The following is a 144,179-nucleotide window of genomic DNA, read 5'->3' on the forward strand; positions in this document are numbered from 1 at the left end:
GAGCTGCTGATTGGATGAGAGGCTATCAGTCAGCAGCTGGAGTTGATAATTGGCTGAGAGGCTGTCAGTCAGCGGCTGGAGCTGCTGATTGGCTGAGAGGCTGTTAGTCAGCGGCTGGAGCTGCTGATTGGCTGAGAGGCTGTCAGTCAGCGGCTGGAGCTGCCCATTGGCTGAGTGGCTGTCAGTCAGCTTGATTTACTCATTAATTTAATAATTGATGTAACCGGATATTTCATCGCTATCTTGATCTCCTCCCTGAACCTGGACTGAGTCACCACATAAATAAATGTGTTTGTGCAGCAATTTAAATCCTGCAGCATATATCCAATTTGTTGTAAATTATATTGAGGATCGGTGAGGTAATCAACATATGACAAATCCAAATAGAAAAATTTAATAACGTACACGGTCCAGAGGAGAATGAAAGTTCCGGAGATGCTGAAGAGTAAAATCATTGACTTCCTTCTGCTCTCCATCTCTGGGTCTGTGCGATTGTCTCCCTGACTCTGAGCCCTCAGTGTCTTCCGGACCCGACTGGTGAGTAAAATGTGTCTGACTGTCAGAGCGTTGGTCAACAGGATTGAGAAGAATGGGATCAATGGGGTTAACACCTGATCAAACCAGGAATATCCAACCCATCCCGGGTCAGTCCAATAGCTGCTCTTTATCCGACAGCCCCACTGGACATTGTCGATTATCCGTCTAGGTTTATATATAAAATACCAGGGGATGTTTTTCCCACAGAGCAGGAGGCCAGGTTGTTGACAGAACCACAGCCGCAGTTTTCCTGGTGCAATATTTAGTTTTCAGTTTCTGGCAGCGAATGGCCACAAATCGATCAAAGGAAAAAGTGAGAGTGAACCAGACAGAACAGTCCCTGGCTGCAGCTATCAGACCAGTGTTAACACGGCACACAGGGGTGAGCGACAGGAAACTCAGGGGGAAATAATAATAATCGATCATGTTCAGTATGGGGTTAGTGATAATAAACAGCAGATCCGCCGTTGCCATGGCCACCAGGTAGCGAGTGGTGCAGGTAGAGAGACCACACTTCCCCCGACACAGAATTACAATTCCCAGTAAATTAACTGTCAGAGAGAGAAAGGAGAGACGCGGGAAATTACTGGTTAATCAATCTCCCTGTCTGAACATAATGTCAGCATCAATATAATGGACAGTGGGTGGGTAGGGGTGTTGGGAGAGGAGTGGGCACAGAGATTAACATTGTAGAGAGGGAAGTAGCAAATGTAACTCCAGTGTTAAAGATGGGGAATGGGGGGAAAAGTGTGAATTACAGCCCTGTCAGTTTGATGGCAGTGGTAGGAAAATGTTTATAATTCAGATACCTTTGGGAGAGGTTACATTTCTCATTCAGTCTGATTTACAGGATTCACTCAGGCCGGCCAGGTTTCCCAAACCGGATACAAACATACCAGAGATTGTCATCCCTGCTCAATTATTGGACCAAACCCCGGATTGGACCGTTCCCTGGACTGGGTTTCTGATGGAGTTGGACACCACTCCTGGTTTATTTGAATCCTCCACGATCAATGGAAAAATAAAACAAACGCAGGACCTTCCCACTTCATAATCATGGGAGGAATAGAAATGTAGAATGTATAGTGCAAAAGGAGGCCATTCAGCCCATCGAGTCTGCACCGGCCCTTGGAAAGTAAGCACCAGTTAAGACCACCCCATCCCCATAACCCAGTGACCCCATCTAAATTGTTTGGAAACTAAACACAATTTATCATGGCCAAGCCACCTAATCTGCACATCTTTGGACTGTGGGAGGAAACCTGAGCACCCGGAGGAAACCCACGCAGACACGGGGAGAACTGCAGTCTCCACACAGTCACCAAAGCTGGAATTGATTCGGGGACCCTGGTGCTGTGAGGCAGCAGTGCCAACCACTGCGTTACTGTGCCACCAATGTCATTGGGAAGGGACAGAACAGGATAAAGCGGATGGAATTAATAGAGGAAGAAATGATCTTGCTGGGGCTGGAACAGGCCAAAATAATGGGTCTACTGGGACTTTCCTGTTTGTGGATTTTGGGAAGGAGGTAGAAGCGGGAGGTTGATGCAGGATGTGTAGGGTTGTGGGACGATGATGTCCGAGGCTGTGGTCAGAGGATATCCAGAGCCAATGAGGTCAGTGAGTGTCCTGGGAACAATATGATGATGTTTGGTGGTGTGCTGCTTGTCCAGGAGGAGGTAGCAGGATGGGCCTGAGAGTTGAAGGTCAGTCTCTGTGAGGAATAAGTCAGTACACCAGACAATAATGGCACCGCCCTTGTGGGCAGCTCAGGTAACCAGGTCAGGGTTGGATATTAGAGAGAGGATTGGAGCAAGATTCGAGTGAGTCAGGATAGAGTTGGTGAGAGGCACAGAGAAATTGAGACGGTCGTGTCGCACTGACAGATCTCAATGAAAAGATCAAGAGCTGATAGGAGGCCAGAGGGAGGAGGCCAGAGGGTGGGGTCCAGGTAGAGGGAGATTACTGGAGGCAGATGGATTTCAGCAACAAATATTCATAAAATAGACAGTGAGAAATAGCAGAGACAATATTATCTACTCACTGATCACCATCAGAATAATTACCAAAGAATTGAAAAGCAGAAGTCGGTCTCTGTTATTCTTGAATTTACAACAGAATATAATAAAATCTTCCAGTCACAATGTCAACAGTAGGAAAAATTGAATTAGACGTCTGAGTTAAAGAAATCCAGTAACACAGAGTCTACTAAATAGTCGGCACATATTCCAAAGTCAACATTATTCCTGACACATTTCATCCAATTATTGTAATAACTATCAGAAATAATAGATCTGAGTAGTATAATAGATGTTAAACAATTTTACTTTCTAAAGGCCGTCAGTAAGATCCGAATAACAGACTCATGGGTAATCTCAGAGCCAGTGGAGTTAGGGGACACAGCAGCAGAATGGACACATGCTGGCGACACACACACAAAACAGGGAGAGGAGTTTAAGGGATTTAGGCTGATTGGTGGAAGGTGGGAAGTGGTGTTCCACAAGGATCAGCACTGGGATCACTCTCCTTCACCATTCCCATCACCAGTATGGAATCGGGAAGCAGAACGATAATTACACAATTTACAGACAAAATCAAATTGAGAGTGATAGTGAATACAGAGGAAGAATACAACTAATTACAGGAACACATTATCAGTAATTATGAATTTGCAAAGTGTGTATTTCAACGGGAAATTAATTTCCCGACAGATCAGTGTCCGCTGCTGCATTTTGATCAGAACAATAAGTCCCGCAATCACTCCTTGGAAAACAAGTGTGTGAATGGACTGGAGGGGTTTCTGGGTTCAGGTGAATAGATTCACAATTCGTGTGAAGCAGAAACACAGTTTAAAAACATCCATAACAATTGATCAAACATGTGAGTTCATTTCAGAATGAATAGAAATGAGAAAATATCACAAAACCTATTGGAATACTGCACTGTTTTGGGTTTTATGAAATATTGAAGTTTGGGTCATGTTTGTTCCTGTTGGAGTAGGTCAATAGAAAACAGAGATAGGGACATTTCACTTCATACAATAAATATCAAACATCTTCAAAACCCAGCCAAACATGAGCTGGTTTAGCTCACTAGGGGCTGGTTCAGCTCACTGGAGGCTGGTATAGCTCACTGGGCTAAATCGCTGGCTTTTAAAGCAGACCAAGCAGCAGGCCAGCAGCACGATTCTATTCCCTGTACCAGCCTCCCCGGACAGGCGCCGGGATGTGGCGACTAGGGGCTTTTCACAGTGACTTCATTGAAGCCTACTCGTGACAATAAGCAATTTTCATTTTCATTTCATTTTCAAACTCTTCCTGTTTTCAACCTATTCCAAAGTTAAAACTCACAGAGAGAACTCCACAGAATGGAGCGACAACTCATCAATAAAATACATAATTTCAAAATAGAACTAACTAATGTCAGTCCAGTTACTGATCCACACACAATACAATTCCACATGGACAGATAGCCGCAGAAATAGAGAGATAATTAGATCAGACCACTCTGGTGAGAGACCCACACTCAGTACAATCCTACACTGAGATACTTCCAGTAATCCTTGTTCACCAATGTCAGATATTCCACTCTGGTTAATGACCCACACGCAGTGTGCTTTAATTCTTTCTCCTCCTAAACCTCCCTTCAGAGAAATTGCCTTCACTGAGATCCAATCTAACATTATACAAGATCCCACTCAATATAATAACTTCACTGGTCAGAGATCCAGTGAGTAACAAACAGAGGTTTATTGTGAGTTGATGGAAGGGATTCAAACCATTGACATGCTTAAAGATATTTGACAATGATATCGTTGATCAGGTGTCTGTATCACAGTGTGCACGAGATCAGGATTAAACATTTTCACTCAGAGTTTCAAATCAGAGAGCCGCTCACACACAGATTTACACAAGTTCAATGGTGATAGTCACTTACCAGGAACACCGACGATAGCAACGATTGGGTAGAATATTTTCTCAGCAGTATCAATTGGATCATGCATTTTCAGTAGTGAAGTGATGTGTCCTTTCGTACTGGCGTCAGTCTCTGTGTCTGAAACTCCGAGGTTATATGTTCCCAAAGCATTTAATTTATACCCTGGGGGACCACATCAGGGATATTGAGGTTGTGAAATCGTACACGTTATTATTAGAAATATATGAACAAACAGATTACGATATTGTGTTCAGTGAAATAAAATATTATTTTTTGAGTGAGTGACCACTTTCCAAACACTGAACTGTGTTGATCACATTGGTCAGCTAACATTAACAGAAAGAATGCTGTCCACTCAGACAACATGAGTCCCATCTCTAGATCTCAGATTGTTACAGTGATAACCCTCACACCACTGTGACCGTTCAGTGATCCAGTTCCAATTGTCAGTGTGTTTCTCTGGGTCGTTTCACTGCACTCTGGGATGTAGCTGCCTCTGTAACTGTGACCATTCAGTGATTCGGTTCCAATTGTCAGTGTGTTTCTCTGGGTGGTTCCACTGCACTCTGGGGTGTAGCTGACTCTATCTGTGACCATTCAGTGATTCAGTTCCAATTGTCAATGTGTTTCTCTGGGTGGTTCCACTGCCCTCTGGGGTGTAGCTGCCTCTGTAACTGTGACCATTCAGTGATGCAGTTCCAATTGTCAGTGTGTTTCTCTGGGTCGTTTCACTGCACTCTGGGATGTAGCTGCCTCTGTATCTGTGACCATTCAGTGATTCAGTTGCAATTGTCAGTGTGGTTCACCGCACTCTGGGGTGTAGCTGCCTCTGCAACTGTGACCATTCAGTGATTCGGTTCCAATTGTCAGTGTGTTTCTGTGGGTGGTTCCACAGCACTCTGGGGTGTAGCTGCCTCTGTAACTGTGACCATTCAGTGATTCAGTTGCAATTGTCAGTGTGTTTCTCTGGGTGGGTCCACTGCACTCTGGGGTGTCGCTGCCTCTGTAACTGTGACCATTCAGTGATTCAGTTCCAATTGTCAGTGTGATTCAATGGGTGGTTCCACAGCACTCTGGGGTGTAGCTGTCTCTGTAACTGTGACCATTCAGTGATTCAGTTCCAATTGTCAGTGTGTTTCTCTGGGTGGTTCCACTGCACTCTGGGGTGTAGCTGTCTCTGTAACTGTGACCATTCCTTTATTTGATGTCAGTACGTTCTGTCTGAGCCTAAGTAGCAAATTTCAATGTCTCCAAAATCTGGAACTGTTTTAAGCGCAAAGTATGTGATCCCATATCTAAATCTGATTCAGCCCCTCAAACTAAGAAAATCTTTAGAACCATTGGAACCTCAGAAAACTCAGAGGCTGCAGCACATTCAAGCTCAGCACCTCAGAGAGCAGCATTAAAACATATACAGCTGTGAAAACTAATACCCCGTCTCTAACTGATACCGGCCGACCATCTGATAGGCAGACTGGCCAGACTGCTGGTTTAGCTCACGGGGCTAAATTGCTGGCTTTGAAAGCAGACCAAGCAGGCCACCAGCACGGTTCCATTCCCGTACCAGCCTCCCCGGACAGGCGCCGGAATGTGGCGACTAGGGGCTTTTCACAGTAACTTCATTGAAGCCTACTCGTGACAAAAAGCGATTTTCATTAATTTCATTCACTTAAACTGGGAGAGAGGCGGGGTGAGATGTGGAGGAAGAGAGAACTGGTCTGTGCGATGTGCTGCAAGAAGACAGGGTGAGAGAGAAAGAGGGTGGGAGGAGATAGAATGGGAGAGAAAGAGGGTGGGAGAAATAAAGAATAAAACGAGAGAAGGAGGTAGATTGTCTGAGAGAAAGGGAAGCAGAGAATGGAGCCGAGTGGGTGAGTGGATGAGGGAGGCAGATTGTGTGAGAAGGATGGTGTATAAAACACTGACATAATATCAGACATAAGTAAAGGAGAGAGCGACTGAGTGACTGAGGGAGTGGGAGAGGGAAAGAATGTGAGAGAAAGTTGGAGAGAAGTAAAGAGTGTGAGAGAACGTGTGAGAGACGGAAAGAGTGTGAGAGAATGAGAGAGAAAATGTGAGAGAGGGAAAAGTGTGAGAGAGCGAAAGAATGTGAGAGAAAGTGGGAGAGAGGGAAAGAGTGTGGGAGAAAGTGTGAGAGAGGGAAAGAGTGTGAGAGAAAGTGGGAGAGAAGTAAAGAGTGTGAGAGAGGGAAAGAGTGTGAGAGAAAGTGGGAGAGAAGTAAAGAGTGGGAGAGAGGGAAAGAGTGTGAGAGAAAGTGTGAGAGAGGGAAAGAGTGTGTGACGGAGCGAGGCATGCAGGGAGAGACAGAGGGAGGGTGAGTGTGTGAGAGAGGGATAGAGTGGGAGAGAGGGAGGATGAGTGAGGTAGCGAACATGTCAGATGGAGAGAGTGTGAGAGGGGAGAATGTGTGAGAGAGAGAGTGAGCACAACAGAGAGAGAGAGTGCAAAAGGGGGAGAGAGTGCGAGAGAGGGTTAGAGTGCGAGAGAGGGAGAGAGTGCGAGAGAGGGAAGGAAGGTTAGAGTGCGAGAGAGGGAGAGAGAGAGTGCGAGAGAGGGAGTGTGAGAGGGGGAGAGAGTACGGGAGAGAGAGAGTGCGAGAGTGCGCTGCCTGTGCTTTTCATATTGAAAACATCTCTGTTCCACCCAATAAAAACAGACGCACATTTCATAATCAGAGGGAAGTCTATCTTTTTTGAGGTTGCATTGCAATTATTGTTAAAAGCGGCTGTGCCACGTGTTTGCTTTCTGGCCTCTCACTGGGGAAAGACAAGTTCTATTCCAGCGAGAGAGTGTGAGTGAGAAAGTGTGTGTGAGAGGGAGGGAGTGTGATAGAGGGAGAGAGTGTGAGAGAGGGAGAGTGTGAGCGAGGGCAAAGAAAGCAAACACGTGGCACAGCCGCTTTTAACAATAATTGCAATGCAACCTCAAAAAAGATAGACTTCCCTCTGATTATGAAATGTGCGTCTGTTTTTATTGGGTGGAACAGAGATGTTTTCAATATGAAAAGCACAGGCAGCGCCCAGGGTCAGACAGATTGGAACTTACAATGAAGTTGATGCTGTGAAGTAATGAGTCAGCTAAAGTTACACCTGACTCCAGCTTCTCCCTCTCAAACTGCAGGGTAAACTCTATCATATTGTGATGTGGAGATGCCGGCATTGGACTGGGGTGAGCACAGTAAGAAGTCTTACAAAACCAGGTTAAAGTCCAACAGGTTTGTTTCAAACACGAGCTTTCGGAGCGCAGCTCCTTCCTCAGGTGAATGGAGAGGTATCATCCAGAAACATTTATATAGACAAAGTCAGAGATGCTGTACAATGCTTGGAATGCGAGCATTTGCAGGTAATCAAATCATTACAGATCCAGGGAGAGGGATAATCACAGGTTAAAGAGGAACTGCTGCAAATAGTGATGTGCGACGCACTACAAATAATGATGTACTGACCATGGACCACAGTAAATAATGATATTCTACCCAGGGACCACTGTACTAATGATATACTACCGAGGGCCGCTTTAAATAATGGCATACTACACAGGCAACACTGTAAATAAAGATATATCACCCAGTGACCACTGTAAATGATAATATAGTTTCCAGGGAGCACTGTTAATAATGAAATTCCACCCTCGGACCTTGGTAAATAATGATGAACTTCACAGGACAACTGTAAATAATGATATATTGCCAAGATACCACGGCAAATAATGATATACTACCCAGGGACCTCTGTAAATAATGATATACTACCCAGGGGCCTCTGTAAATAATGATATACTACCCAGGGGCCTCTGTAAATAATGATATACTACCCAGCGACCACTAGAAATAATGATGTAATATCCAGGACCACTGTAAATAACGAAATCACACGCTCGGACCGTTGCAAATAATGATGTACTACAACTGGGCCGCTGTAAATAATGGCATACTGCCCTGGGACAACTGATATAATAGAATAGTAGCCAGGGACCACTGTAAATAATGATACACTACCCAGGGACCACTGTAAATAATGATACACTACCCAGGGACCACTGTAAATAATGATATACTACACAGGGACCACTGTAAATAATGATATCCTACCCAGGGACCACTGTAAATTATGATAAACTACCCAGGGACCACTGTCAATAATGATATCCTACCCAAGGACCACTGTAAATAATGATATACTACCCAAGGACTACAGTAAATAATGATATACTGCCCAGGGGCCACTTAAATAATAGAATAGTAACCAGGGACACTGTAAATAATGATATCCTACCCAGGGACCACTGTAAATAATGATACACTACACAGGGACCACTGAAATAATAGAATAGTAGTCAGGGACCACTGTAAATAATGATACACTACACAGGGACCACTGTAACTAATGATATACTACACAGGGATCACTGTAAATAATGAAATTACACGCTGGGACCGTTGTAAATAATGATGTACTATACAGGGGCCAATGTAAAGAATGACATTTTACCAGGGACCACTGGAAATAATGATATACTGGCCAGGGACCACTCTAAATAAGGATTATACTATCCAGAGACCTCTGTAAATAACGAACCTACATGCTGGGCCGCTGTATATAATGATGTACTACACAGTGACGACTGTAAATAAAATATCCTATCTAGGGCCCCAGCAAATAACTAAATCAAACGAAATTAAACGAAATTAAATCATGATATATGACACGGGACCACTGTATATAATGATATACTGCCCAGGGACCACTGTATATAATGATACACATTCCAGGGACCACTGTAAATAATGATATACTATCCAGGGACCACTGTAAATAATGATATACTGGCCAGGAACAATTGTGAACAGTGAAATTCCACTCTGGGACCGTTGTAAATAATTATGTACTGCAAAGGGACCTCTGAAAAAAATGAATACCTCCCAGAGACCACAACATATAAAGATATACTGCCCAGGGACCACTGTAAATAATGACATGCTACCCACGGTCCATTGTAAATAATGATATACTACCCAGGAACCATTGTAAATAATGATATAGTGTCCAGGGCCACCTGTAAATAATGAAATCACACGCTCGGACCGTTGCAAATAATGATGTACTACAACTGGGCCACTGTAAATAATGGCATACTGCCCTGGGACAACTGATATAGTAGAATAGTAGCCAGGGACCACTGTAAATAACGATACACTACACAGGGACCATTGTAAATAATGATATACTACACAGGGACCACTGTAAATAATGATATCCTACCCAGGGACCACTGTAAATTATGATAAACTACCCAGGGACCACTGTAAATAATGATATACTACACAGGGACCACTGTCAATAATGATATCCTACCCAGGGACCACTGTAAATAATGATATACTACCCAAGGACTACAGTAAATAATGATATACTGCCCAGGGGCCACTTAAATAATAGAATAGTAGCCAGGGACACTGTAAATAATGATATCCTACCCAGGGACCACTGTAAATAATTATGTACTGCCCAGGGACCACTGAAATAATAGAATAGTAGTCAGGGACCACTGTAAATAATGATACACTACCCAGGGACCACTGTAACTAATGATATACTACACAGGGCCCACTGTAAATAATAATATACTACCCAGGGACCACTGTAAATAATGAAATTACACGCTGGGACCGCTGTAAATAATGATGTACTATACAGGGGCCACTGTAAAGAATGACATTTTACCAGGGACCACTGGAAATAATGATATACTGGCCAGGGACCACTCTAAATAAGGATATACTATCCAGAGACCTCTGTAAATAACGAACCTACACGCTGTCTGCGGAGCGAAATGGCAGCTGTCGTTTCCAGTCAAGTGGACTCTTTGTCAAAGCTGGAGAACTGGAATTGGAGATTCAGACGATTGTGGGGGGCGGGGGCTGCTGTTTTGGGCCTCGATAGAGGGCTAGCAATAGGTGGGAAATGACGAAACTGTCTCGGGAAGAAAGAAAAAGGGAATGTAAATGAGCCTAATCAAGGCTATGAAAGGTGCTGATGGCGCTTCAAGCGGTCAGAATGTGTTAATGGCAGAACAAAGGTAAGCAGTGCCTCAGAGAACAATTACAAACAGGGATCAGATTGATGAAGTAGGATGGTATGGGCTGGGGGAGGGGGGCAATGCTGAGGGTAAAACATATCAATGGAAGGAATGATAAGTTGATGGAAAAAACATGTGGTGGAGGGGGAAGTGAGAGTTCACAGTCTGAAGTTGTTGAACTGATAAAATGAAAGGGACAGAGAGCTGTCAGAGTCCACCAGAATTAGTCAATAGAAATGTGAATGCCCACACATAGACAAGCTTCTCGGGAACGTATTGGTTCCATGCAGTTTGAGCTCAGCTTCTCAAAGCAAACCCAATGTGAATGAATCCCGCCGTCTCCGCCGCAAAGAAATGAAGGAAACATGCGGCTTGACCAACGGGAAAACCTCATCGAAGGGCTCGTCCGGCATTTGAAGCCGGGTCCTCTCGCAAATTCCGACAGCGACACACCCAAAGCGAGAATCATACCCCTAGACCAACGAGCCCCCAAAAAGAGTCAAAGTATACTGTCATTGCCATCGAAAATCAATCTAACATCTGCGGAGAACGCCAAAAGTACTGCAACATCTCAGGGAGTCAGGCGGCATTTGTCGACAGGACAACAAAGTTCGTCTTTCACCATCACCTTTCATTAAAACCGGGACAGGTTAGAAATGTGGGACGTCTTAACCAAGTGAACTCCCGGAGGGAGGAAACAGAACAACAGGAAAGGGCTCTAATAGGGGGCAAGTCAGGAGAGATTAAATGAGAAGAGGCCTTGGAACCCTGGCCACAGAGTTAGGTTAGCATCAAATCAGAGAATAATGACACCACAGTATGAGGCCATTCCGGCCGCCGTGTCTGTGCCAGCTCTCTGTTAGCGCAATGGAAGAAACAAAGAAACAAAAGATATGTCTGGAGGAGCTATCGATGGCATATTGATCAACAACTACCGCCCGGACACAAAGAACAAGTGGAAACAAGATTGAAACCCAAATCTGCGATATGAGGACACACAAAATGGGTGCAGCATTTACAGTGTGAAACTACTGAACACACACTGAGTGTGAAAGCTGTATTGAGCCCAGTGGAAAGATGCGCTGCTGTTCCTCGAGTGGCTGTTGAGCTTCTTTGGAACATTTTACGACGCCGAGGTCCGGGAGGTCAGCGTTAAGATCCAGCTCCCCAGTCAGTTCAATTCTCCACTTTGGCTCTGTGGATTAGATGGGTCACGTCCCTGTGGTTAACACAGATCTGGAGCATCAATTTTATCCAAACGCACTCCAGCTCAGACACTGTCTCTCTCTCTCTCTCTCTCTCTCTCGAGCATCATCTGTGGGGAGAGAAACGACGTAAACATTCCGAGTCCTGAGAAATCTTTTTCAGAGTGGGCCAATGTAAATCAACCCTGCCGTCAGCATCGTAAACAATTCGTAATCCCTGACCTGGAGTAAAGAGCCTGTCCTGGATTTAAACCCACGACCACTCCCATAGGCATTGCTTGAAAATCCTTAAACGAGAACCAGACCTCGAGACCAAAGAGCACAAATTTAAGACCGACATTTAGCAAAATATAACTTATGTTAATTTCGATATAATTTCTACATCTCACGGCTTTATATATTGATGTGGAGATGCCGGCGTTGGACTGGGGTGAGCACAGTAAGAAGTCTTACAACACCAGGTTAAAGTCCAACAGGTTTGTTTCAAACACGAGCTTTCGGAGCACGGCTCCTTCTTCAGGTGAATGGAAAGGCTTGTTCCAGAAATGTTTATATAGACACAGTCAGAGATGCCCCGGAATGCGAGCACCTGCAGGCAATCAAATCATCAAAGATGCAGAGAGAGAGGTAACTCCAGGTTAAAGAGGTGTGAATTGTCCCAAGCCAGTTCAGTCGGTAGGCCTCTGCAAGTCCAGGCTTGTTGGTGGGGGCCGAATGTAATGCGACATGAATCCCAGATCCCGGTTGAGTCCGCATTCATGCGTGCGGAACTTAGCTATAAGTTTTTGCTCAGCAATTTTGCGTTGTCGCGTCTCCTGAAGGCCTCCTTGTAGAATGCTGACCCGGAGATCAGAGGCTGAATGTCCTTGACTGCTGAAGTGTTCCCCAACTGGAAGGGAACAGTCCTGCCTGTTGATAGTCGCACGATGCCCGTTTATTCGTTGTCGCAGTGTCTGCATGGTCTCGCCAATGTACCACGCTTCGGGACATCCTTTCCTGCAGCGTATGAGGTAGACTACATTGGTCGAGTCGCACGAGTATGCGCCGCGTACCTGGTGGGTGGTGTTTCCACGTGTAATGGTGGTGTCCATGTCGATGATCTGGCATGTCTTGCAGAGATTACCCTGGCAGGGTTTTGTGGTCGGTGGCAGAGTCTTTCAGCGTAGTCTGTGTTGTAAGTCGACTTGAGTGGGTTTTTGATCTGTTGAGACATATATTGAGACATCTGTTAATTTAAGAAACATCTGTCGCTTGCAACAAGGGACCTGGCCTCTCAAACAGACCATCAGAATCTGCAGCAACACAGTGAGGTTGTACATTCCGCACGTCCATTGATTGCCAGCGGTTTATGTAGTGTAGTGGTTATCACGTTCGCCTCACACGCGAAAGGTCCCCGGTCCGAAACCGGGCAGAAACATCGAACATTTAGCATTTCGTGTGAGAAAAGTTTGCACAATTATCGGGCACAAAATAATTCTGTTTCCTGAATGTTGCCGGAATCTCGTGTGTTCCAGGACTATGAAATTTCGTCTCACTTGAGCCACTACACTGAATTGAGCATTCAGGCCCAAGCACTGAATTTCAGCAGTCAATGGGGCCTCACGGTAGCATGGTGGTTAGCATCAATGCTTCACAGCTCTGGGGTCCCAGGTTCGATTCCCAGCTGGGTCACTGGCTGTGTGGAGTCTGCACGTCCGTGTGTGCGTGGGTTTCCTCCGGGTGCTCCGGTTTCCTCCCACAGTCCAAAGATGTGCGGGTTAGGTGGATTGGCCATGCTAAATTGCCCGTAGTATAAGGTTAATGGGGGGATTGTTGGGTTACGGGTATACGGGTTACGTGGGTTTAAGTAGGGTGATCATTGCTCGGCACAACATTGAGGGCCGAAGGGCCTGTTCTGTGCTGTACTGTTCTATGTTCTAATGAGAGGTGAAGAATTTTCATATCTTGGCACACCTCGGATATTAGCAGCGAGTTCATTCACAACAGAATTTTAGCGATTTACAAATGAACACATTTAATCACCATCTCAAACATGTCTAAAACGCAAACAAAAACAGAAAATACTGGATAATCTCAGCAGGTCTGACAGCCTCTGGGGAGCGAAATGGCAGCTGTCGTTTCCAGTCAAGTGGACTCTTTGTCAAAGCTGGAGAACTGGAACTGGAGATTCAGGCGATTGTGTGTGGGGGGGGGGGGGGGTGGTGGAGTGCTGTATTGGGCCTCGATAGAGGGCTAGCAATAGGTGGGAAATGACGAAAATGTCTCGGGCAGAAAGAAAAAGGGAATGTAAATGAGGCTAAACAAGGCTATGAAAGGTGCTGATGGCGCATCAAGCGGTCAGAATGTGTTAATGGCAGAACAAAGGTAAGCAGTGCGTCAGAGAACAATTACAAACAGGGATCAGATTGCTGAAGTAGGATGGTATGGGCTGGGGGGAGGGGGGCAATGCTGAGGGACAGGTTAGAAATCAGAAGGGCGTTCAGTGCAGTTAAATTGCGAATATACAGACCGGACGATGTACCACATGCTGTGGTATCAGCAAAATCGGCACAGCCGCCGAGATTGGTCATCATTAACATATTGACGATGAGGGCAGCGTGTGGCGCAGTGGCTAGCACTGGGACTGCGGCGCTGAGGACCCGGCCCTGGGTCACTGTCCGTGTGGAGTTTGCACATTCTCCCCATGTCTGCGTGGGTTTCACCCCCACAACCCAAAGATGTGCAGGTTAGGTGGATTGGCCACGCTAAATTGCCCCTTAATTGGAAAAAAATAATTGGCTACTCTAAATTTATAAAAAAAAACATATTGACGATGAAGAAAGAGGAGATCTCAGGACGATATCTGGCGGCTGCCAACAAATCTAAAAAGAATGGTTACCTCAATATAAACGCGCTCAGTGTGGAGGACGGGGCGGTCTATTACTGTGCAATGAGCACAGTGTCACAAAGCAGCTACAACCACGTACGAAAGCCTCAGAGAGTATTTTCAATTCCAGTAAATTTGCGTTCCTGCCCTTGTACCGGAGGATGGTTTGATCTGGATTCAGAAAAATACTCAGGTCTATTTCTCCACAATTGCATTGCCGGCTCTGTCCTTGTATTGGTCAATAGAGGATTCGTGAGATTAATCAGCATGTCGCGATGCACAGTAAATTTAAGCTTGGAATATCCACTTCCGAGCAGCAGCAGAAAGTTCTCAGATGTGGGGATAATAAAATCTTCCAGGGCCGTTAACTTAGGTCGACCTTATGCCAATGAGTCTGAGCCCCCAGTAGTCTTCAGCGGAACATCGACTTTCTGATCGAAAATACATCAAATCTATGTTGACATTTCCTGCTTTCTGTTCTGGAGGTTCCCAGATAAGGGACGTGTTTCAACGAAAGTGTGGTGCTGTCCAAGTGAGTTCTGTAAAATCCACGGACCTGTGATGATTCCACGTCTCACAAATGTCCATGCCCGCGGGACCATGTGTACGCTCCTTCCAGATATTTTCCGCACTGCCTCAGGGGACCAATATTGCCAGCATTCTCATTCGGTCCCTGGCAATCAGAGGATTGCCCGTCACTGTTGAAATGCACAGAGCTGTGATCTTGTTGTCGTCTCCGTGGCGCAATCGGTTAGCGCGTTCGGCTGTTAACCGAAAGGTTGGTGGTTCGATCCCAGCCAGAGACGAATTGTTGTTCCACTACTGGATGATATCTGTTTAGGACAGGGCTAAATCACTGGCTTACCAAGCAAGTCAGAGAGGCTGATCATTAAACGCATCACCTCCATACCCGCTTCAATTCGCATACCGTCGCAAGCGGTCCACATCAGACGCCATTTCCCTGGCCCTACATTCATCCCTAGAGCATCTCGAAAGCAAGGACTCCTACATCAGACTCCTATTTATTGAATACAGCTCCGCCTTCAACGCCATAATCCCAGTCAAGCTCATATCAAAGCTCCAAAACCTAGGACTTGGCACCCCCCCACTCCAGTTGGCAACTGGATCCTTGACTTTCTGACCAACAGACCACAGTCAGTAAGAATGAACACCAACACCTCCTCCACAATAGTCCTCAAAACTGTTGCCCCGCAAGGCTGGGTACTTAGCCCCCTACTCTACTCTCTGTACACACACGACTGCGTCGCAAAACTTGGTTCCAACTCCATCTACAAGTTGGCTGACGATACGACCAGAGTGGGCCGGATCTTGAATAACGACGAGTCCGAATACAGGAGGGAGATAGAGAACCTAGTGGAGTGGTGTCACGACAACAATCTCTCCCTCAATGCCAGCAAAACTAAAGAGCTGGTCATCGACTTCAGGAAGCAAAGTACTGTGCACACCCCTATCAGCATCAACGTGGACGAGGTGGAGATGGTTAGCAGTTTCCTCACTGTCACCAGACTCCGAAATGACTCTCTTATTGACTGACTGTGTGCTTCAACCGATGCCAATGCATATGTAGTTACATTGTATATCTTGTGTTGCCCTATTATGTAGTCCCATGTATTTTCTTGAAATTTGTTTAATTCCCTTTTCTTCCATGTACTGAATGATCTGTTGAGCTGCTTGTAGAAAAATACTTTTCACTGTACCTCGGTAATAAACAAATCCAATCCAATAACCCGTCTTGCTCCATTTTCACATAATAATAAATGGCGATGGTCTTTCTGACCGCCCTCTCGCATCCACCTTGAGAGATGAATATCACCCCCCCCCCCCACCCCAAACCACACACACACACACATATACCCCTACCCCTCTTGGTGTCGGTTTGTTTCTGGGACCCACTGCCTTTCTGCTATAATGTGATTGACGGCACAGGCACATAAAGGGATCTCTATATTTTTGTGCTGGTATTTCTCTATTTATATGTGTCATATTGCGATCACTTCTACATTTGCTGCTACGCAGATTCTCTCCAATCAGACGGAATATGAACCGTGCAGGCTGCCCGGATGCTGACTGTGTATCAGGATCGTCAGTATCGATTGTACTGCTGTGTGGCGTCAGTATCCTCTTCAACCCTCATTTCAGCGTCCAGATGTTCCACTGGGTCTTGGTGGCTCCAGTCTGATAGAAACGAACAGAAAACAATAATAATCTCAAAATTCAGAATCAGCCTCATATTGACCAACGTAACGGTCACCTGCACCATACTCATTATTATTTAATTAACAATAATATCTGGTTACTCAGTAAGGGGAGAATGGGGGTTTTGCATTGAAGGAAATACTGAGTAGCGAGATCATAACGAAGAGGGTGACGAGGCAGTTCCCCGCGATCGTTCCTGAATCAATCGCTCTTCAGGGCAGGCAATTATCTGTCAGAGCAGCAATCCAGATTCAGGTCCCACTGCATTGCTGATCCAACCAATGACAGGAATCGAGCAGCGGCAGCAATGTCTAGAATATCCCAATGGTGTTGGAGCGAGGGCATCACACGGAAACTGTGACCGGGGCACCGCAGACTCAAAGCTGAAAATTGTGCGGCGGTTATCAGCTGCAGTCACAAGTGATGGAGCGGAAATAGCGACAGTTGAGCACCCAGCATCCCGTGACCATCCTGCACCTGCTCAACTCACTGAGAACAATATAGTGTCGGAGGGGTGGGGGCAGATTGAACTGACGCTACCTGCGCCTATTTGAAATAACTTTTTCTATTGCCCTTTTTACCCTGCATTTAAATCCCGCGGGGTTTTCCGTTCTCAAGTTCTGACAATCCTTTTTGAAATGTTCTATTGATTCTTCTTCTCTCATCAATTGTTGCGCCAGACTCCAAATGATAACAACTCACAGTGCAATCAACCTCACTTGACTGCATAAGGTGCGGTGGCCAAGAGGAAAGGCGTTGGTTTCGTAAACCAAAAATCGCGGGTTCAAATCCCGCCCGTGCCTCGGTGCTGATCCATTCAAAGACGTTTCATTGTCTCGCAAACGCTTGCAGCATGAAATATCATTCACCTATCTTCTTTATAGGACATTTAACCTAATGAAAGTCAATCTGGTCTCTGAAAAAAGCGATTTTCAGAGCAGTTCCCCTTTTGTACCTTCTTCGTCAGAACCACAATAAACTGCTATTATTCTGAGTTCTAACCTCCAATGTCCACCAAAATCTTGGCATTCTTTCGACTTCATCGCATCCATGGTGTGAACCGAGAACTACAGATTAAGCATCATTTTTTGAATAGAAACACCTATAGTGACAAAGATAGTGTATTAACAGCTGAAATTTAGATTTCTGTCCAGGTTTCTCGCCCTGACATGCATTGCAGTCAACACTGAATCCACTCAACAGCCGAATTCTAACACGGAGTAAACCGAATCCGGCAGCAGAGGGCGCCAAATTCAAGCACGGGCGTCAGAAACTCACCTGATGGTGTCGGCCAAGCCGATAGGATGGGAGGCGAGTGATGTCACAATAGTGACACGAGTGATCTCCCTGCACTGCAGTAAATTCCCTCTCTCCTACACAATCCCTGACTCAGTCCAGTTCAGTTCACTGGGAGAGATTCAGTCAGACATGGTTGTGATAATACTGGCGGCGCTTTGGCATAGTAAGTAGTTACAGTGTTAATTAAACCAGATTAGCATATTAATACACATAGGCTATGTGTAATTAACGATCGGGAATGTCTATGAAGTGCCTGCATCAGAGGTCCCAAAAAATGCCGCAGATAGAAGTAGATTTATATCAACTCTGTTTAAACTCAGGGCGGCACGGTGGCGCAATGGTTGGCACTGCTGCCTCATTGCACTGAGGACACGGGTTCGATCCCGGTCCCAGATCACTGCCCGTGTGGCGTTTGAACATTCTCACTCCCACAACCTAGATGTACAGGCTAAGTGGACTAGCCACGCTAAAAAGCACCTCTTAATTGAAAAAAACTCTAACTTTATAAAGGAACAACAATCTGTTCATTTCATTCCTTCACTTTCGCAGGCCGGCTATATGTAATCCAGTAGCCCAGTCAGCAGTGACAATAACTGTCCCAGAAGGGGGTTCGGTGAAGTTAAATTGCCAATATAAAGGCCCCAACATGTACAAAATGCAATGATATCAGGAGAAACCGGCACAGCCACCGAGATTGATTATCACCAACACCTTAGTAATGAAGAAAGATGTGGGTTCAGGACGATATCTGGCGGTTGCTGACAAATCTAAACAGAACAGTTACCTCAGTATCAGCGCATTCGATGCGGAGGACGTGGTGGTCTATTACTGCTCACTGAGGAACAGCGTTAGAGAAAACCTAAAGCCCCGTACACAACGCTGAGTGAGTGTTTACAGCATCACTGAGGTTCCTTTCCGAGAAGGAATTGATCCCAGGCTCAGGCAAGCAATCATGTCTATTCACCGGACAGTTTTCTGTCCTTGTGTAGATCGACAGAGGAATAGTTTGGGAAATCCTGAGAGCTTTGGCTGAAAATATCAGCCATGATTGAATGGCGAAGCACACTCGATGGGCCAAGTGGCCTAATTCTGCTCCTGTGTCTAATGGCCTTATCATCTTATTATTGTCTATTATACTGCACATTTTATTGTAACTTTAAAACCGGGGTATCTACCTACCAGCAGAGGGAGGCACTCAAATGAGGAGTTAAGATGGACGGAAATCATGGCCTGCTCTCGCAGATGAGTCCAAGGACAAAGACTTCTCGTTACCCGTTCCTGTAACGAAATGCAGAATGGATCACTGTCTGCTGCGGTACTAAATGTACCAGGTACTTAATGGGCGGCACTGTGGCTCAGTGGTTTGCATTGCTGCCTCACAGCTCCAGGAACCCGGGTTCGATTCCCGGCTTGAGTCACTGTCTGTGTGGAGTCTGCACATTCTCCCACTGTCTGCATGGGTTTCCTCAGGGTGTTCCGGTTTCCTCCCACAAGTCGCAAAAAGACGTGCTGTTAGGTAATTTGGACATTCTGAATTCTCCCTCTGTGTACCCGAACAGGCATCGGAACAGACTTCATTGCAGTCTTAATGTAAGCCAAATTGTGACACTAATACAGATTATTATTATGTACAATAACCGCTGAACAACATGAGAATTACTATCAGTCTGGGACATGGGAAGCACATAGTGCCAGGTTTATACTTTAATAGAAATCAAGTTGTTGATCGAAAATACTTGAAGTTTCTGTTGACACGACATGTTTTATGTTGGATTCCCACACAGATCAGGGACAGACTTCGCCCAATTGAGACGAAGGGGCGCTAAGGGGCAATTCAGCATGGTCAATCCAGATTTCCTACACATCTTTGAACTGTGGGAGGAAATCGCTTCTCGCCCTTTTGCTAAGATGAGCGTGAGGTCAGGTGGAATGCGTGGATCTGGTATGTCTCTCTTCTGGGGGCCATGAATTGGATTCAATTTGAATTAGTTTTTGGAGCAGGCATGGAGCTGCTTTAGGGGTTTGCCCCTGTCCACACTCTGAGCTCTAGCTTTGTAACTCTGATAAGGTCTTTAAAAAAAATTGAGCAGCCGGAGGAAACCCTCGCAGACATGGGGAGAAAGTGCAAACTGCACACTCACGGCCGGAAGTGAACCCGGGTCCCTGGCGCTGTGAGGCAGCAGTGCTAACCACTGTACCACTCCTGTTCCACCGCACTTGCAGGACAATAGAGGCATGGATTCTAAAAGCAGGGAGATCATGTTGGAGTTGTACAGAACTGTCGTGAGACCGCAGCTGGAGTACTGTGTGCAATTCTGGGCGCCACATTATAGGAGCATGTGATTGCACTGGAGGGGTTGCAGAAGAGATTCACCATTATGTTGCCTGGGATGGAACATTTATGTTATGAAGAGAAGTTGCATAGTCTTGGGTGTACAAGATTACGAGGGTCATGGCAGGGTGGATAGGGAGCAGCTGTTCCCCTTCGTTGAAGTGTCAGTTGCGAGGGGACACAAATTCAAGGTGAGGGGCAGGAGGTTATGGGGGATTGGAGGAAAATCTTATTTATTCAAAGGATGGTGACTATCTGGAGTAACCTACGTGGGAGGGTGGTAGAGGCAGTGTGCTTCACATCCATTAAATAGTACCTGGATGAGCACATTACACGTCTTCACATTCAAGGCTATGGAACACGTGCTGACAAATGAGGTCCTGTATTTAGTCCTGTATATTTCACGTGTTGGTTCAGACTCGATTGACCGGAAGGCCTCATCTGAACTGGTGGTTCTGTGTATCTGGGATTCTGAGTGCTATAACATTCCTGGCGCTATATTAATTCCGCGAGTGACAAACTTCCAGTATTTCCGCGTACATATTTATGTCCAGGCATTGGCTGCCCAATTTTACTGGCCTTGTCTTTCACTAGCGTGTCGCTGGCAATCAGGGGAATGCATTTCTCTGCTGCAATAAAGCAAGATGTGATAATGTTGGGATAGCAAGTGCCGTGAGCTGGCTGCGGCAAAGGGATCGCCGCACCATTGAAGGATACGGCCTGCTGGTGTGGGGGCTCAGCTCAACGATTCTGTGTCTCCCTCAGTAACAAACACTGACTCGGGAAAATGCAGGGCATTTTCATTGCCATATGAGCATCCGACTTGGGAGCAGGGAGTTGGTCAATCGACCACTCGAGTCTACTCCACAATTCAGTGACATCATGACTAAGGTGACCATGGCCTCAGCTCCACATTCCGTGTAACCCAAGGACGCTGGTAAAGGTATAATCAGTAAATTCGCAGATTCCGAGAAAATTGTTGATGTGGTAAATAGTGAGGAGGAAAACCTTAAAACAGTGGCAAATTGACTCTGAAAATTGTGAGGTGATGCAATTTGGGAGGGCTAGAAAGGCAACGGAATATATAATGAAATATAGGCCGCTTGGTAATTACAGTAACCAGAGGGACCTCGGGTGCGTATCCATGGACCCCTGAAATCAGCAGGACAGGAAAATACGGTGGTTATGAAATAGTTGCGTTTATTTTCCGTTGAACATAAGAGCAGGGAGGTTATGATGAAGCTGCAGAAACACTGGTTAGGCAACGGCTGGATCCCTGTGTGCAGTTCTGGTCGCCACACTACCGGAAGGGTTTGATTGCACGAAAGAGGATGCAGTGGAGATTCCCCAGGATGTTGCCGGGGATGGAGTGTTTCGGCTGTGAAGACAGGCTGATTAGCTTAGGGTTGTTTTCCTCAGAGCAGAGAAGGCTGAAGAAGGACCTGTTCGAGGTTTATTAAATCTATCTAATCCACCTATTCTGCATATTTTTGGGTTGTAGGAGGAAACCGCGGCACACGGAGGAAACCATCACAGACCCGGGGACAACGTGCAAACGCCACGAGTTCGTCCAAGGCCAGAGTAGAATCCGGGTCCCTGGCGCTGTGAGACAGCAGTGCTAGCCACTGTGCCGCCCTAAATAACCGAACTCTTTGAGCAGGTTTTTGATTATATGACCTGAATGCTCCTCTGAAACTCCTTTGGACATGTAATGACGTGAAAAGCGCAATATGAATTTAAATTGTTGCATTTGTTATAGTTCAGTGAGACCTGATAGTTTAGTGAGTGAGTGAGTCTGTACACCAGTATATGAACAAGAAGCAGGAGTTTTGGAATCACAGATCGATTCGTCAATCTTACATCTGTTATGAATGCAAGTTGCAATCGTAAACTGGTTTAACTGTGCAACTGGACCTCACCTCTTGCTTTTTGTGCGATGTTTTGTTACAATGTTTGTCACTCACTGTGGAAACTGAACTGCCGATGAGGGAGCAGCAGCTGGAACTGCCAGTGTGGGGTTTTTGTACGGGACCCACCATATCTCTGTAGCAGTGTGGGCTGCATGCAACAGAAATACACGGCGCTGTCGGAGATCATTGTGTTACTGATCGTTAGCTCGGTAGTCTTGTTCTTTTTATCAAACGTAGAAGAAAACCGATCATTGAGGTCGGTTTTTCTTTGCACAGCCTGTCCAATAAGAAGAAACATGTACATTGGAGCTTTGCCGGGCTGCTGACTGTACCAGTACACATAAAGGCTAGAAGCGCTTGTTTTCAAGGTGCAGGTTAATGTAACTTCATTTTCCTCTGTAACTGTTATTTCAGGTTCCTTTTGTTCCACGGTGTCCTGGTGGCTCCATTCTAACAGAAATAACAACAATAATGACAATCAGAGTTAGCATCGCATTCAGCAATACTATCATCAGCAAAATAATAACTGTCATTTTACCAACAATAAAATCTGGGTTACAGCAGCCAGGAAGAGAATGAAGTGTCACTGGGAAGGAAATGCTTACTGAGAAGTGAGATAACGATGATGAGCGAAGCGAGATGGTTCCTCATGATCCTTCTTGAGTTTGTATCTCTACAATGAGATCAATCCTCTGTCAGAGACAGAAATACAGATCCTCGTCATACTGCACTGCTGACCCGACCAATGAGAGGAATGAACCAGCAGCAGCAATCTCTCCAGTAACACAATTGGGTCAGAGTGAGAGCAGCAACCGGAAGCTGTGGGCGGGGATATCGCCGTCTGAATATTGAGTGAAGTGTGCGGTGACTCTCAGTTGCACTCGGAACTGATGGAGCGGAAATAGCGACGGTTGAATCTTCACTAGACTGTAACCATCCTGCACCTGCTCACTGTGCAAGTCACTGAGAAGAAATAGATCGGGAGGACATGACGGACTAGAATCTAGAATCTTCGAGTCAGGGATGAGGCCACACGATCTATATTGCCCGAGACACTTTGAAATGGTTATCTTATTCTTCTTTCAAAAATAGCATTTTCTACATAGCCGGGTAATTGCCTTTACATTTCCTTCTTAAAGTTATTGTTGAATTTTCTTCCTTTATTTAGACACCTCTTCTGTAGTTCAGCAAATCGCAGTGTAGATAATGAATGGAATTTTCCTGGGCTTTATTTCTCCTCGATCCCTGTATTATCCAAGGATCTGCTCGTGGAAACAGCTCCGTGTCATCTTCTTTGACAGACCCACTTATATTTCAGCAACTCAGTACAGTCTCTCCTTTACTTTCTTTGACCTAAGGAGAGGTGGCCTTGTGGCGTCATCGGCAGCTTCCGTGCCTCTGGCGCCTTAGTCGTGGAGCTTTACGGCAAACAAGAGGCCCTTTGACACATCATGTTTGCCCCGGTCATCAAGTACCGATCTAGTCTAAACCAATTTCTGACACTTTTCCCCCACAACCCCCACCGTAAATGTTTCAAGTACAGTAACTCCCCAGTGCTCAGCCCTGATCAGCGAGGTTCAGACCTGGTGCACTAAATTCATGACGTGGTACTCCATGTCCTATATAATTTCTGTCCAGGTTGAGGAAATGGAAGAGGAGAGCCTCTCGTTCCAGCACCTCACCCATCTATAGAGTTCAATCCCCCATCTTCGGATTCCACTAGACCCCCAGTACCAGAACGCTTGCTGAAGGCTGCAGTACAAGACCAGGACGAAGGCCTCGTTCTCTGACCTTGCCTGTTCCTGTTAGATAAGTATTCTGATCACTTAAGTTTAGTTATAGCTTAGTCTCTTAGTGTGTGCATGAATATTTATTATAACTGTATAATAAATATTGATCGTTTGAACCTTACTAATCGGTGTATCGTCTTTATTACTTTGAACTTGACCTTGGAATACTTGTGACGGTGTCTATACGGCACCTGGCGACTCCAGAGCTGAATAAATACATAGAACAGAGCCTAGTAGTGTTAAGCACACGTCGAATACGGAGGCGTGTTAATACACTCCAATAAACGCGTTTTACAACCACAGTAAAACGTGCAACAAGTGTGCTTGGAGATATGGGGAACTGGGTATCATGTGGAAAACACAATACGGATTAATAAATTTGCTGAGTAAACACACTTGATCCTAAATTATAAAATCAGATACTGGATGAAGTAAATATCCTTCATGCAGTATTCCACTATTTAAGTTGTGAATAATTGACAGTGTGATAGGTCAGTTATTGTGCAGAGCTGGAATAGAACTTGTCTTTCCCCAGTGAGAGGCCAGAAAGCAAACACGTGGCACAGCCGCTTTTAACAATAATTGCAATGCAACCTCAAAAAAGATAGACTTCCCTCTGATTATGAAATGTGCGTCTGTTTTGATTGGGTGCAACAGAGATGTTTTCAATATGAAAAGCACAGGCAGCGCCCAGGATCAGACAGATTGGAACTTACAATGAAGTTGATGTTGTGAAGTAATGAGTCAGCTTAAGTTACATCTGACTCCAGCTTCTCCCTCTCAAACTGCAGGGTAAACTCTATCATATTGTGATGTGGAGATGCCGGCGTTGGACTGGGGTGAGCACAGTAAGAAGTCTTACAACACCAGGTTAAAGTCCAACAGGTTTGTTTCAAACACGAGCTTTCAGAGCGCAGCTCCTTCCTCAGGTGAATGGTGAGGTATCATCCAGAAACATTTATATAGACAAAGTCAGAGATGCCGGACAATGCTTGGAATGCGAGCATTTGCAGGTAATCAAATCATTACAGATCCAGAGAGAGGGATAATCACAGGTTAAAGAGTAACCGCTGTAAATAGTGATGTGCTACGCACTGCAAATAATGACATACTGACCATGGACCACAGTAAATAATGATATTCTACCCAGGGACCACTGTACTAATGATATACTACCGAGGGCCACTGTAAATAATGGCATACTACACAGGCAACACTGTAAATAAAGATATATCACCCAGTGACCACTGTAAATGATAACATAGTTTCCAGGGACCACTGTTAATAATGAAATTCCACCCTAGGACCTTGGTAAATAATGATGAACTTCACAGGAACAACTGTAAATAATGATATATTGCCCAGAGACCACGGAAAATAATGATATACTACCCAGGGACCTCTGTAAATAATGATATACTAAGCAGGGACCACTAGAAATAATGATGTACTATCCAGGACCACTGTAAATAACAAAATCACACGCTCGGACCGTTGAAGATAATGATGTACTACAACTGGGCCGCTGTCAAGAATGGCATACTGCCCAGGGACCACTGAAATAATAGAATAGTAGCCAGGGACCACTGGAAATAATGATATACTACACAGGGACCACTGGAAATAATGATACACTACCCAGGGACCACTGTAAATAATGATATACTACACAGGGACCACTGTCAATAATGATATCCTACCCAGGGACCACTGTAAATAATGAAATTACACGCTGGGACCGTTGTAAATAATGATGTACTATACAGGGGCCAATGTAAAGAATGACATTTTACCCAGGGACCACTGTAAATAATGAAATTACACGCGGGGACCGTTGTAAATAAGGATGTACTATACAGGGGCCAGTGTAAAGAATGACATTTTACCCAGGGACCACTGGAAATAATGATATACTGGCCAGGGACCACTCTAAATAAGGATATACTATCCAGAGACCTCTGTAAATAACGAACCTACATGCTGGGCCGCTGTATATAATGATGAACTACACAGTGACGACTGTAAATAAAATATCTAATCCAGGGCCCCAGGAAATAACGAAATCAAACGAAATTAAACAAAATTAAATCATGATATATGACACGGGACCATTGTATATAATGATATACTGCCCAGGGACCACTGTATATAATGATACACAATCCAGTGACCACTGTAAGTAATGATACACAATCCAGATACCACTGTAAATAATGATATACTATCCAGGGATCACTGTAAATAATGATATACTGGCCAGGGACAATTGTGAACAGTGAAATTCGACTCTGGGACCGTTGTAAATAATTATGTACTGCAAATGGACCTCTGAAAAAAATGAATACTTCCCAGAGACCACAACATATAGACATAGACATAGAACAGTACAGCATAGAACAGGCCCTTCGGCCCTCGATGTTGTGCCGAACAATGATCACCCTACTTTAAACCCACGTAACCCGTATCCCAACAATCCCCCCATTAACCTTACACTACGGGCAATTTAGCATGGCCAATCCACCTAACCCGCACATCTTTGGACTGTGGGAGGAAACCGGAGCACCCGGAGGAAACCCACGCACACACAGGGAGGATGTGCAGACTCCACACAGACAGTGACCCAGCCGGGAATCGAACCTGGGACCCTGGAGCTGTGAAGCATTGATGCTAACCACCATGCTACCGTGAGGCCCCTATAAAGATATAGTACCCAGGGACAACTGTAAATAATGTTTTATACCACACGGGAACCACGGTACATAATGATATACTGCCCAGGGACCACTGTAAATAATGACATGCTACCCACGGTCCATTCTAAATAATGATATACTACCCAGATACCATTGTAAATAATGATATAGTATCCAGGGACACCTGTAAATAATGACTCCACCCTCGTAGTACGGGAAATAATGATATTCTGCCGAGGGACCACTTAGAATAATAATATTCAACCCAGGGACCACTGTAAATAATAATATCCTCCTCAGGTAGAATATCATTATTTACAGTGATCCCTGGGTAGAATATCATTATTAACCGCGGTCCCTGGTTAGAATATCATTATTTACAGTGATCCCTGGGCAGTATGTCGTTCTTTACAGTGATCCCTGGGCAGTATATCATTATTTACAGTGATCCCTGGTGAGAATATCATTATTTACACTGGTCCCTTTGTAGTATCTCGTTATTTACCGTGGTCCCTGGGTAGAATATCCTTATTAAATGTTGCCCCTCTGTAGAATATAATTATTTACAGACGTTCCTGGGCGGTATGTCATTATTTGCAGTGGTCTCTGGGTAATATGTAATTATTTACACTGGTCCCTGGGTGGTAAATCATAATTTACAGTGGTCCCTGGGCAATATATAAATATTCACAGTGGTCCCTGGGTAGTATACCATTACTTACAGTGACCCTGGTAGCATATCATTATTTACAATTGTCCCTGTGCAGTATATCATTATTCACAGTGGACCCTCAGTCGTAAATCATTATTTACAGTGGTCCCTAGGCAACATATCATTATTTACCGTGGTCCCTAGGCAGCATATCATTATTTACTGTGGTCCCTAGGCAGCATATCATTATTTACTGTGGTCCCTAGGCAGCATATCATTATTTACTGTGGTCCCTAGGCAGCATATCATTATTTACAGTGGTCCCTAGGCAGCATATCATTATTTACAGTGGTCCCTAGGCAGCATATCATTATTTACCGTGGTCCCTAGGCAGCATATCATTATTTACTGTGGTCCCTAGGCAGCATATCATTATTTACAGTGGTCCCTAGGCAGCATATCATTATTTACTGTGGTCCCTAGGCAGCATATCATTATTTACTGTGGTCCCTAGGCAGCATATCATTATTTACTGTGGTCCCTAGGCAGCATATCATTATTTACAGTGGTCCCTAGGCAGCATATCATTATTTACTGTGGTCCCTAGGCAACATATCATTATTTACAGTGATCCCTGGGCAACATGTCATTATTTACCGTGGTCCGTAGGCAGCATATCATTATTTACTGTGGTCCCTAGGCAGCATATCATTATTTGCAGTGGTCCCTAGGCAACATATCATTATTTACTGTGGTCCCTAGGCAGCATATCATTATTTACAATGGTCCCTAGGCAACATATCATTATTTACAGAGGGCCCTGGGCAATATATCATTAATCACATTGATCCTTTGGCAGTAGATCATTATTTGCAGTGGTCTCTGGGCACCATATCATTATTTACAGTGGTCCCTCGGCAGCATATCATTATTTACAGTGGTCCCTAGGCAACATATCATTATTTACTGTGGTCCCTCGACAGCATATCATTATTTACAGTGGCCCCCAGGCAACATATCATTATTTACCGTTGTCCTAGGCAACATATCATTATTTACCGTGGTCCCTAGGCAGTAGATCATTATTTGCAGTGGTCCCTAGGCAGCATATCATTATTTACAATGGTCCCTAGGCAACATAGAGCGCCCTCTGCCGAGAAATGGCTGGGACTCCCAGTGTGAGTGTTTGGGACGGGACCCGCTATATCTCTGCAGCAGTGTGGGCTCCATGGCGCAGAAATACACGGCACTGTCGGAGAGATCAGCCACGGCGATATTTAAAGGAACCGTTTGGTTTTATTTGTGCAAAGCTGCCGAGAACCTGGCCTGGAAATCTGGAGACTTACCCGAACTGCCCTGACTATAGATTCTCATTACATTCCTCGGAGGATTCCCGGGATACTGAATATACCAGAAAAGAGTTTCTGGTACCAGAAAAGAGAAAGCGGAAAATACTGGAACAACTCAGGGAGTCATGCGGCATTTGTCGACAGGCCAACAAAGCTCGTCTTTCACCATCACCTTTCATTCAAACCGGGACAGGTTAGAAATGTAGGACGCCTTGACCAAGAGAAATCCCGGAGGGAGGAAACAGAACAACAGGAAAGGATTCTGATAGGGGGCAAGTCAGGAGAGATTAAATAAGAAAAGACCTTGGATTCCCTGGCCACAAGGTGAGGTTAGCATCAAATCAGAGAATAATGACACCACAGTATGAGGCCATTCAGGCCGCCGAGTCTGTGCCAGCTCCCTGTTAGTGCAGTAGAAGAAACAAAGAAACAAAAGATATGTCTGGAAAAGCTATCGATAGCAGATTGATCAACAACTACCGCCCGGACACAAAGAACAAGTGGAAACAAGATTCGAACCCAAAGCTGCGATGTAAGGACACACAAAATGGTTGCAGCATTTACAGTGTGAAACTGCTGAACACACACTGAGTGTGAAAGCTGTATTGAGCCCAGTGGAAAGATGCGCTGCTGTTCCTCGAGTGGCTGTTGAGCTTCTTTGGAACATTTCACGACTCCGAGGTCCGGGAGGTCAGCGTTAAGATCCAGCTCCCCAGTCAGTTCAATTCTCCACTTTGGCTCTGTGGATTAGATGGGTCACGTCCCTGTGGTTAACGCAGATCTGGAGCATCAATTCTATCCAAACGCACTCCAGCTCAGACACTGTGTCCCTCGAACATGTTCTGTGGGGAAAGAAACGACGTAAACATCCCGAGTCCTGAGAAATCTTTTTCAGAGTGGGCCAATGTAAATCAACCCCGCCGTCAGCATCGCAAACAATTCGTAATCTCTGACCTGGAGTAAAGAGCCTGTCCTGGATTTAAACCCACGACCACTCCCATAGGCATTGATTGAAAATCCCTAAACGAGAACCAGACCTCGAGACATAGAGCACAAATTTAAAACCGAGCTGAAGCAAAATATAACTTATGTTAATTTCGATATAATTTCTACATCACATGGCTTTATATGTTGAGACATTTGTTTTTTTTTAAGAAACAGCTGTCGTCTGTAACAAGTGACCTGGTCTCTCAAGCAGACCATCAGAACCTGCAGCAACACAGTGACGTTGTACATTGTACACGTCCATTGATTTGGGCAGCACGGTAGCATTGTGGATAGCACAATCGCTTTACAGCTCTAGTATCCCAAGTTCGATTCCGGCTTGGGTCACTGTCTGTGCGGAATCTGCACTTCCTCCCCGTGTGTGCGTGGGTTTCCTCCGGGTGCTCCGATTTCCTCCCACAGTCCAAAGATGTGCAAGTCAGGTGGATTGGACATGATAAATTTCCCTTAGTGTCCAAAATTTCCCTTAGTGTTGGGTTGGACTGGGTTATGGGGAAAGGGTAGAGGTGTTAACCTTGGGTAGGGTGCTCTTTCCAAGAGCCGGTGCAGACTCGATGGGCCGAATGGTCTCCTTCTGCACTGTAATTTCTATGAAAGATTGCCAGCGGTTTCTGCAGTGTAGTGGTTATCACGTCGCCTCAAAAGCGACAGGTCTCCGGCCCGAAACCGGACAGAAACATCCAACATTTCGGATGAGAAAAGTTTGCACAAAATACTTCTGGCTCTGAATATTGCCGGAAACCTGTGTGTTCGAGGAATATGAGATTTCGTCTCACATGAGCCACTAAAATAAATTGAAAATCAAGTCACAAGCACTGAAATTTCGACAGGCTATGAGAAGAAAATAATTTTCTTATTTTGGCACAGCTCGGATATTAGCAGCTAGTTCATCCACAACAGAATTTCAGGGATTTACAAATGCAGATGACATATTTATTCGCCATCTCAAACATGTCTAAATGAACGACAAATGCAACTTACTGCGGATGCTTCAAACGGAAACAAAAACAGAAAATACTGGACAATCTCAGCAGGTCTGACAGCCTCTGGGGAGCGAAATGGCAGCTGTCGTTTCCAGTCAAGTGGACTCTTTGTCAAAGCTGGAGAACTGGAACTGGAGATTCAGACGATTGTGGGTGGGGGGTGAGGGTGGTGGAGTGCTGTATTGGGTCTCGATAGAGGGCTAGCAATCGGTGGGAAATGACGAAAATGTCTCGGGCAGAAAGAAAAAGGGAATGTAAATGAGGCTAATCAAGGCTATGAAAGGTGCTGATGGCGCATCAAGCGGTCAGAATGTGTTAATGGCAGAACAAAGGTAAGCAGTGTGTCAGAGAACAATTACAAACAGGGATCAGATTGCTGAAGTAGGATGGGATGGGCTGGTGGGAGGTGGGCGATGCTGCGGGTAAAACATATCAATGGAAGGGATGATAAATTGATGGAAAAAACATGTGGTGAAGGGGGAAGTGAGAGTTCACAGTCTGAAGTTGTTGAACTGATAAAATGAAAGGGACAAAGAGCTGTCTGAGTCCACCAGAATTAGTCAATAGAAATGTGAATGCCCACACATAGACAAACTTCTCGGGAACGTGTTGGTTCCACGCAGCTTGAGCTCAGCTTCTCAAAGCAAACCCAATGTGAATGAATCCCGCCGTCGACGCTGCAAAGAAATGAAGAAAACATGCGGTTTGACCAACGGGAAAACCTCATCGAAGGGCTCGTCCGGGATTTGAACCCGGGACCTCTCGCAAATTCCGACAGCGACACACCCAAAGCGAGAATCATACCCCTAGACCAACGAGCCCCGCAAAAAGAGTCAAAGCATACTGTCATTGCCATCGAAAATCAATCTAACATCTGCGGAGATCGCCAAAAGTACTGCAGCATCTCAGGTAGTCAGGCGGCATTTGTCGACAGGACAACAAAGTTCGTCTTTCACCATCACCTTTCATTAAAACCGGGACAGGTTAGAAATGTGGTACGTCTTAACCAAGTGAATTACCGGAGGGAGGAAACAGAACAACAGGAAAGGGCTCTAATGGGGGGCAAGTCAGGAGAGATTAAATAAGAAGAGGCCTTGGGACCCTGGCCACAGAGTTAGGTTAGCATCGAATCAGAGAATAATGACACCACAGTATGAGGCCATTCCGGCCGCCGTGTTTGTGCCAGCTCTCTGTTAGCGCAATGGAAGAAACACAGAAACAAAAGATATGTCTGGAGGAGCTATCGATGGCATATTGATCAACAACTACCGCCCGGACACAAAGAACAAGTGGAAACAAGATTGAATCCCAAATCTGCGATGGAAGGACACACAAAATGGGTGCAGCATTTACAGTGTGAAACTACTGAACACACACTGAGTGTGAAAGCTGTATTGAGCACAGTGGAAAGATGCGCTGCTGTTCTTCGAGTGGCTGTTGAGCTTCTTTGGAACATTTCACGACGCCGAGGTCCGGGAGGTCAGCGTTAAGATCCAGCTCCCCAGTCAGTTCAATTCTCCACTTTGGCTCTGTGGATTAGATGGGTCACGTCCCTGTGGTTAACACAGGTCTGGAGCATCAATTTTATCCAAACGCACTCCAGCTCAGACACTGTCTCTCTCTCTCTCTCTCGAGCATCATCTGTGAAGAGAGAAACGACGTAAACATTCCGAGTCCTGAGAAATCTTTTTCAGAGTGGGCCAATGTAAATCAACCCCGCCGTCAGCATCGCAAGCAATTCGTAATCTCTGACCTGGAGTAAAGAGCCTGTCCTGGATTTAAACCCACGACCACTCCCATAGGCATTGATTGAAAATCCTTAAACGAGAACCAGACCTCGAGACCAAAGAGCACAAATTTAAGACCGACATTCAGCAAAATATAATTTATGTTAATTTCGATATAATTTCTACATCTCACGGCTTTATATGTTGAGACATCTGTTAATTTCAGACACAGCTGTCGCTTGCAACAAGGTACCTGGCCTCTCAAACAGACCATCAGAATCTGCAGCAACACAGTGAGGTTGTACATTCCGCACATCCATCGATTGGGAGCGGTTTCTGTAGTGTAGTAGTTATCACATTCGCCTCACACGCGAAAAGTCCCCCGTTCGAAACCAGGCAGAAACATCGAACATTTAGCATTTCGTGTGAGAAAAGTTTGCACAATTATTGGGCACAAAATAATTCTGTTTCCTGAATGTTGCCGGAATCTCGTGTGTTCCAGGACTATGAAATTTCGTCTCACACGAGCCACTACACTGAATTGAACATTCAGGCCCAAGCACTGAATTTTCGGCAGGCAATGAGAGGTGAAGAATTTTCATATCTTGGCACACCTCGGATATTAGCAGCTAGTTCATCCACAACAGAGTTTCAGCGATTTACAAATGAACATATTTAATCACCATCTCAAACATGTCTAAATGTGTGACAAATGCAACTTACTGCGGATGCTTCAAACGGAAACAAAAACAGAAAATACTGGATAATCTCAGCAGGTCTGACAGCTTCTGGGGAGCGAAATGGCAGCTGTCGTTTCCAGTCAAGTGGACTCTTTGTCAAAGCTGGAGAACTGGAACTGGAGATTCAGACGATTGTGGGTGGGGGGTGGGGATGGTGGAGTGCTGTATTGGGTCTCGATAGTGGGCTAGCAATAGGTGGGAAATGACGAAAATGTCTCGGGCAGAAAGAAAAAGGGAATGTAAATGAGGCTAATCAAGGCTATGAAAGGTGCTGATGGCGCATCAAGCGGTCAGAATGTGTTAATGGCAGAACAAAGGTAAGCAGTGCGTCAGAGAACAATTACAAACAGGGATCAGATTGCTGAAGTAGGATGGTATGGGCTGGGGATAGGGGGCAATGCTGAGGCTAAAACATATCAATGGAAGGGATGATAAGTTGATGGAAAAAACATGTGGTGAAGGGGGAAGTGAGAGTTCACAGTCTGAAGTTGTTGAACTGATAAAATGAAAGGGACAAAGAGCTGTCTGAGTCCACCAGAATTAGTCAATAGAAATGTGAATGCCCACACATAGAAAAACTTCTCGGGAACGTATTGGTTGCATGCAGTTTGAGCTCAGCTTCTCAAAGCAAACCCAATGTGAATGAATCCCGCCGTCGACGCTGCAAAGAAATGAAGAAAACATGCGGTTTGACCAACGGGAAAACCTCATCGAAGGGCTCGTCCGGGATTTGAACCCGGGACCTCTCGCAAATTCCGACAGCGACACACCCAAAGCGAGAATCATACCCCTAGACCAACGAGCCCCGCAAAACAAGTCAACGCATACTGTCATTGCCATCGAAAATCAATCTAACATCTGCGGAGAACGCCAAAAGTACTGCAACATCTCAGGTAGTCAGGCGGCATTTGTCGACAGGACAACAAAGTTCGTCTTTCACCATCACCTTTCATTAAAACCGGGACAGGCTAGAAATGTGGTACGTCTTAACCAAGTGAATTACCGGAGGGAGGAAACAGAACAACAGGAAAGGGCTCTAATGGGGGGCAAGTCAGGAGAGATTAAATAAGAAGAGGCCTTGGGACCCTGGCCACAGAGTTAGGTTAGCATCGAATCAGAGAATAATGACACCACAGTATGAGGCCATTCCGGCCGCCGTGTCTGTGCCAGCTCTCTGTTAGCGCAATGGAAGAAACAAAGAAACAAAAGATATGTCTGGAGGAGCTATCGATGGCATATTGATCAACAACTACCGCCCGGACACAAAGAACAAGTGGAAACAAGATTGAATCCCAAATCTGCGATGGAAGGACACACAAAACGGGTGCAGCATTTACAGTGTGAAACTACTGAACATACACTGAGTGTGAAAGCTGTATTGAGCCCAGTGGAAAGATGCGCTGCTGTTCCTCGAGTGGCTGTTGAGCTTCTTTGGAACATTTCACGACGCCGAGGTCCGGGAGGTCAGCGTTAAGATCCAGCTCCCCAGTCAGTTCAATTCTCCACTTTGGCTCTGTGGATTAGATGGGTCACGTCCCTGTGGTTAACACAGATCTGGAGCATCAATTTTATCCAAACGCAATCCAGCTCAGACACTGTCTCTCTCTCTGGAGCATCATCTGTGGGGAGAGAAACGACGTAAACATTCCGAGTCCTGAGAAATCTTTTTCAGAGTGGGCCAATGTAAATCAACCCCGCCGTCAGCATCGCAAACAATTCGTAATCTCTGACCGGGAGTAAAGAGCCTGTCCTGGATATTCAGCAAAATATAATTTATGTTAATTTCGATATAATTTCTACATCTCACGGCTTTATATGTTGAGACATCTGTTAATTTCAGACACAGCTGTCGCTTGCAACAAGGTACCTGGCCTCTCAAACAGACCATCAGAATCTGCAGCAACACAGTGAGGTTGTACATTCCGCACATCCATCGATTGGGAGCGGTTTCTGTAGTGTAGTAGTTATCACATTCGCCTCACACGCGAAAAGTCCCCCGTTCGAAACCAGGCAGAAACATCGAACATTTAGCATTTCGTGTGAGAAAAGTTTGCACAATTATTGGGCACAAAATAATTCTGTTTCCTGAATGTTGCCGGAATCTCGTGTGTTCCAGGACTATGAAATTTCGTCTCACACGAGCCACTACACTGAATTGAACATTCAGGCCCAAGCACTGAATTTTCGGCAGGCAATGAGAGGTGAAGAATTTTCATATCTTGGCACACCTCGGATATTAGCAGCTAGTTCATCCACAACAGAGTTTCAGCGATTTACAAATGAACATATTTAATCACCATCTCAAACATGTCTAAATGTGTGACAAATGCAACTTACTGCGGATGCTTCAAACGGAAACAAAAACAGAAAATACTGGATAATCTCAGCAGGTCTGACAGCTTCTGGGGAGCGAAATGGCAGCTGTCGTTTCCAGTCAAGTGGACTCTTTGTCAAAGCTGGAGAACTGGAACTGGAGATTCAGACGATTGTGGGTGGGGGGTGGGGATGGTGGAGTGCTGTATTGGGTCTCGATAGAGGGCTAGCAATAGGTGGGAAATGACGAAAATGTCTCGGGCAGAAAGAAAAAGGGAATGTAAATGTGGCTAATCAAGGCTATGAAAGGTGCTGATGGCGCATCAAGCGGTCAGAATGTGTTAATGGCAGAACAAAGGTAAGCAGTGCGTCAGAGAACAATTACAAACAGGGATCAGATTGCTGAAGTAGGATGGTATGGGCTGGTGGGAGGTGGGCGATGCTGAGGGTAAAACATATCAATGGAAGGGATGATAAGTTGATGGAAAAAACATGTGGTGAATGGGGAAGTGAGAGTTCACAGTCTGAAGTTGTTGAACTGATAAAATGAAAGGGACAAAGAGCTGTCTGAGTCCACCAGAATTAGTCAATTAGTCAAGCTTGAGCTCAGCTTCTCAAAGCTAACCCAATGTGAATGAATCCCGCCGTCGACGCCGCAAAGAAATGAAGAAAACATGCGGTTTGACCAACGGAAAACCTCATCGAAGGGCTCGCCCGGGATTTGAACCCGGGACCTCTCGCAAATTCCGACAGCGACACACCCAAAGCGAGAAGCATACCCCTAGAACGAGCCCCGCGAAAAGAATCAAAGCATACTGTCATTGCCATCGAAAATCAATCTAACATCTGCGGAGAACGCCAAAAGTACTGCAACATCTCAGGTAGTCAGGCGGCATTTGTCGACAGGACAACAAAGTTCGTCTTTCACCATCACCTTTCATTAAAACCGGGACAGGTTAGAAATCAGAAGGGGGTTCAGTGCAGTTAGATTGCGCAATCGGTTAGCGCGTTCGGCTGTTAACCGGAAAGGTTGGTGGTTCGTTCCCACCCAGGGACGAATTGTTGTTCCACTCCTGGATGATATCTGTTTAGGACAGGGCTAAATCGCTGGCTTTGAAAGCAGACCAAGCAGGTCAGAGAGGCTGATCATTAAGCGCATCACCTCCATACTCCCGGAATGCCTTGCCCCACTTCAATTCGCATACCGTCGCAACCGGTCCACATCATACGCTATTTCCCTGGCCCGACGCTCATCCCGAGAGCATCTCGAAAACAAGGACTCCTATTTATTGACTACAGCTCCGCCTTCAACACCATAATCCTAGCCAAGCTCATATCAAAGCTCCAAAACCTAGGACTTGGCACCCCCACTCTGCAACTGGATCCTTGACTTTCTGACCAACAGACTGCAGTCAGTACGAATGAACACCAACACCTCCTCCACAATAGTCCTCAAAACTGTTGCCCCGCAAGGCTGGGTACTTAGCCCCCTACTCTACTCTCTGTACACACACGACTGCGTGGCAAAACTCGGTTCCAACTCCATCTACAAGTTAGCTGACGATACGACCAGAGTGGGCCGGATCTTGAATAACGACGAGTCCGAATACAGGAGGGAGATAGAGAACCTAGTGGAGTGGTGTAACGACAACAATCTCTCCCTTAATGCCAGCAAAACTGGTCATCGACTTCAGGAAGCAAAGTACTGTACACACCCCTATCAGCATCAACGTGGACGAGGTGGAGATGGTTAGCAGTTTCCCCACTGTCACCAGACTCCGAAATGACTCTCTTGTTGACTGACCTCATTAACACTACACCCTGTGTGCTTCAACCGATGCCAATGCATATGTAGTTACATTGTATATCTTGTGTTGCCCTATTATGTAGTCCCATGTATTTTCTTGAAATTTGTTTAATTCCCTTTTCTTCCATGTACTGAATGATCTGTTGAGCTGCTTGCAGAAAAATACTTTTCACTGTACCTCGGTAATAAACAAATCCAATCCAATAACCCGTCTTGCTCCATTTTCACATAATAATAAATGGCGATGGTCTTTCTGACCGCCCTCTCGCATCCACCTTGAGAGATGAATATCACCGCGCCCCCCCCCCCCCCACACCCCCCCCCCACCACCACACACACACACACACATATACCCCTACCCCTCTTGGTGTCGGTTTGTTTCTGGGACCCACTGCCTTTCTGCTAGAATGTGATTGACGGCACAGACACATATAGGGATCTCTATATTTGTATGCTGGTATTTCTCTATATATGTGTCATATTGCGATCACTTCTGCATTTGCTGCTACGCAGATTCTCTCCAATCAGACGGAATATGAACCGTGCAGGCTGCCCGGATGCTGACTGTGTATCAGGATCGTCAGTATCGATTGTACTGCTGTGTGGCGTCAGTATCCTCTTCAACCCTCATTTCAGCGTCCAGATGTTCCACTGGGTCTTGGTGGCTCCAGCCTGATAGAAACGAACAGAAAACAATAATAATCTCAAAATTCAGAATCAGCCTCATATTGACCAACGTAACGGTCACCGGCACCATACTCATTACTATTTAATTAACAATAATATCTGGTTACTCAGTAAGGGGAGAATGGGGGTTTTGCATTGAAGGAAACACTGAGTAGCGAGATCATAACGAAGAGGGTGACGAGGCAGTTCCCCGCGATCGTTCCTGAATCAATCGCTCTTCAGGGCAGGCAATTATCTGTCAGAGCAGCAATCCAGATTCAGGTCCCACTGCATTGCTGATCCAACCAATGACAGGAATCGAGCAGCGGCAGCAATGTCTAGAATATCCCAATGGTGTTGGAGCGAGGGCATCACACGGAAACTGTGACCGGTGCACCGCAGACTCAAAGCTGAAAATTGTGCGGCGGTTATCAGCTGCAGTCACAAGTGATGGAGCGGAAATAGCCACAGTTGAGCACCCAGCAGCCCGTGACCATCCTGCACCTGCTCAACTCACTGAGAACAATATAGTGTCGGAGGGGTGGGGGCAGATTGAACTGACGCTACCTGCGCCTATTTGAAATAACTTTTTCTATTGCCCTTTTCACCCTGCATTTAAATCCCGCGGGGTTTTCCGTTCTCAAGTTCTGACAATGCTTTTTGAAATGTTCTATTGATTCTTCTTCTCTCATCAATTGTTGCGCCAGACTCCAAATGAAAACAACTCACAGTGCAATCAACCTCACTTGCTTGCATAAGGTGTGGTGGCCAAGAGGAAAGGCGTTGGTTTCGTAAACCAAAAATCGCGGGTTCAAATCTCGCCTCGTGCCTCGGTGCTGATCCAATCAAAGACGTTTCATTGTCTCGCAAACACTTGCAGCATGAAATATCATTCACCTATCTTCTTTATGGGACATTTAACCTTCAGCTAATGAAAATAATTCCAGACAATCTGGTCTCTGAAAAAAGCGATGTTCAGAGCAGTTCCCCTTTTGTACCTTCTTCGTCAGAACCACAATAAACTGCTATTATTCTGAGTTCTAACCTCCGCATGTCCACCAAAATCTTGATGTGGAGATGCCGGCGTTGGACTGGGGTGAGCACAGTAAGAAGTCTTACAACACCAGGTTAAAGTCCAACAGGTTTGTTTCAAACACGAGCTTTCGGAGCACGGCTCCTTCTTCAGGTGAATGGACATTCACCAAAATCTTGGCATTCTTTCGACTTCATCGCATCCATGGTGTGAACCGAGAACTACAGATTAAGCATCATTTTTTGAATAGAAACACCTATAGTGACAAAGATAGTGTATTAACAGCTGAAATTTAGATTTCTGTCCAGGTTTCTCGCCCTGACATGCATTGCAGTCAACACTGAATCCACTCAACAGCCGAATTCTAACACGGAGTAAACAGAATCCGGCAGCAGAGGGCGCCAAATTCAAGCACGGGCGTCAGAAACTCACCTGATGGTGTCGGCCAAGCCGATGGGATGGGAGGCGAGTGATGTCACAATAGTGACACGAGTGATCTCCCTGCACTGCAGTAAATTCCCTCTCTCCTACACAATCCCTGACTCAGTCCAGTTCAGTTCACTGGGAGAGATTCAGTCAGACATGGTTGTGATAATACTGGCGGCGCTTTGGCATAGTAAGTAGTTACAGTGTTAATTAAACCAGATTAGCATATTAATACACATAGCTTATGTGTAATTAACGATCGGGAGTGTCTATGAAGTGCCTGCATCAGAGGTCCCAAAAAATGCCGCAGATAGAAGTAGATTTATATCAACTCTGTTTAAACTCAGGGCGGCACGGTGGCGCAATGGTTGGCACTGCTGCCTCATTGCACTGAGGACACGGGTTCGATCCCGGTCCCAGATCACTGCCCGTGTGGCGTTTGAACATTCTCACTCCCACAACCTAGATGTACAGGCTAAGTGGACTAGCCACGCTAAAAAGCACCTCTTAATTGAAAAAAACTCTAACTTTATAAAGGAACAACAATCTGTTCATTTCATTCCTTCACTTTCGCAGGCCGGCTATATGTAATCCAGTAGCCCAGTCAGCAGTGACAATAACTGTCCCAGAAGGGGGTTCGGTGAAGTTAAATTGCCAATATAAAGGCCCCAACATGTACAAAATGCAATGATATCAGGAGAAACCGGCACAGCCACCGAGATTGATTATCACCAACACCTTAGTAATGAAGAAAGATGTGGGTTCAGGACGATATCTGGCGGTTGCTGACAAATCTAAACAGAACAGTTACCTCAGTATCAGCGCATTCGATGCGGAGGACGGGGTGGTCTATTACTGCTCACTGAGGAACAGCGTTAGAGAAAACCTAAAGCCCCGTACACAACGCTGAGTGAGTGTTTACAGCATCACTGAGGTTCCTTTCCGAGAAGGAATTGATCCCAGGCTCAGGCAAGCAATCATGTCTATTTACCGGACAGTTTTCTGTCCTTGTGTAGATCGACAGAGGAATAGTTTGGGAAATCCTGAGAGCTTTGGCTGAAAATATCAGCCATGATTGAATGGCGAAGCACACTCGATGGGCCAAGTGGCCTAATTCTGCTCCTGTGTCTAATGGCCTTATCATCTTATTATTGTCTATTATACTGCACATTTTATTGTAACTTTAAAACCGGGGTATCTACCTACCAGCAGAGGGAGGCACTCAAATGAGGAGTTAAGATGGACGGAAATCATGGCCTGCTCTCGCAGATGAGTCCAAGGACAAAGACTTCTCGTTACCCGTTCCTGTAACGAAATGCAGAATGGATCACTGTCTGCTGCGGTACTAAATGTACCAGGTACTTAATGGGCGGCACTGTGGCTCAGTGGTTTGCATTGCTGCCTCACAGCTCCAGGAACCCGGGTTCGATTCCCGGCTTGAGTCACTGTCTGTGTGGAGTCTGCACATTCTCCCACTGTCTGCATGGGTTTCCTCAGGGTGTTCCGGTTTCCTCCCACAAGTCGCAAAAAGACGTGCTGTTAGGTAATTTGGACATTCTGAATTCTCCCTCTGTGTACCCGAACAGGCATCGGAACAGACTTCATTGCAGTCTTAATGTAAGCCAAATTGTGACACTAATACAGATTATTATTATGTACAATAACCGCTGAACAACATGAGAATTACTATCAGTCTGGGACATGGGAAGCACATAGTGCCAGGTTTATACTTTAATAGAAATCAAGTTGTTGATCGAAAATACTTGAAGTTTCTGTTGACACGACATGTTTTATGTTGGATTCCCACACAGATCAGGGACAGACTTCGCCCAATTGAGACGAAGGGGCGCTAAGGGGCAATTCAGCATGGTCAATCCAGATTTCCTACACATCTTTGAACTGTGGGAGGAAATCGCTTCTCGCCCTTTTGCTAAGATGAGCGTGAAGTCAGGTGGAATGCGTGGATCTGGTATGTCTCTCTTCTGGGGGCCATGAATTGGATTCAATTTGAATTAGTTTTTGGAGCAGGCATGGAGCTGCTTTAGGGGTTTGCCCCTGTCCACACTCTGAGCTCTAGCTTTGTAACTCTGATAAGGTCTTTAAAAAAAATTGAGCAGCCGGAGGAAACCCTCGCAGACATGGGGAGAAAGTGCAAACTGCACACTCACGGCCGGAAGTGAACCCGGGTCCCTGGCGCTGTGAGGCAGCAGTGCTAACCACTGTACCACTCCTGTTCCACCGCACTTGCAGGACAATAGAGGCATGGATTCTAAAAGCAGGGAGATCATGTTGGAGTTGCACAGAACTGTCGTGAGACCGCAGCTGGAGTACTGTGTGCAATTCTGGGCGCCACATTATAGGAGCATGTGATTGCACTGGAGGGGTTGCAGAAGAGATTCACCATTATGTTGCCTGGGATGGAACATTTATGTTATGAAGAGAAGTTGCATAGTCTTGGGTGTACAAGATTACGAGGGTCATGGCAGGGTGGATAGGGAGCAGCTGTTCCCCTTCGTTGAAGTGTCAGTTGCGAGGGGACACAAATTCAAGGTGAGGGGCAGGAGGTTATGGGGGATTGGAGGAAAATCTTATTTATTCAAAGGATGGTGACTATCTGGAGTAACCTACGTGGGAGGGTGGTAGAGGCAGTGTGCTTCACATCCATTAAATAGTACCTGGATGAGCACATTACACGTCTTCACATTCAAGGCTATGGAACACGTGCTGACAAATGAGGTCCTGTATTTAGTCCTGTATATTTCACGTGTTGGTTCAGACTCGATTGACCGGAAGGCCTCATCTGAACTGGTGGTTCTGTGTATCTGGGATTCTGAGTGCTATAACATTCCTGGCGCTATATTAATTCCGCGAGTGACAAACTTCCAGTATTTCCGCGTACATATTTATGTCCAGGTATTGGCTGCCCAATTTTACAGGCCTTGTCTTTCACTAGCGTGTCGCTGGCAATCAGGGGAATGCATTTCTCTGCTGCAATAAAGCAAGATGTGATAATGTTGGGATAGCAAGTGCCGTGAGCTGGCTGCGGCAAAGGGATCGCCGCACCATTGAAGGATACGGCCTGCTGGTGTGGGGGCTCAGCTCAACGATTCTGTGTCTCCCTCAGTAACAAACACTGACTCGGGAAAATGCAGGGCATTTTCATTGCCATATGAGCATCCGACTTGGGAGCAGGGAGTTGGTCAATCGACCACTCGAGTCTACTCCACAATTCAGTGACATCATGACTAAGGTGACCATGGCCTCAGCTCCACATTCCGTGTAACCCAAGGACGCTGGTAAAGGTATAATCAGTAAATTCGCAGATTCCGAGAAAATTGTTGATGTGGTAAATAGTGAGGAGGAAAACCTTAAAACAGTGGCAAATTGACTCTGAAAATTGTGAGGTGATGCAATTTGGGAGGGCTAGAAAGGCAACGGAATATATAATGAAATATAGGCCGCTTGGTAATTACAGTAACCAGAGGGACCTCGGGTGCGTATCCATGGACCCCTGAAATCAGCAGGACAGGAAAATACGGTGGTTATGAAATAGTTGCGTTTATTTTCCGTTGAACATAAGAGCAGGGAGGTTATGATGAAGCTGCAGAAACACTGGTTAGGCAACGGCTGGATCCCTGTGTGCAGTTCTGGTCGCCACACTACCGGAAGGGTTTGATTGCACGAAAGAGGATGCAGTGGAGATTCCCCAGGATGTTGCCGGGGATGGAGTGTTTCGGCTGTGAAGACAGGCTGATTAGCTTAGGGTTGTTTTCCTCAGAGCAGAGAAGGCTGAAGAAGGACCTGTTTGAGGTTTATTAAATCTATCTAATCCACCTATTCTGCATATTTTTGGGTTGTAGGAGGAAACCGCGGCACACGGAGGAAACCATCACAGACCCGGGGACAACGTGCAAACGCCACGAGTTCGTCCAAGGCCAGAGTAGAATCCGGGTCCCTGGCGCTGTGAGGCAGCAGTGCTAGCCACTGTGCCGCCCTAAATAACCGAACTCTTTGAGCAGGTTTTTGATTATATGACCTGAATGCTCCTCTGAAACTCCTTTGGACATGTAATGACGTGAAAAGCGCAATATGAATTTAAATTGTTGCATTTGTTATAGTTCAGTGAGACCTGATAGTTTAGTGAGTGAGTGAGTCTGTACACCAGTATATGAACAAGAAGCAGGAGTTTTGGAATCACAGATCGATTCGTCAATCTTACATCTGTTATGAATGCAAGTTGCAATCGTAAACTGGTTTAACTGTGCAACTGGACCTCACCTCTTGCTTTTTGTGCGATGTTTTGTTACAATGTTTGTCACTCACTGTGGAAACTGAACTGCCGATGAGGGAGCAGCAGCTGGAACTGCCAGTGTGGGGTTTTTGTACGGGACCCACCATATCTCTGTAGCAGTGTGGGCTGCATGCAACAGAAATACACGGCGCTGTCGGAGATCATTGTGTTACTGATCGTTAGCTTGGTAGTCTTGTTCTTTTTATCAAACGTAGAAGAAAACCGATCATTGAGGTCGGTTTTTCTTTGCACAGCCTGTCCAATAAGAAGAAACATGTACATTGGAGCTTTGCCGGGCTGCTGACTGTACCAGTACACATAAAGGCTAGAAGCGCTTGTTTTCAAGGTGCAGGTTAATGTAACTTCATTTTCCTCTGTAACTGTTATTTCAGGTTCCTTTTGTTCCACGGTGTCCTGGTGGCTCCATTCTAACAGAAATAACAACAATAATGACAATCAGAGTTAGCATCGCATTCAGCAATACTATCATCAGCAAAATAATAACTGTCATTTTACCAACAATAAAATCTGGGTTACAGCAGCCAGGAAGAGAATGAAGTGTCACTGGGAAGGAAATGCTTACTGAGAAGTGAGATAACGATGATGAGCGAAGCGAGATGGTTCCTCATGATCCTTCTTGAGTTTGTATCTCTACAATGAGATCAATCCTCTGTCAGAGACAGAAATACAGATCCTCGTCATACTGCACTGCTGACCCGACCAATGAGAGGAATGAACCAGCAGCAGCAATCTCTCCAGTAACACAATTGGGTCAGAGTGAGAGCAGCAACCGGAAGCTGTGGGCGGGGATATCGCCGTCTGAATATTGAGTGAAGTGTGCGGTGACTCTCAGTTGCACTCGGAACTGATGGAGCGGAAATAGCGACGGTTGAATCTTCACTAGACTGTAACCATCCTGCACCTGCTCACTGTGCAAGTCACTGAGAAGAAATAGATCGGGAGGACATGACGGACTAGAATCTAGAATCTTCGAGTCAGGGATGAGGCCACACGATCTATATTGCCCGAGACACTTTGAAATGGTTATCTTATTCTTCTTTCAAAAATAGCATTTTCTACATAGCCGGGTAATTGCCTTTACATTTCCTTCTTAAAGTTATTGTTGAATTTTCTTCCTTTATTTAGACACCTCTTCTGTAGTTCAGCAAATCGCAGTGTAGATAATGAATGGAATTTTCCTGGGCTTTATTTCTCCTCGATCCCTGTATTATCCAAGGATCTGCTCGTGGAAACAGCTCCGTGTCATCTTCTTTGACAGACCCACTTATATTTCAGCAACTCAGTACAGTCTCTCCTTTACTTTCTTTGACCTAAGGAGAGGTGGCCTTGTGGCGTCATCGGCAGCTTCCGTGCCTCTGGCGCCTTAGTCGTGGAGCTTTACGGCAAACAAGAGGCCCTTTGACACATCATGTTTGCCCCGGTCATCAAGTACCGATCTAGTCTAAACCAATTTCTGACACTTGGCCCGGAGCCTTGCATGCAATGGCGTTTCAAGTCCTAATCTAGACGCTTCTTTATTGCTGTGAGTGTTCCCGCCTCGACCAGCCTTACAGGCAGAGTTCCGGGATCTCACCACACTCAAATTCCCTTTAAATCTTCTGCCCCTTACCTTAAATCTACGCCTCCTCGTTGTTGACCCCTCTACTAATGGAAAGGTATCTTCCTATCTATATTACGTATAATTTTGAACACCTCGATTAGGTTCTCCTCAGTATTCTCTGCTTTAAGGACAATATTCCAGCCTATCCAGCCTCTCCTCATAGCTGAAACATTCCTTCCCAGAAAACCTCCGGATTAATCTATTCTGCAGCCTCTCTGGTATAATCGCATCCTTTCCGTAAGGTGGCGACCAGATGTGCACAAAATACTCCAGCTGAAGACTAACCAGCGTTTTAAACAGCTCCATAATAACCTCCCAGCTCTTATATTCCATGCCTCAGTTAATGAAGGCAAGTATCCCGTATGTCTTGTTCACCACCTTATCTACTTGTCCAGTTGCCTGCGGAGATCTGTGGGCATGAACACCAAGGTCCCTCTTGCCTCTGTACTTCTTGGCGTCCTGCCATTCATTGTGTGTTTTCTTGCAATGTAGGTCCTCCCAAAATGCATCAGGGTTAAATTCCATTTGCCAATGTTCCTCCCATCTGGCCCGTCCGTCTATATCATCCTGCAATCTAAACCTTTCCTCCTCACTATTTAGCACACCGACGATTTTCATGTTGTCTGCGAACGACGGTTGGGGATAGCTCAGGAGATTGGAAAGCCAGAACGGTCTGGATTCCTGTTCCAGCTCTGGAGTGGTTGCGATCTGCCTCCCCGTGACGTTGCAATGGATTGGACCTGCCTTCCGACAGATAGCGCCAGAGAAAGAAATAATGAGAATAATCCAGATTTGGATAGTCAGTTCTCATTCCTGACATTAATGTTTTGACATACAAAACAATAATATACTCGTAATATATACTCGTAATATACTCGTAATAATATAAATACTCGTTCTAACCTTTTAAAAATTAATTCTAAAGCTAACATTATTACTAACCTCTGTCTTTTATCCTGTCTTGCAGGCCTGAAGATCCTCCGAGTCCCTTGGAGACCTTGTGACTCACTTTTCCAACTTCTTCCATCGGGCAGGAGATTCAGAAGTCTGAGAACACGGACGAACAGACTCAAAAACATATTCTTCCCCACTGTCACCAGACTCCTAAATGACCTTCTTTGGACTGTCCTCATTAACACTACACCCTGTCTGCTTCATCCGATGCCAATGCTTATGTAGTTACATTGTATATCTTGTGTTGCCCTATTATGTATTCTCATGTATTTTCTTGAATTCTGTTCAATTCCCTTTTCTTCCCATGTACTGAATGATCTGTTGAGCTGCTTGCAGAAAAATACTTTTCACTGTACCTCGGTACACGTGACAATAAACAAATCCAATCCAATCCAATCCAATAAGTAACCCCCATTCTGAACCGATTGAACATAATCCACCAGCAGAGGGCGCAAAGCCCAACATGATAGTTAGAAAGTCACATGAGACCAAAGCCATCAGTGATGTCACCGTGGGCCTGGCTCCCTTGCTGTGTCTGGGTGGGACATTGAGCTGAACAGAGCTCGGGTTCCCTCTCTCCTCTCAATCTCTGAGTCATTCCATACCCATTCACTGAGAGATCCAGGCAGACATGTTTCTAATAATACTGGCGGGGATCTTGCACATTGAGTACTGGATTTTGCTCATCAAGACAGTTTAACAGATTGATGGGAATTTACACAGACTCATACAGTTAGATAGAGGATAATACCTTGATCCCGTTTAACCTCCTGCTCTTTAGATCCTCTTCTTTCACAGGCGAACTACTTGCAGATCCAGTTTCCGGTGACAGTAGCTGTGTTTGAAGGGATAGATTGCAAATATATAACCCCGGTAATAAGAAACATCCACTGATATGGACAGAAACGAGCACAGTGTCCAAACTGGATTATTAATGAAGTAGTAAGGCTGTAAAAATTGTAAAATGATGGAATCTGAAGACAATATCTGCCTGTTGCTCATTAAATAAGCGGCCTAAGTGTGGTGGTCTTTTCCTGTGCAGTGAAACACAGCATCAGATAAAAACCAAGAACCCGCAAAAACCTCCTCTGCGAGTATTTGTGTAGTCTTCTTTAGCGCCTTGATCAGCCAGGTTAATTCCATCTCAGGCCCACGGGGAACAAACATTGGCAGGTTTGTTAATCAAACATTTGCACTGTTGTCTTTATCCTTGTTCAAATCAACCGATGTGAGAAATCTTGTGACGTAGCTCAATGTCTCAGCCGATACCTCCTCAGTAAATATCTCGCAGTTATCCCGTCATATTGACCGGCCTACATAGGCAGAGAAAGCTCTTGGATATGGAGTGATTATAACTGAACTGTCTTTCTAGAGCCTTCAACTCGGACGGATCCTGGGAGACTGTGCGTCATTCATCCCTGTAACAAAACGTGGAATATGTCTCGGTCTGGAATTTGATTTGACACAAGAAATAGACAACGGCCTCTGAATATTGACTCACCGAACGGTACAATGATTATTATCTTCAAGCACCATGGAACCCGTGCTCTCTGGTTGTGACTTCTAAATAAATAAAATGAATTTAAATGGATTCTGGCCCTTCTTTTCTGATATGAAATAGCAAACCAAAATCATGAACAGGCCTCTCGGATAACTGCGGAATCTGCGGAAACTGTCAGAATCACCCGGCAGGTTTTTGTACGGCGCTGAATGGTTTTCAGTTCATTGTGCCTCAACTGCACAGAGATAGGTGGCGGTGTCTGTCACTCGAACGTCACTAACATTCAGAGAGCTGTGTTTGTCTGCTGAAATGAATCGAGATGTAATCCTGTCCTGATCGCTGGTACCGCTCGCCAGGTGCTGCACGGTTCCATCCGGGTATTGTCTGTACCATTGTAGGATCATTCCTGCTACTGTGGTGGAACAGGCCAAGGATGCAACATCTCCCTCGGTAACCACCGTTGACTCTGGAGACTGTGATACCTCGTCACTGCCAGCGGCATCTGAGATGTAAAATAACATGAATAATTTAATATCACACAGACGGCGAGAATATGATATAGCACAATCAACTACAACATGACATAACAAGATATACAATAAAGGAAACTGTATGTCCCTATAACATGACATATCTGATGTGTGACATATTCCTGCCAGATATAGTGATCACACTCACACGGAGAGAAGAGTAAGCCATTCAGGGAGATAATCACTAAAGTGAATCTCAGCTTCATGTTGGATCCTATCGATCTGTGTTAAGTAGCTCTCAGTAGTTTTCAGGACGAGAGACAATGCTGCAGAGGCAGCGCTGTTGTATATCAAACTGAGTCCAACACCAACTGCACCGTGCCCGCCCGAGACGGGTCTCTGGGACGTGTGATCACAAAGTGAAGCTGTGAAGGAGCTTCAGCATTGGTGGAGTGTGGGTAGGAGAATGCGCACGCGGCAGACCAGCGTCACTGTGACGTCAGAATGAGGACACGTGTGACGTTTCCCTGCATATTTAGTGACGTAGGTCTGTAAACTGAGTGACGTCAGTGGGACTGGTTGAAGGGTCAGAAACATCTTTGCCGGAGCTGATCTGAACAGCCAGCCCTGAGTTTCAGAGAATTAACAGCTGATCATAAACAGAAAGGACGGGTAACCTGGAGACTGGTTTGATGATGGATGTGACGGTCGGATTGGATTCGGCAGTGTATTTTTACTACCGTGTTGGAAACAGGTGGCTGACAGCTTGATTCGAAGTTAAGGTGGCTTCCTCCCGGTGTGGGTTTGAGCGGCTGACATCGCCACTGGTCGATGTGGCTGAATCTGCTCGAGTTTCTGTCGAAAGGTCAACAGAATGGTGCTCGAAGACACAGTTCAAAGGGAGTGGGACTTTTGTTCATGGTATACTCAGTCTGTGAGTCCTACTTCTGATCAACTCTTCAGAGCCACTTTCTCCACCCAGATATAGAGAGAGTTTAGCTCCCTGAGTGGTGCTGTTGCTGTTTTGTTATTTTAGCCTCACTGCTCATCTGCTGACATGAGTAACGCAGCAGAGGTGAAATCCTAGAACTCCCTCCCTGACAGCACATAGACTGCAGCCGTTCAAGAAGGCAGCATCAAAGGTTAAACTAAAAAGAGCAACTTCTTCTGTCTTAACATCTGAGGACAGTACCCGAGAAACAGAATTTCCGTCACTCAGATCAGAAATACATGTTCAAACAGGAAATAATTATGTGTTTACAATTCCGATTGAAACCATGATTTCAAATGCGATGAAATGTGTTTGTTCCACAATTACCTCCCGAAAAGCCCACCTGCACCAGCCCAAAACAATCCAGACACTGGCTGACCGCTGTCGATCTGTAAAAATTGAAATTCGAAGCATCAACTTCTATTCCGCACCATTAAGAATCGGCTGTCTTTCGCAGGTTTTTCTTACTTCACTTTCTTGCGTCTCCAAAGGTGGTTTAACACCTGTAGGTAGCGAACTGTCTGTCAGTGAATGGGAACAATCCGAGCTGGGATACAGTCAGTGCCTTCGAAGAAGAATCGCTGCATAGATCCAGACGGGAGTCGGAATGGGTTTGCTGGTCTGGTTATTGGCAGCACGGTAGCATGGTGGTTAGCATAAATGCTTCACAGCTCCAGGGTCCCAGGTTCGATTCCCGGCTGGGTCGCTGTCTGTGCGGAGTCTGCACGTCCTCCCCGTGTGTGCGTGGGTTTCCTCCGGATGCTCCGATTTCCTCCCACAGTCCAAAGATGTGCGGGGTTAGGTGGATTGGCCATGCTAAATTGCCCGTAGTGTCCTAAAAAGTAAGGTTAAGGGGGGGTTGTTGGGTTACGGGTATAGGGTGGATACGTGGGTTTAAGTAGGGTGATCATTGCTCGGCACAACATCGAGGGCCGAAGGGCATGTTCTGTGCTGTACTGTTTTATATCTATATCTATTGTAGGACGGAAACACAGCTGTGTCAGAAAACATTAAACAGACACTGGAAAGGAGAATAACTATTAGGGGGGAACTCTGTTCTTGGGGTTTGTTATAAATTATACAATCACTGCCTTGTGAAATTTGCTCATTTCCTACAAACTGTCTGTCAACCAATAAAATTCCTCGGAGGTCTTCCGGGATACTGATTGTACCAGAACAGAGTATCAAAAACAACTGTCGAGTATCTACAGTCCAGGTTAATGCTCTGTCGTTCCAGAACCCGTTAACTCAGATCGATCCTGGGGCACTGAATCTTCACCATTTGTTCCTGGAACAAAACACAAAACGTATTCACTATCTGGGAGTGAAGATCGTACACGGAGCAACAGGGTATCATTATGGTTAGCACAATTGCTTCACAGCTTCAGGCTCCCAGGTTCAATTCCCGACTTGGGCCACTGTCTGTTGGGAGTCTGCACATTCTCCCCGTGTTTGCCTGGGTTTCCTCCTGGTACTCCGGTTTCCTCCCACAGTCCAAAGATGTGCAGGTGGATTGGCCATGCTAAATTGCCCCTAGTGTCCAACATTAGTGTTGGGTGGGGTTACTGGGTTGTGGCGACAGGTTGGAGTTGTGGACCTAGGGTAGGGTGCACTATCCAAGAGCCAGTGCAGATTCGATAGGCCGAATGGCCTCCTTCTGCACTGTAACTTCTGTGAAATCTATGAAAATAATCCCGTCATATAGACCCTGTGACCCGGCTTTGCTCAAAGTGATCTAGAAGAGCGGAACGGAGATGGAGAAACGTTCACACAATAATTCAGACAGCAATGGAAAGATCATAAAAAGACTAAATGTGAGTTAACGAACCGGAAATTAAGTTGTGAAATTCATTTTAGTAGAAATGCAAGTTATAAACTAACGAATATTATTATTCAGTTTCTGCTCGCTTGTTTTTAGTGAGTGTTGTGTTTGTTTTTGATGGTTTGGTAATGACACTGTGACCACTGTGACGACTGTGATTACTATGACTACTGTGACCACTGTGACCACCACAAGCTGCGTAATTGTGTCTGTCTATCAATGTGAGAGCGCCCTCTGCCGAGAAATGACTGGAACTCCCAGTGTGAGTGTTTGTACGGGACCCGCTATACCTCTGCAGCAGCTCCGGCGATATTTAAAGGTACCGTTTGGTTTTCTTTGAGCAAAGCAGCCGAAAACCTGGCTGGGAAAATCTGGAGATTTATCTGAACTGCCCTAACTATAGATTCTCATTACATTCCTAGGAGGTCTTCCGGGATACTGAATGTACCAGAAAAGAGTTTCAAAAACAGCTGTGGAATATCTACAGTCCAGCTCAATGCTCTGTCCTTCCAGAACCCGTTAACTCAGATCGATCCTGGGCCACTGAGTATTCACCATTTCTTCCTGAAACTAAACACAAAATGTATTCAATATCTGAGAGTGAAGATAGCACACGGTGAACATTAGAACATCGACTCACCATTCACCAGTCACCAACATGGAGAATACATGCTGCCTGGATTAGAGTCCGACAGAAATCAATCAGTTTTTGAATATGTTCTGGTATTAAAGCGAAAATTCAGATGAGTGAACGCTTCAGTTACTGGGAAAAGATTGGCGAAACAATTGACAGTTGGGCACCAAGCGTGAACCATACCTCCGGACCAAGAAGCCCAATTGTAAGATCGAGCATCAGCAAAATATAACTTATGTTAACTTCGATATAATTTCTACATCTCATGTTTTTTTATGTTGAGACATCTGTTTTTCAAATTCACCTGAGATTCACCTGAGGAAGGACCAGTGCTCTGAAAGCTAGTGCTGAAACAAACATGTTGGACTTTAACCTGGTGTTGTCAGTTTTCTTACTTTTTTTTTAAAGGAACAGCTGTTGTCTTGTAATAAGTGACCTGGCCTCTCAACCAGACAATTAGAATCTGCAGCAACACAGTGAGGTTGCACATTTCACACGTCCGCTGACTGCTGTAGTGTAGTGATTATCACATTCGGACAGAATGAAAAAGGGAATGTAAATGAGGCTAATCAAGGCCGAGAAAGGTGCTGATAGTGGCGCATTCAGACGTCAGAATGGGATCAAAGGTAAGCAGTGTATATTAGGGAACAATTGGCAACAGGGATCAGATTGATCGAGTAGGATGGTATAGGCTGGGGGGAGGGGAGCGGGGCAATTGTGAGGGTAAAATATACCAATGGAACGAATGAAAATAAATTGATAGAAAAAAACACGTGTGAAGTGTGCAGAATAAAATTAAGCAGACCGAGAGATGCCTGAATCCACCAGAGTTTGTGAATAGAGATAAGTGAATGTCCACTCATCGCCAAGTTGATCGAAAATGTTTCGATTTTCCCGGCAACGCGTTAATTCCCTGCACTGTGAACTCAGCTTCTCAAAGCAACCCCAATGTGAATGAATCCCGCCGTCTGAGCCGCAAAGAAATGAAGTAAACATGCTGCGTGACCAACAGAAAAGGGCTCGTCGGGGATTTGAACCCGAAGCCTCTCGTAAATTTCGACACCGAGACACCCGAAGCGACAATCATAGCCCTAGACCAACGAACCCTCGAAAGCAACCGAATCATACTGTCATTGACAACGAAAGTCGATCTAACATTTGCGGAGAACGCCGAAATTACTGCAACAACTCAGGGAGTCAGGCGGCATTTGTCGACAGGACAACAAAGTTCGTCTTTCACCATCACCTTTCATTACAACCGGGACCGGTTAGAAATGTAGTACGTCTTAACCAACTGAACTCACGGAGGGAGGAAACAGAACAACAGGAAAGGGCTCTGATAGGGGCAAGTCAGGAGAAATTAAATGAGAAAAGGCGTTGCCTTCCCTGGCCACGGAGCGAGGTTAGCATCAAATCAGAGAGTAATGACACCACAATATGAGGCCATTCCTGCCGCCGTGTGTGTGCTAGCTCTCTGTTAGCGCAATGGAAGAAACAAAAATGTGCGTCAGGAGCTATCGATGGCAGATTGATCCACAGCTACCGCCCGGACACAAAGAACAAGTGGGAACAAGATTAAAACCCAAATCTGCGATGTAAGGGCACACAAAATGGGTGCAGTATTTACAGTGTGAAACTGTTAGAAATGTAACAGTGAGTGTGAAAGCTGTATTGAGCCCAGTGGAAAGATGCGCTGCTGTTCCTCGAGTGTCTGTTGAGCTTCTTTGGAACATTTCACGACGCCGAGGTCCGGGAGGTCAGCGTTAAGCTCCAGTTCTCCAGTCAGTTCAATTCTTCACTTTGGCTCTGTGGATTAGATGGGTCAAGTCCCTGTCAAGTTAACGCACATCAGGAGCATCAATTTTATCCAAACGCACTCCAGCTCAGACACTGTCTCCCTCGAGCATCATCTGTGGGGAGAGAAACGTCGGAAACATCCCGAGTCCTGAGAAATCTTTTTCAGAGTGGGCCAATGTAAATCAACCCCGCCGTCAGCATCGCAAAGAATTCATAATCTCTGACCTGGAGTAAAGGGCTTGTCCTGGATTTAAACCCACGACCACTCCCATAGGCATTGCTTGAAAATCCTTGACGTGGAGATGCCGGCGTTGGACTGGGGTGAGCACAGTAAGAAGTCTTACAACACCAGGTTAAAGTCCAACAGGTTTGTTTCAAACACGAGCTTTCGGAGCACGGCTCCTTCTTCAGGTGAAGAAGGAGCCGTGCTCCGAAAGCTCGTGTTTGAAACAACCCTTTGGACTTTAACCTGGTGTTGTAAGACTTCTTATTGAAAATCCTTAAACGAGAACCAGACCTCGAGACCAAAGAGCACAAATTTGAGACCGACATTCAGCAAAATATAACTTATGTTAATTTCGATATACTTTGTACATCTCACGGCTTTATATGTTGAGACATCTGTTAATTTAAGAAACAGCTGTGGCTTGCAACAAGGGACCTGGCCTCTCAAACAGACCATCAGAATCTGCAGCAACACAGTGAGGTTGTACATTCCGCACGTCCATTGTTTGCCAGCGGTTTCTGTAGTGTAGTGGTTATCACATTCGCCTCAAACGCGAAAGGTCCCCGGTTCGAAACAGGGCAGAAACATCGAACATTTAACATTTCGTGTGAGAAAAGTTTGCACAATTATTGGGCACAAAATAATTCTGTTTCCTGAATGTTGCCGGAATCTCGTGTGTTCCAGGACTATGAAATTTCGTCTCACACGAGCCACGAAACTGAATTGAACATTAAGGCCCAAGCACTGAATTTTCGGCAGGCAAGAGGTGAAGAATTTTCATATCTTGGCACACCTCGGATATTAGCAGCTAGTTCATCCACAACAGAGTTTCAGCGATTTACAAATGAACATATTTAATCACCATCTCAAACATGTCTAAATGTGTGACAAATGCAACTTACTGCGGATGCTTCAAACGGAAACAAAAACAGAAAATACTGGATAATCTCAGCAGGTCTGACAGCCTCTGGGGAGCGAAATGGCAGCTGTCGTTTCCAGTCAAGTGGACTCTTTGTCAAAGCTGGAGAACTGGAATTGGAGATTCAGACGATTGTGGCTGGGGGGTGGGGGTGGTGGAGTGCTGTATTGGGTCTCGATAGAGGGCTAGCAATAGGTGGGAAATGACGAAAATGTCTCGGGCAGAAAGAAAAAGGGAATGTAAATGAGGCGAATCAAGGCTATGAAAGGTGCTGATGGCGCATCAAGCGGTCAGAATGTGTTAATGGCAGAACAAAGGTAAGCAGTGCGTCAGAGAACAATTACAAACAGGGATCAGATTGCTGAAGTAGGATGGTATGGGCTGGGGGGAGGGGGCAATGCTGAGGGTAAAACATATCAATGGAAGGGATGATAAGTTGATGGAAAAAACATGTGGTGAAGGGGGAAGTGAGAGTTCACAGTCTGAAGTTATTGAACTGATAAAATGAAAGGGACAAAGAGCTGTCTGAGTCCACCAGAATTAGTCAATAGAAATGTGAATGCCCACCCATAGACAAACTTCTCGGGAAAGTATTGGTTCCACGCAGCTTGAGCTCAGCTTCTCAAAGCAAACCCAATGTGAATAAATCCCGCCGTCGACGCTGCAAAGAAATGAAGAAAACATGCGGTTTGACCAACGGGAAAACCTCATCGAAGGGCTCGTCCGGGATTTGAACCCGGGACCTCTCGCAAATTCCGACAGCGACACACCCAAAGCGAGAATCATACCCCTAGACCAACGAGCCCCGCAAAAAGAGTCAAAGCATACTGTCATTGCCATCGAAAATCAATCTAACATCTGCGGAAAACGCAAAAAGTACTGCAACATCTCAGGTAGTCAGGCGGCATTTGTCGACAGGACAACAAAGTTCGTCTTTCACCATCACCTTTCATTAAAACCGGGACAGGTTAGAAATGTGGTACGTCTTAACCAAGTGAATTACCGGAGGGAGGAAACAGAACAACAGGAAAGGGCTCTAATGGGGGGCAAGTCAGGAGAGATTAAATGAGAAGAGGCCTTGGGTCCCTGGCCACAGAGTTAGGTTAGCATCAAATCAGAGAATAATGACACCACAGTATGAGGCCATTCCGGCCGCCGTGTCTGTGCCAGCTCTCTGTTAGCGCAATGGAAGAAACAAAGAAAAAATAGATATGTCTGGAGGAGCTATCGATGGCATATTGATCAACAACTACCGCCCGGACACAAAGAACAAGTGGAAACAAGATTGAAACCCAAATCTGCGATGGAAGGACACACAAAATGGGTGCAGCATTTACAGTGTGAAACTACTGAACACACACTGAGTGTGAAAGCTGTATTGAGCCCAGTGGAAAGATGCGCTGCTGTTCCTCGAGTGGCTGTTGAGCTTCTTTGGAACATTTCACGACGCCGAGGTCCGGGAGGTCAGCGTTAAGATCCAGCTCCCCAGTCAGTTCAATTGTCCACTTTTGCTCTGTGGATTAGATGGGTCACGTCCCTGTGGTGGTTAACACAGATCTGGAGCATCAATTTGATCCAAACGCACTCCAGCTCAGACACTGTCTCTCTCTCTCTCTCTCTAGCATCATCTGTGGGGAGAGAAACGACGTAAACATTCCGAGTCCTGAGAAATCTTTTTCAGAGTGGGCCAATGTAAATCAACCCTGCCGTCAGCATCGCAAACAATTCGTAATCCCTGACCTGGAGTAAAGAGCCTGTCCTGGATTTAAACGCACGACCACTCCCATTGGCATTGCTTGAAAATCCTTAAACGAGAACCAGACCTCGAGACCAAAGAGCACAAATTTGAGACCGACATTCAGCAAAATATAACTTATGTTAATTTCGATATACTTTGTACATCTCACGGCTTTATATGTTGAGACATCTGTTAATTTAAGAAACAGCTGTCGCTTGCAACAAGGGACCTGGCCTCTCAAACAGACCATCAGAATCTGCAGCAACACAGTGAGGTTGTACATTCCGCACGTCCATTATTTGCCAGCGGTTTCTGTAGTGTAGTGGTTATCACATTCGCCTCACACGGGAAAGGTCCCCGGTTCGAAACCGGGCAGAAACATCGAACATTTAGCATTTCGTGTGAGAAAAGTTTGCACAATTATTGGGCACAAAATAATTCTGTTTCCTGAATGTTGCCGGAATCTCGTGTGTTCCAGGACTATGAAATTTCGTCTCACACGAGCCACGAAACTGAATTGAACATTAAGGCCCAAGCACTGAATTTTCGGCAGGCAAGAGGTGAAGAATTTTCATATCTTGGCACACCTCGGATATTAGCAGCTAGTTCATCCACAACAGAGTTTCAGCGATTTACAAATGAACATATTTAATCACCATCTCAAACATGTCTAAATGTGTGACAAATGCAACTTACTGCGGATGCTTCAAACGGAAACAAAAACAGAAAATACTGGATAATCTCAGCAGGTCTGACAGCCTCTGGGGAGCGAAATGGCAGCTGTCGTTTCCAGTCAAGTGGACTCTTTGTCAAAGCTGGAGAACTGGAATTGGAGATTCAGACGATTGTGGGTGGGGGGTGGGGGTGGTGGAGTGCTGTATTGGGCCTCAATAGAGGGCTAGCAATAGGTGGGAAATGACGAAAATGTCTCGGGCAGAAAGAAAAAGGGAATGTAAATGTGGCTAATCAAGCTATGAAAGGTGCTGATGGCGCATCAAGCGGTCAGAATGTGTTAATGGCAGAACAAAGGTAAGCAGTGTGTCAGAGAACAATTACAAACAGGGATCTGATTGCTGAAGTAGGATGGTATGGGCTGGGGGGAGGGGGGCAATGCTGAGGGTAAAACATATCAATGGAAGGGATGATAAATTGATGGAAAAAACATGTGGTGAAGGGGGAAGTGAGAGTTCACAGTCTGAAGTTATTGAACTGATAAAATGAAAGGGACAAAGAGCTGTCTGAGTCCACCAGAATTAGTCAATAGAAATGTGAATGCCCACCCACAGACAAACTTCTCGGGAACGTATTGGTTCCACGCAGCTTGAGCTCAGCTTCTCAAAGCAAACCCAATGTGAATGAATCCCGCCGTCGACGCTGCAAAGAAATGAAGAAAACATGCGGTTTGACCAACGGGAAAACCTCATCGAAGGGCTCGTCCGGGATTTGAACCCGGGACCTCTCGCAAATTCCGACAGCGACACACCCAAAGCGAGAATCATACACCTAGACCAACGAGCCCCGCAAAAAGAGTCAAAGCATACTGTCATTGCCATCGAAAATCAATCTAACATCTGCGGAAAACGCAAAAAGTACTGCACCATCTCAGGTAGTCAGGCGGCATTTGTCGACAGGACAACAAAGTTCGTCTTTCACCATCACCTTTCATTAAAACCGGGACAGGTTAGAAATGTGGTACGTCTTAACCAAGTGAATTACCGGAGGGAGGAAACAGAACAACAGGAAAGGGCTCTAATGGGGGGCAAGTCAGGAGAGATTAAATGAGAAGAGGCCTTGGGTCCCTGGCCACAGAGTTAGGTTAGCATCAAATCAGAGAATAATGACACCACAGTATGAGGCCATTCCGGCCGCCGTGTCTGTGCCAGCTCTCTGTTAGCGCAATGGAAGAAACAAAGAAAAAAAAGATATGTCTGGAGGAGCTATCGATGGCATATTGATCAACAACTACCGCCCGGACACAAAGAACAAGTGGAAACAAGATTGAAACCCAAATCTGCGATGGAAGGACACACAAAATGGGTGCAGCATTTACAGTGTGAAACTACTGAACACACACTGAGTGTGAAAGCTGTATTGAGCCCAGTGGAAAGATGCGCTGCTGTTCCTCGAGTGGCTGTTGAGCTTCTTTGGAACATTTCACGACGCCGAGGCCCGGGAGGTCAGCGTTAAGATCCAGCTCCCCAGTCAGTTCAATTGTCCACTTTTGCTCTGTGGATTAGATGGGTCACGTCCCTGTGGTGGTTAACACAGATCTGGAGCATCAATTTTATCCAAACGCACTCCAGCTCAGACACTGTCTCTCTCTCTCTCTCTAGCATCATCTGTGGGGAGAGAAACGACGTAAACATTCCGAGTCCTGAGAAATCTTTTTCAGAGTGGGCCAATGTAAATCAACCCTGCCGTCAGCATCGCAAACAATTCGTAATCCCTGACCTGGAGTAAAGAGCCTGTCCTGGATTTAAACGCACGACCACTCCCATTGGCATTGCTTGAAAATCCTTAAACGAGAACCAGACCTCGAGACCAAAGAGCACAAATTTGAGACCGACATTCAGCAAAATATAACTTATGTTAATTTCGATATACTTTGTACATCTCACGGCTTTATATGTTGAGACATCTGTTAATTTAAGAAACAGCTGTCGCTTGCAACAAGGGACCTGGCCTCTCAAACAGACCATCAGAATCTGCAGCAACACAGTGAGGTTGTACATTCCGCACGTCCATTATTTGCCAGCGGTTTCTGTAGTGTAGTGGTTATCACATTCGCCTCACACGCGGAAGGTCCCCGGTTCGAAACCGGGTAGAAACATCGAACATTTAGCATTTCGTGTGAGAAAAGTTTGCACAATTATTGGGCACAAAATAATTCTGTTTCCTGAATGTTGCCGGAATCTCGTGTGTTCCAGGACTATGAAATTTCGTCTCACACGAGCCACGAAACTGAATTGAACATTAAGGCCCAAGCACTGAATTTTCGGCAGGCAAGAGGTGAAGAATTTTCATATCTTGGCACACCTCGGATATTAGCAGCTAGTTCATCCACAACAGAGTTTCAGCGATTTACAAATGAACATATTTAATCACCATCTCAAACATGTCTAAATGTGTGACAAATGCAACTTACTGCGGATGCTTCAAACGGAAACAAAAACAGAAAATACTGGATAATCTCAGCAGGTCTGACAGCCTCTGGGGAGCGAAATGGCAGCTGTCGTTTCCAGTCAAGTGGACTCTTTGTCAAAGCTGGAGAACTGGAATTGGAGATTCAGACGATTGTGGGTGGGGGGTGGGGGTGGTGGAGTGCTGTATTGGGCCTCAATAGAGGGCTAGCAATAGGTGGGAAATGACGAAAATGTCTCGGGCAGAAAGAAAAATGGAATGTAAATGAGGCTAATCAAGCTATGAAAGGTGCTGATGGCGCATCAAGCGGTCAGAATGTGTTAATGGCAGAACAAAGGTAAGCAGTGTGTCAGAGAACAATTACAAACAGGGATCTGATTGCTGAAGTAGGATGGTATGGGCTGGGGGGAGGGGGGCAATGCTGAGGGTAAAACATATCAATGGAAGGGATGATAAGTTGATGGAAAAAACATGTGGTGAAGGGGGAAGTGAGAGTTCACAGTCTGAAGTTATTGAACTGATAAAATGAAAGGGACAAAGAGCTGTCTGAGTCCACCAGAATTAGTCAATAGAAATGTGAATGCCCACCCACAGACAAACTTCTCGGGAACGTATTGGTTCCACGCAGCTTGAGCTCAGCTTCTCAAAGCAAACCCAATGTGAATGAATCCCGCCGTCGACGCTGCAAATAAATGAAGAAAACATGCGGTTTGACCAACGGGAAAACCTCATCGAAGGGCTCGACCGGGATTTGAACCCGGGACCTCTCGCAAATTCCGACAGCGACACACCCAAAGCGAGAATCATACACCTAGACCAACGAGCCCCGCAAAAAGAGTCAAAGCATACTGTCATTGCCATCGAAAATCAATCTAACATCTGCGGAAAACGCAAAAAGTACTGCACCATCTCAGGTAGTCAGGCGGCATTTGTCGACAGGACAACAAAGTTCGTCTTTCACCATCACCTTTCATTAAAACCGGGACAGGTTAGAAATGTGGTACGTCTTAACCAAGTGAATTACCGGAGGGAGGAAACAGAACAACAGGAAAGGGCTCTAATGGGGGGCAAGTCAGGAGAGATTAAATGAGAAGAGGCCTTGGGTCCCTGGCCACAGAGTTAGGTTAGCATCAAATCAGAGAATAATGACACCACAGTATGAGGCCATTCCGGCCGCCGTGTCTGTGCCAGCTCTCTGTTAGCGCAATGGAAGAAACAAAGAAAAAAAAGATATGTCTGGAGGAGCTATCGATGGCATATTGATCAACAACTACCGCCCGGACACAAAGAACAAGTGGAAACAAGATTGAAACCCAAATCTGCGATGGAAGGACACACAAAATGGGTGCAGCATTTACAGTGTGAAACTACTGAACACACACTGAGTGTGAAAGCTGTATTGAGCCCAGTGGAAAGATGCGCTGCTGTTCCTCGAGTGGCTGTTGAGCTTCTTTGGAACATTTCACGACGCCGAGGTCCGGGAGGTCAGCGTTAAGATCCAGCTCCCCAGTCAGTTCAATTGTCCACTTTTGCTCTGTGGATTAGATGGGTCACGTCCCTGTGGTGGTTAACACAGATCTGGAGCATCAATTTTATCCAAACGCACTCCAGCTCAGACACTGTCTCTCTCTCTCTCTCTCTAGCATCATCTGTGGGGAGAGAAACGACGTAAACATTCCGAGTCCTGAGAAATCTTTTTCAGAGTGGGCCAATGTAAATCAACCCTGCCGTCAGCATCGCAAACAATTCGTAATCCCTGACCTGGAGTAAAGAGCCTGTCCTGGATTTAAACGCACGACCACTCCCATTGGCATTGCTTGAAAATCCTTAAACGAGAACCAGACCTCGAGACCAAAGAGCACAAATTTGAGACCGACATTCAGCAAAATATAACTTATGTTAATTTCGATATACTTTGTACATCTCACGGCTTTATATGTTGAGACATCTGTTAATTTAAGAAACAGCTGTCGCTTGCAACAAGGGACCTGGCCTCTCAAACAGACCATCAGAATCTGCAGCAACACAGTGAGGTTGTACATTCCGCACGTCCATTATTTGCCAGCGGTTTCTGTAGTGTAGTGGTTATCACATTCGCCTCACACGCGAAAGGTCCCCGGTTCGAAACCGGGTAGAAACATCGAACATTTAGCATTTCGTGTGAGAAAAGTTTGCACAATTATTGGGCACAAAATAATTCTGTTTCCTGAATGTTGCCGGAATCTCGTGTGTTCCAGGACTATGAAATTTCGTCTCACACGAGCCACGAAACTGAATTGAACATTAAGGCCCAAGCACTGAATTTTCGGCAGGCAAGAGGTGAAGAATTTTCATATCTTGGCACACCTCGGATATTAGCAGCTAGTTCATCCACAACAGAGTTTCAGCGATTTACAAATGAACATATTTAATCACCATCTCAAACATGTCTAAATGTGTGACAAATGCAACTTACTGCGGATGCTTCAAACGGAAACAAAAGGACAGAAAATACTGGATAATCTCAGCAGGTCTGACAGCCTCTGGGGAGCGAAATGGCAGCTGTCGTTTCCAGTCAAGTGGACTCTTTGTCAAAGCTGGAGAACTGGAATTGGAGATTCAGACGATTGTGGGTGGGGGGTGGGGGTGGTGGAGTGCTGTATTGGGCCTCAATAGAGGGCTAGCAATAGGTGGGAAATGACGAAAATGTCTCGGGCAGAAAGAAAAAGGGAATGTAAATGAGGCTAATCAAGCTATGAAAGGTGCTGATGGCGCATCAAGCGGTCAGAATGTGTTAATGGCAGAACAAAGGTAAGCAGTGTGTCAGAGAACAATTACAAACAGGGATCTGATTGCTGAAGTAGGATGGTATGGGCTGGGGGGAGGGGGGCAATGCTGAGGGTAAAACATATCAATGGAAGGGATGATAAGTTGATGGAAAAAACATGTGGTGAAGGGGGAAGTGAGAGTTCACAGTCTGAAGTTATTGAACTGATAAAATGAAAGGGACAAAGAGCTGTCTGAGTCCACCAGAATTAGTCAATAGAAATGTGAATGCCCACCCACAGACAAACTTCTCGGGAACGTATTGGTTCCACGCAGCTTGAGCTCAGCTTCTCAAAGCAAACCCAATGTGAATGAATCCCGCCGTCGACGCTGCAAATAAATGAAGAAAACATGCGGTTTGACCAACGGGAAAACCTCATCGAAGGGCTCGTCCGGGATTTGAACCCGGGACCTCTCGCAAATTCCGACAGCGACACACCCAAAGCGAGAATCATACACCTAGACCAACGAGCCCCGCAAAAAGAGTCAAAGCATACTGTCATTGGCATCGAAAATCAATCTAACATCTGCGGAAAACGCAAAAAGTACTGCACCATCTCAGGTAGTCAGGCGGCATTTGTCGACAGGACAACAAAGTTCGTCTTTCACCATCACCTTTCATTAAAACCGGGACAGGTTAGAAATGTGGTACGTCTTAACCAAGTGAATTACCGGAGGGAGGAAACAGAACAACAGGAAAGGGCTCTAATGGGGGGCAAGTCAGGAGAGATTAAATGAGAAGAGGCCTTGGGTCCCTGGCCACAGAGTTAGGTTAGCATCAAATCAGAGAATAATGACACCACAGTATGAGGCCATTCCGGCCGCCGTGTCTGTGCCAGCTCTCTGTTAGCGCAATGGAAGAAACAAAGAAAAAAAAGATATGTCTGGAGGAGCTATCGATGGCATATTGATCAACAACTACCGCCCGGACACAAAGAACAAGTGGAAACAAGATTGAAACCCAAATCTGCGATGGAAGGACACACAAAATGGGTGCAGCATTTACAGTGTGAAACTACTGAACACACACTGAGTGTGAAAGCTGTATTGAGCCCAGTGGAAAGATGCGCTGCTGTTCCTCGAGTGGCTGTTGAGCTTCTTTGGAACATTTCACGACGCCGAGGTCCGGGAGGTCAGCGTTAAGATCCAGCTCCCCAGTCAGTTCAATTGTCCACTTTTGCTCTGTGGATTAGATGGGTCACGTCCCTGTGGTGGTTAACACAGATCTGGAGCATCAATTTTATCCAAACGCACTCCAGCTCAGACGCTGTCTCTCTCTCTCTCTAGCATCATCTGTGGGGAGAGAAACGACGTAAACATTCCGAGTCCTGAGAAATCTTTTTCAGAGTGGGCCAATGTAAATCAACCCTGCCGTCAGCATCGCAAACAATTCGTAATCCCTGACCTGGAGTAAAGAGCCTGTCCTGGATTTAAACGCACGACCACTCCCATTGGCATTGCTTGAAAATCCTTAAACGAGAACCAGACCTCGAGACCAAAGAGCACAAATTTGAGACCGACATTCAGCAAAATATAACTTATGTTAATTTCGATATACTTTCTACATCTCACGGCTTTATATGTTGAGACATCTGTTAATTTAAGAAACAGCTGTGGCTTGCAACAAGGGACCTGGCCTCTCAAACAGACCATCAGAATCTGCAGCAACACAGTGAGGTTGTACATTCCGCACGTCCATTGTTTGCCAGCGGTTTCTGTAGTGTAGTGGTTATCACATTCGCCTCACACGCGAAAGGTCCCCGGTTCGAAACCGGGCAGAAACATCGAACATTTAGCATTTCGTGTGAGAAAAGTTTGCACAATTATTGGGCACAAAATAATTCTGTTTCCTGAATGTTGCCGGAATCTCGTGTGTTCCAGGACTATGAAATTTCGTCTCACACGAGCCACGAAACTGAATTGAACATTAAGGCCCAAGCACTGAATTTTCGGCAGGCAAGAGGTGAAGAATTTTCATATCTTGGCACACCTCGGATATTAGCAGCTAGTTCATCCACAACAGAGTTTCAGCGATTTACAAATGAACATATTTAATCACCATCTCAAACATGTCTAAATGTGTGACAAATGCAACTTACTGCGGATGCTTCAAACGGAAACAAAAGGACAGAAAATACTGGATAATCTCAGCAGGTCTGACAGCCTCTGGGGAGCGAAATGGCAGCTGTCGTTTCCAGTCAAGTGGACTCTTTGTCAAAGCTGGAGAACTGGAATTGGAGATTCAGACGATTGTGGCTGGGGGGTGGGGGTGGTGGAGTGCTGTATTGGGTCTCGATAGAGGGCTAGCAATAGGTGGGAAATGACGAAAATGTCTCGGACAGAAAGAAAAAGGGAATGTAAATGAGGCTAATCAAGGCTATGAAAGGTGCTGATGGCGCATCAAGCGGTCAGAATGTGTTAATGGCAGAACAAAGGTAAGCAGTGCGTCAGAGAACAATTACAAACAGGGATCAGATTGCTGAAGTAGGATGGTATGGGCTGGTGGGAGGTGGGCGATGCTGAGGGTAAAACATATCAATGGAAGGGATGATAAGTTGATGGAAAAAACATGTGGTGAAGGGGGAAGTGAGAGTTCACAGTCTGAATTTGTTGAACTGATAAAATGAAAGGGACAAAGAGCTGTCTGAGTCCACCAGAATTAGTCAATAGAAATGTGAATGCCCACCCATAGACAAACTTCTCGGGAACGTATTGGTTCCATGCAGCTTGAGCTCAGCTTCTCAAAGCAAACCCAATGTGAATGAATCCCGCCGTCGACGCCGCAAAGAAATGAAGAAAACATGCGGTTTGACCAACGGGAAAACCTCATCGAAGGGCTCGTCCGGGATTTGAACCCGGGACCTCTCGCAAATTCCGACAGCGACACACCCAAAGCGAGAATCATACCCCTAGACCAACGAGCCCCGCAAAAAGAGTCAAAGCATACTGTCATTGCCATCGAAAATCAATCTAACATCTGCGGAGAACGCCAAAAGTACTGCAACATCTCAGGTAGTCAGGACGGCATTTGTCGACAGGACAACAAAGTTCGTCTTTCACCATCACCTTTCATTAAAACCGGGACAGGTTAGAAATCAGAAGGGGGTTCAGTGCAGTCAGATGCGAATATACAGACCGGACGATGTACCACATGCTATGGTATAAGCAAAATCCGGCACAGCCGCCGAGATTGGTCATCATGAACATATTGACGATGAAGAAAGAGGAGATCTCAGGACGATGCCTGGCGGCTGCCAACAAGTCTAAAAAGAATGGTTACCTCAATATAAACGCGCTCAGTGTGGAGGACTGGGCGGTCTATTACTGTGCAATGAGCACAGTGTCACAAAGCAGCTACAACCACGTACGGAAGCCTCAGAGAATATTTTCAATTCCAGTAAATTTGCGTTCCTGCCCTTGTACCGGAGGATGGTTTGATCTGGATTCAGAAAAATACTCAGGTCTATTTCTCCACAATTGCATTGCCGTCTCTGTCCTTGTATTGGTCAATAGAGGAGCCGTTTCGGATTCGTGAGATTAATCAGCATGTCGCGATGCACAGTAAATTTAAGCTTGGAATATCCACTTCCGGGCAGCAGTAATGAAAGTTCTCAGATGTGGGGATAATAAAATCTTCCAGGACCGTTAACTTAGGTCGACCTTATGCCAACGAGTCTGAGCCCCGAGTAGTCTTCAGCGGAACATCGACTTTCTGATCGAAAATACATCAAATCTATGTTGACACTTTCTGCTTTCTGTTATGGAGGTTTCCGGATAAGGGACGTGTTTTAACGAAAGTGTGGTGCTGTCCAAGTGAGTTCTGTAAAATCCACGGGCCTGTGATGATTCCACGTCTCACAAATGTCCATGCCCGCGGGACCATGTGTACGGTCCTTCCAGATATTTTCCGCACTGCCTCAGGGGACCAATATTACCAGCATTCTCATTCGGTCCCTGGCAATCAGAGGATTGGCCGTCACTGTTGAAATGCACAGAGTTGTGATACTGTTGTCGTCTCCGTGGCGCAATCGGTTAGCGCGTTCGGCTGTTAACCGAAAGGTTGGTGGTTCGATCCCACCCAGAGACGAATTGTTGTTCCACTCCTGGATGATATCTGTTTAGGACAGGGCTAAATCGCTGGCTTTGAATGCAGGTCGGAAAGGCTGATCATTAAGCGCATCACCTCCATACTCCCGGAATGCCTTGCCCTACTTCAATTCGCATACCGTTGCAACCGGTCCACATCAGACGCCATTTCCCTGGCCCGACGCTCATCCCGAGAGCATCTCGAAAACAAGGACTCCTATTTATTGACTACAGCTCCGCCTTCAACACCATAATCCCAGCCAAGCTCATATCAAAGCTCCAAAACCTAGGACTTGGCACCCCCACTCTGCAACTGGATCCTTGACTTTCTGACCAACAGACCACAGTCAGTAAGAATGAACACCAACACCTCCTCCACAATAGTCCTCAAAACTGTTGCCCTGCAAGGCTGGGTACTTAGCCCCCTACTCTACTCTCTGTACACACACGACTGCGTGGCAAAACTTGGTTCCAACTCCATCTGCAAGTTGGCTGACGATACGACCAGAGTGGGCCGGATCTTGAATAACGACGAGTCCGAATACAGGAGGGAGATAGAGAACCTAGTGGAGTGGTGTAACGACAACAATCTCTCCCTCAATGCCAGCAAAACTAAAGAGCTGGTCATCGACTTCAGGAAGCAAAGTACTGTACACACCCCTATCAGCATCAACGTGGACGAGGTGGAGATGGTTAGCAGTTTCCCCACTGTCACCAGACTCCGAAATGACTCTCTTATTGACTGACTGTGTGCTTCAACCGATGCCAATGCATATGTAGTTACATTGTATATCTTGTGTTGCCCTATTATATAGTCATGTATTTTCTTGAAATTTGTTTAATTCCCTTTTCTTCTATGTACTGAATGATCTGTTGAGCTGCTTGCAGAAAAATACTTTTCACTGTACCTCGGTAATAAACAAATCCAATCCAATAACCCGTCTTGCTCCATTTTCACATAATAATAAATGGCGATGGTCTTTCTGACCGCCCTCTCGCATCCACCTTGAGAGATGAATATCACCCCCCCCCCCCCCCCCCCCCCGCTCCCACACACACACATACCCCTACCCCTCTCGGTGTCGGGTTGTTTCTGGGACCCACTGCCTTTCTGCTATAATGTGATTGACGGCACAGACACATATAGGGATCTCTATAGTTGTGTGCTGATATTTCTCTATATATGTGTCATATTGCGATCACTTCTACATCTGCTGCTACGCAGATTCTCTCCAATCAGACGGAATATGAACCGTGCAGGCTGCCCGGATGCTGACTGTGTATCAGGATCGTCAGTATCGATTGTACTGCTGTGTGGCGTCAGTATCCTCTTCAACCCTCATTTCAGCGTTCAGATGTTCCACTGGGTCTTGGTGGCTCCAGTCTGATAGAAACGAACAGAAAACAATAATAATCTCAAAATTCAGAATCAGCCTCATATTGACCAACGTAACGGTCACCTGCACCATACACATTATTATTTAATTAACAATAATATCTGGTTACTCAGTAAGGGGAGAATGGGGGTTTTGCATTGAAGGAAATACTGAGTAGCGAGATCATAACGAAGAGGATGACGAGGCAGTTCCCGCGATCGTTCCTGAATCAATCGCTCTTCAGGGCAGGCAATTATCTGTCAGAGCAGCAATCCAGATTCAGGTCCCACTGCATTGCTGATCCAACCAATGACAGGAATCGAGCAGCGGCAGCAATGTCTAGAATATCCCAATGGTGTTGGAGCGAGGCCATCAAGCGGAAGCTGTGACCGGGGCACCGCAGACTCAAAGCTGAAAAATTGTGCGGCGGTTATCAGCTGCAGTCACAAGTGATGGAGCGGAAATAGCGACAGTTGAGCATCCAGCAGCCCGTGACCATCCTGCACCTGCTCAACTCACTGAGAACAATATCGTGTCGGAGGGCTGGGGGCAGATTGAACTGACGCTACCTGCGCCTATTTGAAATAACTTTTTCTATTGCCCTTTTCACCCTGCATTTAAATCCCGCGGGGTTTTCCGTTCTCACGTTCTGACAATACATTTTGAAATGTTCTATTGATTCTTCTTCTCTCATCAATTGTTGCGCCAGACTCCAAATGATAACAACTCACAGTGCAATCAACATGATTTGCTTGCATAAGGTGCGGTGGCCAAGAGGAAAGGCGTTGGTCTCGTAAACCAAAAATCGCGGGTTCAAATCCCGCCTCGGTGCTGATCCATTCAAAGTAACGTTTCATTATCTCACAAGCACCTACTGAATGAAATATCATTTACCGATCTTCTTCATAGTACATTTAACCTTCAGCTCAAGAAAATAATTCGTGACAATCTGGTCTCTGAAAAAAGCGATGTTCACCGCAGTTCCCCTTTTGTACCTTGTTCGTCAGAACCAAAATAAAGAAAACTAGTCTGTTGAGCCCTGCTATTATTCTGAGTTCTAACCTCCGCATGTCCACCAAAGTCTTGGCATTCTTTCGACTTCGTCGCATCCATGGTGTGAACCGAGAACTCCAGGGATGATTTGCACAGATTAAGCATCATTTTTTGATTAGAAACACCTATAGTGACAAAGATAGTGTATAAACAGCTGAAATTTAGATTTCCGTCTAGATTTCCCGCCCTGATATGCATTGCAGTCAACACTGAATCCACTCAACAGCCGAATTCTAACACGGAGTAAACCGAATCCGGCAGCAGAGGGCGCCAAATTCAAGAACGGGCGTCAGAAACTCACCTGATGGTGTCGGCCAAGCCGATAAGATGGGAGGCGAGTGATGTCACAATAGACCCTCTCCCTGCACTGCACTAAGTTCCCTCTCTCCTACACAATCCCTGACTCAGTCCAGTTCAGTTCACTGAGAGAGATTCAGACAGACATGGTTGTGATAATACTGGCGGTGCTTTGGCACAGTAAGTAATTATAGTGTTAATTAAACCAGATTAGCATATTAATACACATAGGCTAGAGTATAATTAACGATCGGGAATGTCTATGAAGTGCCAGCATCAGAGGTCCCAAAAAATGCCGCAGATACAAGTAGATTTATATCAACTCTGTTTAAACTCAGGGCGGCAGGGTGGCGCAATGGTTGGCACTGCTGCCTCATTGCACTGAGGACACGGGTTCGATCCCGGTCCCAGGTCACTGCCCGTGTGGTGTTTGAACATTCTCACTCCCACAACCTAGATGTACAGGCTAAGTGGAGTGGCCACGCTAAAAAACACCTCTTAATTGAAAAAACTCTAACTGTGTAAAGGGACAACAATCTGTTCATTTCATTCCTTCACTTTCGCAGGCCGGCTATATGCAATCCAGTAGCCCAGTCACCAGTGACAATAACAGTCTCAGAAGGGGCTTCGGTGAAGTTAAATTGCCAATATAAAGGCCCCAACATGTACAAAATGCAATGATATCAGGAGAACCCGGCACAGCCACCGAGATGGATTATCACCAACACCTTAGTAATGAAGAAAGGTGTGGGTTCAGGACGATATCTGGCGGTTGCTGACAAATCTAAACAGAACGGTTACCTCAGTATAAGCGCATTCGATGTGGAGGATGGGATGGTCTATTACTGCTCACTGAGGAACAGCGTTAGAGAAAACCTAAAGCCCCGTACACAACGCTGAGTGAGTGTTTACAGCATCACTGAGGTTCCTTTCCGAGAAGGAATTGATCCCAGGATCAGGCAAGCAATCATGTCTATTTACCGGACATGTCTCTGTCCTTGTGTAGGTCAAGAGAGGAATAGTTTGGGAAATCTTGAGAGCTATGGTTGAAAATATCAGCCATGATTGCATGGCAGAAGCGGCACTCGATGGGCCAAGTGACCTAACTCTGCTCCTATGTCTAATAGTCTTATGGTCTTATTATGGTCTATCATACCGCACATTGTATTGTATCTTTAAAACCGAATATCTACCTACCAGCAGAGGGGGGCACTCGAATGAGGAGTTAAGATGGACGAAAATCATGGCCTGCTCTCGCAGATGAGTCCAAGGACAAAGACTTCTCGTTACCCGTTCCTGTAACGAAATGCAGAATGGATCAATGTCTGCTGCGGTACTAAATGTACCAGGTACTTAATGGGCGGCACTGTGGCTCAGTGGTTTGCATTGCTGCCTCACAGCTCCAGGAACCCGGGTTCGAATACCAGCTTGAGTCACTGTCTGTGTGGAGTCTGCACATTCTCCCAGTGTCTGCGTGGGTTTCCTCAGGGTGTTCCGGTTTCCTCCCACAAGTCGCAAAAAGTCATGCTGTTAGGTAATTTGGACATTCTGAATTCTCCCTCTGTGCACCCGAACAGGCGTCAGAATGTGGTGACTGGGGGATTTTCAACGTAACTTCATTGCAGTCTTAATGTAAGCCAAATTGTGACAAGCGGTGATATTCACCTCTCAAGGTGGATGCGAGAGGGCGGTCAGAAAGACCATCGCCATTTATTATTATGTGAAAATGGAGCAAGACGGGTTATTGGATTGGATTTGTTTATTACCGAGGTACAATGAAAAGTATTTTTCTGCAAGCAGCTCAACAGATCATTCAGTACATGGAAGAAAAGGGAATTAAACAAATTTCAAGAAAATACAAGAAAATACATGGGACTACATAATAGGGCAACACAAGATATACAGTGTAACGACATATGCATTGGCATCGGTTGAAACATACAGGGTGTAGTGTTAATGAGGTCAGTCAATAAGAGAGTCATTTCGGAGTCTGGTGACAGTGGGGAAGAAGCTGTTTTTGAGTCTGTTCGTGCGTGTTCTCAGACTTCTGTATCTCCTGCCCGATGGAAGAAGTAGGAAAAGTGAGTAAGCCGGGTGGGAGGGATCCTTGATTATGCTGCCCACTTTCCCCCGCAGCGGGAGGTGTAGATGGAGTCCATGGATGGGAGGCAGGCTCGTGTGATGGACTGGGCGCTATTCACGACTCTCTGAAGTTCCCTGCGGTCCTGGGCCGAGCAGTTGCCATACCAGGCTGTGATGCAGCCTGATAAGATGCTCTCTATAGTGCATCTGTAAAAGTTGGTAAGGGTTAATGTGGACATGCCGAATTTCCTTAGTTTCCTGAGGAAGTATAGGCGCTGTTGTGCTTGCTTGGTGATAGCGTCGACGTGAGTGGACCAGGACAGATTTTTGATGATGTGCACTGCTAGGAATTTGAAACAGCTAACCATCTCCACCTCGTCCACGTTGATGCTGACAGGGGTGTGTACAGTACTTTGCATCCTGAAGTCGATGACCAGCTCTTTAGCTTTGCTGGCATTGAGGGAGAGATTGTTGTCGTTACACCACTCCACTAGGTTCTCTATCTCCCTCCTGTATTCGGACTCGTCGTTATTCATGACCCGGCCCACTCTGGTCGTATCATCAGCCAACTTCTAGATGGAGTTGGAACCAAGTTTTGCCACGCAGTCGTATGTGTACAGGGAGTAGAGTAGGGGGCTAAGTACGCTACCTTGCGGGGCACCGGTATTGAGGACGATTGTGGGGGAGGTGTTGGTGTTCATTCTTACTGATTGTGCTTTGTTGGTCAGAAAGTCAAGGATCCAGTTGCAGAGTGGAAAGCCAACTCCTATGTTTTGGAGCTTTGGTATGAGCTTGGCTGGGATTATGGTGTTGAAGGCAGAGCTGTAGTCAATAAATAGGAGTCTGATGTAGGAGTCCTTGTTTTCGAGATGCTCTAGGGATGAGTGTAGGGCCAAGGAAATGCCGTCTGATGTTGACCGGTTGCGACAGTATGCGAATTGAAGTGTGTCAAGGCGTTCCGGGAGTATGGAGGTGATGCGCTTCATGATCAGCCTCTCGAAGCACTTCATTACAACTGACGTCAGGGCCGCCGGAGGGTAGTCATTGAGGCATGTTGCCTCATTCTTCTTTGGTACCGGTATGATGGTGGTCTTCTTGAAGCAGGTGGGGACCTCGGAGTGGAGTAGGGATAGGTTAAAGATATCCGTGAATACCTCTGCCAGCTGGTATGCGCAGGCTCTGAGTGCACGACCAGGGATCCCGTCCGGGCCAGTCGCCTTCCATGGGTTCACTTTCAGGAAGGCCGATCTGACTTCGGAAACTGTGATGGTGGGTATGGGTGAATTAAGGGCTGCTGGGGCACTTGACAGCGGATTGTTGGTTACCTGCTCAAACCGAGCATAGAATGCATTAAGTTCATCGGGAAGGTGTGCGCTGCTGCCAGAGATACAGTAAGAAGTCTTACAACATCAGGTTAAAGTACAACAGGTTTGTTTCAAACACGAGCTTTCGGAGCGCAGCTCCTTCCTCAGGTGAATCACAAAACAGAATAATTTAACCTGGTGTTGTAAGACTTCTTACTGTGCTCACCCCATTCCAACGCCGGCATCTCCACATCATGGCCAGAGATACTGCTCGACCCGGCCCGGTTATGTAGATCTTTGGGCTTTTTTTCTGAGGGATTCTTCTCCAGAGACCGCTGAGATAGGCCCATTGAAGATTTTAAGACAGATGTGGTTGGATTCTCAACTGAAAAGGTAATCAAAGGTTATCCGGGGTAGGTGAAATGTGAATCTGAGGTCATGTTCGCATCTGTCACGAACTGATTGATTGTTGGAGAAGGCTCAAGGGGATGAATAGCCAACTCCTGCTCAACATTCGTCAGTTAGCAGGTCTGTGACATGGTGTCACAATCTCCTGAGTTATCGAGGGAGACACAGCATCGTTGAGCTATTCCCCAGCTCGGCGCTATGAAGGATATTACAGCGATAGAGGCAACTCCATGCCGCAGCCGGAGCACGGTACGTGTCATCAGAACAGGAAAATCGCTTATTATCACGAGTCGGCTTCAAATGAAGTTACTGTGAAAATCCCCGAGTCGTCACATTCCGGCGCCTGTTCGGGGAGGCTGTTACGGGAATCGAACCGTGCTGCTGGCCTGCTTGGTCTGCTTTCAAAGCCAGCGATTTAGCCCTGTCCTAAACAGCCGCTAAAAATATATCATCCAAGAGTGGAACAACAATCCGTCTCCGGGTGGGATCGAACCACCAACCTTTCGGTTAACAGCCGAACGCGCTAACCGATTGCGCCACGGAGACGTCAACAGAATCACAACTCTGTGCATTTCAACAGTGACGGCCAATCCTCTGATTGCCAGGGACCGAATGAGAATGCTGGTAATATTGGTCCCCTGAGGCAGTGCGGAAAATACCTGGAAGGAGCGTACACTTGGTCCCGCGGGCATGGACATTTGTGAGACGTGGAATCATCACAGGCCCGTGGATTTTACAGAACTCACTTGGACAGCACCACACTTCCGTTAAAACACGCACGTTATCCGGGAACCTCCATAACAGAAAGCAGGAAGTGTCAACATAGATTTGATGTATTTTCGATCAGAAAGTCGATGTTCCGCTGAAGACTACTGGGGGCTCAGACTCATTGGCATAAGGTCGACCTAAGTTAACGGTCCTGGAAGATTTTATTATCCCCACATCTGAGAACTTTCATTACTGCTGCTCGGAAGTGGATATTCCAAGCTTAAATTTACTGTGCATCGCGACATGCTGATTAATCTCACGAATCCGAAACGGCTCCTCTATTGACCTATACAAGGACAGAGACGGCAATGCAATTGTGGAGAAATAGACCTGAGTATTTTTCTGAATCCAGATCAAACCATCCTCCGGCACAAGGGCAGGAACGCAAATTTACTGGAATTGAAAATACTCTCTGAGGCTTTCGTACGGGGTTGTAGCTGCTTTGTGACACTGTGCTCATTGCACAGTAACAGACCGCCCCGTCCTCCACACTGAGCGCGTTTATATTAAGGTAACCATTCTTTTTAGACTTGTTGGCAGCCGCCAGATATCGTCCTGAGATCTCCTCTTTCTTCATCGTCAATATGTTAATGATGACCAATCTCGGCGGCTGTGCCGGGTTTTGCTGATACCATAGCATGTGGTACATCGTCCGGTCTGTATATTCGCAATCTAACTGCACTGAACTCCCTTCTGATTTCTAACCTGTCCCGGTTTTAATGAAAGGTGATAGTGAAAGACGAACTTTGTTGTCCTGTCGACAAATGCCGCCTGACTACCTGAGATGTTGCAGTACTTTTGGTGTTCTCCGCAGATGTTAGATTGATTTTCGATGGCAATGACAGTATGCTTTGACTCTTTCTGTGGGGCTCGTTGGTCTAGGGGTATGATTCTCGCTTTGGGTTTGTCACTGTCGAAATTTGCAAGAGGTCCCGGGATCAAATCCCGGACGAGCCCTTCCCGGATGAGGTTTTCCGTTGGTCAAGCCGCATGGTTACTTCATTTCTTTGCGGCGGAGACGGCGGGATTCATTCACATTGTGTTTGCTTTGAGAAGCTGAGCTCAAACTGCATGGAACCAATACGTTCCCGAGAAGCTTGTCTATGTGTGGGCATTTCTATTGACTAATTCTGGTGGACTCAGACAGCTCTTTGTCCCTTTCATTTTATCAGTTCAACAACTTCAGACTGTGAACTCTCACTTCCCCCCCACCACATGTTTTTTCCGTCAACTTATCATTCCTTACATTGATATGTTTTACCCTAAGCATTGCCCTCCTCCCCCCAGCCCATACCATCCTACTTCAGCAATCTGATCCCTGTTTGTAATTGTTCTCTGACGCACTGCTTACCTTTGTTCTGCCCTTAACACATTCTGACCGCTCGATGCGCCATCAGCACCTTTCCTGGCCTTGATGAGCCTCATTTACATTCCCTTTTTCTTTCTGCCCGAGACATTTTCGTCATTTCCCACCTATTGCTAGCCCTCTATCGAGGCCCAATACAGCACTCCACCACCCCCACCCCCCACCCACAATCGTCTGAATCTCCAGTTCCAGTTCTCCAGCTTTGACAAAGAGTCCACTTGACTGGAAACGACAGCTGCCATTTCGCTCCCCAGAGGCTGTCAGACCTGCTGAGATTATCCAGTATTTTCTGTTTTTGTTTCCGTTTGAAGCATCCGCAGTAAGTTGCATTTGTCACACATTTAGACATGTTTGAGATGGTGATTAAATATGTTCATTTGTAAATCGCTGAAACTCTGTTGTGGATGAACTAGCTGCTAATATCCGAGGTGTGCCAAGATATGAAAATTCTTCACCTCTCATTGCCTGCCGAAAATTCAGTGCTTGGGCCTGAATGTTCAATTCAGTGTAGTGGCTCATGTGAGACGAAATTTCATAGTCCTGGAACACACGAGATTCCGGCAACATTCAGGAAACAGAATTATTTTGTGCCCAATAATTGTGCAAACTTTTCTCACACGAAATGCTAAATGTTCGATGTTTCTGCCCGGTTTCGAACCGGGGACCTTTCGCGTGAAAGGCGAATGGGATAACCACTACACTACAGAAACCGCTGGCAAGCGATGGACGTGCGGAATGTACAACCTCACTGTGTTGCTGCAGATTCTGATGGTCTGTTTGAGAGGCCAGGTCCCTTGTTGCAAGCGACAGCTGTTTCTTAAATTAACAGATGTCTCAACATATAAAGCCGTGAGCTATAGAAATTATATCGAAATTAACATAAGTTATATTTTGCTGAATGTCGGTCTCAAATTTGTGCTCTTTGGTCTCGAGGTCTGGTTCTCGTTTAAGGATTTTCAAGCAATGCCTATGGGAGTGGTCGTGGGTTTAAATCCAGGACAGGCTCTTTACTCCAGGTCAGGGATTACGAATTGTTTGCGATGCTGACGGCAGGGTTGATTTACATTGGCCCACTCTGAAAAAGATTTCTCAGGACTCGGAATGTTTACGTCGTTTCTCTCCCCACAGATGATGCTCGAGAGAGAGAGAGACAGTGTCTGAGCTGGAGTGCGTTTGGATAAAATTGATGCTCCAGATCTGTGTTAACCACAGGGACGTGACCCATCTAATCCACAGAGCCAAAGTGGAGAATTGAACTGACTGGGGAGCTGGATCTTAACGCTGACCTCCCGGACCTCGGCGTCGTGAAATGTTCCAAAGAAGCTCAACAGCCACTCGAGGAACAGCAGCGCATCTTTCCACTGGGCTCAATACAGCTTTCACACTCAGTGTGTGTTCAGTAGTTTCACACTGTAAATGCTGCACCCATTTTGTGTGTCGTTCCATCGTAGATTTGGGTTTCAATCTTGTTTCCACTTGTTCTTTGTGTCCGGGCGGTAGTTGTTGATCAATCTGCCATCGATAGCTCCTCCAGACATATATTTTGTTTCATTGTTTCTTCCATTGCGCTGACAGAGAGCTGGCACAGACACGGCGGCCGGAATGGCCTCATACTGTAGTGTCATTATTCTCTGATTCGATGCTAACCTAACTCTGTGGCCAGGGTCCCAAGGCCTCTTCTCATTTCATCTCTCCTGACTTGCCCCCTATTAGATCCCTTTCCTGTTGTTCTGTTTCCTCCCTCCGGGAGTTCACTTGGTTAAGACGTACCACATTTCTAACCTGTCCCGGTTTTTATGAAAGGTGATGGTGAAAGACGAACTTTGTTGTCCTGTCGACAAATGCCGCCCGACTACCTGAGAGGGTGCAGTACTTCTGGCGTTCTCCGCAGATGTTAGATTGATTTTCGATGGCAATGAAAGTATGCTTTGGGTCTTTTCGAGGGGCTCGTTGGTCTAGAGGTATGATTCTTTCATTTTATCAGTTCAACAACTTCAGACTGTGAACTCTCACTTCCCCCTCCACCACATGTTTTTTCCATCAACTTATCATCCCTTCCATTGATATGTTTTACCCTCAGCATTGCCCACCTCCCCCCAGCCCATAACATCCTACTTCAGCAATCTGATCCATGTTTGTAATTGTTCTCTAACACACTGCTTACCTTTGTTCTGCCATTAACACATTCTGACCGCTTGATGCACCATCAGCACCTTTCATAGCCTTGATTAGCCTCATTTACATTGCCTTTTTCTTTCTGCCCGAGACATTTTCGTCATTTCCCACCTATTGCTAGCCCTCTGTCGAGACCCAATACAGCACGCCACCACCCCCACCCCCCACCCACAATCGTCTGAATCTCCAGTTCCAGTTCTCCAGGTTTGACAAAGAGTCCGCTTGACTGGAAACGACAGCTGCCATTTCGCTCCCCAGAGGCTGTCAGACCTGCTGAGATTATCCAATATTTTCTGTTTTTGTTTCCGTTTGAAGCATCCGCAGTAAGTTGCATTTGTCACACATTTAGACATGTTTGAGATGGTGATTAAATATGTTCATTTGTAAATCGCTGAAACTCTGTGGTGGATGAACTAGCTGCTAATATCCGAGGTGTGCCAAGATATGAAAATTCTTCATCTCTCATTGCCTGCCGAAAATTCAGTGCTTGGGCCTTAATGTTCAATTCAGTTTAGTGGCTCATGTGAGACGAAATTTCATAGTCCTGGAACACACGAGATTCCGGCAACAATCAGGAAACAGAATTATTTTGTGCCCAATAATTGTGCAAACTTTTCCTCACACGAAATGCTAAATGCTTATGCCCGGTTTCGGCCCGGGAACCTTTCGCGTGTAAGGCGAATGTGATAACCACTACACTACAGAAAACGCTGGCGACCAGTAGATGTGCGGAATGTACAACCTCACTGTGTTGCTGCAGATTCTGATGGTCTGTTTGAGAGGCCAGGTCCCCTGTTGGAAGCGACAGCAGTTTCTTAAATTAACAGATATCTCAACATAAAGCCGTGAGATGTAGAAATTATACCGAAATTAACATAAGATATATTTTGCTGAATGTCGGTCTTAAATTTGTGCTCTTTGATCTCGAGGTCTGGTTCTCGTTGAGGGATTTTCAATCAATGCCTATGGGAGTTGTCGTGGGTTTAAAACCAGGACAGGCTCTTTACTTCAGGTCAGAGATTATGAATTGTTTGCGATGCTGACGGCGGGGTTGATTTACATTGGCCCACTCTGAAAAAGATTTCTCAGGACTCGGAATGTTTCCGTCGTTTCTCTCCCCACAGATGATGCTCGAGAGAGAGAGAGAGAGAGAGAGAGAGACAGTGTCTGAGCTGGAGTGCGTTTGGATAAAATTGATGCTCCAGATCTGTGTTAACCACAGGGACGTGACCCATCTAATTCACAGAGCCAACGTGGAGAATTGTTCCAAAGAAGCTCAACAGCCACTCGAGGAACAGCAGCGCATCTTTCCACTTGGCTCAATACAGCTTTCACACTCAGTGTGTGTTCAGTAGTTTCACACTGTAAATGCTGCACCCATTTTGTGTGTCGTTCCATCGCAGATTTGGGTTTCAATCTTGTTTCCACTTGTTCTTTGTGTCCGGGCGGTAGTTGTTGATCAATCTGCCATCGATAGCTCCTCCAGACATATCTTTTGTTTCATTGTTTCTTCCATTGCGCTAACAGAGAGCTGGCACAGACACGGCGGCCGGAATGGCCTCATACTGTGGTTTCATTATTCTCTGATTTGATGCCATCCTAACTCTGTGGCCAGGGTCCCAAGGCCACTTCTCATTTAATCTCTCCTGACTTGCCCCCCCATTAGAGCCCTATCCTGTTGTTCTGTTTCCTCCCTCCGGGAGTTCACTTGGTTAAGACGTACCACATTTCTAACCTGCCCCGGTTTTAATGAAAGGTGACGGTGAAAGACGAACTTTGCTGTCCTGTCGACAAATGCCGCCTGAGTCCCTGAGATGTTGCAGTACCTTTGGCGTTCTCCGCAGATGTTAGATTGATTTTCGATGGCAATGACAGTATGCTTTGACTATTTTTGCGGGGCTCGTTGGTCTAGGGGTATGATTCTCGCTTTGGGTGTGTCGCTGTCGGAATTTGCGAGAGGTCCCGCGTTCAAATCCCGGGTGAGCACTTCGATGAGGTTTTCCGTTGGTCAAACCGCATGTTCTCTTCATTTCTTTGCGGCGGAGACAGCAGGATTCATTGACATTGGGATTGCTTTGAGAAGCTGAGCTCAAACTGCATGGAACCAATACGTTCCCGAGAAGTTTGTGGGCCTTCACATTTCTATTGACTAATTCTGGTGGACTCAGACAGCTCTTTGTCCCTTTCATTTTATCAGTTCAACAACTTCAGACTGAACTCTCACTTCCCCCTCCACCACATGTTTTTTCCATCAACTTATCATCCCTTCCATTGATATGTTTTACCCTCAGCATTGCCCCCCTCCCCCCAGCCCATACCATCCTACTTGATCAGTCAGATCCCTGTTTGTAATTGTTCTCTGACGCACTGCTTACCTTTGTTCTGCCATTAACACATTCTGACCGCTTGATGCGCCATCAGCACCTTTCATAGCCTTGATTAGCCTCATTTACATTCCCTTTTTCTTTCTGCCCGAGACATTTTCGTCATTTCCCAACTACTGCTAGCCCTCTATCGAGGCCCAACACATTACGCCACCACCCACTCCCCACCGTGTGAATCTCCAGTTCCAGTTCTCCAGGTTTGACAAAGAGTCCACTTGACTGGAAACAACAGCTGCCATTTCGCTGCCCAGAGGCTGTCAGACCTGCTCAGATTGTCCAGTATCTTCTGTTTTTGTTTCCGTTTTGAAGCATCCGCAGTCAGTTGCATTTGTCATACATTTAGACATGTTTGAGATGGTGATTAAATGTGTTCATTTGTAAATTGTTGAAATTCTGTTGTGGATGAACAAGTTGCTAATATCCGAGCTGTGCCAAGTTATGGAAACTCTTCACCTCTCATTGCCTGCCAAAAATTCAGTGCTTGGGCCTTAACGTTCAATTCAGTGTAGTGGCTCATGTGAGACGAAATCTCATAGTCCTGGAACACACGAGATTCCGGCAGCATTCAGGAAACAGAATTATTTTGTGCCCAATAATTTTGCAAACGTTTCTCACACGTGCCTGTTCAGAGGATGGGTGCTGTCTCGTGCTTTCATATCGTGAAACATCGCGTGCTTCTCATTTTGTGTGACGAATGTTTGCACAAAATACCTTTCCTCCTCAATCTCGCACGTTCGAGGAACATGAGATTTGGTCTCTCATGAGATATTAAAATTCCTGCAACAAAGTCAGAAATACGGAATATTCAAGACGCCAGGGGAAGAAAAGCCTTCCCTATTTTGCCACGATTCGGATATTAGCAGTTTGTTCATCCACCACGGAATCTTTTGGGTTTACAGATGCAGATGAACATATTTAATCACCATTTCAAACGTGTCTAAATGTACGATAATCGCAACTTACTGCTTATGCGTCAATGGGAAAGAAAAACAGAAAACACAGGACAGTCTCATCAGGTCTGACAGCCTCTGTGGAGAGAGATGGCAAGTGTCGTTTCGAGTCTGGGTGACTCTTTGTCGAACTGGACAACTGGATCTTTGGTCAGGTGTAGACTGGCGGAGTAAGTGTGGGGGAGTGGGGGTGGGTGGGTCGGGGGAGAGGGGAGCGTGAAGCATTGGGCCTCGACAGACGGCCAGCCATGGGTGGAGAACAACAAAAATGTGTTGGGTCGAAAGAAAAAGGGAATATAAATGTTTCTAATCAGTGTTAAGAACTGTGCTGACAGAGGCGATTAGAAGATTAGAATGTGTTAATGGCAGATGAAAATGAGGAACAAGGGGCGGATTTCCCAAGAGGGATGCGATTGGCTAGGGGAATGGGGAGGGGGAGACAATGGGAGAGGAAGACATATCAATGGAAGCAATGAAAATAAGTTGATGGAAATAAACATGTGGTGAAGTGGGAAGAGTGATTTCACGGTGCGAAGTTGTTGAGCCTACTGTAAAATCCGCAAGGCTGTACCGTGCCTATTCGGAGGATGGGGTGCTCTTCCTCGGCGTTGTGCTGAGCTACATGGGAACATTGCAGCAGGCCAAGATCGGACATGTGGACATGAGAGCAGGACAGTGAGTTCAAATAGCAAGCGACAGGAGAGTCTGCCACCAGTTTGTCGATGGAGCGAAGGTGTTTTGCAAAGTGGTCACCCAGTCAGCATTTAGTCTCTGCAATGCAGAGAAGATGGCATTGGGATCAGCAAATGCAACAGGCCAGATTGAAGGATGTCTTATAGTAATGTGTACTCAAAAGGACAGACACAAACGATACTGTAACTGACTTAGAGGAAATGCCAGAGACTTAACTGAACCAGCTTTGGGAAAGAAAAAACGGTTTTCCTGATGGAGAAACAGGAAAAGCCAGTGTGGGAATCCAGGCTCAATGTTGATTTCGAATTACCCCTCCTTTCTTATACATGAACGGTATTTAGGCTGCAGCATTTTACACACCAAAACAAAGAGGTCAAATATAAGAAACACATAATTGTCAATTCTTAAACTCAACTCAAGCATTGAATAACGAAACAAATATTGTGTAAAGTCGGTTGCTTTTTTCTGTTGGATTTCAGAATGCTGCATTAATAATAGAAGAGAGCATTTCGCCGTTAGAGATTTGCTGAACAAAATCCCGATGCAGAGCAAATTGAGCAGGGCATCATCAATTCTCGTTTCAGCTGTGGTTACTTATGAAAGCCCTGCCCTCTCAATTTAACTTCAAGCAAAACATAACTTATCTCCAGTTCAGCAAAGTTCAATATCTGATCCTTTGATAAGTTGAGACATCAGTTTTAAAGAAACGGCTCCTTCCAATAAGTTACATGGCCTCTCAGCAGAACCGTTAGAAGCTGCAACAGTACATTGAGGTTCAACATTGCACAGAGCCACTGATTGCGATGCTCCCAGCAGTTTCTGTAGTGTAGTGGTAATCACATTCGCCTAACACGCGAAAGGTCCCCGGTTCGAAACCGGGCAGAAACATCGCGTGCTTCTCATTTTGTGTGACGAATGTTTGCACAAAATACCTTTCTTCCTCAATCTCGCACGTTCGAGGAACATGAGATTTGGTCTCTCATGAGATATTAAAATTCCTGCAACAAAGTCAGAAAAACGGAATATTCAAGACGCCAGGGGAAGAAAAGCCTTCCCTATTTTGCCACGATTCGGATATTAGCAGTTTGTTCATCCACCACAGAATCTTTTGGGTTTACAGATGCAGATGAACATATTTAATCACCATTTCAAACATGTCTAAATGTACGATAAAAGCAACTTACTGCTTTTGCGTCAATCGGGAAAGAAAAACAGAAAACACAGGACAGTCTCATCAGGTCTGACAGCCTCTGTGGAGAGAGATGGCAAGTGTCGTTTCGAGTCTGGGTGACTCTTTGTCGAAGCTGGACAACTGGATCTTTGGTCAGGTGTAGACTGGCGGAGTGTGTGTGGGGTAAGTTGGGGGGGGGGGGGGGGGCATTGGGCCTCGACATGCGGCCAGCCATGGGTGGAGAACAACAAAAATGTGTTGGGTCGAAAGAAAAAGGGAATATAAATGTTTCTAATCAGTGTTAAGAACTGTGCTGACAGAGGCGATTAGAAGATTAGAATGTGTTAATGGCAGATGAAAATGAGGAACAAGGGGCGGATTTCCCAAGAGGGATGCGATTGGCTAGGGGAATGGGGAGGGGGAGACAATGGGAGAGGAAGACATATCAATGGAAGCAATGAAAATAAGTTGATGGAAATAAACATGTGGTGAAGTGGGAAGAGTGATTTCACGGTGCAAAGTTGTTGAGCCTACTGTAAAATCCGCAAGGCTGTACCGTGCCTATTCGGAGGATGGGGTGCTCTTCCTCGGCGTTGTGCTGAGCTACATGGGAACATTGCAGCAGGCCAAGATCGGACATGTGGACATGAGAGCAGGACAGTGAGTTCAAATAGCAAGCGACAGGAGAGTCTGCCACCAGTTTGTCGATGGAGCGAAGGTGTTTTGCAAAGTGGTCACCCAGTCAGCATTTAGTCTCTCCAATGCAGAGAAGATGGCATTGGGATCAGCAAATGCAACAGGCCAGATTGAAGGATGTCTTATAGTAATGTGTACTCAAAAGGACAGACACAAACGATACTGTAACTGACTTAGAGGAAATGCCAGAGACTTAACTGAACCAGCTTTGGGAAAGAAAAAACGGTTTTCCTGATGGAGAAACAGGAAAAGCCAGTGTGGGAATCCAGGCTCAATGTTGATTTCGAATTACCCCTCCTTTCTTATACATGAACGGTATTTAGGCTGCAGCATTTTACACACCAAAACACAAAGAGGTCAAATATAAGAAACACATAATTGTCAATTCTTAAACTCAACTCAAGCATTGAATAACGAAACAAATATTGTGTAAAGTCGGTTGCTTTTTTCTGTAGGATTTCAGAATGCTGCATTAATAATAGAAGAGAGCATTTCGCCGTTAGAGATTTGCTGAACAAAATCCCGATGCAGAGCAAATTGAGCAGGGCATCATCAATTCTCGTTTCAGCTGTGGTTACTTATGAAAGCCCTGCCCTCTCAATTTAACTTCAAGCAAAACATAACTTATCTCCAGTTCAGCAAAGTTCAATATCTGATCCTTTGATAAGTTGAGACATCAGTTTTAAAGAAACGGCTCCTTCCAATAAGTTACATGGCCTCTCAGCAGAACCGTTAGAAGCTGCAACAGTACATTGAGGTTCAACATTGCACAGAGCCACTGATTGCGATGCTCCCAGCAGTTTCTGTGGTGTAGTGGTTATCACATTCGCCTAACACGCGAAAGGTCCCCGGTTCGAAACCGGGCAGAAACATCGCGTGCTTCTCATTTTGTGTGACGAATGTTTGCACAAAATACCTTTCTTCCTCAATATCGCACGTTCGAGGAACATGAGATTTGGTCGCTCATGAGATATTAAAATTCCTGCAACAAAGTCAGAAATACGGAATATTCAAGACGCCAGGGGAAGAAAAGCCTTCCCTATTTTGCCACGATTCGGATATTAGCAGTTTGTTCATCCACCACAGAATCTTTTGGGTTTACAGATACAGATGAACATATTTAATCACCATTTCAAACATGTCTAAATGTACGATAAAAGCAACTATAGCTTATGCGTCAATGGGAAAGAAAAACAGAAAACACAGGACAGTCTCATCAGGTCTGACAGCCTCTGTGGAGAGAGATGGCAAGTGTCGTTTCGAGACTGGGTGACTCTTTGTCGAAGCTGGACAACTGGATCTTTGGTCAGGTGTAGACTGGCGGAGTGTGTGGGGGAAGTGGGGGGTGTGTGGGTGGGTGGGGGGGAGAGGGGAGCGTGAAGCATTGGGCCTCGACAGACGGCCAGCCATGGGTGGAGAATAACAAAAATGTGTTGGGTCGAAAGAAAAAGGGAATATAAATGTTTTAAATCAGTGTTAAGGACTGTGCTGACAGAGGCGATTAGAAGATTAGAATGTGTTAATGGCAGATGAAAATGTGGAACAAGTGGCGGATTTCCCAAGAGGGATGCGATTGGCTAGGGGAATGGGGAGGGGGAGACAATGGGAGAGGAAGACATATCAATGGAAGCAATGAAAATAAGTTGATGGAAATAAACATGTGGTGAAGTGGGAAGAGTGATTTCACGGTGCCAAGTTGTTGAGCCTACTGTAAAATCCGCAAGGCTGTACCGTGCCTATTCGGAGGATGGGGTGCTCTTCCTCGGCGTTGTGCTGAGCTACATGGGAACATTGCAGCAGGCCAAGATCGGACATGTGGACATGAGAGCAGGACAGTGAGTTCAAATAGCAAGCGACAGGAGAGTCTGCCACCAGTTTGTCGATGGAGCGAAGGTGTTTTGCAAAGTGATCACCCAGTCGGCATTTAGTCTCTCCAATGCAGAGAAGATGGCATTGGGATCAGCAAATGCAACAGGCCAGATTGAAGGATGTCTGAAAGTAATGTGTACTCAAAAGGACGGACACAAACGATACTGTAACTGACTTAGAGGAAATGCCAGAGACTTAACTGAACCAGCTTTGGGAAAGAAAAAACGATTTTCCTGATGGAGAAACAGGAAAAGCCAGTGTGGGAATCCAGGCTCAATGTTGATTTAGAATGACCCCACCTTTCTTATACATGAACGGTATTTAGGCTGCAGCATTTTACACACCAAAACACAAAGAGGTCAAATATAAGAAACACATAATTGTCAATTCTTAAACTCAACTCAAGCATTGAATAACGAAACAAATATTGTGTAAATTCGGTTGCTTTTTTCTGTAGGATTTCAGAATGCTGCATTAATAATAGAAGAGAGCATTTCGCCGTTCGAGATTTGCTGAACAAATTCTTCAGTTCAGTATAGGTTCTTCTACTGGCTTGTAAGTTTAGACATCTGTTTTAAAGAAATAGACGTGTTCTTGTGAGAAGTGACATGGCCTCTCAGCCGAACCATGCGAAGCTGCAACAAGGCAGTTGAGTTGAAGGAGACACAGGTCCGTTGGAGTCGGCGCTGCCAGCTGTTTCTGTAGTGTAGTGGTTATCACATTCGCTTTACACGCGAATGGTCCCCGGTTCGAAACCGGGCAGAGATATCTGGTGTTTCCAGTTTAGTCTGTCGCTAAATATTACCTCAATCTCGTAACTGGTCTTCATCATCGAGGAATAGCAAAAGCCTGTGGGCTAGTGGCTCAATGGGTAACGTGTCTGACTACGTTCCACTCCTGGCTAGCTCGAAATTCAAAGTATTGGTGTCCCCTTTCGTTCAGTGGGTTGGACAGCTGGTTCCCGATGTAGAGCAAAGTGAGCAGGGCATCATCAATTCTCGTTTCAGCTGTGGTTACTTATGAAAGCCCTGCCTCCTCTCAATTTAACTTCAAGCAAAACATAACTTATCTCCAGTTCAGCAAAGTTCAATATCTGATCCTTTGATAAGTTGAGACATCAGTTTTAAAGAAACGGCTCCTTCCAATAAGTGACATGGTCTCTCAGCGGAACCGTTAGAAGCTGCAACAGTACATTGAGGTTCAACATTGCACAGGGCCACTGATTGCGATGCTCCCAGCAGTTTCTGTGGTGTAGTGGTTATCACATTCGCCTAACACGCGAAACGTACCCGGTTCGAAACCGGGCATAAACATCGCGTGCTTCTCATTTTGTATGACGAATGTTTGCACAAAATGCCTTTCTTCCTCAATCTCGCACGTTCGAGTAACATGAGATTTGGTCTCTCATGAGATATTAAAATTCCTGCAACAAAGTCGGAAATACGGAATAGTCAAGACGCCAGGGGAAGAAATGCCTTCCCTATTTTGCCACGATTCGGATATTAGCAGTTTGTTCATTCACCACAGCATCTTTTGGGTTTACAGATGCAGCTGAACATATTTAATCACCATTTCAAACATGTCTAAATGTACGATAAAAGCAACTTACTGCTTATGCGCCAATGGGAAAGAAAAACAGAAAACACAGGACAGTCTCATCAGGTCGAACAGCCTCTGTGGAGAGAGATGGCAAGTGTCGTTTCGAGTCTGGGTGACTCTTTGTCGAAGCTGGACAACTGGATCTTTGGTCAGGTGCAGACTGGCGGAGTGTGTGGGGGAAGTGGGGGGTGGGTGGGTGGGGGGGGGGGGGGGGGGGAGGTGGGTGCGTGAAGCATTGGGCCTCGACAGACGGCCTGCGATGGGTGGAGAATAACAAAAATGTGTTGGGTCCAACGAAAAAGGGAATGTAAATGTTTCTAATCACAGTTAAGAACTGTGCTGACAGAGGCGATAAGAAGATTAGAATGTGTTAATGGCAGATGACAATGAGGTACAAGGGGCGAATTTCCCAAGAGGGATGCAATTGGCTAGGGGAATGGGGCGGGGGAGACAATGGGAGAGGAAGACATATCAATGGGAGCAATGAAAATAAGTTTATGTAAATAAACATGTGGTTAAGTGGGAAGAGTGATTTCACGGTGCGAAGTTGATGAGCGTACTGTAAGATCCGCAAGGCTGTAACGTGCCTATTCGGAGGATGGGGGCTGTTCCTCGGCGTTGTGCTGAGCTACACGGGAACATTGCAGCAGGCCAAGATCGGACATGTGGCCATGAGAGCAGGACAGTGAGTTGAAATAGCAAGCGACAAGAGAGTCTGCCACCAGCTTGTAGATGGAGCGAAGGTGTTGTGCAAAGCGGTCATCCAGTCGGCATTTAGTCTCTCCAATGCAGAGTAGATGGCATTGGGATCAGCAAATGCAACAGGCCAGATTGAAGGATGTGTTCTAGTAATGTGTACTCAAAAGGACAGACACAAACGATACTGTAACTGACTTAGAGAAAATGCCAGAGACTTAACTGAACCACGTTTTGGAAAGCAAAAACGGTCTTCCTGATGGAGAAACAGGAAATGCCAGTGTGGGAATCCAGGCTCAATGTTGATTTGCAATTACCCCTCATTTCTTTTACATGAACGGTATTTAGGCTGCAGCATGTTACACACCAAAACACAAAGAGGTCAAATATAAGAAACACATAATTGTCAATTCTTAAACTCAACTCAAGCATTGAATAACGAAACAAATATTGTACAAAGTCGGTTGTTTTTTTCTGTAGGATTTCAGAATGCTGCAGCAATAATAGAAGAGAGCATTTCGCCGTTAGAGATTTGTGGAACAAATGCTTCAGTTCAATATAGGTTCTTCTTCTGGCTTGTAAATTTAGACATCTATTTTAAAGAAAAAAAGGTGTTCTTGTAAGAAGTGACATGGCCTCTCAGCCGAACCATGCGAAGCTGCAACAAGGCAGTTGTATTGAAGGTGACACAGGTCTGTTGGCGTTTGCTTCGCCAGCGGTTTCTGTAGTGTAGTGGTTATCACATTCGCTTTACACGCGAATGGTCCCCGGTTCGAAACCGGGCAGAAACATCTGGTGCTTCCAGTTTGCTCTCTTGCGAAATGTTGCCTCAATCTCGTAACTGGTCTTCATCATCGTGGAATAGCAAAAGTCTGCAACTGCTGTGGGCCAGTGGCGCAATGGATAACGCGTCTGACTACTAGGAGATTTCAGGTTCGACTCCTGGCTGGCTCGCAGTTCCTAATTCTGGCGTCCCCTTTAGTTCAGTGGGTTGGACAGCTGGTTCCCAATGCAGAGCAAAGTGAGCAGGGCATCATCAATTCTCGTTTCAGCTGTTGTTACTTATGAAAGCCCTGCCCTCTCAATTTAACTTCAAGCAAAACATAACTTATCTCCAGTTCAGCAAAGTTCAATATCTGATCCTTTGATAAGTTGAGACATCAGTTTTATAGAAACGGCTTCTTCCAGTAAGTTACATGGCCTCTCAGCGGAACCATTAGAAGCTGCAACAATACATTGAGTTTCAACATTGCACACGGCCACTGATTATGATGTTCCCAGGAGTTTCTGTAGTGTAGTGGTTATCACATTCGCCTAACACGCGAAAAATCCCCGGTTCGAGACCGGGCAGAAACATCCCGCGCTATTCATTTTGTGTGACGAATGTTTGCACAAAATACGTTTCTTCCTCAATCTCGCACGTTCGAGTAACATGAGATTTGGTCTCGCATGAGATATTAAAATTCCTGCAACAATGTCAGAAATACTGAATTTTCAAGACGCCAGGGGAAGAAAAGCCTTTCCTATTTTTCCACGATTCGGATATTAGCAGTTTGTTCATCCGCCACAGAATCTATTGGGTTTACAGATGCTGATGAACATATTTAATCACCATATCAAACATGTCTAAATGTACGATAAAAGCAACTTACAGCGGATGCGTCAATGGGAAACAAAACCAGAAAACACAGGACAGTCTCAACAGGTCTGACAGCCTCTGTGGAGAGAGATGGCAAGTGTCGTTTCGAGTCTGGGTGACTCTTTATCGATGCTGGACAACTGGATCTTTGGTCAGGTGTAGACTGGCGGAGTGTGTGGGGGAAGTGGGGGGTGGGTGGGGGGAGCGTGAAGCATTGGGCATCGACAGACGGCCAGCGATGGGTGGAGAATAATAAAAATGTGTTGGGTCGAAAGAAAAAGGGAATGTAAATGTTTCTAATCAGTGTTAAGAACTGTGCTGACAGAGGCGATTAGAAGATTAGAATGTGTTAATGGCAGTTGACAATGAGGAACAAGGGGCGGATTTCCCAAGAGGGATGCGATTGGCTAGGGGAATGGGGAGGGGGAGACAATGGGAGAGGAAGACATATCAATTGAAGCAATGAAAATAAGTTGATGGAAATAAACATGTGGTGAAGTGGGAAGAGTGATTTCACGGTGCGAAGTTGTTGAGCGTACTGTAAAATCCCCAAGGCTGTACCATGCCTATTCGGAGGTTGGGGTGATGTTCCTCGGCGTTGTGCTGAGCTACATGGGAACATTGCAGCAGGCCATGATCGGACATGTGGACATGAGAACAGGACAGTGAGTTCAAATAGCAAGCTACAGGAGAGTCTGCCACCAGCTTGTCGATGGTGTTTTGCAAAGCGGTCACCAGTCGGCATTTAGAACATAAGAACATAAGAACTAGGAGCAGGAGGAGGCCATCTGGCCCCTCGAGCCTGCTCCGACATTCAATTAGATCATGGCTGATCTTTTGTGGACTCAGCTCCACTTTCCGGCCCGAACACCATAACCCTTAATCCCTTTATTCTTCAGAAAACTATCTATCTTTTCATTAAAAACATGTAATGAAGGAGTTCAACTGCTTCACTGAGCAAGGAATTCCATATATTCACAAACCTTTGGGTGAAGAAGTTCCTCCTAAACTCAGTCCTAAATCAACTTCCCCTTATTTTGAGGCTATGTCCCCTAGTTCTGCTGTCACCCGCCAGTGGAAACAACCTGCCCGCATCTATCCTATCTATCCAAATCCCTCTGCAGACTTCCAGTATCCTCTGCACCTTTCGCTTTACCACTCATATGAGTGTCATCTGCAAACTTGGACACATTGCCCTTGGTCCCCAACTCCAAATCACCTCTGCAAATTGTGAACAATTGTGGGCCCAACACGGATCCCTGAGGGACACCACTAGCTACTGATTGCCAACCAGAAAAACACCCATTTATCCCAACTCTTTGCTTTCTATTAATTAACCAATCCTCTATCCATGCTACTACTTTACCCTTAATGCCATGCATCTTTATCTTATGCAGCAACCTTTTGTGTGGCACCTTGTCAAAGGCTTTCTGGAAATCCAGATATACCACATCCATCGGCTCCCTGTTATCTACTGCACTGGTAATGTCCTCAAAAAATTCCACTAAATTAGTTAGGCATGACATGCCCTTTACGAACCCATGCTGCGTCTGCCCAATGGGACAATTGCTATCTAGATGCCTCGCAATTTCTTCCTTGATGATAGATTCCAGCATCTTCCCTACTACCGAAGTTAAGCTCACTGGCCTATAAATTCCTGCTTTCTGCCTACCTCCTTTTTTAAACAGTGGCGTCACGTTTGCTAATTTCCAATCCACCGGGACCACCCCAGAGACTAGTGAATTTCGGTAAATTATCACTAGTGCATCTGCAATTTCCCTAGCCATCTCTTTTAGCACTCTGGGGTGCATTCCATCAGGGCCAGACTTGTCTACCTTTAGCCCCATTAGCTTGCCCATCACTCCCCCCTTAGTGATAACAATCCTCTCAAGGTCCTCACATGTCATAGCCTCATTTCTATCAGTCGTTGGCATGTTATTTGTGTCTTCCACTGTGAAGACCGACCCAAAAAATCTGTTCAGTTCCTCAGCCATTTCCTCATTTCCCATTATTAAAACTCCCTTCTCATCCTCTCAAGGACCAATATTTACCTTAGCCACTCTTTTTTGTATTATATATTTGTAAAACCTTTTACTGTCTGTTTTTATATTCTGAGCAAGTTTACTCTCATACTCTATCTTACTCTTCTTTATAGCTTTTTTAGTAGCTTTCTGTTGCCCCCTAAAGATTTCCCAGTCCTCTAATCTCCCAGCAATCTTTGCCACTTTATATGCTTTTGCCTTCAATTTGATACTCTCCCTTATTTCCTTAGATATCCACGGTCGATTTTCCCTCTTTCTTCCGTCCTTCCTTTTTGTTGGTATAAACCTTTGCTGAGCAGTGTGAAAAATCACTTGGAAGGTTCTCCACTGTTCCTCAACTGTTCCACCACAAAGTCTTAGCTCCCAGTCTACCTTAGCTAGTTCTTCTCTCATCCCCTTGTAATCTCCTTTGTTTAAACACAAAACACTAGTATTTGATTTTACTTTCTCACCCTCCATCTGTATTTTAAATTCCACCATATTGTGATCGCTCCTTCCGAGAGGATCCCTAACTATGAGATCATGAATCAATCCTGTCTCATTACACAGGACAAGATCTAGGACCGCTTGTTCCCTCGTAGGTTCCATTACATACTGTTCTAGGAAACTATCGCGGATACATTCTATAAACCCCTCCTCAAGGTTGCCTTGACCGACCTGGTTAAACCAATCGACATGTAGATTAAAATCCACCATGATAACTGCTGTACCATTTCTATATGCATCAGTTATTTCTTTGTTTATTGCCTGCCCCACCATATCGTTACTATTTGGTGGCCGATAGACTACTCCTATCAGTGACTTTTTCGCCTTACTATTCCTGATTTCCACCCAAATGGATTCACCCTTCTCCTCCATAGCACCGATGTCATCCCTTACTATTGCCCGGATGTCATCCTTAAATAACAGAGCAACACCACCTCCCTTACCATCCACTCTGTCCTTCCGAATAGTTTGATACCCTTGGATATTTAACTCCCAGTCGTGACCATCCTTTAACCATGTTTCAGTAATGGCCACTAAATCATAGTCATTTACGATGATTTGTGCCATCAACTCATTTACTTTATTCCGAATACTACGAGCATTCAGGTAAAGTACACTTATTTTGGGTTTTTTACCTCTTCAATGCAGAGTAAATGGCAGTGGGATCAGCAAATGCAACAGGCCAGATTGAAGGATGTCTTCTAGTTATGTGTACTCAAAAGGACAGACACAAACGATACTGTAACTGACTTAGAGGAAATGCCAGAGACTTAACTGAACCAGCTTTGGGAAAGAAAAAACGGTCTCCCTGATGGAGAAACAGGAGAAGCCAGTGTGGGAATCCAGGCTAAAAGTTGATTTACAATTACCCCTCCTTTCTTCTACATGAACGGTATTTAAGCTGCAGCATTTTACACAACAAAACGCAAAGAGGTCAAATATAAGAAACACGTAATTGTCAATTCTTAAACTCAACTCGAGCATTGAATAACGAAACAAATATTGTATAAAGTCGGTTGCTTTTTTCTGTAGGATTTCAGAATGCTGCATTAATAATAGAAGAGAGCATTTCGCCGTTAGAGATTTGCTGAACAAATTCTTCAGTTCAATATAAGTTCTTCTACTGGCTTGTAAGTTTAGACAAGCCTTTCAGCCGAACCATGCGAAGCTGCAACAAGGCAGTTGAGTTGAAGGTGACACAGGTCCGTTGGAGTTTGCGCTGCCAGCTGTTTCTGTAGTGTAGTGGTTATCACATTGGCTTTACACGCGAAAGGCCCCCGGTTCGAAAAGGCCCCCGGTTCGAAACCGTGCAGAAACATTGCGTGCTTCTCGTTTTGTGTGACGAATGTTTGCACAAAATACCTTTATTCCTCAATTTCGCACGTTCGAGGAACATGAGATTTGGTCTCTCATGAGATATTAAAATTCCTGCAACAAAGTCAGAAATACGGAATATTGATGAAGCCGGGGGAAGAAAAGCCTTCCCTATTTTTCCACGATTCGGATATTAGCAGTTTGTTCATCCACCACAGAATCTTTTGGGTTTACAGATGCAGATGAACATATTTAGGGGTATGATTCTCTCTCTGGGTGTCTCGCTGTCGGAATTTGCGAGAGGTCCCGGGTTCAAATCCCGGACGAGTCCTTCAGTGAGATTTTCCGTTGGTCAAGCCGCATGTTTTCTTCATTTATTTGCGGCGAAGACGGCGGGATTCATTCACATTGGGTTTGCTTTGAGAAGCTGAGCTCAAACTGCATGGAAACAAGACGTTCCCGAGAAGCTTGTCTATGTGTGGGCATTCACATTTCTATTGACTAATTCTGGTGGACTCAGACAGCTCTTTGTCACTTTCATTTTATCAGTTCAACAACTTCAAACTGTGAACTCTCACTTCCCCCTCCACCACATGTTTTTTCCATCAACTTATCATTCCATCCATTGATATGTTTTACCGCCAGCATTGCCCACCTCCCCCCAGCCCAGACCATCCTCCTTGATCAATCAGATCCCTGTTTGTAATTGTTATCTGAAACACTGCTTACCTTTGTTCTGCCATTAACACATTCTGACCTCTTGATGCGCCATCAGCACCTTTCATAGCGTTGATTAGCCTCATTTACATTGCCTTTTTCTTTCTGCCCGAGACATTTTCGTCATTTCCTACTAATATTTTGCTAGCCCTCTATCGAGGCCCAATACAGCACTCCACCACCCCCACCCCCCACCCACAATCGTCTGAATCTCCAGTTCCAGTTCTCCAGCTTTGACAAAGAGTCCACTTGAATGGAAACGACAGCTGCCATTTCGCTCCCCAGAGGCTGTCAGACCTGCTGAGATTATCCGGTATTTTCTGTTTTTGTCATACATTTAGACATGTTTGAGATTGTGATTAAAGCGCTGAAATTCTGTTGTGGATGAACTAGCTGCTAATATCCGAGCTGTGCCAAGATATGAAAATTCTTCACCTCTCATTGCCTGCCGAAAATTCAGTGCTTGGGCCTTAATGTTCAATTCAGTTTAGTGGTTCATGTGAGACGAAATCTCATAGTCCTAGAACCACACGAGATTCCGGCAACATTCAGGAAACAGAATTATTTTGTGCCCAATAATTGTGCAAACTTTTCTCACACAAAATGCTGAACGTTCGATTTTTCTACCCGGTTTCGAACCGGGGACCTTTCGTGCGTGAGGCGAATGTGATAACCATTACACTACAGAACCCACTGATGTTCACTGGACGTGCGGAATGTACAACCTCACTGTGTTGCTGCAGATTCTGATGGTCTGTTTGAGAGGCCCTTGTTGCAAGCGACAGCTTTTTCTTAAATTAACAGATGTCTCAACAAATAAAGCCGTGAGATGTAGAAATTATATCGAAATTAACATAAATTATATTTTGCTTAATGTCGGTCTTAAATTTGTGCTCTTTGGTCTCGAGGTCTGGTTCTCGTTTAGGGATTTTCAATCAATGCCTATGGGAGTAGTCGTGGGTTTAAATCCAGGAGAAGCTCTTTACTCCAGGTCAGGGATTATGAATTGTTTGCGATGCTGACGGCGGGGTTGATTTACATTGGCCCACTCTGAAAAAGATTTCTCAGGACTCGGAATGTTTACGTCGTTCCTCTCCCCACAGATGATGCTCGAGAGAGAGAGACAGTGTCTGAGTTTTGAAAGAATTGATGCTCCAGATCTGTGTTAACCACAGGGACGTGACACATCTAATCCACAGAGCCAAAGTGGAGAATTGAACTGACTGGGGAGCTGGATCTTAACGCTGACCTCCCGGACCTCGGCGTCGTGAAATGATCCAAAGAAGCTCAACAGACACTCGAGGAACAGCAGCGCATCTTTCCACTGGGCTCAATACAGCTTTCACACTCAGTGTGTGTTCAGCAGTTTCACACTGTAAATGCTGCACCCATTTTGTGTGTCCTTACATCGCAGATTTGGGTTTCAATCTTGTTTCCACTTGTTCTTTGTGTCCGGGCGGTAGTTGCTGATCAATCTGCCATCGATAGCTCCTCCAGACATATCTTTTGTTTCTTTGTTTCTTCCATTGCGCTAACAGAGAGCTGGCACAGATCCGGCGGCCGGAATGGCCTCATACTGGCCTCATACTGTGGTGTCATTATTCTCTGATTTGATGCTAACCTAACTCTGTGGCCAGGTCCCAAGGCCTCTTCTCGTTTAATCTCTCCTGACTTGCCCCCTATTAGAGCCCTTTCCTGTTGTTCTGTTTCCTCCCTCGGTAAGTTCACTTGGTTAAGACGTACCACATTTCTAACCTGTCCCGGTTTTAATAAACGTGATCGGTGAAAGACGAACATTGTTCTCCTGTCGACAAATGCCGTCTGACTACCTGAGATGTTGCAGTACTTTTGGCGTTCTCCGCAGATGTTAGATTGATTTTCGATGGCAATGACAGTATGCTTTGACTCTTTTTGCGGGGCTTGTTGGTCTAGGGGTATGATTCTCGCTCTGGGTGTGTCGCTGTCGGAATTTGCGAGAGGTCCCGGGTTCAAATCCCGGACGAGCCCTTCGATGAGGTTTTCCGTTGGTCGAGCCATGTTTGCTTCATTTCTTAGCGGCGCTGTCGGCGGGATTCATTCACATTGGGTTTTCTTTGAGAAGCTGAGCTCAAACTGCATGGAACCAATACGTTCCCGAGAAGTTTGTCTATGTGTGGGCATTCACATTTCTATTGACTAATTCTGGTGGACTCAGACAGCTCTTTGTCCCTTTCATTTTATCAGTTCAACAACTTCAGACTGTGAACTCTCACTTCCCCCTCCACCACATGTTTTTTCCATCAACTTATCAACCCTTCCATTGATATGTTTTACCCTCAGCATTGCCCACCTCCCCCCAGCCCATACCATCCTATGTGTGGGCATTCACATTTCTATTGACTAATTCTGGTGGACTCAGACAGCTCTTTGTCCCTTTCATTTTATCAATTCAACAACTTCAGACTGTGAACTCTCACTTCCCCCTCCACCACATGTTTTTTCCATCAATTTATCATCCCTTCCATTGATATGTTTTACCCTCAGCATTGCCCACCTCCCCCCAGCCCATACCATCCTATGTGTGGGCATTCACATTTCTATTGACTAATTCTGGGGGAATCAGACAGCTCTTTGTCCCTTTCATTTTATCAGTTCAACAACTTGAGACTGTGAACTCTCACTTCCCCCTCCACCACATGTTTTTTCCATCAACTTATCATCCCTTCCATTGATATGTTTTACCCTCAGCATTGCCCCCCTCCCCCCAGCCCATACCATCCTACTTCAGCAATCTGATCCCTGTTTGTAATTGTTCTCTGACGCACTGCTTACCTTTGTTCTGCCATTAACACATTCTGACCGCTTGATGCGCCATCAGCACCTTTCATAGCCTTGATTAGCCTCATTTACATTCCCTTTTTCTTTCTGCCCGAGACATTTTCGTTATTTCCCACCTATTGCTAGCCCTCTATCGAGGCCCAATACAGCACTCCACCACCCCCACCCACCACCCACAATCGTCTGAATCTCCAATTCCAGTTCTCCAGCTTTGACAAAGAGTCCACTTGACTGGAAACGACAGCTGCCATTTCGCTCCCCAGAATCGGTCAGACCTGCTGAGATTATCCAGTATTTTCTGTTTTTGTTTCGTTTGAAGCATCCGCAGTAAATTGCATTTGTCATACATTTAGACATGTTTGAGATGGTGATTAAATATGTTCATTTGTAAATCGCTGAATTTCTGTTGTGGATGAACTCGCTGCTAATATCCGAGCTGTGCCAAGATATGAAAATTCTTCACCTCTCATTGCCTGCCGAAAATTCAGTGCTTGGGCCTTAATGTTCAATTCAGTGTAGTGGCTCATGTGAGACGGAATTTCATAGTCCTGGAACACACGAGATTCCGGCAACATTCAGGAAACATAATTATTTTGTGCCCAATAATTGTGCAAACTTTTCTCGCACGAAATGCTAAATGTTCGATGTTTCTGCCCGGTTGCGAACCGGGGACCTTTCGCGTGTGAGGCGAATGTGATAACCACTACACTACAGAAACCGCTGGCAAACAATGGACGTGCGGAATGTACAACCTCACTGTGTTGCTGCAGATTCTGATGGTCTGTTTGAGAGGCCAGGTCCCTTGTTGCAAGCGACAGCTGTTTCTTAAATTAACAGATGTCTCAACATATAAAGCCGTGAGATGTAGAAAGTATATCGAAATTAACATAAGTTATATTTTGCTGAATGTCGGTCTCAAATTTGTGCTCTTTGGTCTCGAGGTCTGGTTCTCGTTCAAGGATTTTCAAGCAATGCCTATGGGAGTGGTCGTGGGTTTAAATCCAGGACAGGCTCTTGACTCCAGGTCAGGGATTACGAATTGTTTGCGATGCTGACGGCAGGGTTGATTTACATTGGCCCACTCTGAAAAAGATTTCTCAGGACTCGGAATGTTTACGTCGTTTCTCTCCCCACAGATGATGCGAGAGAGAGAGAGACAGTGTCTGAGCTGGAGTGCGTTTGGATAAAATTGATGCTCCAGATCTGTGTAAACCACAGGGACGTGACCCATCTAATCCACAGAGCCAACGTGGAAAATTGAACTGACTGGAGGGCTGGATCTTGACGCTGACCTCCCGGACCTCGACGTCGTGAAATATTCCAAAGAAGCTCAACAGACACTCGAGGAACAGCAGCGCATCTTTCCACTGGGCTCAATACAGCTTTCACACTCAGTGTGTGTTCAGCAGTTTCACACTGTAAATGCTGCACCCATTTTGTGTGTCCTTCCATCGCAGGTTTGGGTTTCAATCTTGTTTCCACTTGCTCTTTGTGTCCGGGCGGTAGTTGTTGATCAATCTGCCATCGATAGCTCCTCCAGACATATCTTTTGTTTCTTTGTTTCTTCCATTGCGCTAATTGAGAGCTGGCACAGGCACGGTGGCCGGAAAGGCCTCATACTGTGGTGTCATTAATCTCTGATTTGATGCTAACCTAACTCTGTGGCCCAGGGAAGCCAAGGCCTCTTCTCATTTAATCTCTCCTGACTTGCCCCCTATTAGAGCCCTTTCCTGTTGTTCTGTTTCCTCCCTCCAGTAATTCACTTGGTTAAGACGTACCACATTTCTAACCTGTCCCGGTTTTAATGAAAGGTGACGGTGAAAGACGAACTTTGTTGTCCTGTCGACAAATGCCACCTGACAACTTGAGTTGTTGCAGTACTTTTGGCGTTCTCCAGATGTCAGATTTATGTTCGATGGCAATGACAGTATGCTTTGGCTTTTTTCGCGCGCCTCGTTGGTCTAGGGGTATGATTCTCGCTTTGGGTGTGTTGTTGTCTGTATTTGCGAGAGGTCACGGGTTCAAATCCCGGACGAGCCCTTCGATGAGGTTTTCCGTTGGTCAAGCCGCATGTGTTCTTCATTTCTTTGCTGCGTAGACGGCGGCATTCATTCACATTGGGTTTGCTTTGAGAAGCTGAGTTCAAACTGCAGGGAACCAATACGTTCCCGAGAAGCGTGTCTATGTGTGTCATTCACATTTCTATTGACTAATTCTGGTGGACTCAGGCAGCTCTTTGTCCTTTTCATTTTATCAGTTCAACAACTTCAGACTGTGAACTCTCACTTCCCCCTCCAACACATGTTTTTCCATCAACTTATCATTCCTTCCATTGATATAGTTTACCCTCGACATTGCCCCCCCTCTCCCCAGCCCATACCATCCTACTTGATCAATCAGATCCCTGTTTGTAATTGTTCTCTGACGCACTGCTTACCTTTGTTCTGCCATTAAAACATTCTGACCGCTTAATGCGCCATCAGCACCTTTCATTGCCTTGATTAGCCTCATTTACATTCCCTTTTGTTTCTCTCCGATACATTTTCGTCATTTCCACCTATTGCTCGCCCTCTATCGAGGCCCAATACAGCACTCCACCACCACCACCCCTACCCCACCCACAATCGTCTGAATCTCCAGTTCCAGTTCTCCAGCTTTGACAAAGTGTCCACTTGACTGGAAACGACAGCTGCCATTTCGCTCCCCAGAGGCTGTCAGACCTGCTGAGATTATCCAGTATTTTCTATTTTTGTTTCCGTTTGTAGCATCTACAATAAGTTGCAGTTGTCATACATTTAGGAATGTTTCAGATGGTGATTAAATATGTTCATTTGTAAATCGCTGAAATTCTGTTGTGGATGAACTAGCTGCTAATATCCGAGCTGTGCCAAGATATGAAAATTCTTCACCTCTCATTGCCTGCCGAAAATTCAGTGCTTGGGCCTCAATGTTCAACTCAGTTTAGTAAGAAGTCTTACAACACCAGGTTAAAGTCCAACAGGTTTGTTTCAAACACGAGCTTTCGGAGCACGGCTCCTTCTTCAGGTGAATGGAAAGGCTTGTTCCAGAAATGTTTACATAGACACAGTCAGAGATGCCCCGGAATGCGAGCACCTGCAGGCAATCAAATCATCAAAGATGCAGAGAGAGAGGTAACTCCAGGTTAAAGAGGTGTGAATTGTCCCAAGCCAGTTCAGTCGGTAGGCCTCTGCAAGTCCAGGCTTGTTTAGTGACTCATGTGAGATGAAATCTCATAGTCCTGGAACACACGAGATTCCGGTAACATTCAGGAAGAGAATTATTTTGTGCCCAATAATTGTGCAAACTTTCCTCACACGAAATGCTAAATGTTCGATGTTCGAGTTTCTGACCGGTTTCGGGCCCGGAACTTTCCGCGTGTGAGGCGAATGTGATAACCACTACACTACAGAAACCGCTGGCAATCAATGGACGTGCGGAATGTACAACCTCACTGTGTTGCTGCAGATTCTGATGTTCTGTTTGAGAGGCCAGGTCCCTTGTTGCAGACGACAGCTGTTTCTTAAATTAACAGATGTCTCAACATATAAAGCCGTGAGATGTAGAAATTAACATAAGTTGTATTTTGCTTAATGCCCTTCTTAAATTTGTGCTCTTTGGCCTCGAGGTATGGTTCTCGTTTAGGGATTTTTAATCAATGCCTATGGGAGTGGTCGTGGGTTTAAATCAAGGACAAGCCCTTTACTCCAGGTCAGAGATTATGAATTGTTTGCGATGCTGACGGCGGGGTTGATTTACATTGGCCCACTCTGAAAATGATTTCTCAGGACTCGGGATGTTTACGTCGTTTCTCTCCCCACCGTTGATGCTCGAGAGAGACAGTGTCTGAGCTGGAGTGCGTTTGGATAAAATTGAAGCTCCAGATCTGTGTTAACCGCAGGGACGTGACCCATCTAATCCACAGAGCCAAAGTGGAGAATTGAACTGACTGGAGAGCTGGATCTTAACGCTGACCTCCCGGACCTCGGCGTCGTGAAATGTTCCAAAGAAGCTCAACAGACACTCGAGGAACAGCAGCGCATCTTTCCACTGGGCTCGATCCATTTTCACACTAAGTGTGTGTTCAAAAGTTTCACACTGTAAATGCTGCACCGATTTTGTGTGTCCTTACATGGCAGATTTCGGTTTAAAGAAACAGGTTCTTCCAATAAGTTACATGGCCTCTCAGCGGAACCATGAGAAGCTGCACACAATACATTGAGGTTCAACATTGCACACGGCCACTGATTGCGATTCCCCCAGCAGTTTCTGTAGTATAGTGGTCATCGCATTCGCCTAACACGCGAAAAGTGGCCGGTTCGAAACCGGGCAGAAACAGTTTGTTCAGCCACCACAGAATCTATTGGGTTTACAGATGCAGATGAACATATTTAATCACCATTTCAAACATGTCCAAATGTACGATAAAAGCAACTTACTGCTTCTCATTTTGTGTGACGAATGTTTGCACAAAATACGTTTCTTCCTCAATCTCGCACGTTCGAGCAACATGAGATTTGGTCTCGCATGAGATATTAAAATTCCTGCAGCAAAGTTAGAAATACTGAATTTTCAAGACGCCAGGGGAAGAAAAGCCTTCCCTCTTTTGCCACGATTCGGATATTAGCAGTTTGTTCAGCCACCACAGAATCTATTGGGTTTACAGATGCAGATGAACATATTTAATCACCATTTCAAACATGTCTAAATGTACGAAAAAAGCAACTTACTGCTTATGCGTCAATGGGAAAGAAAAACAGAAAACACAGGACAGTCTCATCAGGTCTGACAGCCTCTGTGGAGAGAGATGGCAAGTGTCGTTTCGAGTCTGGGTGACTCTGTCGAAGCTGGACAACTGGATATTTGGTCAGGTGTAGACTGGCGGTGTGTGTGGGGGAAGTGGGGGTGGAGGGGAGCGTGAAGCATTGGGCCTCGACAGACGGCCAGCGATGGGTGGAGAATAACAAAAATGTGTTGGGTCAAAAGAAAAAGGGAATGTAGATGTTTCTAATCAGTGTTATGAACGGTGCTGACAGAGGCGATTAGGAGATTAGAATGTGTTAATGGCAGAGTACAATGAGGAACAAGGGGCGGATTTCCCAAGAGGGAGGTGATTGGCTTGGGGAATGGGGAGGGGGAGACAATGGGAGAGGAAGACATATTAATGGAAGCAATGAAAATAAGTTGATGGAAATAAACATGTGGTGAAGTGGGAAGAGTGATTTCACGGTGCGAAGTTGTTGAGCCTACTGTAAAATCAGCAAGGCTGATGGGGTGCTGTTCCTCGGCGTTGTGCTGAGCTACATGGGAACATTGCAGCAGGCCAAGATCGGACATGTGGACATGAGAGCAGGACAGTGAGTTCAAATAGCAAGCGACAGGAGAATCTGCCGCCAGCTTGTCGATGGAGCGAAGGTGTTTTGCAAAGCGGTCACACAGTCGGCATTTAGTCTCTCCAATGCAGAGCAGATGGCATTGGAATCAGCAAATGCAACAGGCCAGATTGAAGGATGTCTTATAGTAATGTGAACTCAAAAGGACAGACACAAACGATACTGTAACTGACTTAGAGGAAATGCCAGATACTTAACTGAACCAGCTTTGGGAAAGAAAAAACGGTCTTCCTGATGGAGAAACAGGAAAAGCCAGTGCGGGAATTCAGGCTCAAAGTTGATTTGCAATTACCCCTCCTTTCTTATACATGAACGGTATTTAGGCTGCAGCATTTTACACACCAAAACACAAAGAGGTCAAATATTTAAAAAAAAACATAATTGTCAATTCTTAAACTCAACTCAAGCATTGATTAACGAAACAATTATTGAGTAAAGTCGGTTGATATTTTCTGTAGGATTTCAGAATGCTGCATTAATAATAGAAGAGAGCATTCCGCCGTTAGAGATTTGCTGAACAAATGCTTCAGTTCAATATAGGTTCTTCTTCTGGCTTGTAAGTTTAGACATCTATTTTAAAGAAACAGACGTGTTCTTGTAAGAAGTGACATGGCCTCTCAGCCGAACCATGCGAAGCTGCAACAAGGCAGTTGAGTTGAAGGTGACACAGGTCCGTTGGACTGTGCGCTGCCAGCTGTTTCTATACTGTAGTGGTTATCACATTCGCTTTGCACCCGAATGGTCCCCGGTTCGAAACCGAGCCGAAACATTCCAGAGAGATTCCCGCTTCGTCTGTTTCTAAATATTACCTCGACCTCGTAACTGGTCTTCATCATCGAGGAATATCAAAAGCTTGTAACTGCCGTGGGCCAGTGGCGCAATGGATCAAGCGTCTGACTACGAATCAGGAAAATTCAGGTTCGACTACTGGCTGGCTCGTAGTTCCTAGTTTTGGCGTCACCTTTAGTTCAGTGGGTTGGACAGCTGGTTCCCGATGCAGAGCAAAGGTAGCAGGGCATCATCAATTCTCGTTTCAGCTGTGGTTACTTTTGAAAGCCCTGCCCTCTCAATTTAACTTCAAGCAAAACATAACTTATCTCCAGTTCAGCAAAGTTCAATATCTGATCCTTTGATAAGTTGAGACATCAGTTTTAAAGAAACGGCTTCTCCCAATAAGTTACATGGCCTCTCAGCGGAACCATTAGAAGCTGCAACAGTACATTGAGGTTCAACATTGCACAGAGCCACTGATTGCGGTGCTCCCAGCAGTTTCTGTAGTGTAGTGGCTATCACATTCGCCTAACACGCGAAAGGTCCCCGGTTCGAAACCGGGCAGAAACATCGCATGCTTCTCACTTTGTGCGACGAATGTTTGCACAAAATACCTTTCTTCCTCAATCTCGCACGTTCGAGGAACATGAGATTTGGCCTCTCCTGAGATATTAAAATTCCTGCAACAAAGTCAGAAATACGGAATATTCAAGACGCCAGGGTAAGAAAAGCCTTCCCTATTTTGCCACGATTCGGATATTAGCAGTTTGTTGATCCACCACAGAATCTTTTGGGTTTACAGATGCAGATGAACATATTTAATCACCATTTCAAACATGTCTAAATGTACGATAAAAGCAACTTACTGCGGATGCGTCAATAGGAAACAAAAACAGAAAACACAGGACAGTCTCATCAGGTCAGACAGCCTCTGTGGAGAGAGATGGCAAGTATCGTTTCGAGCCTGGGTGTCTCTTTGTCGAAGCTGGACAACTGGATCTTTGGTCAGGTGCAGACTGGCGGTGTGTGTGGGGGAAGTGGGGGTTGGGGGAGGGGTGGGGGGTGGAGGAGAAGTGGGGGTTGGGGGAGGGGTGGGGGGTGGGGGGTGGAGGAGGGGTGGGGGTGGGGTGGGGGGGGTTGGGGGGGGTGGGGGGGGTAGGGGGGTGGGGGGGGTGTGGGGGGGGGGTGTGGGGGGGGGGGGTGGGGGGGAGGGGGGGGGGTGGGGGGGTGAGGGGGGGGGGGGGGTGGGGGGTGAGGGGGGGGGGGTGGGGGGGTTGAGGGGGGTGGGTGGGGGAGAGGGGAGCGTGAAGCATTGGGCCTCGATAGACGGCCAGCGATGGGTGGAGAACAAAAATGTGTTGGGTCGAAAGAAAAAGGGAATGTAAATGTTTCTAATCAAAGTTAAGAATGGTACTGACCGAGGCGATTAGAAGATTAGAATGTGTTAATGGCAGAGGACACTGAGGAACAAGCGGCGGATTTCCCAAGAGGGATGCGATTGGCTAGGGGAATGGGAAGGGGGAGACAATGGGAGAGGAAGACAGATCGATGGAAGCAATGAAAATAAGTTGATGGAAATAAACATGTGGTGAAGTGGGAAGAGTGATTTCATGGTGCAAAGTTGTTGAGCGTACTGTAAAATCCGCAAGAGTGTACCGTGCCTATTCGGAGGTTGGGGTGCTGTTCCTCGGCGTTGTTCTGAGCTACAAGGGAACATTGCAGCAGGCCAAGATCGGACATGTGGACATGAGAGCATGTGAGTGAACGTGAGTTCAAATAGCAAGCGACAGGAGAGTCTACCACCAGCTTGTCGATGGAGCGAAGGTGTTTTGCAAAGCGGTCACCCAGTCGGCATTTAGTCTCTCCAATGCAGAGTAGATGGCATTGGGATCAGCAAATGCAACAGGCCAGATTGAAGGATGTCTGAAAGTAATATATACTCAAAAGGACAGACACAAACGATACTGTAGCTGACTTAGAGGAAATGCCAGAGACTTAACTGAACCAGCTTTGGGAAGGAATAAACGGTCTTCCTGATGGAGAAACAGGAAAAGCCAGTGTGGGAATACAGGCTCAAAGTTGATTTACAATTACCCCTCCTTTCTTCTACATGAACGGTATTAAGGCTGCAGCATTTTACACACCAAAACACAAAGAGGTCAAATATTTAAAAAAAAAACATAATTGTCAATTCTTCAACTCAACTCAAGCATTGATTAACGAAACAAATATTGAGTTAAGTCGGTTGCTTTTTTCTGTACGATTTCAGAATGCTGCATTAATAATAGAAGAGAGCATTCCGCCGTTAGAGATTTGCTGAACAAATGCTTCAGTTCAATATAGGTTCTTCTTCTGGCTTGTAAGTTTAGACATCTATTTTAAAGAAACAGACGTGTCCTTGTAAGCCTGTCAGCCGAACTATGCGAAGCTGCAACAAGGCAGTTGTGTTGAAGGTGACACAGGTCCGTTGGCGTCTCCGTTGCCAGCTGTTTGTGTAGTGTAGTGGTTATCACATTCCCTTTTCACGCGAATGGTCCCCGGTTCGAAACCGGGCAGAAACATTCCAGAGAGATTTATGTTTCTTAATAGTATCTGGGTCTCGCATAATGTATAAAGATTCCTGCAGCAAAGTCAGAAATACTGCATTTTCAGGACGCCAGGGGAAGAAAAGCCTTCCCTATTTTTCCACGATTAGGATATTAGCAGTTTGTTCATCCACCACAAGAATCTACTGGGTTTACAGATGCAGATGAACATATTTAATCACCATTTCAAACATGTCTAAATGTACGATAAAAGCATTTACTGCGGATGCGTCAATGGGGAACAAAAAAAGAAAACACAGGACAGTCTCAGCTGGTCTGGCAGTCTCTGTGGAGAGAGATGGCAGCTGACGTTTCGAGTCTGGCTTACTCTTTGTCAAAGCTGGAGAATGGGCAATAGGGTCAGATTCAGGCTATTGTGGCTGGGGCGGGGCTGACGTGACGCATTGGTCCTCGGTAGAGTGTCAGCGACTGGTGGCAAATGACGAAAATGTGTTGGACAGAAAGGAAAAGTGAATGTAATTGAGGCTAATCAGGGCTAAGAGAGGTGCTGATAGAGGCGCATTAAGAGGTCAGAATGTGTTAATGGTAGAACAAAAGTAAGCAGCGAGGCAGAGGAAAATGAGATTTAAATCGCTTATTGTCACTAGTGGGCTTCAAATAAAGTTACGGTCGCCACATTCCGGCGCCTGTTGGGGGAGGCTGGTACTGGCCTATCGTGGTCCGCTTTCAAAGCCAGCGATTCAGCACTATGCTAATCCAGCCCCTGCAATAGAGATCAGATTGCTCAAGTGGGATCGGATGGGCTGGGTGGAGGGGCAATGGTGAGGGCAAACATATCGTTGGAATTAATGAAAATAAGTTGATGGAAATAAACAGGTGGTTAAGGGGGTAGAGAGAGTTCAGAGTCTGAGGTTGTTGAACTGAATGTTAAGTCGGGACGGCTGTAACATGCCTAATCAGAGGATGAGGAGCTATTCCCCCAGTTTCTGCTGGGTTTCTGTGGAACATTGCAGCAGGCCAGGGTCGAAATGAAGACATACATAATAAATAGATACGTGAATGTAAATGGGGAATTGGGAATGTTTCACTGTCAAAATAAATATTGGTTAAAAATAGACTAGCGATTCAAGAAGGCAATTTACCATCACCGTCCCAATAGCAAATAGCTGTGGGTAATAAATGCTGGAGCAGCCAGGGGTGTTCACATCCCTGAATGAATGAAATGGAACAGACAGAGAGCTGCCTGAATCCACCAGAATAGAGATAAGTGAATGTCCACTCATAGACAAGCGTTTCTAAAATGTTTCGATTTTCTCGGGAACGTATTGGTTCCATGCAGTTTGAGCTCAGCTTCTCAAAGCAAACCCAATGTGAATGAATCCCGCCGTCTACGCCGCAAAGAAATGAAGAAAACATGTTGCTTGACCAACGAAAACCCTCATCATAGGGCTCATCCGGGATTTGAACCCGAGACCTCTCGCAAATTCCTACAGCGAGACACCCAAAGCGAGACTCATACCCGTAGACCAACGAACCCCTCGAAAATAACCGCAGAATACCGTCATTGCCATCGAAAGTCGATCTAACATCTGCGGAGAAAGTGGAAAATACTGGACCAACTCAGGGAGTCAGGCGGCATTTCTCGACAGGACAACAAAGTGGGTCTTTCACATCACCTTTCATTAAAACCGGGACAGGTTAGAAATGTAGTACGTCTTAACCAAGTGAACTCCCGGAGGGAGCAAACAGAACAACAGGAAAGGGCTCTGAAAGGGGGCAAGTCAGGAGAGATTAATTGGGAAAAGGCCTTGGCTTACCTTGCCACAGAGTGAGGTCCGCATCGAATCAGAGAATGATTAGAAGGGACACTCAATTGATGTGCTAAAAAATATTGATTTTGGTGGAATATATCACTAGTAATTGTTTCTAAAAGCAGCAAACAAAATCTTCCCGATTACATGAAAAATTAGACAGTGAGAGATGAATTTTATTTATTATGATGAATTTTATTTACTGTGTTGCGATATGTTTACATCCGTACTTCCACCAAGATTCAACGGAACCTTTCAAAGGAGAATTGTGAAGGGAAGCATCATGGCTAATGTGAGGTATGAAAGGCGATTGGGACAGCGTTTTCAAATAGACACAGGAAAACTGAATCCTCATTCCGTTCCCTAAATCTCTATGATTCATGAGCGTTCATGTCACTTCCTCACTGTTTGTTCTCAGTCACTTGAGCAGTGAGCAGGTGCAGGATGGTGACAGGCCTCTGGAGATTGAACCGTCGCTATTTCCGCTCCAGCAGTTGATCCGCCGCACAGTTTGATCAGTTTAGAGTCTGCGGTGTCCACGACCACAGCTTCCGTTTGCTGCTCTCGATCTGAACCGATTGTGCTGGTGGATACATCGCTGCCTCTGGCCCCTTCCTATCATTACTTCTGTAAACAATGCAGTGGTGCAGGAATCTGTATGGCTGCGTCAGCAGATCATTTCCTGCATTGAATAAATACGGAAGAACATTAGAATAGAATAAAACAGTACAGCACAGAACAGGCCCTCGACGTTGTGCCGAGCAATGATCACCCTACTCAAACCCACGTATCCATCCTATACCCATAACTCAACAACTCCCCTTTAACCTTACTTTTTAGGACACTACGGGCAATTTAGCATGGCCAATCCACCTAACCTGCACATCTTTGGACTGTGAGAGGAAACCGGAGCACCCAGAGGAAACCCACGCACACACGGGGAGGATGTGCAGACTCGGCACAGACAGTGACCCAGCCGGGAATCGAACCTGGGACCCTGAAGCTGTGAAGCATTTATGCTAGCCACCATGCTACCCTGCTGCCCAATTGTTGTTGATCTAAAGTGCAACCACAAATGCTGTGCCTGATTCTATCATATAAACATATAAAGTAGATGGAATGAGGCAGGAACTCAGAAGTAAATATAATTTACATGAGTCAAAGAGGACAAAGATCTCAGGGATCGAATGCGAAAATTTGGGAACACGATGCCGATGATGTTACAGAGTTAAAGGATCCAGGATTTATCAACAACGACGCAGGCATTAGAAAAGATACAGCAAGTGTAAATATGTACATATCGCTGTTGGGATAGCTGTTCAAACACATGGATGGTTCCGTTACTCTTCTTTCATTTGGTATTAACCGCACAGGCAGAATGTGGGAGGGATTGGGAAAGATGAAGCAGGGATGAAAGACAATAATCCTGAGCAGAGACTTCAGCAACTGGAGCAAGTGCACGAGAAACGTTGCCGGGAACAGAATCCATCAATCAGCTTAAGAAAGAAGTGGATAAATATCGGACCAGTAACTAGAAATTTTAAAATGATGAAATCTATGGAACAAGCAGATAATTAATCAGTGGATAACTCCTTAAGCGAGACAATACAAAATAATGGACCGCATTTCCTCTCTTTGGGCTGTCAAACACTATGATTATAAGATAATCAATGGCTCTGCTCAGTCAGACAGGAAACAGAGCACTGACTATCTGAATCATTGTAACCTGGTGTTACACACAGGAAGCAGAGAGGTTTGGAATCAGTGACGGTTCAAGTGGTCTATGGATTGAGAAACAGCCAATCGCTCAGTGGCACCGTGAGTAACGCCAGGTAAGGACATCCCATAATAGTCCAATCGGTGACAATGTGGCCCCTCAGTCTCACATTGAGGGGGGAGGGGGGGGGGGCAAGCCCCAGTCTGTAAATCAGACCCGGATGTATCCGCCTTTTTTCCACTTTCATCATCGTGACCAGGAATCCCAGGAAAGAGCTGTTTCCAGCTGGAACTATGAAGCTGCTGATATTGGGTGAGTTTATTTTCCTATCTGATGCATTGTTTTGACAATCACATAACACCGTGTGGTTATGTGGATTTTACTTTGTTCCCAGCTGTTCAGTGTGAGGATCAGAGCTCCCACCCTGAGCAGGCGGTGTCCCGGGAAGGGGATCGGGCTGAACTGAATTGCTGGCTCTCCATTGGTTCTGGCTATTTCGTAGCCTGGTACAGACAGACACTGACAGAGGCTCCCACATTTATCGCCTCCATTTACCGGGGGACTGAGACCAAAGGACGCTCCACCCTGTCCTTGGAGAGAACAAAGAAGTCCATTTCCATCTGTTTCGATGAGAGCACGGTCCAGGACTCCGGACTGTATCTCTGTGCGAAGCAGCCACAGTGACACACAGAGCGGATCCGGCTGGATAATATCTTGTTCACTGTCGGGTCTCCGCTGCCCCGCTAACCTTTCCCCAAACCAGAACCTTTAGAGTTGCCGGTGATGGTCATAAATGTTACTTTCCCATGTTCAAACTTCTATCTGGACAATCTTCCAACACCAGGGCAGCACGGTAGCATTGTGGATAGCACAATGGCTTCACAGCTTCAGGGTCCCAGGTTCGATTCCGGCTTGGGTCACTGTCTGTACGGAGTCTGCACATCCTCCCCGTGTGTGCAGGTCAGGTGGATTGGCCATGATAAATTGCCCTTAGTGTCCAAAATTGCACTTAGTGTTGGGTGGGGTTACTGGGTTATTGGGAGGTGTTGACCTTGGGTAGTGTGCTCTTTCCAAGAGCCGGTGCAGACTCGATGGGCCGAATGGCCTCCTTCTGCACTGTAAATTCTATGATAAAACATTATAGCTGTTACTAGTAAAGTAAAGCCGCCATAGACCCAAATCAGCACTTTGAGTGGAATGCTGACTGGTGGTGATTTAACCGGATGATCACCACATCGTCTGTCGAGGGACAAGGTTGGGAACTCGGGGCTTAGGAATAACGTCTGTTATAGCTGTTACAGGAGATATAGAGGAACAGGGCAGGTTAAGTAAAGTTCTCTATTTAATTGTCCCAAACTAAAAAGTTAAGACACAGGCAGAAAATCTGACTCTTCTTTCTCTTTCAAATACTTAGCTTGACGTGCAAGAGAAAGATAGATAATGAATTATGCAGATAGATAGAAAAATTGATAGTCGGTATATAGATGGTTAGATAGTCATGGGAACGCAGACAGACAAATAGAATGGTAGATAAATTCAGTAAGAAGTTCCGAAACAAAGCTGTTGGACTTCAACCTCCTGTGGTAAAACTTCTTACTCTCCCATCCCAGTCCGGCATCTTCACATCATGATAGATAGACTGTTAGATTAGCCTATTCTGCCTATATACTCAAGCACTTTATCTATTTCTCCTTGGACATATCGTGATGTTAATTTTATTTCTGTTTTAACAGCTGTTAATTGTCATTCAGGGACATTTCAGATATCGATATCTCGGGTAACACAATGTCAGACTATCTCGCTTCATCACAACGCTACTTTCACTACAAATGACTGGTGCCAGCAGTTCTCCAATCAAGCTCCCGAGTATCTGGTCTCCACACTCGGAGGTTAAAGAGTTCAGGGAAGTTTTAAAGTATCCCTGGACCTTCAGAAAGGCTCCACCACTCTCAGTGTTAACACGGTTGAGCTGACAGACTGTGCGGTGCATTACAATGCAGTGAGACACTGTGAAACAAAGAGATGAGAACCCTGTACCCTGCTCACTCGATATGGGGACTGCAGAGACATGTAGCGAATGGGCTTTAGAAGGGAGTGTGATACAAGCAAAATCAATTAAAAGGTTCTTGCTTATGGATTTAAAACATATACTTTATTCATTCTAATAATCTAATTTGCAGATAATCCGTAGTAGAAACACGTAAACCATTGGATGATACATTGGCTTACTGCAATTTGGTTCCCGTCATTGTTTGATGTTTAGGGAACCTTCAAGCCTTCCATTCTACCGAAATTAACATTCCAAATGTATCAGTTGTGGATATATCAGTTTATTTCGTTAAGCTATTTATGCAAATAACAAGTACTTTACAAATGGCGTAGGCACGTCCGAAGATTGAGGCAAAGGAACTGGCATCAATCCGAAATGGCAAGTGTAGCAAAAGCAATGTAATGGAAAATGCCTCAGATGCGGTAATAAAAACATCAAAGTAATAAACCCCGTAATAAGTTGCCACAATAAAATCTCCTCAATATTCAAGGATAAATATGTGCAGGTTAGGTGGATTGGCCTTGATAAATTGCCCTTAGTGTCCAAAATTGCCCTTAGTGTTGGGTGGGGTTATTGGGTTATGGGGATAGGGTGGGGGTGTTGATCTTGGGTAGGGTGCTCTTTCCAAGAGCCGGTGCAGACTCGATGGGCCGAATGGCCTCTTTCTGCACTGTAAATTTTATAAAATTCTATGAAATTGAGAATCGCTATTTCACAGAGAATATTCCACTAGATGGCGCGCTAGGACAGTATCTGTGTCCAAAATTTACAGAGGCGTCAGTTCACCGCCGTAACAGCTGACAGCTGAGGAATACAGGAAATGTGTATGTTTCGTGTCATTTCCAGGTAAACGATATGTATTTAGGGCAAGAGCCTATGTATGAATTACAGAAGCTCTGGCACAGAGCACGTTTCTGGGCCTGAGGCTCTGGAATCCAGCCCCACTTCAGGACTTTCTGGTTCGCAGTCTGTTTAAACCGATTGATGATCAGCTTGTAAATTCTTCCAAGATGCGCATTGACAGTTCGTAAGAGCTGGAGAGTTTTCTGGTCAACCAAACTGCAGGAGACAATTGAAAGCACTGCAGTCAAACATAATCATGGGCCAATGTAATGGAAGCCAATGGCCAACCAGCGCCACCTGAGGTGATGGTACCTGGAGGATGAGGAGGATGACGGTGGTGACTTAGACAGTGAACAGAATAAATTGTTTTATTCCAATATCACTGGGTGGTCTGACTAAGAGATTTAACAGGTTTCAAATCAATGTGGTTCCTCAATATATCATAGAGAAAGAGAGAGAGAAAGGGATGTGCACCAATTCGTTGCAGAATGTTCTGGTTACTATTTGCAACAAGGTCAAAGTACCAGGAAAATACCTAGGCTCTCAAATCCCTTTGCTCAAGCATTAGGATGACAACACTTTCTGTCGGAGAATTAAACATTCCCAATGACGTCTGTGTTAATAATATCTCCGACATCACAACACCGACTGCAGTGGAAATCATAGATCATAGAGTTTACAGTGCAGAAGGAGGCCATTCGGGCTATCGAGTCTGCACCGGCTCTTGGAAAGAGCACTCTAACCAAGCCCACACCACCCTATCCCCATAACCCAGTAACCCCACTCAACCAACACTAAGGGCAATTTTGGACATTAAGGGCAATTTAGCATGGCCAATCCACCTAACCTGCACGCCTTTAGACTGTGGGAGGAAACCAGAGCACCCGGAGTAAACCACGCACACACGGGGAGGATGTGCAGACTCCACACAGACAGTGACCCAGCCGGGAATCGAACCTGGGACCCTAGAGCTGTGAAGCATTTGTGCTAATCACTGGGCTACCGTGCTGCCCTACCTGGAATGAAATGAACGTCCTGAGGTTGAAAAGTGCTTTGGGGCATCCGGAGTCGGTAAAAGGCGCGACATCAGTAAAATATTTCGCTTACCGAGGAATAATTTACTCCAGGGTTAAATTAATTGTCCTCCTTTTTCCATGGAGATCATTAATTTGTTATTAATTCCCTTTTCTTTATTCCAGTCTCCTTTTCCCGGATTGGATTAATGAGTGGTCACCACCTCCTGGGATTTTCCAGGATTCTGTCTCCAGTCTGTTGAGAGGTTCTTTCCTCTCAACAGGACACCGGGAGCCCGTCAGAAACAACAACCGGGAATTTACCGAGGAGACGGTGCATCCCTCAGGGAATGCTGCACTGTCAGTTCCTGGCCTCTGAATAATATGTTAAATTGTGGACACTGCCTTCCTCCGGAATGTATCTCTGTGCGAAGCAGACACAGTGAGACATATAACAATGGAGGAATTAAGATCGCATGGCCACCATTTCCAAAAAAAGAACAGGAGAAATGCCCTGTCCAATATCCATCCACCAATCACAATTACTGTAACAGCGAGGCTATTAAACATTACTGTGTGGAGTGATATGCTGGGTCCAATTGGCTGCAAGGTTTTCCACATTTTATTATAACAGTGACGGTGAAACACTTTGGAACCTGAAGCTCGATAAATATTCTAATTTTCATTCTCGAAACTGTCCTCTTCCATTGCTTTATTTTGGCAATAAATTTATTCGTGTTAAAAATGTATGTTAGAATTGAAAAGTTGAGATATCACCTCGATTTCAGGCGCCATTTCAGACTCGCCGCTGATCACAGTGTTTGCCTAACGCTCTGTTATGCTGAATGGCACTTCGACAGTTTTTGTACAGGTTCAGCCCAGCTCTGTGTCTCTGTGGGTCTCAGTGCGCAGTAATACACCGCGGAGTCTGTCAGCTCTGTTTTAGACACATTCAGCAGGACGGTGCGGATTGTATCATTGAGCTCCGCGGAAAAACGGTCCCCTGGGGATCTCTCTGTGTTCCCGATGTATTTACTAATCTGGAGCAGGTACTCCATGGATCCGCTGGGATACTGACGGTACCAAAATAGGTAATAATTGTTCGTGCTTGTAGCTGTATAATTGCAGAATAACTTAACATCTTCTCCTTCACTCACTGTGACAGCAGCCGGTGTCTGAGAAACGGAATCTCCTCGACAATGTCCTGTAAGAACCCAAAGTGATTTTCAATTAAACAGTGCGAATTCACTGAGTCTATACCGCAGAATCGTCCCGTCATCCTGAACAATAGCCTCAGAGAGTGATCAGCCAAGACAATAGAAATATATTTTCCACAGCTTAGTGGTTGCAACGGGAAAGTGTTTGGACGGATTAAATAAATCTTCTATCATAAAGATTCCGGTCTTTCTAACGATGTCCGGTCCTCAGCTTCAGTCACTGTAACTGGAAGCGGAAAGTACTAATGGTCTGTGAGTTTGACAGTCCGCTGTTTGTCAAGGTCATTCACTAGCAGCAGAGAAGCTTCAATCTCAGCCCAACTCTCCCGCTCTCATTCCCTCGGGAAATGTGCCGACTTCCAGCAAACAGTGTTTCCTGTTTAGACCAGCAAGATCCGGATTACCTTTTCAAATTGGGACAGTCTGTACCTCCGACCACCCACACCCTTGTATTCAGCGACCTGCCTGACAGAATGTCATGTTGGAAAATCTGTGACATAAAGAGTTGAGCAACTTGTGAACTTACCGGTTAAAAGAGCGGCCGCTGTGAGGAATAAATACACAGTAACAGGCGACATGTTTGCAGAGAGATCGTGGCAGCTTTGAACAGAAATGGTTGAGGCTGAAATTGTTTTCATCAAGAGTTGAGAAGAGGATGAGTCATAATCATGAGCCTGCTGATTGGTACATTGCTCACAACGTCATCGGGTCACATCCAATTGCCTGTAAGTTCCTTTTCTCTTCAATTCAATCAATGTTCTCACAGCTCATTGGATCTCCAATTCATCCTGTTGGCGCAGATCGAAAGCAACGAAGTGAATTTGTACATCTCCATGCTGATCCTTAAATAGGTTGACAAAGAATAGGGTTATTGATAATGTGAGATGAGCAGTTGTTTCGCCCAGAACTAGAACAAATGAAATGCGAATGAATTTGGTGGCCATTGTTGTAAACAATGGGCGTTTGGATGAGAATTCTGTATTTTGCATGAACATTAGGCCTTGCGAATATCATGCTATACTAAGCCGTCAGCAGCATTAATGTGCAGGATAAGGGGATTAGCCATGCGAAAATTGTCCCTCAGTGTCCAAAGATGTGCAGGTTAAGTGGGGTTGCCGGGTTAGTGCTGGGGAGTGGCCGAGGTAGGGTGCTCTTTCAGAGGTCGGTGCAGACTGGATGGGCAAAATGCCTGAAGCCGCCACTACTGTCAGCCTGACCCCCCCCCCCCCCCCACCTCATGTCCAGCCTGACCCTCCCATTCCAGTCCAGCCCGACCCTCCCATTCCAGTCCAGCCCGAGCCTCCCATTCCAGTCCAGCCCAACCCTCCCATTCCAGGCCAACCCGACCCTCCCATTCCAGGCCAGCCAGATACCCCACTCAGTCCAACCCCACCTTACTAACTATGGTGCGTTCTGTACCCCTCCAGTCCAGCCTATCTCTCCGAATCCGGTCCAGCCTGACCCCCCCCCCCCCACACACTACAGTCCAGCCTGACCGTTCTCCCTCCGATCCCACTCGACTCCTGCAGCTCCCATTCGAACCCGCATTCCCTGTTCCAGAAGAGGCCCTATAGTGTGAAGCGACCCCACCTTGTGACCCGATACTCCTCCGGTCTGAGCAGACCCCCTCCCTTGCTGTTCAATCACCGCGCCCCCCCCCCCCCCATCCCCAGTGTGCCCCCCCCGTACATCCGATACCCCACCTTGTCTGTCCCACTTACCTTTTTAATTGTCCCTTTAAACACTCCCCTTCCGGCAGCTCGTGCCGCAAAAATGAGGGCTTCTTACCTCACTGAGCCTCAGCTGCCCCACGCTGGACAAAGATAAATATCTTCTTGATTAATAAGGGGATCAGGGTTATGACGAATGCAGGGAAATGGGGATGAGAAGCACATCCGCCGTGATTGACCGGCGGAGCAATCGTGATGGGCCAAATGGCCCCATTCTGCTCCTATGTCTTATGGGCTTATGTTCCATAAATTGGACAGGTATTTATAAGCGCACATTGCAGTGATTGTCGCTGCCGCCAGAGGGCAGTGATATTTAGTGAAGACAATGTTATGGAGGGAGCCAATGTGGAAACAGAAACATTATTTTAACGCTCATATGTAAATTGAATTTTTAAAAAAGTTATTTATTATCATGTGTTTTCACTGCTGTTACTGTTGGAATGTTACAAATGTCCGATAGATAGACGAGTTCGCATTTGACGGGATCACGCGGGGCAGCAGGGGAGCATGGTGGTTTGCATAAATGCGTCACAGCTCCAGGGTCCCAGGTTCGATTCCCGGCTTGAATCACTGTCTGTGCGGAGTCTGCACGCTCTCTCCGGGTGCACTGGTTTCCTCCCACAGTCCAAAGATGTGCGGGTTAGGTGGATTAGCCATGCTAAATTGCCCGTAGTGTCTTAAAAAGTAAGGTTAAGGGGGAGTTGTTGGGTTACGGGTATAGGGTGGATACGTGGGTTTGAGTAGGGTGATCATTGCTCGGCACAACGTCGAGGGCCGAAAGGCCTGTACGGTTCTATGTTCTAAAATGATATAAGGATATTTTTCTTGACAAACGGACTTGCAGGAAGAGTGAGTGAGCAAAAGGCACCGCAATCGTTGGACAGCAGACAGGAAAGTGAGATTTAGTCTCTCCCTCAGTAAAATAGCTATAACAGGAAGGAGGGAACCTGTTCTCATTCGTGACTATATCGTGAACTGCAACTTGTTGGCAGTTCGTGAATAATTGCACCATGCACTTACCAGTTCACACCGCCAGAGGGCAGTGTGATGTATGAAAAGTATTTAAGGTGATGGTCAGGTGTGTGCTCTCAGTGCGAGCTGGTGTCAATGTGAAAGGTGGTTAAACCTTAAGGAGTACTCAGCTTACTTAGTTAGATCAACAGCAACACGTGACTAGGTGAACCCGAAGTTAGTGTTTGGTTCCCGGTTAATTTTTCAGAATATAGTTTTCATCTCCCGGTTCTGAGCCGAGCTCGGTATTCCGTGTGAACTGATAATGCTTCGGGTTCACACATTCATTTTGCTGTGTTTCACTCTGATCTGCACGGAGGTGACCGGAGAAGATGCGGTGCAGCAGCTCCCTGGGTGGATGGTTGTTAGTGAAGCGGGTAATGTGTCCATGAATTGCTCCATCAGCATTGCATTTAACATCGTATTCTGGTACAAACAGTACCCGAACCAGGCACCCCAGCATCTGGTGATGGCCACAAGAGGAACCGATCAACACGGGAGGATTACAGCTTCAATCGGTGGAGACAACAAGCTCAGTATCCTGACTGTGAGAGAGGCGCATGTTACAGACGCTGCCACCTATCTCTGCGCCGTGAGGCACAGTGTAACTAACAGAGGGAGACCCCATACAAAAACCTGCACCGTCTTACAAAGCCGCTTCACTGTGGCTGCAATATCGGCGTTTCATGAAGCGGGGTGTTGTATTCCATGGGAAGGGGGAATGAGAACAACACGTATATAGAAGCAGAAGAGTGAAAGAGGGAGAAATATGAAGAGAGTTGGAAATATATTCGAAGAAAGAGAAAGTGTTAACATATTACCGGAATGAGTGAAAGAACAGCACAGAACATTCTGTAACAATGAAAAGAGAAGTGGAAAAAAGTGAAAAATAACGAGTGTGATGCAGAGTTAACGATCAGTTAAAAGCATAAATGAAGTGACTCAGAAATAATGTAAAACGGCCTTAACAGCATTCAATCTTCCTTGATATTTCGACATTTTATGGTTTGAAAAGCGGCTTCTGACCAAGTGCCATTGGATATTGCTCTATAAGTTAATTTACACCCTTTCCACCGTTCTGCCCATGTAAATCCCTTCCACTGGGAACCCGGCCAGAGGGCGAGGTGGTCCCAAAGTATTTCCTGTTATCAACCTCAAACTATCGACAAAGGACTCGCGGTAACACTGCGAGCTGCCGTCCTGACAACAGCTTGTTCAAACTCTGATACACATTTTCTGCCCTGTGATAGTGGAGATCTTTCCCAGTTTGTTTTTGCTGCCTCAGCTGGGGTCCCGGGATCTGTATTTCTGTAACCTTTTCCTGAAATCCAGTACGAACATCAAACTGGATTTTTTTTCTGTTTGTCAGGATGTGGTTAGTGCTGGGCCTTCGAACGGTTACAATTTAGATAAGTGATTTGGACGGTATATTTGCTCAATCTGCTGACCACAGAGAGAGATGTAGGAAAGTAAATGTTGAAGAGGACCTTAGGGGCCTATAAAAAGGCATGGATACGGTAAGTGAATGGACAAAGATCTGGCAAACAGAATATAATGTGGAAAATATGAAATTATTAATTTTGGGAGGTAGACACACAGAGAAGCTGATTATCTGAGGAATTGCAGTGGACTGAGATTCAGAAGGATCTCGGTTTCCGAGTGCGTGAATCACAAACGCCAGTTTACAGGTGGAGCAAATAATGCGAATATTGTTGCTCATTGTGAGGTGAATTCATCACAAAACATGGAGGTTATGCTTCAGTTATAGACGGTGTGAGTGGGATCACATCTGGGATACTGTGCAGTAGGGCGCGATTTGTTGCAATTTTCTAATGGTCTCCTATGACTGTCACTATGGAGGCTGGATTGCTGTTTCTTTGCTGAGCACTAACTGGAACCCTGACTGTTGGGTTTTGTACGGGACCCGCTATATCTGTAGCAGTGTGGGTTGCAAGGCACAAAGATACAGTGCGCGATCAGACGTCAGCGTGTTGCCTATCATTAGCTCGCTAATCTTGGCAGTTTTATTTACGGTAGCTGAAACACGATCGGTGATGTCAGGGTGTCTGTAAATGTTCTTCCCCAGAACATGAAGAATGTATTGTGGAGCCTTCCCGGGACTCTGACTGTACCAGAACACATACGTGTTAGAAGCGCTTGTCTTCAAGTTGCAGGTTAGTGTGACATTGCTTTCCTCTTCAATCTTTATTTCAGCATCAGGCTGCTCCACTGTGTCCTGGTGGCTCCAATCTGACGTAAAAATTAGATTAAGAGCAACGATCAGTATCAACCCCAAATTGATCAACTTAATCTTCACCACCGCTATTGTTTGCACCAACAATAACGTCAGGGTTACAGCAGCCAGGAGGAGAATGGAATTTTACTAGGAAGGAAATACTTACTGAGAAGTGATATAATGATGAGCATCTGAGCGAGCCGGTTCCCCATCATCCTTCCTGAGTCTGGAACTCTGCAGTGAGAGGAATCCTCTGTCAGAGACAGAAATACCGATCGCCGTCACACTGCATTGCTCATCCAGCCAATGGCAGAGGCAGAAATGCAGACCCCCGTCACACTGCACTGCTCATCCGAACAATGGCAGCGACAGCAACTTCTCCACTGACACAATTGGGTCAGAGCGAGAGCAGCAACCGCAAGCTGTGGGCGGGGATACCGCAGACTCAGAGTGACGTGTGTGCTGACTCTCAGCTGCACTCGGAGCGGAAATAGGAAGGGATGAATCTGCAGAAGGCAGAAGACTGTGACCATCCTGCACCTGCTCACTGTTCAAGCCACTAAGAAGAAATCGAGCGGGAGGGACATAAAGCCCATTTAAACACGGCTTCTGACACTAGACACTGTGTCACTGGATCTGCAACTAGTCTGCCTGTCAATGTAGAGCATCAAAAGAGCAGAAGGATAAACAAATCTGCCAATATTTGTTCTTCGTGGGGCTGGGATGAAATTAACCCGGCTGATGGAGGTAAACCTCTATTAACTATGAGTGTGCGTAAATTCTAATCAACCTGTTAAACTGTACTGATGAGTATAATTTATTACTTACTGTTCAAGAGTACCGCCAGTATTATGAGAAACGTGTCTGATTGAATCGCTCAGTGAATGGGAATTAAATGAGTCAGATTTTTGGAAGGAGAGAGGGAACCCGGGTTCTGTTCAGCTCATTGTTCCACCCACACACAGCAGGGGGCCAGGCCCATTGTGACATCACTGAGGATACCTCTGTTGTTGGTCTCATGTGACTTTCCAATCATCATGCGTGGGCTTTGCGCCCTCTGCTGGTGGATTCTGTTCAATCCGGTTCCGAATGGGGGTTACTGGATGGATTTAACGTTTATAATATAGTAATCTTTATTGTCACAAGTAGGCTTACATTAACGCTGTAATTATTGATTTTTATGTCAAAACATCAATGTCAGGAATGAGAATTGACTATTTAAATATGGATACTGCTCATTATTTCTTTCTCTGACCCAGGTCCAATCCATTGCACTGGGAGTCCGGTCGCACCTATCCCAGAGCTGGAACAGGAATCCAGTGCGTTCTGGATTTCCAGACCCCTGAGCCAACCCCAACCGTTATTCGAAGACAACATGAAAATGGGCAGTGTGCTAAATAGCGAGGAGGAATGGTTTAGATTGCAGGATGATATAGACGGACGGGCTAGATGGGCAGAACAGTGGCAAATGAAATTTAACCCTGAAAAGGGTGAGATGATGCATTTTGGGAGGACTAATAATGCAAGAAAATACACAATGAACGGTAGGTTGCCAAGAAGTATAGAAGCAAGAGGGACCTTGGGGTTCATGTCCGTAAATCCCCGAAGGTAACAGGACAAGGACTTAAGCTGGTGAAGATGACATGTGGAATGCTTGTCTTTATTAGCCGACGCATGGAATATAAGAGTCGGGAGATTATTATGGAGCTGTATAAAACGCTGGTTATCCCGCAGCCGGCGTATTTTGTGCACGTCTGGTCGTCACATTATGGGAAGGATGCGATTGCACCAGAGAGGGTGCAGAGGTGATTAATGAGACAACGTATATTTAAGAAACTCGTTGGATATGCACTAAGTGCTTGGAGGTGATTCTGAGAGATGCGAGAAGGTCATGATATATGAATATTTTTTTTCTTTTCTATCAGTGTTATTTTAGCAGTGTCAAGATAAAATAAATCAACCTACAGCGTGATTTAAAGGGGAAAAAGTGTCGTTTTGGGCGCAATTGGCAGGATGTTTCCCAATGGCCGCATTGGCGAGATCGCAGCCCATATTTAAGGGCACTCGGTGTTGGAAAGTAGCCCCCATCAGCTTCTCACCATTACTGGCTGCCACGTCGTCAGATTCGCTGGATCCGCACCTCATTTAAGGAGGGGAGCGGGCTGCTCTTAAATGCTCCCTCACCATTCACTGCAGTCAACACACAAGCATGGCAATATTTAGAGCTGCACCTCGCTTTGGCGATGCCAACCTGGCCAAGCTTCTCGATGCTGTGGATGCATGAGACGGGACATCCTGTTCCGCGGGGGGGGGGGGGGTGGTCAGAGGGCCAGCAGCAGAGGCACCAATACCGTCGTCCAATGTAGGAAAAAGACCAATGACCTCCAGTGACCTGCAAGGGTAAGTTACCACCTCTCTCTTGGCATCAGGTCCGCCTGCCACCCCTCAAATCCAACACCCCCCTACCCCCCAACACATGGCTGGCTGACACCTTGCACGCACTGGTCTTTGTGCTTGCTCCTCAGAGCTCACTGGCACCTAGCATCACAACCCCTTGATGTCCAGGTGAGGTGCTCACACATACCATCTGCTATAGAACTCCCCTCCCAGCCCCGAGGCATGGACTAGAAGAGTATGGAGGTTATTATGGAGCTGTATAGAATGCGGGCTAGCCCGCAGCTGGAGTATTTTCTGCACATCTGGTCACCACATTATGGGAAGAAAGTGATTGCACCAGAGAGGGTGCAGAGGAGATTAATCAGGAAGTTTTCTGAGCAGGAGTGTTTCAGTTGTGAAGAGAGGTTGAATAGGCTGGGATTATTGCCCTTAAAGTAGAGAATGTTGCGGACGATCTGATCGAGGTGTTCAGAATTCTGAGGAACACAGAATTGAAGACACTTTTCCCCTCAGTAGAGCGGGCAATAACCAGGGGGCATAGATTTAAGTTAAGGGGTAGGAATTTGGAAGGAATTTAAGCGTAGTTAGAACCTGTAACACATTGTCTGTGTTCCCGAGGCGGGAACACTCACAACCCTTAAGAAGCGTTGAGATGAGGACTTGAAACGCCATCACATACAAGGCTACAGACCAAGTGCGAGGAAATTGCTTTGGACTAGATGGATACTTGATGGCTGGGGCAAACACAATGGGCCAAAGGGCCTGTTCTTTGCTGTAAAACTGGACGACTAAGGGGCCTGAGGCAGGGAAACTGACGATGGCGCCACACGGCCGCCTCTCCTTAGGTCAAAGAAAGTGAAGGAGAGACTGAACGGAGCTGCTGAAATGTAAGTGGGTTGTTAATGAAGATCACACGGAGCTGTTTCCTCGAGCAGATCCTTAGATAATACAACGATTGATGAGAAATAAAGACCAGGACAATTCCGTCTATTATCTACACTGCGATGTGTTATACTATAGAGGGCGGATCTAAATAAAGGCATGATGTGGAGATGCCGGCGTTGGACTGGGGTGAGCACAGTAAGAAGTCTTACAACACCAGGTTAAAGTCCAACAGGTTTGTTTCAAACACGAGCTTTCGGAGCAGTTGAACCAGGAACATTCCTCGTCACAATGGATGTCTCGGCACTCTACACCAGCATCCCCCATGACGACGGCATTGCTGCAACAGCCTCAGTCCTCAACACCGACAACTGCCAATCTCCAGACGCAATTCTGCAACTCATCCGTTTCATTCTAGACCACAACGTCTTCACCTTCGACAACAAATTCTTCATCCAGACGCACGGAACAGCCATGGGGACCAAATTTGCACCTCAATATGCCAACATCTTCATGCACAAGTTTGAACAGGACTTCCTCACCACACAGGACTTTCAACCGATGCTATACACCAGATACATCGATGACATTTTTTTCCTTTGGACCCACGGCGAGACATCACTGAAACGACTACACGATGACATCAATAAGTTCCATCCCACCATCAAACTCACCATGGACTATTCTCCAAATTCAGTTCCATTCTTGGACACACTCGTCTCCATCAAGGACGGTCACCTCAGCACCTCGCTTTACCGCAAGCCCACAGATAATCTCACGATGCTCCACTTCTCCAGCTTTCACCCGAAACACATTAAAGAAGCCATCCCCTATGGACAAGCCCTCCGTATACACAGGATCTGCTCAGACAAGGAGGAGCGCAACAGACACCTACAGATGCTGAAAGATGCCCTCGTACGAACGGGATATGGCGCTCGACTCATTGATCGACAGTTCCACCGCGCCACAGCAAAAAAACCGCACCGATCTCCTCAGAAGACAAACACGGGACACCACTGACAGAGTACCCTTCGTCGTCCAGTACTTTCCTGGGGCGGAGAAACTACGACATCTTCTTCGCAGCCTCCAACACATCATCAGCGAGGATGGACATCTTGCCAAGGTCATCCCCACACCCCCACTACTGGCCTTCAAACAACCGCGCAACCTCAAACAAACCATTGTTTGCAGCAAATTACCCAGCCTTCAGAACAGCAACCACAACACCACAAAACCCTGCCAGGGTAATCTCTGCAAGACATGCCAGATCATCGACATGGACACCACCATTACACGTGGAAACACCACCCACCAGGTACGCGGCGCATACTCGTGCGACTCGACCAATGTAGTCTACCTCATACGCTGCAGGAAAGGATGTCCCGAAGCGTGGTACATTGGCGAGACCATGCAGACACTGCGACAACGAATAAACGGGCATCGTGCGACTATCAACAGGCAGGACTGTTCCCTTCCAGTTGGGGATCACTTCAGCAGTCAAGGACATTCAGCCTCTGATCTCCGGGTCAGCATTCTACAAGGAGGCCTTCAGGAGACGCGACAACGCAAAATTGCTGAGCAAAAACTTATAGCTAAGTTCCGCACGCATGAATGCGGACTCAACCGGGATCTGGGATTCATGTCGCATTACATTCGGCCCTCACCAACAAGCCTGGACTTGCAGAGGCCTACCGACTGAACTGGCTTGGGACAATTCACACCTCTTTAACCTGGAGTTACCTCTCTCTCTGCATCTTTGATGATTTGATTGCCTGCAGGTGCTCGCATTCCGGGGCATCTCTGACTGTGTCTATATAAACATTTCTGGAACAAGCCTTTCCATTCACCTGAAGAAGGAGCCGTGCTCCGAAAGCTCGTGTTTGAAACAAACCTGTTGGACTTTAACCTGGTGTTGTAAGACTTCTTACTGTGCTCACCCCAGTCCAACGCCGGCATCTCCACATCATGGCTACCATTGACACCGCAAACTGCCGGCTCAAAGTGGAGAGGATCTCCAGGAAGATCGCGCATATAGACACTGACATTCAGTTTCTACAAAGATGCAAAAAAGCAGACAAGATCCCGAAAGGACTACAGATCAAAAACCCACTCAAGTCGACTTACAACACAGACTACGCTGAAAGACTCTGCCACCGCACCTCTGTCACACTCCTCAAACACCTCGTACACCAACTCTACAGCAGTCGACGCAACCTGGAAACCAAGAGAAAGGCCATATTCTCAACTTGCGCTCAGGACACAGCAGACCAGCTGCGGAACACCGCCAAACAGATGAGACAGCAATACTATGCCACCTACATGCACACCAAGAACAGGAAGCTTGAGAAACTTGGCATCACCACCAGCAGCAATCAAGCTTCTCCCGGTACAACAGTCGAAAACAATACAGGGAAATCCATTGTCAACTTGTCAGACTACACCCTTCAACCAGACGAAATCGAAGTCCTCAGCAGAGGGCTCAATTTCTGCACCACCACCAAAATGGACCCCATCAGTCTCGCGGCAGATACGGAGGAATTCATCAGGCGAATGAGGCTCCGGGAATTCTTCCACAGACCCCAAGAGGCCGACAGCGAACCCAGGGACACGACCAATGAACCGGAACAGCAGACCGCGAGATCTGCAGTGCAGCAACCGAAAAGGAAAGAGTCAAATTGGACCCCTCCGGAAGGCCGCTGCCCTAGACTCGACATGTATGTTCAAGCCGTCAGAAGTCGTGTCAATGCCAGATTCATCACTCGCAATCACAAGGCAGCCTCAAACGTCACCCAAGCACAACGCAACGCCATCCGCACTCTCAAGACCAACCGCAACATCGTCATCAAACCAGCAGACAAAGGAGGGGCCACCGTCATACTGAACAGAACAGACTACTGCAAAGAAGTATACCGACAACTCGACAACCAGGAACACTACAGGCAGTTACCCGCAGATCCAACCAAGGAACACATCCGCCAACTCAGCAGACTGATCAAGACCTTAGATCCAGACCTTCAGAACACCCTACGTGCTCTCATCCCACGTAATCCCCGCATTGGAGATCTCTACTGCCTCCCGAAAATACACAAGGCCAACACACCAGGCCGTCCTATCGTTTCAGGCAATGGGACCCTGTGTGAGAACCTCTCTGGCCACATCGAGGGCATCTTGAAACCCATCGTACAAGGTACACCCAGCTTCTGTCGCGACACGACGGACTTCCTACAGAAACTCAGCACCCATGGACCAGTTGAACCAGGAACATTCCTCGTCACAATGGATGTCTCGGCACTCTACACCAGCATCCCCCATGACGACGGCATTGCTGCAACAGCCTCAGTCCTCAACACCGACAACTGCCAATCTCCAGACGCAATTCTGCAACTCATCCGTTTCATTCTAGACCACAACGTCTTCACCTTCGACAACAAATTCTTCATCCAGACGCACGGAACAGCCATGGGGACCAAATTTGCACCTCAATATGCCAACATCTTCATGCACAAGTTTGAACAGGACTTCCTCACCACACAGGACTTTCAACCGATGCTATACACCAGATACATCGATGACATTTTTTTCCTTTGGACCCACGGCGAGACATCACTGAAACGACTACACGATGACATCAATAAGTTCCATCCCACCATCAACTCACCATGGACTATTCTCCAAATTCAGTTCCATTCTTGGACACACTCGTCTCCATCAAGGACGGTCACCTCAGCACCTCGCTTTACCGCAAGCCCACAGATAATCTCACGATGCTCCACTTCTCCAGCTTTCACCCGAAACACATTAAAGAAGCCATCCCCTATGGACAAGCCCTCCGTATACACAGGATCTGCTCAGACAAGGAGGAGCGCAACAGACACCTACAGATGCTGAAAGATGCCCTCGTACGAACGGGATATGGCGCTCGACTCATTGATCGACAGTTCCACCGCGCCACAGCAAAAAAACCGCACCGATCTCCTCAGAAGACAAACACGGGACACCACTGACAGAGTACCCTTCGTCGTCCAGTACTTTCCTGGGGCGGAGAAACTACGACATCTTCTTCGCAGCCTCCAACACATCATCAGCGAGGATGGACATCTTGCCAAGGTCATCCCCACACCCCCACTACTGGCCTTCAAACAACCGCGCAACCTCAAACAAACCATTGTTTGCAGCAAATTACCCAGCCTTCAGAACAGCAACCACAACACCACAAAACCCTGCCAGGGTAATCTCTGCAAGACATGCCAGATCATCGACATGGACACCACCATTACACGTGGAAACACCACCCACCAGGTACGCGGCGCATACTCGTGCGACTCGACCAATGTAGTCTACCTCATACGCTGCAGGAAAGGATGTCCCGAAGCGTGGTACATTGGCGAGACCATGCAGACACTGCGACAACGAATAAACGGGCATCGTGCGACTATCAACAGGCAGGACTGTTCCCTTCCAGTTGGGGAATCACTTCAGCAGTCAAGGACATTCAGCCTCTGATCTCCGGGTCAGCATTCTACAAGGAGGCCTTCAGGAGACGCGACAACGCAAAATTGCTGAGCAAAAACTTATAGCTAAGTTCCGCACGCATGAATGCGGACTCAACCGGGATCTGGGATTCATGTCGCATTACATTCGGCCCTCACCAACAAGCCTGGACTTGCAGAGGCCTACCGACTGAACTGGCTTGGGACAATTCACACCTCTTTAACCTGGAGTTACCTCTCTCTCTGCATCTTGATGATTTGATTGCCTGCAGGTGCTCGCATTCCGGGGCATCTCTGACTGTGTCTATATAAACATTTCTGGAACAAGCCTTTCCATTCACCTGAAGAAGGAGCCGTGCTCCGAAAGCTCGTGTTTGAAACAAACCTGTTGGACTTTAACCTGGTGTTGTAAGACTTCTTACTAAATAAGGCAGAAGAATGAGTTCCGGTGGCGGCAATGCGGAGCAAAGCCGCTCATTCGGCAGCTCCCGCTGGGAAACTGACTTTGGGGCTCTTTTCGGTGCTCCCAACGGAGCTGTGTGGGCAAATCCCGACGTGGGAAGAGGACAGCAGTCGACCCCTACGGTCCTATGGTCCGGACCTGGAGTGGGGTAAGGAGAAAACCGGAGAAAGCACCCCTGAAAAAGCGGGGGAAGGAAGACAAAATGGCGGCCGCAGAGACCCGGAGGACTGGAGGCAGTGGGCCCAGGAGCAGCAGGCGACTCTGCTGCGCTGCTTCCAGGAGCTTAAATTGGAGCTGCTGGAGTCGCTGAAGGTAACCAACAGGGAGCTGAGGAGACTCAGACAGCCCAGGGGGCTGCGATCCGGGAGCTGCAGGCAGCAGGCCTCCGAAAGGGGAGGATGAGGCCGTGCCGTGGCGGGGAAGGTGGAGATGCACGAGGCGTTCCATAAAAGATGGCAGGAGCGGTTTCGAGAGCTGGACAACCGGTCAAGGCAGAAGAATTTACGGATCCTGGGCCTCACGGAGGGGCTGGGAGGGGTTGGACTAGCGGCCTATGTGATGACTATGTTAACTCGCTGATGGGGGCTGGGTCCTTCCAGGGGCCCCTGGAGTTAGAGGGGGCCTACAGAATTCTGACTAGGAGTCCCAAGCCCGAACGAGCCGCCACGGGCGGTGTTGGTGCGGTTTCATCAGTTCGTGGACCATGAGTGTGTGCTCGGTGGCCAAGAAGGAGCAGAGCAGCAAGTGGGAGAACACGGATGTGCGGATGTTCCAGGACTGGAGTGCGGAAGTGGTGAGGCGGAGGGCTGGGTTTAACCGGACGAAGGCGGTGCTCCACAAATGGAGTGTGAAGTTCGGCATGTTGCAGCGGCGCATCTCTGGGTCACCCATAAGGATTAGTACCATTATTTTGAGTCCCCGGAGGAGGCGTGGGCCTTTGTGCAGGCCGAGAAATTGGACTCAAACTGAGGGTCTAAGATGGGGGATACTGTATAATACTGTACTTGTATTTGCTTGGTTTAATGTAAGATGTGGGTTGGCCTTAGGGTGGGTGGGGTGATGTCGATTTGTCTTTTCTGTATTGGTTTTTCTGTAGGGGTCTGGTGGATGGGTTCGGGCAGGGGGGTAAGCGGGGAGTTCGGGGAGCTGATGGGGGGGGACTGACAATGGGAGTTGCCCTAGAGGATGCGGGGCCAGGCAGGGCGAAAGCATGGGCTTTCTGCGGGTTTCCCGCGCTGGGAGATGGTGGGGGCGGCGTCGGGGCTGAGAAGCGCGGGTCGTTCCTGGCTGTTTTCTTTTCCTGTGCAAGAGTGGGGGTGGGGGGGAGGAGGACCCGTTGACGGGCACGATGGAGGAGGGGTAGTACCACGTGGGGAGGAGTCGGAGGCAAGGTGGGAGTCGCCGGGGACAGCAGAAGATAGCTGGCTCACGGGAGTGCTATGGAGGGAGGGGCGCAGCTATTACGGGGTCCTAGCCTGGGGGGGGGGGGGGTACCGGGTTGCTGCTGAAACGGTCAGGAAGGAGCTGGAGGATGCAGGGGGTGCTGGAGGGGGGGAGTTGCCGCCATGGGAAACTGACAGAGCGGGGGACGCTGGCCGGGGGTGGGCAAGGGATGGGGTATGGCTAATCGGCAGGGGAGGGGGACAGGGAGCCCTCTGATCCAGCTGATAACCTGGAATGTGAGGGGGCTGAATGGGCCGGTCAAACGGGCCCGGGTGTTTGCGCACCTGAAGGGGCTGAAGGCGGATGTGGCCATGCTCCAAGAGACACACCTGAAAGTGGCGGACCAGGTTCGGCTGAGGAAGGGATGGGTGCGCCAAGTATTTCACTCAGGGCTGGATGAGAAGAGTAGGGGGGTGGAGATCCTGGTGGGGAAAAAGGTGTTGTTTGAGGCGTTAAATGTGGTGGCTGACAGTGGCGGGAGATATGTGATGGTGAGTCGTAAGCTGCAGGGGGAGCGGGTGGTGTTGGTGAATGTTTACACCCCAAATTGGGACGAGGCGGGATTTATGTGGCCTATGTTGGGCCGCATTCCGGACCTGGAGGTGGGGGGCCTTATCATGGTGGGGGATTCAACACGGTACTGGATCCCCCATTGGATCGATCCAAGTCCCGGATGGGTAGGAGGCCAGTGGCAGCTAAGGTGTTGAGGGGATTTATGGACCAGAGTTGGGGGTGGGGGGTGGATCCCTGGAGGTTTGCGAGGCAAAGGGCCAGGGAGTACTCGTTTTTCTCCCACATACATAAGACCTACTCAAGGATTGATTTCTTTGTCCTGAGCAGGGGGTTGGTTTCGAGGGTGGAGGATGTGGAATACTCCACCATTGCCATTTCAGATCATGCCCCGCACTGGGTGGACCTCGGGCTGGGAGAACGTCTGCTCTGGACGTTCGCTCTGGCACTAGGAGGTGGGGCTACTGGCAGACGAGGAGGTGGCCGAGAGGGTTCGGGTTGTATCGAGAGGTACCTTGAGGCCAATGACAACAGGGACGTCTGCGTGGGGACTGTCTGGGAGGCATTGAAGGTGGTGACTAGAGGGAAGTTGATTTCCATCCGAACCCATAGGGAGAGGGGGGAGCAGAGGGAGAGGGAGAGACTGATAGGGGAGTTCGTGTGGGTGGATAGGAGATAAGCGGAGGCTCCGGAGGACGGATTGCTGGTGGAGAGACGTAGCCTTCAGGCCAGGTTCGACCTATTGACTACCAGAAAGGCGGAAGCTCAGTGGTGGAAAGCACAGGGGGCGGTGTATGAGTATGGGGAGAAGGCGAGCAGAATGCTGGCTCACCAGCTCCGAAAGCGGGACGCGGCCAGGGAGATTGGGGGAGTGACGGATAAGGCTGGGAAGGTGGTATGGAGGGGGGTAGATGTTAATGGGTCTTCAGGGGCTTCTATGGGGAACTTTACCCGTCAGAACCCACGGTGGAGGGGGGTGGAATGGGGCTTCTTGGACAAGCTGCGATTCCCGAGGGTGGAGCAGGAGCAGGTGGAGGGACTGGGGCGCCGATCGAGCTGGAGGAGATGGTCAAAAGGATAGGGAGCATGCAGTCGGGGAAGGCACCGGGGCTGCACGGGTTTCCGGCGGAATTTTAGAAAAGGTATGTGGACCTGTTGGGTCCCCTGTTGGTCTGGACCTTTAACGAGGCAAGGGGGTATGGGGGGGGGGGCTTTGCCCCCAACTATGTCACGGGCGCTGATTTCCTTGATCCTGAAGCGGGACAAGGACCCTCTGCAGTGCGGTTCATAGAGGCCAATTTCGCTGCTAAACGCCGACGCTAAGCTGCTGGCAAAGATCCTGGCCACTAGAATAGAGGATTGCGTGCCCGGGGTCATTCATGTGGACCAGACGGTGTTAGTGAAGAGAAGGCAGTTGAATACGAACGTGCGAAGGCTCCTCAATGTCTTATGATGCCGGCGTGGAAGGGGAGGCGGAGATAGTGTTGGCATTGGATGCAGAGAAGGCCTTTGATAGGGTTGAGTGGGAGTATCTGTGGGAGGTGTTGGAGAGGTTTGGGTTTGGGGAGGGGTTTATCCGGTGGGTGGACTGCTCTACGAGGCCCGGTGTGAGTGTAGCCACAACTAGGAGGAGGTCAGAGTACTTTCGGCTGTACGGGGGACGAGACAGGGTGCCCCCTGTCCCCCTTGCTTTTCACGTTGGCGATTGAACCCTGGCCATGGCGTTGAGGGAGTCAGGAAACTGGAGGGGCCTGGTGCGGGGTGGGGAGGAGCATCGAGTGTCGCTTTATGTGGACGACTTGTTGCTGTATGTGGCGGACCCTGGGGGGGATGCCGGAGTGATGCGGTTTCTTAGTGAATTCGGGGGTTTCTCTGGGTATAATTGAACCTGGGCAAGAGTAAGTTTGTTTGTGGTGCATCCGGGGATCAGTAGGAGGGGATGGTAGGCTCCCACTTAAGCAGGGAGGGAAGACTTATGTGTCCAGGTGGCTGGAGTTGGGGGGCCCTGCACAAGCTCAACCTCACAAGGTTGGTGGAGCAGATGGAGGAGGAGTTTAAGAGGTGGGAGATGTTACGCTGTCACTGGCGGGGAGGGTGCAGTCCGTTAAGATGACGGTGCTCGCGAGGTTTTTGTTCCTGTTCCAGGCCGTTTTAGGAGGGTCAACGGGAGTATCACGGGATTTTGAGGGCGGAAGGGACCCGAGGGTGATAAGAGTGTTCCTGAACGGGCAGGGATATGGGGGGGGGGGGGGGGGCTGGCGTGCCCAACCTCTTGGGTACTATTGGCTGCCACACAGCGATGGTGCGTAAGTGGGTAATGGTCGAGGAAGGGGCAGCATGGAAGAGATGGAGGCGGTGTCATGTGTGGGCACGAGCCTGGAGGCGCTGGCAACGGCGCCGTTGCCGCTCCCTCCAACGAGGTATACCACCCGTTTGGCGGCTACCCTCAAAATTTAGGGGCAATGAGATGCATAGGGGGAAGTGGGGGGCTCGATGGAGCCCGGATACGGGGGAACCATCGGTTTGTCCCAGGGAGCATTGATGGCGGATTTCTGGGCTGGCACAGGGCATGGGTTAGGATTTGAGGTATCTGTTTGGAGAGGAGGTTCGCCAGCTTGGGGGAGTTAGAGGCGAAGTTTGGGCTCCCCCCGGGGAACATGTTTAGGTACATACAGGTGAGGGTGTGTGCCAGGCAGCAGGTGGAGGGGTTCCCCTTGCTACCCCACGTGGGGTGCGGGACAGGGTGCTCTCGGGTTGTGGGTTGGAGGAGGGAGGATTTCGGACATATACCGGGTGATGCAGGATAGATACGAGCCTCGGTGGAGGAACTGAAGGGTAAATGGGAAGAGGGAGCTGGGTGAGGAGATTGAGGAGGGGACGTGGGCGGATGCCTGGAGAGAGTGAATTCCTCCTCTTCCTGTGCGAGGCTTAGCCTCATACAGTTCAAGGTGCTGAATAGGGCCCACATGACTGGGACGAGGATGAGTAGGTTTTTCGGGGGCGAGGACAGGTGTGCTAGGGCTCGGGGGTCCCTGTGAACCACGCCCATATGTTCTGGGCATGCCCGGTCGCTGGGGGTAGTTTTGGAAGGGCGTAGCGAGGACGGTGTCGAGAGTGGTGGGATCCAGGGTCAAGCCAGGCTGGGTACTCGCAATTTGTGGGATTGCAGTGGAGCAGGGAGTGCAGGAGGTGAAAGAGGCCGGTGTTCTGGCCCTTTGCGTTCTAGTAGCCCAGCGGAGGATCGTGCTCCATGGAAAGGGTGCGAGGCCCCCAAGCGTGGAGGCCTGGATCAATGATATGGCGGGGTTCATTAAATTGGAGAAGGTGAAATTTGCCTGAGGGGATCAGTATAGGGGTTCTTTAGGCGGCGGCCAGTCTTTCCTGGACTTCCTTGCGGAACGGTATGGGAAATAGGCCGGCAGCAGCAGCAACCCGGGCGGGGGGGGGGGGGGGAGTAGGGAGGGAGGGGGGGGTTTGGTTCGGTGGGAGGGAGAACTGTCGTACATGGGTTTGTGGGATGTGCGGGTGTTATCTCTTTCCCTTTTGTTGTTTGGGTGTTCTTGTTGTTTTTTTCTTTTGTTTGTAGTTGCTTTGAAGTTGGGTGGGTAATGTCTTGGGTTGTTACCGCGGTTGTTTTGTTAATATTGTTGTGATGTTTATATTTTGTAAAAATTTCAATAAAAATTTTTTTTTAAAAAGAAAAAAGTGCACCTCTGGACCCTTTTGTATCTCTTCCCTCACACATGAAACCTATGATCTCTAGTTTTAGACTCCCCTACATTTGGGGAAAGATATTGCCTCTCTACCTTGTCTATGCCACTCATTATTTTACAGACCTCTTTGAGATCATCCCAAAGCCATCGACGCTCCAGGGAAAAAAGTCCCACTTTATCCAGCCTCTACTTATAACTCAAACCATCAAGTCCCGGTAGCATCCTAGTAAATCTTTTCTGCACTTTCTCGGCAATAATAATAATCACTTATTGTCGCAGGTAGGCTTCAATGAAGTTACTGTGAAAAGCCCCTAATCGGCACATTCTGGCGCCAGTTCGGGGAGGCCGGCACGGGAATTGAACCCGCGCTGCTGCCTTGTTCTGCATTCCAAGCCAGCTATTTAGCTCACTGTGCTAAACCGGTTAATAATGTCGTTTCTATAATAAGACTGACCAGAACTGTACACGGTATTCCAAGTGTGGTTCACTAATGTCTTGCAAATTTCAACATGATGTCCCAACTCCTGAATTCAATGTTCTGACCAATGAAACCAATCGTGCCTTCTTCACCACCCTGACCTCCGTGACACCACTTTTAAGGAGCTATGAACCTGTACTCCTAGATCTCTTTGTTCTATAACTCTGCCGAACTCCCTTCCACTAAGTGAGGATATCCTGCCCCGATTCGATCTACCACACATTCAACTAAATTAAACATCATGTGTTATTCATCGGCCCAGCAGCCAATGGATCAAGGTCCCATTGCAATCCGAGATAACCTTCTTCCTTGGTATCGTGTAGTCTGCAGTCTCTCCCAAGTTATTCTTGGGAGAGACTGCAATTTGGACAATTTCATTTTCTCCCCCTGTTGTCTTAGGGACAAAAGTCAAGGTCACCTTGTTTTTGGTGGTAAACAATGTTCCCTCAAGTACAGTACTAGGACTACTGTTTTGTATTATTCAACTTCCCTGTTATGTATTGATTGAAATTTCCAAATTTGCCGATGCGGCTAATGTTGTTGCTCAAAGTTTTGACACAGAGTTATCCAGACACGAAACGTTAGCTCCTTTCTCTCATTTGAGACGCTGTCAGGCCTGCTGAGAATGTCCAATACTTTGTGATTGAAATCTGAACTCAAATCAGATGTGCATTATAGACAGAATGTGTGTGAGAGTTTAGAAGAGTAAGAAGCGAGTTGACTTAAATGTTGAAGATCCTGAGGGCTTTGATATGATTGGTTTGTTCATGTTCGGCATTGGATTGGATTTGTTTATTGTTACGTGGACAGAGGAACAGAGAAAAGTATTTTTCTGCGTGCAGCTCAAACAAATCATTCAGTACATGAAAAGAAAATACGTAACAATGCAACTCAAGGTACACAATGTAAATACATAGACGAAGGCATCGGTTGAAACATACAGGCCTGTGGAATTAACTGATGTGCAAAATGATTTCTCACAGGTATCAGCACCTTCGCTTAAATTGTTCAATGATTCATTCAGGGTAAATCGTCAAACAATATATTCTACTTACTTATTTTAATTTTTCACTTATAACTTCTAATGAATGAAAATCTACCAGGACACTAATACTATATTTTTGTACCGGAGGAGAAAGCCTGGCGAGAGACTGGCTGAATATTCCCTGGAATGAGTCGAGCTCTAGATTCAAAGCATGGGAAACGATCTCATTGAAATGTTATTAAATCTCTTGGAACCTAACAGCATTTTGATTGAGAAGCTGTTTCTCCGCCTAAATAGTGTTAAAGTAAGGATTCGATTTTCTGGAGAAGGGATTGAGGCTATAGTTATGAAAAATAGCTGAATTCACACAGTTGCAAAATTTACATTTCTCGATGTCATTTGGTTGTCGTTGTACGTGGACATATTCAAGGTTGATATTGATAGATTTTGAGGCACTGTGTGATTTCAAGAAAAAAGGGACAGAGCAGAATCATGGATTTCATCTGGAAGTTCAGTCCCGATGACACTAAATGGCAAAGCAGAATCTCTCATTTCTTATGTTCCGAAGGGAAAATCTCTGAAGAAGGGTTGAGACAGAATAGAAAGGACTGGACACACAAACCTGGTAATTAGAACCCAGCTGTTTACTCTACACCTAGTTCAATTTTCGGCACTTGGCAAGTCAGCCGAGAGAAGGGAAAACTGGTGACAGGTTCCTCATGGCTGCCGAAGATCAATTTCACCCCATATGTCAAGAGCAAACATTCTGAAACTGCAAGATATATTTTGATTTATAATCTAAAACCAAAAACCCTTTGTCTTTGTTACTTGACTAAGTTTACTATGAGATTTCCAAGATATTTGCCGCATTCCTCAACCTTCTCTGAATTTTCTCTGCGTCACTGCATAAATGCACGTGTTGGTGCAACTGCTCAGCAGCTGAAGCATGTTTCCACTTTCTGGCGGATAAATCTGGGGTCATTGAAATTGGATCTACGAAAATAAGGTTCATTTGTAATTTTTCACGCACAGGAAATCCACAACATATGTCATCCACAACAGAATGAAGCTCCGGAGATGGCGAAGAGTAAGACAATAGACTTCCTCTGTTCAGCATCTCTGGATCACTCTGATTCTCACCACTGCTGTTATCCCGGAGTCTCCGGCGGGATCTACTGGCCGCCATGATATGCCTGACGGTCAGAGCATTGAATAGCAAAATCAGGAGGAAGGGCAGACCTGGATTTAATACATGTGCAAACCAGTCATAGGCTGTCCATGCAAGTGAGGTGGAGAAGCTTGATTTTACGTTACAAAACCACGGCACATTGTTCATTATAAAGAGTGGTTCATAAATAAAGTACCAGGGAACGCTTTTGAAACAGCTCAACAAACAAACGGTTCCTATCACCACAGCTGCTGTTTTCTCGGTGCAATAGTTTGTCTTCAGTTTCTGGGAACAAATGGCGATACTACGATCAAAGGTGAAAGCGACGGTTAACCAGACAGAACTCTCGGTGGCCGCATAGATTATCACGGTGCTCAGAGTGCATGCTGGAGTCAATGACATAAAGCCAACTGGAAAATAGATGCCAATAATCCGATTGAATATGACAGCGGTGACAACGACTAGGAGATCAGTCACTGCCATAGACACCAGATACCAAGTGATGCATTTGGAGAGACCACACCTTCCCCTGGAGAGGACCACGATCGCCACCAAGTTAACTGAGAGACACAAGGAGATTTAAATTGTAAAATTACTAAACATATTCCAACCATGCACATGGCATAATTGTGACTTTTTACAGTTCATCTTCGTTATGGAGGACACCTAACACAGTTATTCTGGTTTTTTTAATGTCAATTCTGTTTCAGAAAACGCTGCAAGGGCATCCTAAATTTATGCAGCATCTTTAAAGCAAAAGGTGTCTCAAGTCGCTTCAGAGAAGATTGATACATCAAAATGTGTCACCACACCACATGAGAAGGTATTGTGCCAGATGTGGAATAATTGGACAAGCAGGTAAGCTTAAAGAAAGCATTGAAGAAGCAGATTGAGGAAGAAAGTAAATGCGATTGAAGGCGGCCATTTCATAGCGACGGACCAAACGGTTAAAGATCTGAAGGTCACGTTCAATATTTGGCATTCCAATTTTGGATCATGTATCAGGTAAACGGGAAAAGCCTGTTAACACAGGTGACATATTAGTTACATTTGTATTTTTAAAGTGTATAATTAGACGAGGGTGACACGGTGACACAAGGGAGGCACGGTAGCACAATGTTTAGCACTGCTGCATCACAGCTCCAGGGTCCCAGGTTCAATTCCGGCCTCGGGTGACTCCCTTTGTGGAGTTTACACGTTCTACCCGTGTCTGCGTGAGTTTCCCTCGGGTGCTCCGGTTTCCTCCCACAGTCCAAAGATGCGCAGGTTAGGTGGATTGGTCTTGTTACCTAAATTGTCCTTTACTGTCTACAAAGGGCAGTAAGAAGTCTTACAACACCAGGTTAAAGTCCAACAGGTTTGTTTCAAACACGAGCTTTCGGAAAGATCGTGTTTGAAACAAACCTGTTGGACTTTAACCTGGTGTTGTAAGACTTCTTACTGTGCTCACCCCACTCCAACGCCGGCATCTCCACATCATGTCTAAAAAGGTTAGGTGGGGTTATTGTGTTTTTGGGATCGGGTAAAGGCGTAGGCTTAAGTAGGCTGCTCTTGCCAAGAGCCGGTGCAGACTCGATGGGCCAAAAAGCTGTAAATGCACTGCAAATTCTGTTTTTAAAAAGTATGTAAGGGAATATTCTAAACAAATCCGATGTGTCAGTTTAATACAACTGAAGAAACATCGAATGATGTGCGTCTCAGAAACCGCTGGCTTGGAAGCCAGTTTCCATTCTGATGAGAAATTATGTTCTTTGTTCTCTGACGGAGGCGAAACAAATTGGGTTTATATTGTCTGAAATGTCGAAGAGGCCATCTGCTTGAAACAAACAACATTCTCAAAGGGCGTGACAGAATCTATGGAGAGAGGTCGTGCCCGAAGATTCTGGATTCATGGCGAATCACTTCAGCATAAAGGAAAGGTTATTTCGGACTGAGAGGAGCACGAATTTATTCACAAAAAATGGATGTGTTGTTTTAGAATTCTCTGCCAAGATGACTCTGGGTCTCCTTATTGTTAAATATATATTCAATATTCAAGGCTTAGATGGACAGCGTTTGCTGGCTGAGAGAACCAAGTCACATTTGATGCGGCAAAATGGATTTTAATCCGAATATCAGTCAGGAGTTTATTGAATGCAGAACAGGCGCGACCTGTTGCGTGCTGTCCTCTGCCTCAGCCACTTATATCGATGTACGCAGGTTAAAGGCTCGGAATCCTACGGCGATTAACTTACCCTTTGATCGTAACGTCCCTGTGCAACCCCCTCCCCCCCCCCCCCCCCCTCTCCCCCCCACCCTTCGCCCCGCCCTCAAAGCCTGTCCACCATCTACAATGTAGAAGCCAGGAACGGAATGGAATACTTGCTTAGATCAGTGCAGCTCCAATAATGCTCAATAAGCTCAAAACCATCCAGGACAAATCAGCCTACTTGATTGACACCCTTTCCACAAACATTAATTCCCTCCACTACCGAAGCATTGTAGCATCGGTGTATCCAATTTACAAGATTCATTGCAGGAACTCAGTCACTTTCCCTCATCAACACCTTCGAAACCCACGACTGCTACCACCTAGAAGGAGAAAAACAGCAGATACTACCACCGGGAGGTTCTCCCACAATTCACTCACCATCCTGACTTGGACATATATTCCCGTCCCTTCACTGTCGCTGGGTAAAAATCGTGGAACACCCTCCCTAACAGCACAGTAGGTGTGTCTACAGTGGTCTACATGTCTACATGGACTGCAGTGCTCAAGAAGGCAGATCACCACCACCACCTTCTGAAGAGCAATTAAGCACGGGAAACAATTGCTGGCCTCGCCAGCGACGGCCGCATCCTTTAAAAATGACATTTTAAAAAACGTCAGATCATTTTAAGTTATTCATTCAATTGATTTGGCGTCTTAGAAGCACCACAATTGATTACATTTATTGTCCGTCGATTCTAACCATTGAAAGGCTATTGTGGAGCACGACTTACCGACTGAGTGGTTTCATGAGTCATTTCAGAGAACTGTTAATGTTCAATTATATCGCTGTGAATCTGGAATTATATATCCGCTAGTGTTGATGTTCTTCAATAAAGGACGTTATAGAACCTGGTGAACGTTCTGCTGTCACTGGTAGTTTCATAATGATCATTAATGATAATATCAGTTAATTCCACATTTAATTGTTATCTGAATTTAAATTAAATTCTGCGTTTTGAACTCGTGCCTTTTGATCATGAATCCAGGAACATAACCGCAATCTCCCCTTCACTAAACATTACATGATTCCCACCAAATATCTATGATTCGTCTGTCATATCTTTTGCCCAACCTCAACAATGGCTCTGTAAAATAGTTATCGAAGAGCACAGTCAGAGTACTCGCAACCGTACAGGGAAGATGAATGAAGTGGCTGTGTCACGAGTCGAGTAATGCAGTAGCTGGACGAATGTTTCAGCGATTAAATGAGTTTGTTTTGCGCTCGGGTCGGTTTTCTTCTCCTGTGATATCAACGCGACAGAAAAGCAGATCAAGGGCAAAACTGGACGCCAGTTAGGATTACAACGCAATAGCAATTTCAATCCCCCATCATGTTAAGCGAAAAGATGAAATAGCTGACAGTGAATCTGCAGCTCATTCCGGATCCCTCCAGAAATGTAATCACCTCAAAGGAATGCTAGCGTAATTCAAGGCAATTGTGTAACATGGTAATAATTCACGACAGCTCGATTTAGACTTACATACGAATTAAAAATCTACCTAAAGGTTGCATTCTTATGTTACCTCCCTGTAGATCAGGTACTATTGATTTCGAAAAGGTGACCAAAATATTATTAATTTTATCCAGGCAACTGACATTGGCAGCCGAGCCTCGATATGGCAAGGAATAGCCCCAGATCAATTGATGTGTCAGAAACTAATTATTAAGGCTCGAGCTTTTAAAAATGAATACATATTTAAATGAGGAAGATCTAAGCTTCCCTTGCTCAAATAAGGTTTAAAAACGCGTGGGGATGATTATATCATGTTGTTAGTTACAATGGAATGAAGTAACGTCATAAAACAGTGATTCTTCAAGTCAATGAGTTAGTGCAGCAACTTACCCGGAACTCCAATGGCAGCAAGAATTGGGTAGTAAATGGCATAAACTACACCAGTTATCTGGCCGTGCATTCTGCAGTCAGTCACAGAGATTCTTTATGAGAAAGTCAAAAAGCCCGCAGTTATACAGTTTGAAATCTAGAGGGACGCAATTAGTATCTAAAATTATTTACAGTTGCGTGAACAAACAATTTCAGCAGTTATTTCCATGTTCATATTTGGAGGAGTTAGAATTTTGAAAGACCCCAGGAAGATGACAACCAGTCTTTGTGTGTTGGGCAGCCCAGGATATTCCTTTTAAAAAAAAAATAATTTTTATTGAAAAACTTTGAATTGATACAACAATAACGCACAATAGTAAAATACCAAAAATAACAATAATATTAACAATCATAAACATTCACCCCACCTCCATGAACAACACAGCATTTTAACAACAATGCAAATTAACACAATATAAAGTTACAGAATAGACACTACAATAAGGAACACCCCCCCCCCCCCCCCCCTCCGGGTTGCTGCTGCTATTGACCAAGTTACCTATCTTTGAGCCAGGAAGTCCAGAAAAGGCTGCCATCGTTTATAGAACCCTTGTATTGATCCTCTCAGGGCAAATTTGACCCTTTCCAATTTTATAAATCCCGCCATGTCACTGATCCAGGTCTTCACACTTGGGGGCCTTGCATCCTTCCACTGTAGCAGAATCTTTCGTCGGGCTACTAGGGACACAAAGGCCAGGACACCGGCCTCTTTTGCCTCCTGCACTCCCGGCTCTACCGCAACTCTAAAAATCGCGCGTCCCCACCCAGGTTTGACCCTGGATCAAACCTCCCTCGACACCGTCCCCGCCACCCCCTTCTAGAATTCTTCCAGTGCTGGGCATGCCCAGAACATATGGGCGTGGTTCGCTGGACTCCCCGAACATCTGGTGCACCTGTCCTCACCCCCAAAGAACCTACTCATCCTAGTCCCGGACATGTGGGCCCGGTGCAGCACCTTAAATTGAATGAGACTATCCTCGCACATGAGGAGGAAGAGATTACTTTCTCCAAGGCATCCGCCCAAGTCCCGCCCTCTATCTGCTCCCCTAGTTCCTCCTCCCATTTAGCCTTCAGCCTCCACTGACTCCTCCTCCACCTCATGCATTACCTTATAGATGTAAGACACCTTCCCCTCTCCGACCCACACCCTGAAAGCACTCTGTCCATCGTCCCCCGCGACAGCAGCAGAGGGAATCCCTCTACCTGTCGCCTAGCAAACGCCTTTACCTGCAAGTATCTGAACATGTTCCCTTGGGGAAGGCCAAATTTATCTTCCAGTTCTCCCAGGCCCGCAAACCTCCCGCCAATAAACAGGTCCCTCAATTTGCTGATGCCCGCCCTTTGCCACCCCCTAAATCCCCCATCCTTTTTCCCCGGGATGAACCGATGGTTTCCACCCAGTGGAGCCTCCATCGAGCCCCCTGTTTCCCCCGATGCCGTCTCCACTGCCCCCAGATTCTTAGGGTCGCCGCCACCACCGGGCTCGTGGTAAACCTCTGAGGGGAGAGCGGCAACGGTGCCGTTACCATGGCACCCAGGCTCGTAACTCTACATGACGCCATCTCCATTCTTTTCCACGCCGCCCCTACCCCCTCCATCACCCATTTACGCACCATTGACACATTGGCTGCCCAATAGTACCCCAGAAGGTTGGGCAACGCCAGCCCGCCTCTATCCCTCCCTTGCTCCAGGAACACACTCTTCACTCTCGGAGTCCCATGTGCCCACACAAAGCTCAAAATACTGCTAGTCACTCTCCTAAAGAAGGCCCTGGGGATAAAGATGGGCAGGCACTGAATGAGGAACAAGAACCTCGGAAGCACCGTCATTTTGACGGACTGAACCCTCCACGCTAACGATAATGGCAGCATGTCCCACCTCTTGAACTCCTCCTCCATCTGATCTACCAGTCTGGTGAAGGTATGCTAGTGAAGAGTCCACCAGTCCCTGGCCACCTGCATCCCCGGGTACCTAAAGCTCTCCCCTGCCCGCCTAAGCGGGAGCCTACCGATTCCTTCCTCCTGGTCTCCAGGGTGCACCACAAACACCTCGCTCTTGACTAAATTTAATTTATAACCTGAAAAGGTCCCAAAATCAGCTAGCAACTCCATCACTCCCAGCATCCCTCCAACCGGGTCCGCCACATACAGTAACAGGTCACATACAACGACACCCTATGTTCCTCTCCACCTCGCACCAAACGTCTCCACCTCCCTGAATCCCTCAACGCCATTACCAACGGCTCGATTGCCAGTGCAAACAACAAGGGGGACAGGGGGCAACCCTGCCTGGTCACTCGGTAAAGCCGGAAGTACTCCGACCTCCTCCTATTCGTGGCCACGCATGCCATTGGGGCCTCATATAGCAGCCTTACCCATCTAATGAACCCTTCATCAAATCCAAACCTCCCCAACACCTCCCATAGGTACCCCTACTCTACTCTATAGAAGGCCTTCTCCGCATCCAGTGCCACCACTATCTCTGCGTCCCCCTCAATCGCCGGCATCATGATGACATTCAACAATCTCCGCACATTCGTGTTCAGCTGCCTTCCCTTCACGAAACCTGTCTGGTCCTCGTGCACAACCCCTGGCACACAGTCCTCTATCCTGGTGGCCAGGATTTTTGCCAGGACCTTAGCATCCACGTTGAGGAGAGATATGGGCCTGTATGAACCATACTGCTGGGGGTCCTTGTCCCTCTTTAAAATGAACGAGATCAGCGCCTGCGACATCTTCGGGGGCAAAGCCCCCCCCCCCTTCCCACGCTTCATTGAGTGTCCGCACCAGCAAGGTCCACAAACGTTTTATAAAATTCCACCGGGAGACCATCCGGCCCCGGTGCCTTCCCTGACTGTATCTGCCCGATCCCCTTAACTAGCCCCTCCAGCTCAATCGGCGCACCCAACCCCTCCTTCTTCTCCTCCTGCACCTTCGGGAAAGAAAGCCCGTCAAGGAACCTCTCCATTCCCCTCCTCTCCCCCGTTGGCTCCGACCGGTACAGTTCCCCGTAAAAGTCCTTGAAGACCTCATTCACCTCTACCCCCTTCCGCACCACATTCCCACTCTTGTCTCTCACTCCAGCAATTTCCTTAGCCGCATCCCGCTTGCGGAGCTGATGAGCCAGCATCCTACTCGCCTTTTCACCATGTTCGTACACTACCCCTTGTGCCTTCCTCCACTGTGCCTCCGCCTTTCTAGTGGTCAGCAAATCAAATTCAGCCTGCAGGCTGCGTCTCCCCCCCAACAGTCCCTCCTCTGGTGCCTCTGCATACCTCCTGTCCACCTCCAGCATCTTTCCCACCAGTCTATCCCTCTCACTCCTCTCGCTCCTCTCCCTGTGTGCCCGGATGGATATCAGCTCCCCACGAATCACTGCCTTCAGGGCTTCCCAGACCATCCCCACCTGAACCTCCCCCATATCATTCACCTCGAGGTACCCCTCAATACTTGCCCGGACCCTCCTACACACCTCCTCCTCCGCCAACAACCCCACATCCAACCGCCACAACGGACGTTGGTCCCGCACCTCCCCCATCTCCAACTCTATCCAATGCAGAGCGTGGTCGGAGATTGCAATGGCCGAATACTCGACCTCCTCCACTCTCGGAATCAGTCCCCTACTCACCACGAAGAAATCTATCCGAGAGTAGACCCTATGTACGTGGGAGAAGAAAGAGTACTTGCGTGCCCTCGGCCTCACAAACCTCCATGGATCCACCCGCCCTATCTGATCCATAAACCCTCTCAGTACCTTGGCCGCCGCCGGCCTCCTACCTGTCCTAGAGCTGGACCGATCCAGTGAAGGATCCAACACCGTATTAAAGTTCCCCCCCCCCCCCCACCATGATCAGACCTCCCGCCTCCAGATCCGGGACCTGTCCCAACATACGCCTCATAAAGCCCGCATCATTCCAATTTGGGGCATACACACTAGCCAGGAGCACCTTCTCTCCTTGTAGCCTGCCCCTAACCATAACATACCTACCCCCCCCTTTATCCGCCACCACCTCCGATGCCTCAAACAACACATTTTTCCCCACCAGAATCGCCACTCCCCGGTTCTTCACATCCAACCCAGAGTGGAAAACCTGCCCCACCCATCCCTTCCTCAGGTGGACCTGGTCCGCCACCTTCAGGTGGGTCTCCTGAAGCATTGCCACATCTGCCTTTAGCCCCTTCAGGTGAGCCAGTACCCTCGACCGCTTCACCGGCCCATTCAACCCTCTCGCATTCCAGGTGACCAACCAGATCAGAGGGCGTCCCCCCCCCTCCCCCGTTGACTAGCCATAGCCCGTCAACTGCCCGCACCAGGCCAGCACCCCCTGCCCGGCCCAGTCCCCACAGCGACAATACCTCTCCTCTGTCCCCCCAGCCCCCACCAGCTCCTTCCTGACCCTACCAGCAGCAACCCGGTATTCCCCTTTCCCCCCTCCCTTCCCCCCCAGGCTAGGAACCCTCCCAGCCGCGAACCGTCCTCCATTGTACTTCCGTGGGTCAGTTAACATCTGCTGACCCCGGAAACTCCTGCCAATAACCCGACCCCTCCCAAAGTGGGATCATCCCCCAATCTATCCCTCCTCCAGGCACCGCTCCAGCGCAGGGAAGAACCAGTTAAGGCCCCGCCTCCCCCGTCACCGTCTCCGCCCCCCTGCCACGCAGCGCAGGAAACCAGTGG

At 46.5% G+C, this 144,179-nt stretch overlaps 24 non-coding genes across 24 annotated transcripts; 17 read left to right on the top strand and 7 right to left on the bottom strand.

Annotated features, from left to right (window-relative positions):
- The first annotated feature begins 13,121 nt into the window (after positions 1 to 13,121).
- Positions 13,122 to 13,194, top strand: trnav-cac. Its single transcript has one exon. It is a non-coding gene; the product is annotated as a tRNA-Val (tRNA).
- A 2,181-nt stretch (positions 13,195 to 15,375) lies between these two features.
- Positions 15,376 to 15,449, top strand: trnan-guu. The gene has a single exon. It is a non-coding gene; the product is annotated as a tRNA-Asn (tRNA).
- Positions 15,450 to 17,591: 2,142 nt separating this feature from the next.
- Positions 17,592 to 17,663, top strand: trnat-cgu. Its single transcript has one exon. It is a non-coding gene; the product is annotated as a tRNA-Thr (tRNA).
- Positions 17,664 to 31,604: 13,941 nt separating this feature from the next.
- Positions 31,605 to 31,694, bottom strand: trnap-ugg. The gene is given in 2 exon segments: positions 31,605 to 31,640; positions 31,659 to 31,694. It is a non-coding gene; the product is annotated as a tRNA-Pro (tRNA).
- A 2,361-nt stretch (positions 31,695 to 34,055) lies between these two features.
- trnap-ugg lies at positions 34,056 to 34,145 on the bottom strand. The gene is given in 2 exon segments: positions 34,056 to 34,091; positions 34,110 to 34,145. It is a non-coding gene; the product is annotated as a tRNA-Pro (tRNA).
- Positions 34,146 to 54,406: 20,261 nt separating this feature from the next.
- On the top strand, positions 54,407 to 54,479 carry trnal-caa. Its single transcript has one exon. It is a non-coding gene; the product is annotated as a tRNA-Leu (tRNA).
- A 1,047-nt stretch (positions 54,480 to 55,526) lies between these two features.
- Positions 55,527 to 55,616, bottom strand: trnap-ugg. Its single transcript is given in 2 exon segments — positions 55,527 to 55,562; positions 55,581 to 55,616. It is a non-coding gene; the product is annotated as a tRNA-Pro (tRNA).
- A 1,241-nt stretch (positions 55,617 to 56,857) lies between these two features.
- On the top strand, positions 56,858 to 56,930 carry trnav-cac. Its single transcript has one exon. It is a non-coding gene; the product is annotated as a tRNA-Val (tRNA).
- A 2,376-nt stretch (positions 56,931 to 59,306) lies between these two features.
- trnav-cac lies at positions 59,307 to 59,379 on the top strand. Its single transcript has one exon. It is a non-coding gene; the product is annotated as a tRNA-Val (tRNA).
- Positions 59,380 to 61,757: 2,378 nt separating this feature from the next.
- On the top strand, positions 61,758 to 61,830 carry trnav-cac. The gene has a single exon. It is a non-coding gene; the product is annotated as a tRNA-Val (tRNA).
- A 2,376-nt stretch (positions 61,831 to 64,206) lies between these two features.
- On the top strand, positions 64,207 to 64,279 carry trnav-cac. Its single transcript has one exon. It is a non-coding gene; the product is annotated as a tRNA-Val (tRNA).
- A 1,050-nt stretch (positions 64,280 to 65,329) lies between these two features.
- Positions 65,330 to 65,419, bottom strand: trnap-ugg. The gene is given in 2 exon segments: positions 65,330 to 65,365; positions 65,384 to 65,419. It is a non-coding gene; the product is annotated as a tRNA-Pro (tRNA).
- A 1,089-nt stretch (positions 65,420 to 66,508) lies between these two features.
- On the top strand, positions 66,509 to 66,582 carry trnan-guu. The gene has a single exon. It is a non-coding gene; the product is annotated as a tRNA-Asn (tRNA).
- Positions 66,583 to 73,573: 6,991 nt separating this feature from the next.
- On the bottom strand, positions 73,574 to 73,647 carry trnan-guu. The gene has a single exon. It is a non-coding gene; the product is annotated as a tRNA-Asn (tRNA).
- Positions 73,648 to 75,872: 2,225 nt separating this feature from the next.
- trnae-uuc lies at positions 75,873 to 75,945 on the bottom strand. Its single transcript has one exon. It is a non-coding gene; the product is annotated as a tRNA-Glu (tRNA).
- Positions 75,946 to 82,252: 6,307 nt separating this feature from the next.
- On the top strand, positions 82,253 to 82,325 carry trnav-aac. The gene has a single exon. It is a non-coding gene; the product is annotated as a tRNA-Val (tRNA).
- A 1,778-nt stretch (positions 82,326 to 84,103) lies between these two features.
- trnav-aac lies at positions 84,104 to 84,176 on the top strand. Its single transcript has one exon. It is a non-coding gene; the product is annotated as a tRNA-Val (tRNA).
- A 1,692-nt stretch (positions 84,177 to 85,868) lies between these two features.
- On the top strand, positions 85,869 to 85,941 carry trnav-uac. The gene has a single exon. It is a non-coding gene; the product is annotated as a tRNA-Val (tRNA).
- A 472-nt stretch (positions 85,942 to 86,413) lies between these two features.
- On the top strand, positions 86,414 to 86,486 carry trnav-aac. Its single transcript has one exon. It is a non-coding gene; the product is annotated as a tRNA-Val (tRNA).
- Positions 86,487 to 88,186: 1,700 nt separating this feature from the next.
- On the top strand, positions 88,187 to 88,259 carry trnav-uac. Its single transcript has one exon. It is a non-coding gene; the product is annotated as a tRNA-Val (tRNA).
- Positions 88,260 to 88,751: 492 nt separating this feature from the next.
- trnav-aac lies at positions 88,752 to 88,824 on the top strand. Its single transcript has one exon. It is a non-coding gene; the product is annotated as a tRNA-Val (tRNA).
- An 8,304-nt stretch (positions 88,825 to 97,128) lies between these two features.
- Positions 97,129 to 97,201, bottom strand: trnav-cac. Its single transcript has one exon. It is a non-coding gene; the product is annotated as a tRNA-Val (tRNA).
- Positions 97,202 to 103,162: 5,961 nt separating this feature from the next.
- trnav-aac lies at positions 103,163 to 103,235 on the top strand. The gene has a single exon. It is a non-coding gene; the product is annotated as a tRNA-Val (tRNA).
- A 1,918-nt stretch (positions 103,236 to 105,153) lies between these two features.
- On the top strand, positions 105,154 to 105,226 carry trnae-uuc. Its single transcript has one exon. It is a non-coding gene; the product is annotated as a tRNA-Glu (tRNA).
- The last annotated feature ends 38,953 nt before the right edge of the window (positions 105,227 to 144,179 follow it).

Source organism: Scyliorhinus canicula, unplaced genomic scaffold (assembly GCF_902713615.1).
Source record: "Scyliorhinus canicula unplaced genomic scaffold, sScyCan1.1, whole genome shotgun sequence".
NCBI classification, from domain to species: Eukaryota; Metazoa; Chordata; class Chondrichthyes; order Carcharhiniformes; family Scyliorhinidae; genus Scyliorhinus; species Scyliorhinus canicula.